At 41.6% G+C, this 144,179-nt stretch overlaps 5 protein-coding genes across 6 annotated transcripts in view; 3 read left to right on the forward strand and 2 right to left on the reverse strand.

Annotated features, from left to right (window-relative positions):
* Positions 1-21,598: 21,598 nt before the first annotated feature.
* rnasekb (ribonuclease, RNase K b) lies at positions 21,599-50,181 on the reverse strand. Its single transcript, XM_034177602.1, has 5 exons — positions 50,176-50,181; positions 32,295-32,303; positions 30,240-30,341; positions 22,321-22,403; positions 21,599-22,242 (listed from the first exon to the last, which is right to left on the reverse strand). The coding sequence occupies exons 3-5, from the start codon at positions 30,315-30,317 to the stop codon at positions 22,098-22,100; spliced, it is 306 nt and encodes a 101-aa protein (XP_034033493.1). The 5' UTR covers positions 30,318-30,341; positions 32,295-32,303; positions 50,176-50,181; the 3' UTR covers positions 21,599-22,097.
* LOC117516756 (chromatin complexes subunit BAP18-like) lies at positions 32,079-44,837 on the forward strand. The gene is made up of 6 exons (XM_034177601.1): positions 32,079-32,226; positions 38,013-38,107; positions 38,512-38,613; positions 38,713-38,942; positions 39,025-39,129; positions 44,745-44,837. The coding sequence occupies exons 1-6, from the start codon at positions 32,206-32,208 to the stop codon at positions 44,807-44,809; spliced, it is 618 nt and encodes a 205-aa protein (XP_034033492.1). The 5' UTR covers positions 32,079-32,205; the 3' UTR covers positions 44,810-44,837.
* Positions 50,182-77,488: 27,307 nt separating the features above from the next.
* On the reverse strand, positions 77,489-95,768 carry LOC117516758 (protein FAM122A). 2 transcript variants are annotated; one of them, XM_034177603.1, is made up of 9 exons: positions 95,119-95,768; positions 86,214-86,298; positions 84,501-84,557; positions 83,861-83,907; positions 83,725-83,782; positions 83,527-83,591; positions 79,102-79,157; positions 78,791-78,875; positions 77,489-78,700 (listed from the first exon to the last, which is right to left on the reverse strand). In XM_034177603.1, exons 1-9 carry the CDS (start codon positions 95,211-95,213, stop codon positions 78,586-78,588), a joined length of 663 nt encoding a protein of 220 aa, XP_034033494.1. In that variant the 5' UTR covers positions 95,214-95,768; the 3' UTR covers positions 77,489-78,585. The 2 variants fall into 2 exon arrangements, with proteins under 2 accessions (XP_034033494.1, XP_034033495.1); XM_034177604.1 differs by having other exon boundaries at positions 84,501-84,553; positions 86,210-86,298.
* Positions 95,769-108,763: 12,995 nt separating this feature from the next.
* Positions 108,764-123,726, forward strand: im:7136398 (schwannomin-interacting protein 1). Its single transcript, XM_034177605.1, has 7 exons — positions 108,764-108,997; positions 110,579-110,769; positions 112,041-112,135; positions 115,280-115,361; positions 115,438-115,536; positions 117,870-117,987; positions 122,423-123,726. The coding sequence occupies exons 2-7, from the start codon at positions 110,587-110,589 to the stop codon at positions 122,515-122,517; spliced, it is 672 nt and encodes a 223-aa protein (XP_034033496.1). The 5' UTR covers positions 108,764-108,997; positions 110,579-110,586; the 3' UTR covers positions 122,518-123,726.
* A 244-nt stretch (positions 123,727-123,970) lies between these two features.
* Positions 123,971-144,179, forward strand: part of LOC117516760 (P2Y purinoceptor 3-like) — a 29,608-nt gene continuing 9,399 nt past the window's right edge. The window contains exons 1-2 of the mRNA XM_034177607.1: positions 123,971-124,431; positions 128,279-128,376. The gene's annotated coding sequence lies outside the window, so the exon portion shown is untranslated. The remainder of the gene's footprint in view (positions 124,432-128,278; positions 128,377-144,179) is intronic.

A 144,179-nucleotide genomic window follows, 5' to 3' on the forward strand; every position in this document is an offset into this window, starting at 1 on the left:
CATGACATTCAACATACACTTGCTCACACGTCACACAAAGCGTTAAACACTGGGGGCCTTTGTGGGCCACCTCAACTTTTCCATTTGAGTCCAATATGGGCACTCTACTTAAATATTTTCATGGAACACAATCTATCCCTTCACAAATAGCTGAAAAATTTCTAATGTGGAGAGAACTGCCCGGAAAGGCCCAACAAGCCATTAATTCTAGGAATACAAATGTTCAATCATTTATAGAAAAACGTTATTACCGCAAGTGTAGAACAGAGAAATGTGTCACCTTAAATGGAAATGTTAAGGGTTTTGGTAATCCCACATTCCAAGAAAATATCTCGGCTTCACATCGGCTTGCCATTGTTAAATTATGTGGCAATATTAGCAACTGCTTCTGGTATTACAGACGTTTTTTGATTGATTGAAGTTCTGTATCACATTCAGACATATGACCGACTAAGGAAAAGGTTCAACAGTGCTGTGTACTTGAAAAATGGTCAGCTGTGTTTAATAAATAGTCTGGTTGTCTTTAAACAGAGCTGTGCACATCAAACCCTTTTCATTGTGCTTGTATCAAACATTGCTGTGTTTTGGTTGAGAAACTGGCTAAATCTGGCCGGCCTTTATGTAAAGATTCACAGATAAATGTACACAGTCATTTCATACATGAGGTCAGAAAGACTGGAAACTTAAGTGCCATTTGGCCTGATATGATTACTGCGAAATGTGTTGTTAATGAAACTGCTGATAAACTTTACATTATACCATTGCCAAATCCATATGAACGAGATTAAAAGTTGATACAGACTGCTTTTGCCATATGACTGACTGTAAAGTCTGGACTATAAAGCGCACCTCATTATAAGCCGCACCCGTTGATTTTAGGCAGAAAAATGATAAAATCAATAATATAATATATTAATTATATATTAATAATTATAATATAATAATACATAAGACACACTGGCCTTGTTGTTGACATAATGACAGTAAACACTTCACTCATCTGGAAACATGCACTTTTCAGAGTCCACTTTTCTAACTTTTGACAACACCATAGTGTATTCAGTTTTCTGAACCATGTACTATGAGAGAGCAGCTAAACTGTTGTGACCACTCTGTCTGGTCCTTCTGTCAGCAAAAGATTCACAGGCAGACAGGGCTGTCCTCATGTGCATGTTCAAAAATCACTTACTGCGTGGCCCGAGCAAATCTTCAATTAGCCACACCGCATTATTAGCCATGGGCTCCAAATATAAGGAAAAAAGTAGCGGGCTTGTTTGTAGTCCGGAATTTACTGTAAATGCCCAGGCCGAATGCAACCTCTTCAGTCACTGCATCCAGTACACAAATATGATCGATCAAGACACAAATGCATTGTTTAAAATCTGTTGTGATGACAAACCCTGATCAGGGACTAAATATGGTGTCATTTTAGTAAATTGTTTTCAAGGGATTACATACCAGTGGTAGTATTTTCTTGCTTAAGTATAAGTACAAATACAGCAGCGGCAAAATGGCTTGAATAAACTTAAAAGTATTTAAAATTATACTTAAGTGAAAGTACAAAAGTATGTACTTTCTAAGCAAAAGTGTTACAAGACTAATCCAGGACTAAACCAGGTCTAAAACTGGACTAAACCGGGATTAAACAAAGATTGAATGAGCCTTTTTTTTTTTTATTTTAATAAAATGTTTCTGATTTAAAAAAAAAAAAAAGTGCAGCTTTAAACAGATCAGTATGAAAATAAATGTTTAAATCTATCCATCCATCCATTTTCTTCCGCTTATCCTAGGTCAGGTCGCGGGGGCAGCAGCTCAAGCAAAGCTCCCATGTTTAAATCAGTATTTAAAATAGTTTTACTTTTTAATCTTACAGTAAATCAGCTCAAATTAGGTGGTCCATAAGAGGCGAATAAGGGTCAACAACACGGAGAACACAAGTATACAAATAAAATGCTTCACAAATGAATTTAATGAAACTCAACTAATTTAGGGTCCCTGAGACTGAAAATGATGTTTTCAATTTTGAATTGGCTGTCATTTTTAAGATATATAAAATATCACCAATCTGATGTTTTTGTGATATTTGCATTTAGAATTAAATTAAACCAAAATGTTCATATCCTATTTCTGAAGTAGGCAACTTCCAAAAAATTGTATACCAGTGTAATTTGAGAGATGGGGAATGTATAGCTGCTGATGTCTTGTTGAATTTGTTTTTTTATTTATTTTATTTATTTATTTATTTATTTTTTTGTACATGTTATATTGAGCAGTCTGTTTGAGAAATACAACTGGCTTAGACCTGCTGCACTGGAAAAAAAATGCTACTTTGGATCAACTTAAAAAAATTTATGTAATTTGTTACAGCTAATTTTTTTTAGTTTCTCACAATGTATATTTATGATTTTGTAAAGTGATTCCAGCAGATTTAAACTGGAAACCACAATTTTCCATTAGACCAATGTAAATAAGTACTTTGAATGAAGTGTACTGTATTTCACTTTTTTCAGTGTGGGAAGTTCAAAACCCAGTGCCGTCTTTAAGTGTGTCTACACTCTGCTTTATTTTATGCATGCATTGTACATACATTGTTGCTATTAGCATGTGATGAATGCCAGTATGAATCAACTCTGTTAAAGTCAAATTTAATTTAAAATAAATGTTTATTAAATGTTTAATTGTTTAATTTAATGTTTAATTGGTAAATGTTTAATTTCTCTTTGTGTCTGTGTTACTTTGTACAAGAAAAATAGTTTCACCTACACCAGGGATCTCTACATGTTGTCACATTTGTTGTGACACAATCAGCAAACATTTAGGTCAAAATGAGTAAAGACTAATCTCAAACCATTGTCTTTAAAATATCCCTTAACACCTATCTGTACTGTGTGAATTGCCCTCATAGTTGCATGTGGAAGTATTTCTCTGATATGTTTATTACATAAAATAGCTCAGCAGTTTAAAACAGGCTGGAGACCCCTGACCTACGCCACTGCTCACTCTCAAACTATAGTTTTGCCAAATCTGAAAAAAAAGAAAAAAAAAATTAAAAACAGGATAAGATATAAAGCATATTGTAGTAGCCTATACTACAGAGAAATCGGTGTCTGTACTATCAATGTACTCTGTAAGTGTATCTTAGTCAAAAAATAATAGTAGTATAAATTTAAGTATAGATGAAATAGACTTAGACTTTTAGTATATTTTTTAAGTATAAGACAAGTATAAGCAACGTAAACTTTGTCAAGTATATCTCTGATAAGTATATAAAAAGTGACCTGGAAGAATACTTTATTTTTTTAAGTTTAAAATGAGTATACTTGAAACATACTTGCATGTACTACTTGTTGGTAGTGGACAAAGGAGAGGAACCAGCTCTCAGTTGAATCATTGAAAGGGATCCTATTTGTGCAATACAATTTCAAAAATATGTCTTGCAAGGACTTTCATACATATGTGTTGAGCCACAAGAAACTGCTGAGAAAGATCAGCTCTACAGCAAAATATAAATGGGCAAAGAAGGACGAGGAAGAAAAACCAGATGAAGAGGAGGAAAAAACAGACGAAGAGGAAGATGAGGATTAAGCAGGAAAGTAAAGATGGTCTATTGATATTTTTGTTGGTATTTTTGCTAATACACAAGAGGTATTTTTTGTTAATTGGCTAATTTGTTAATTTATTTTTTCCAATAGCTGATTGTTAATTAGCTCATTTGTTAATTTATTTTTTCCAATAGCCTACAGAACAGACAATATTTCGTTCATTACTGAGGGTAACTGAGTATCATGTTATTTGGAGTTGAGAGTTATTGTTAACTTTTGTTGTTAAGTGAGGGACGTTTAGATGAGACATTATTTCTTTCATTGTGCTATTCATTCATTACAGGACATGTTAACTTAAGCATTTTGAATAAAATTATCATTTGTTATTGGAGTTTTTGTTGTTGACTTTTACTGAAAAGCATTTTTAATAAACCAACTGTAAATATCATGTTATTGTAGGATTACGTGGGCCTATGTTAACTGAGTGCATGCCACAGTATATGTGCTCCCCCCGGCTCCAAGGTGTCCTGGTTTTCCCAAATGAAAATATGGTCACCCTAGCATAGTATGTTACTATGCTTTTTACTCTTTAAATTAATTTTATTAGTAAATGGAGCGTACCGCGGCCTCAGCTTTACCTAAATTCTAGTGGCTGGCAATCACCTTAGTATTTCCTGTTTTTCTTGTTTAATGCTGACAAATTATACTGTATTTCTTGTCTTTCTGATGCCTGATTCTGTTTTTTTCTCTCTGTTTAAGGTGCAGCTCCATCCAGAGATGGGTGTGGTATTTGTGCTGGAGACCCTCCTGTCCTGTGCACCAACAGCATTTCTTGTATATTTGTTTTGTGAATTGTTCTGTAATTTGTGTCTGTATCATAGCCCAAGCAGGGGGTCACCCCTTTGAGTCTCGTCTGCTTGAGGTTTCTTCCTCAGAGGGAGTTTTTCTTCTCACTGTTTCTCTGGGGGTTAGTAAGGTTAGACCTTACTTTTGTGAAGCACCTTGAGGCAACTCTGTTGTGATTTGGTGCTATATATGTTGTGAAAGTGTCGTGACACGGACCCACAACAGGGGGCGTTAATGAACGGACAATGGATAAGCCAAAAGTAACAATTTAATGTTGTGAATCGCACAACGACGTACAGACAATAACAATATGGTGACTGTCAATCATACACCAGGTGACGTGTGGGCAGGCTCGACGATAGAAGACGCCTGGCGAGAGAAGAGCCGGATCCCACACAGCTTCCACCGCCAATGGAGCTGAAGAATACCGGAGCTGCCAAGCCCTGCGCCCCAGGTGGCCGCTGTCTTCAGCAGTCAGACCTGGTACTGCTGGCAGAGAACAGAGACAGTCCTGATGAGTGTGAGGTCGCACACTCAGTAAACCCACAGTCTGTACACAATGAGGAGGGAGAACCTCCACCTCCAGTCACACACTCATGCAGCTCCTGTCTAACCACTTATCTGGTTGGAGTGTGAAGCGAAGCCGTCGCTGGTCACACCAAACGCCGATCCCACAGATAAGGAAACCACAGGAAAACGGCTGCAAAGAAGTTCAGATTATTACTCAATGTTTTAAGTCAGCAGAGAAAATTACCTGAATGGTAGCTGATTTCTCGGCGAGGAGGTGGAGTCGCAGTCCGGCCTTTATGGAGATGGTAATGAGTTGACTGAGTGACAGCTGGTGCTGATGAAGAGTGACAGCTGTCACTCCCAGAGGCTCCGTCGCCCTCTCGTGCTTGAAGCCCGCACTCCAAGCAGGGCGCCATCTGGTGGTGGTGGGCCAGCAGTACCTCCTCTTCAGCGGCCCACACAACAATATAAATGAAAATCAAATCAATTTTATTTATATAGCGCCAAATCACAACAAACAGTTGCCCCAAGGCTCTTTATATTGTAAGGCAAAAGCCATACAATAATTACAGAAAAACCCCAACGGTCAAAACGACCCCCTATGAGCAAGCACTTGGTGACAGTGGGAAGGAAAAACTCCCTTTTAACAGGAAGAAACCTACAGCAGAACCAGGCTCAGGGAGGGGCTGAGGGGAGAGAATCAGGAAAAAGACATGCTGTGGAAGAGAGCAGAGATCAATCACTAATGATTAAAAGCAGAGTGATGCATACAGAGCAAAAAGAGGTGAATAAAAAGAAACACTGGGTGCATCATGGGAAACCCCCCAGCAGTCTAAGTCTATAGCAGCATAACTAAGGGATGGTTCAGGGTCACCTGATCCAGCCCTAACTATAAGCTTTAGCAAAAAGGAAAGTTTTAAGATTAATCTTAAAAGTAGAGAGGGTGTCTGTCTCCCTGATCCGAATTGGGAGCTGGTTCCACAGGAGAGGAGCCTGAAAGCTGAAGGCTCTGCCTCCCATTCTACTCTTACAAACCCTAGGAACTACAAGTATGCCTGCAGTCTGAGAGCAAAGCGCTCTATTGGGGTGATACTATGAGTGTTATATGGCTGGGGAGGCCTGGCTGCCTTTTTGTTTCTGTCCTTTGTTTCTCCTTCGAGGTGGCTTGCATTTGGGACTGAGTGGCTGTGTTGCTGAGGTTATCAGGACCTCACCCTGATCACCTGCGGCTCGTCAGGACTCACAGCTGAGGTGCATCTATATGGATTGGAACATGGTGGCATTTAAGACTGGAGTATACAGTGTGTATTTGCCAGAGACTCGACCTTGTGACCAGACGTGTGAGATCGTCGTCTCGGGAGCCATCTCATCATCAGTGGATGCAGAGAACGTCCAGGGTTTGATGCACGGTCTGTGAAAGAGGAGGGGGTGAGGTCTCACGCTCGTCAGCACACTTCCTGAGGTACGTTAGATTTTGTGACTAACATTTATACAGTCAGTAAATGTGGTGTCCCTCACACCTTTATTATATTGAGCTGTATGTTAGTCATGTATCGGCTTCCACTGCAGTGGAGTTTTGTGAACTGGATGTTCCATGCCTGCAGGTTGGGAAGCTGATTAGTAATCAAGCCAGGAAGTGTTTGCTGTTTGTACACCTTTAAGTGTTCTCTCTGTGTGTAGAGTGTGGATTCACATAATGGTTCCTTCTTTCACAGACTCGGTTTGTTGCGGCCACCTGGGGGGTGTCGGCGGGGTCCTTGAGTCCGAACAGCTTCTGGCTCCGGACCGTTAGCGCTGCTGGGAGCGCACCACGCCAGACCGCACTTTCTGTTATTTTGTATCACTGTTATGTATTAAATTCAGTTAGCCTTTGTACCGTGCTCTGCTTATTTCATACTGGGTCCTTCAAACGCTGGTCGGTTCTCCGAGCTGCGTCCGACACATAACAATGAGGTCCCTAAGATAAGATGGGACCTGATTATTCAAAACCTTATAAGTAAGAAGAAGAATTTTAAATTCTATTCTGGAATTAACAGGGAGCCAATGAAGAGAAGCCAATATAGGTGAAATATGCTCTCTCCTTCTAGTCCCTGTCAGTACTCTAGCTGCAGCATTTTGAATTAGCAGAAGGCTTTTCAGGGAACTTTTAGGACAACCTGATAATAATGAATTACAATAGTCCAGCCTAGAGGAAATAAATGCATGAATTAGTTTTTCAGTATCACTCTGACACAAGACCTTTCTAATTTTAGAGATATTGCGCAAATGCAAAAAAGCAGTCCTACATATTTGCTTACTATGCGCATTGAAGGACATATCCTGAACAAAAATGACTCCAAGATTTCTCACAGTATTACTGGAGGTCAGGGTAATGCCATCCAGAGTAAGGATCTGGTTAGACACCATGTTTCTAAGATTTGTGGGGCCAAGTACAATAATTTCAGTTTTATCTGAATTTAAAAGCAGGAAATTAGAGGTCATCCATGTCTTTATGTCTGTAAGACATTCCTGCAGTTTAACTAATTGGTGTGTGTCCTCTGGCTTCATGGATAGATAAAGCTGGGTATCATCTGCGTAACAATGAAATTTTAAGCAATGCTTTCGAATAATCCTGCCTAAGGGAAGCATGTATAAAGTGAATAAAATCGGTCCTAGCACAGAACCTTGTGGAACTCCATAATTAGCCTTAGTCCGTGAAGAAGACTCCCCATTTACATGAACAAATTGTAATCTATTAGATAAATATGATTTAAACCACTGCAGTGCAGTGCCTTTAATACCTATGGCATGCTCTAATCTCTGTAATAAAATTTTATGGTCAACAGTATCAAAAGCTGCACTGAGGTCTAACAGGACGAGCTCAGAGATGAGTCCACTGTCTGAGGCCATAAGAAGATCATTTGTAACCTTCACTAATGCTGTTGCTGTACTATGATGAATTCTGAAACCTGACTGAAACTCTTCAAATAGACCGTTCCTCTGCAGATGATCAGTTAGCTGTTTTACAACTACCCTTTCAAGAATTTTTGAGAGAAAAGGAAGGTTGGAGATTGGCCTATAATTAGCTAAGATAGCTGGGTCAAGTGATGGCTTTTTAAGTAATGGTTTAATTACTGCCTGTGGTACATAGCCAACTAATAAAGACAGATTGATCATATTTAAGATTGAAGCATTAATTAATGGTAGGGCTTCCTTCAGCAGCCTGGTAGGAATGGTGTTGTGTGTTGGGGGGTTTGGCTGGACTTTTGGGTGTTCTTTTCTCTTCTTTGCTCTCCAGGTGGTATGCAAACTGATTTATTGTCTGTGGAGAAGGTGCTGGCAGAAGAGTCCTTCACCCTCGTCAACGTGATATGCAGCACCTGTGGATGATGCTCACGTGCAACCTTAAAGGCTTTCAGCTGAAGCAGATAATGAGATGGCGTTCTGCATTTAAGCCATGTGTGATTCAAGCAGAACTGCTGGGAACTCGACCTTGTGACGTTCGTTTGTGAGACGCTGAGGACCGCGCCTGGGTTTGACACATCATGCCTGTGAAGGAGGACGGGTGAGGGACACATGCTGTCAGCACACATCAGAGGTGATTTGATTGTCTGAATAATTGTTAACAGTAATTTGGTATTTTGTTATGCAGTATATGTGAATATTGATGAGAGTTGTGCAGCTTGCTTCTCACGGCCGTGGCGTGCGGACTGATGATCCTCCACCTGTTGTGAGAAGCTGCTCATTTACATAAACCTTAAATTCAGACCTGAATGTGTTGCTGATAGTGTGTGCCTTTGAAGGATATTAGTTGTAGCTGCTGACTTACCTCACCTTTTCTATCCTTAACAGAGTCGGTTTGACGTGTCCACCTGGGGGGTGTTTGGCGGTGAACGTGAGTCCAGAAGCGCCGGGCTTCGATCCCTTTGGGCGCTGGAGAGCGCGCCGTCCTTCACTCCGCCAGACAGACGCGTTTTATGTTTGTACACCAAGTATTGCACAAAAGGGGGAGAATAAATTGTTTTGTTATTGGAACCGCTTTCTGGTTATTTTAGCGCTGGGTTCAGTCGGACGCAGGTCCGCTCCTCAACCCGCGTCGACACATAACAAATGGGGTCTAATAAACATGTTGATGGTTTGGAGGAAGTGACTAATGAAAGTAACTCAGACAGAACAATCAGAGAGAAAGAGTCTAACCAAATACCAGCATTACTGAAAGCAGCCGAACATAAACATATGTCTTTGGGATGGTTATGAATAATTTTTTCTCTAATGGTTAAAATTTTATTTGCAAAGAAAGTCATGAAGTCATTACTAGTTAAAGTTAAAGGAATACTTGGCTCAATAGAGCTCTGACTCTTTGTCAGCCTGGCTACAGTGCTGAAAAGAAACCTGGGGTTGTTCTTATTTTCTTCAATTAGTGATGAGTAGAAAGATGTCCTAGCTTTACGGAGGGCTTTTTTTTAATAGAGCAACAGACTCTTTTTCCAGGCTAAATGAAGCTCTTCTAAATTAGTGAGACGCCATTTCCTCTCCAGCTTACGGGTTATCTGCTTTATGCTGCAAGTTTGTGAGTTATACCACGGAGTCAGGCACTTCTGATTTAAGGCTCTCCTTTTCAGAGGAGCTACAGCATCCAAAGTTGTGCTCAATGAGGATGTAAAGCTATTGACGAGATAATCTATCTCACTCACAGAGTTTAGGTAGCTACTCTGCACTGTGTTGGCATACGGCATTGAAGAACATAACAAAGAAGGAAACATATCCTTAAACCTAGTTACAGCGCTTTCAGAAAGACTTCTACTGTAATGAAACTTATTCCCCACTGCTGGGTCCATTAAAGTATAAAAATAAATTGAAACTGAATTCAAACCATCCTGGGACCTACGCCAGGATGGTTTTCGTGGATTACAGCTCAGTTTTTAGTACCAGCCTGCTCGACCTGGACTTTCCTCCCCTTACGTGTGACTGGATAAAGAACTTCCTAATCAAGTGTTCACAAACAGTAAAGGTGTGACCCCTCAGTTCATCCACCCTGACACTCAGCACAGGTGCCCCCCAGGGCTGTGTGCTGAGCCCCTTCCTGTATGACCTATATACATATGACTGTGTCCCCTCCCATTTCACAGGAGATGAAATGGCACACGGGGAGTTTCAAGAGCTCGAGGCATGGTGTTCCACAACCAACCTCATGCTGAACACCATCAAAACCAAGGACATGGTCATAGACTTCAGGAGGGAGGGAGGAAACCACACCCCTCTTCAGATCAGCAGCTCCTGCATGGAGAGGGTCTCCTCCTACAGGTTCCTGAGGTGCACCTTTCCGACAACCTAAGATGGTCCACCGACACGTCTGCAGTGGTCATAAAAGCCCAGCAGCAGCTGCACTTTTTAAGGCTGCTGAGGAGCTTCTACCGAACTGCAGTGGAGAGCATCCTGTCACACTGCATCACGCTGAGGTTTGCAAGCTGCACAACTGGAGACAGGAGAGCACTGCAGAGTCATGAAAGAGGCCCAGAACATCACCACCTCTGTGGCCTCAGCAGTGCCCAGAAAATCTGCTCCAATCAGTCACATCCAGGCCAGGGTCTCATTTGCCTTCTACCCTCTGGCCAAAGAGCTACAAGCCACAGGATCTGGACAAATTGTCTCAGACAGTTTTTACATCAGACTCCAGAATGCAGAGCTGTGACTGCCACAGGTTCCAAATCCAAGAACAATCCAACCAAATGCTATATTTATACCTACCAGTGGCCTGTTTCATTGACATGGTTTATAATGTTGACATATTTATTCTGATCTGGAGATGCCCAGTTACACAACAACAACAAACATCTATTCTGGTCTGATAATGACACTGCTCCAGTACCATTTTCTTGCATGGAGTTTTTCAATGGATTTTGGGTCATTTGGGGGAGCCAAATCCAAATTAGGTGTTAGTTTTTGCCAATCACATCTTGTTTTTGAGATTTTATTTTTTTTGCTGAAAGTTTAAAAATGTATGCTCCACTTAAGTGTCCATGTATGGTAAATGGACTGCATTTATATGGCGCTTTTCCATCTGCATCAGACACTCAAAGTGCTTTACAATGATGCCTCACATTCACCCATTCTCACAAACACACTGATGTCAGGGTGCTGCCATACAAGGTACTTGCTACACACCGGGAGCAACTAGGGGATTAAGGACCTTGCCCAACGGCCCTTAGTGATTTTCTGGTCAGGCTGGGATTTGAACCGAGGCTCCTCTGGTCTCAAGTCCAATGCTATAGACCATCTCACAAACACACACACACACACACACACACACACACACACACACACACACACACACACACACACACACACACACACACACCATGGAATGTTTGTAATAGAATGCATTTCCCAACTATTTTTATTCTTGCACCCTTGTTGAATATTACTGAAAACTGCATACAAATACTACAATAAGTGAAATATATTGAAAAACACAATCTGGAGCGTGATGCTCATCACAGATGAGGCACCACTGAAAAGTTCTTTTTTTTTTTTAGTTTTGTGTCCTTCTCACAGAATTAAATTTGCAGGTTTGAACCAAAATTGTGTAAAAAACAGGAAACAGTAACACTGTCACTTTAAAACTATCAGAACTAGGACTGACTCTACAGAGAAACTCTACCTGCACCCCTCGCCTCAGGCACTATAGACTCCTTCATCATAAGTGGATGAAGATGTGGAAGAAGTAAACTGGTCCTCATCGATGTCTGGGAGCTCGGTGATCACTGTGGGGAATGAGTGCATGTGCTGAACTCATCTAGGTGGTTTTTGGTTCTCTCCAACCATCAGCATTCTGTCCTTGAGACCAGGATCTCAGTGTTTCAACACAAGTTGTGCAAACTTGGTGAGGCGCCCAGTTTTTGTCCTGGTCACCAAGTGGTACTCCGAAATAAGCAAAGTACACTCTTTAGATTAAAGTATTGATGTTACGTCTTTGAGGTGGTAAAGTGAGCTACTATATATTTTCAGGCTTGGGGAGTAATGGAATACATGTAACGGCCTTACGTAATTAGGATACAAAAAAAAGGTAACTGTATTCCGCTACAGTTACAGAAAAAAAGGCGTATTCAGATTACAGGTATATTTAGTAAAAACGGGGATTACTTCGCAGGATTACAGTTTTGATCCATTTTATATTATCCAGGGTTCTAGCTAGCCAAACTTGCGTTACGGCCCATTACGCTATAATTTTGGACCGTTACGCTTATTTTGGACCGTTACGATTTTCAATACAGCGTCTGTAATCAACCATTTCTGCAGCGCGACTCCAGTTTGAAGAGTGAATCGAAGCAATGCTTTGATTCAATGGCTCGTGGCTCTTTGATTCACTGCTCTTCAGAAGCGGTAAGTCGGTTTCTTCACCCCTCTGAAAGCCATTAAAATATCATGAGTCACTTTTGTGTGGATTAAAGTCATTAACTGTGACTCTGGTCTTGTTGCAGTCGAGAAACGAGAATCAGCTTCCGTTTTGTCACAGCTTCAAATGCTGCGCAGCTCTCTGACTCTGTCTCTCTGAGACAGAGTCCGCTAGGAATTAATAACTTCAAAACGAATCGCCACTTTAAATAAAATGACACCTCTTACAAACGTTGCAATACAGACAATAAACTACAATCGACTAAAACGTTTTTTCCTCCCAAAATGAGACGTCTTGCATTTATAAACCTGAACAGCACATCTTCAAGAGCTCAGCTCTGTGTTGTAATGGCACTATTTTATTGTGTAAGATTACCAGAGTTGTGGTGCGCCGGAAATAGACACAGCACTTCCTGTAGCTAACTTCATGTGTTATGCTTTTTTTTCCTGGTTCTTTCCCTCAGCCCCAACCAGTCTCAGCAGAAGACTGCCCCTCCCTGAGCCTGGTTCTGCTGGAGGTTTCTTCCTGTTAAAAGGGAGTTTTTCCTTCCCACTGTAGCCAAGTGCTTGCTCACAGGGGGTCGTTTTGACCGTTGGGGTTTTTCATAATTATTGTATGGTCTTGCCTTACAATATAAAGCGCCTTGGGGCAACTGTTTGTTGTGATTTGGCGCTATATAAAAAAAAAAGTTGATTGATTGATTGATTGATGCTCGACATTAAAAAAAAGCTGATACACTTTATCAGTGATTGGACTCCTGACGTTGCATAACACTACATGGTGTCAGAAGATGTCGAAAGATGGCGAAATTCCCACCTCCAGAGACTTTTGATTTTTCACGGCCGGAGCACTGGCCAGAGTGGCGGCAGCGATTTCAGCGTTACCGGACAGCGACAAAGCTCAACTTAGAGGATGGGGATGTCCAGGTCTGTACACTGCTATATTCACTCGGAAAATAAGCAGAATAAGTGTATAAGACGTTCACCTTCGAGGAAGGGTACGAAGAGGACGATTATGACATTGTCTTGGGGAAGCTTGACAACTATTTCGTGCCTAAAGTGAACACAATTCATGAAAGAGCTCGCGCACTCAAAAGTCCGGAGAAACGGCGGAAGAATATATTCGCACACTGCACGAGTTGGCAGACACGTGCTTTTGGCGACGTAAAAGAAGAAAACATACGTGACAGATTAGTCATAGGGATACAAGACAAAGAATTATCAGAGAAACTGCAACTGATGCCAGATCTAACACTCAGTAAAGCAGTGGAGCTCGTGAGACAGTCCGAGCAAGTGAAACAACACGTGAGTGAACAAGGTGCTAATGCGAGCACACACCTCAGTGAAGAAGCCTACAAACGTCAGCCATACAGAGACAAGCAAAGGCCCAGTGAAAGCCCCGTGAGCAAAGCACAGCATGCTGGAGTCAAGCTTAAACAGTATCAAAAGAGGAGTAAAAGTCCCAAATGCACTAGATGTGGAAGAATGCACCCGAGACAAGATAATTGTCCAGCATGTAACGCAGAATGTCCCGCAGAGGTGGAAAGACCGCTGAAAGCGGCCGTCACCCAGACACAGCTCCTGCAGCAAATACAACCCCTGGCAAAAATTATGGAATCACCGGCCTCGGAGGATGTTCATTCAGTTGTTTAATTTTGAAGAAAAAAAGCAGATCACAGACATGACACAAAACTAAAGTCATTTCAAATGGCAACTTTCTGGCTTTAAGAAACACTATAAGAAATCAGGAAAAATAATTGTGGCAGTCAGTAACGGTTACTTTTTTAGACCAAGCAGAGGGAAAAAAAATATGGAATCACTCAATTCTGAGGAAAAAATTATGGAATCATGAAAAACAAAAGAACGCTCCAACACATCACTAGTATTTTGTTGCACCACCTCTGGCTTTTATAACAGCTTGCAGTCTCTGAGGCATGGACTTAATGAGTGACAAACAGTACTCTTCATCAATCTGGCTCCAACTTTCTCTGATTGCTGTTGCCAGATCAGCTTTGCAGGTTGGAGCCTTGTCATGGACCATTTTCTTCAACTTCCACCAAAGATTTTCAATTGGATTAAGATCTGGACTATTTGCAGGCCATGACATTGACCCTCTTTTTGCATGGAATGTTTTCACAGTTTTTGCTCTATGGCAAGATGCATTATCATCTTGAAAAATGATTTCATCATCCCCAAACATCCTTTCAATTGATGGGATAAAAAAAGTGTCCAAAATATCAACGTAAACTTGTGCATTTATTGATGATGTAATGACAGCCATCTCCCCAGTGCCTTTACCTGACATGCAGCCCCATATCATCAATGACTGTGGAAATTTACATGTTCTCTTCAGGCAGTCATCTTTATAAATCTCATTGGAACGGCACCAAACAAAAGTTCCAGCATCATCACCTTGCCCAATGCAGATTCGAGATTCATCACTGAATATGACTTTCATCCAGTCATCCACAGTCCACGATTGCTTTTCCTTAGCCCATTGTAACCTTGTTTTGTTCTGTTTAGGTGTTAATGATGGCTTTCGTTTAGCTTTTCTGTATGTAAATCCCATTTCCTTTAGGCGGTTTCTTACAGTTCGGTCACAGACGTTGACTCCAGTTTCCTCCCATTCATTCCTCATTTGTTTTGTTGTGCATTTTCGATTTTTGAGACATATTGCTTTAAGTTTTCTGTCTTGACGCTTTGATGTCTTCCTTGGTCTACCAGTATGTTTGCCTTTAACAACCTTCCCATGTTGTTTGTATTTGGTCCAGAGATTAGACACAGCTGACTGTGAACAACCAACATCTTTTACAACATTGCGTGATGATTTACTCTCTTTTAAGAGTTTGATAATCCTCTCCTTTGTTTCAATTGACATCTCTCATGTTGGAGCCATGATTCATGTCAGTCCACTTGGTGCAACAGCTCTCCAAGCTGTGATCACTCCTTTTTAGATGCAGACTAACGAGCAGATCTGATTTGATGCAGGTGTTAGTTTTGGGGATGAAAATTTACAGAGTGATTCCATAATTTATTCCTCAGAATTGAGTGAGTCCATATTTTTTTCCCTCTGCTTGGTCTAAAAAAGTAACCGTTACTGACTACCACAATTATTTTTCCTGATTTCTTATAGTGTTTCTTAAAGCCAGAAAGTTGCCATTTGAAATGACTTTAGTTTTGTGTCATGTCTGTGATCTGCTTTTTTTCTACAAAATTAAACAACTGAATGAACATCCTCCGAGGCCGGTGATTCCATAATTACTGCCAAGGATTGTAATGATACTCTCTGTATTGGGAGCTTTCCACAGCAACTCGCTCCGTGTGATCAAGGTCCGTCATGTTAGCTTGACTGACAACCGGAGCCGGCGAGCGGAATGGAAGCTCCTCCTATTTGATGACGCACCGGGGCGAATTTTCGCAGCGAAAGTCCACCCAAGCAGAACGACACACCGGGCGAAGGAGGCGCGTCCGTCGCCTGGCGACCCACGCGAATTTGTAGCGTCTGATCGCGCCTGGTGTGAACGCAGCTTAAAGCCGCGTTCACACTCTGTCATAATTGTGTTTAGAAACCAGTCACCGTTTGTTTTATTATACATCTGTGTAGTTAATTAATAAAATATTCTCTACAGACGATTTGCTCACGCGCACACGTAAAAAAATAAAGAAAATGAAAAAGCTCCGCTCCCGCTGCTGCAAGTAGGGCTGCTGCTCGCTCCAAAAACTCTGTCATAATTGTGTTTAGAAACCAGTCACCATTTGCTTTATTATACAGCTAGCACGTAAAATAAAAATAAAAAGAAACTCCGCTCCCCGCTGCTGTGGTGCTGCTGTTCGCTCCAAAAACTCTGTCATGATTGTGAAATAAAGGACAAAAGAGACATAAGTCCTGCTCACAGGCTGCTACCAGATACAGGACATGTTCACATCTTCAGTCAAACTCCAGACATCTCCACGTCACTACATATTCAGTCCCTGATTGGTCATCGCGGCGCGAAGAGACGAAAAAGTTCAGATTTTTGAACTTGGGGAGGAGGGCAACGCGGCGTGACGCGATGCAGTATCGCGCCACAAATGCGCAAAACGCTCAAAATCGCTTCACTCACATCGCTTCACTCGCGTCCATCGCGTCGCCCTGTGCGGTTTGGTGCCAAAACGCATCCTTACGTAGGGATTACATGGCAACCTGTGGCTGCAGTCGTTCGCGTCGCGCCTGGTGTGAACGCGGCTTAAGAGCTGTAAAAAGCTGGGACATTTTGCAGTCATTTGTCGCTCCCGTGTGGTCAATGAGGTAATTGCACGCACACAACAAAATGAGAGCAATCCAACGTACTTTCTGGGAGGAATCACAGAAGTAGAAGATTCTACAAATGCATGGATTGTTAAGCTGCCAATACAAGGTACAAACATAACATTCAAGATTGATTCAGGGGCCGACACAAGTGTTATACGAGTACCAGAAGAGACATTTAATAAGCTTGCTTTTAAGCCAAAACTGAGAAAGCCAACAAATAAGTTAGACAGCCCTGGAGGAAAATTGAACTGTTTAGGTCATTTTATAGCAACCACAATAAGAAGTGAGAAGAGATTCAGATTCAAAGTCAATGTGATCAGAGGACCTCAAAGCAGCCACCTCTTGAGTCGAAAGCAGTTGCAATGGGTCTAATAAAGAGAATGGAAGAAATCAAAACTGCACAAATCATCGACTCTTGCCCCAGTGATGTTGGCAGATTGAAAATAAAGCCAATAAAGATAACGTTATGCTCAAATCGAGAAGGAGTGTCTCGCTGCAGTCTGGGCATGCGAGAAGTTCAGCAGATACCTTTATGGTTTAGACTCCTTTATTTTGCAGAGTGATCACAAACCACTAATCCCTTTGATCAACAGCAAAGATCTTCATTCAGTTCCACTCCGATGCCAAAGACTATTGCTGAGAATGATGAGGTACAATCCTACTGCAGTGTATGTACCCAGCAAAGAACTTGTGGTAGCAGACACATTATCCCGAGATCCACAAGCAGCCGTACAACAAGAGATTGCAGAACTGTTAGGCGAAATAGAGGCACATGAAAATGAAACTCAGAACATGTGGCCCATTTCTCCCACCAAGCTGGATTTGATCAAACATGAGACCCTGCGAGACTCAGAACTTAAGATAGTGATGAACTGTGTTCAGACAGTTTGGCCCAAGTATGCAACAAAAGTGCCACTCGAGGTAAAGCCATACTACACAAACAGACATTCCCTCACTGTGTCAAATGGCCTGATGTTGTATAATGACAGAATAGTAGTGCCACAGCAGCTAAGGCCAGAGATTTTGCAAAGAATTCATGATGGACATCAGGGAATAGTAAAATGCAGAGAAAGAGCAAAGTGTAGTGTTTGATGGCCAGGGTTAAGCACTGAAATAAAACAAATGGTTAGTACTTGTGCACACTGTCAAGAATCAAAACCAAATCAGAAAAGAGAACCCCTGCTGACTACGTCTCTACCTAGTCGCCCATGGGAGAGAGTAGCTGCAGATATTTGTGAACTGAACAAGCAGAACTACCTAGTTGTAGTTGATTATTTTTCATGTTACATAGAGCTAGCCCACCTGGAAAACATGTCTAGTGAGACCACAGTAGCTATTCTGAAAAACATTTGTGCTAGATGGGGCTGCCCAAATGAACTTGTTACTGATAGTGGTCCCCAATTTTCAGGGAAAACCTTTGCTCAGTTTGTTACAGACTATGATATTAAGCACATTACTACTAGCCCTCACTATCCACAGGCGAATGGTGAGGCAGAGAGAGCTGTGCAGACAGCTAAGAGTATTTTGAGACAGAATGACCCTTTCGTAGCGCTTATGATTTATAGGTCAACTCCTATCCAAGCCACTGGTGTGAGCTCAGCTCAACTCATGCTTGGAAGACAGATCAGAATGACTATCCCGATTTTAGAATCGAAGCTCAAACCTGAATGGCCGGACCTTCAGCAGGTGAGATTAACAGACGAGAGAACAAAAGAGAACAACAAACGCACATACAACAGCAGGTATGGTGCTAAACCCCTACCAGAACTTCAACCAGGACTCAGTGTTGGAGTGAAACTGGACAGCGAAAAGGGATGGATAAAGCCAGCTACTGTCCTGCAGCAGTGTGATTCCCCGAGGTCATACTTGGTTCAAATGGAGGGAGGAGTGCTGAGGAGAAATCGCAGACATCTGAGGCCCATCCTCAGTGTACCTACTACACCAACAAGAGAGAGACTACAACAGTTTGAACGTGAGGGAGAGCCCTGCTCATCTCCTTTATCTGTGGATCCTGCACCTGAGCCACCTGATCCTGTGAAGAACAGTTTACCTGGAACACCTGTTTGTACAACCGTTAGTGGGAGAGTTGTAAAAACCACCAAGTAGATATGCAGACTATGTGAAAAAAAAAATGTTATTGAGATATTTTTCCGTATGTTTACATTCATGGTTCATCCTATGGGGTTTATTACTTTTATAAAAGGTATTACTGAGCTAAAATATGATGTTATAACGTTGTTACAATAATTTTGATTTGAAACAAAAAAGCGCACTCAAGATTTCAAAGTGTTAATATGTGTTAACCTACAGATGTCTTAAAAGGCTCAAAGAAAGGGTGATGTGTTGTAATGGCACTATTTTATTGTGTAAGATTACCAGCGTTGTGGTGCGCTGGAAATAGACACAGCACTTCCTGTAGCTAACTTCATGTGTTATGTTCGACATTAAAAAAAAGCCGATACACTTTATCAGTGATTGGACTCCTGACTTTGCACAACACTACAAGCTCATAGGTATGGAAAGACATTCATGCCAATAATATGCCAATTGGTCTTTTTATTGTTGTTGTTGTTTTTTTTTGTATGTTCTTTTGTGTTATTATGGACCTTGTGTCTGAAATAAAGTTTGATGATGATGATGAATAATGTCTGAAAGGAAATACTTTTGACAAAAACTAACAGATTTTATTTCTGTTTATGTCCAGAGATCAAGGATCCACCATGTAGAGTTTATTATGTCCAGAGTTTAAGGATCCAGTAACCAATTTCATATTTATTTACTTTAAGACTCAATAAAATGTTGTTCAATTTGAATTTAATCAGCTTATAAAGCGCCAAATTACAACAAAAACCGTCTCAAGGTGCCTCACACAGAACTGTTCAACATAAAAAATTAAAATAAATAAATAATAATAAAAAAAATCAAATACCTAATTAAAAACAGAAGTAAAAGAATAAAACATAAAAAATAAAAACTACTCATAAGAAAGAGAATAAAAATAGGTTTTAAGTCTTGGAACTGCCTTGGGGCAACTGTTTGTTGTGATTTGGCGCTATATAAATAAAACTGATTTGATTTGATTTGAAGTCTTGACATAAAAATGTCCACGGACTCCGACTGCCTCACTGAGGGCCATGTACTGGTAAACCCAGAATGAGATTGCCCACTCAACAAACTTCCCCAGCCTTCTGGACATGATGAAGGGACTTGGGCTGTCGTACCTGGCTTTTCCCCTTTGGGTACCCCTAGAATGGCTAATTTTTAGCTTAAATTCTCAAAAGCTGCTCCCATAAGTGAAGAGTTAATGGTCCGTGTCATCGGGCGACATGGCAGGAAACATACAGCTGTTTATCATCCAAATATCACGGACAAAGTGACAAGAAGAACCAAAACCACTTACTTATGGAAGGAAATATTGTCTCCCTTGTTCCTCTGTTTGTGGCTTTGCCAACATGCGCAGCTTTCCGGCATATTCCACCTGTTTCTTGAACTTCTGTGCACGCAAATCACTAACTTGCCCGGAATTAAAATGGCGATCACACCTCCTTACTGACAGGATTTACTTAATGGTTTTCATTATGCTGTTGTTCTTATTTTAAAGCAGAAGACTGCCCCTCCCTGAGCCTGGTTCTGCTGGAGGTTTCTTCCTGTTAAAAGGGAGTTTTTCCTTCCCACTGTAGCCAAGTGCTTGCTCACAGGGGGTCGTTTTGACCGTTGGGGTTTTACATAATTATTGTATGGCCTTGCCTTACAATATAAAGCGCCTTGGGGCAACTGTTTGTTGTGATTTGGCGCTATATAAAAAAATTGATTGATTGATTGATTTTGAAAGTTCAATAAGTGGACTGATATGTTAAACACGGTGTGAATTTACTGAACAAGTAGTAGACTTTTTTTGTTTTGTATACTGTTCTGCAAGCCACTTTTAATTACAAATTCATCCGCACACGCCTGAGTTTTCATTATCCTTCATTTGTTTGGCATTTTTTGTTGAAAATTTAGCAGGTGAACACTGGGTGTGTTTAAAACAATATTGTGGGTGCTCTTAATTCATAATGTGTAGTAAAACAGAGCATGCCGTGTAAAAGAAAGAGTTTTATTTTTGCTTAATAAACTGTACTATGAATATGTGGTCAAGACTATTTATATTTAGTTTCTTTTGTCTGTATTAGCATATTTGATATTGGAGTAATCCAGAAGTAATTGAACGTAATCAAATTACATTACTCTAATATTATGGTACTTGGATTACGTTACTGATTACATTTTTCAACAGGTAACTAGTAACTGTATCAGAATACATTTTTAAAGTAACCCTCCCAACCCTATATATTTTATTCAACCCAGTCTCGCTACAAGTTGTGATTCAGCAGCACGAAATATACATTAATCTACTGGTTCGTCATATTGTCACGAAAAGTGCAAAATTTTCATCATGGGAGCACAAATTTATTCTCATTCATTCCGTGACGGATGCACGTAATTAAAAGTGCAGTGGGGGGGTGGGGTATGGTTAGGGGTAGGAGTAGTGAGTTAAAAAAAAAAACCGTCATGGTAATTTGAATAATTTCGTGGCGGGAGGTTGAAAAAACAAAACGCGAGACAGGCTGCATTTTTTTTTTTTTATAAAAAAAAAAAATTGTGACTGCGTACCACCAGAGGGAGCTTGCGTACCAGTTTGAGAACTAAACAATTCTGGAATTGGTTGTCATAGCAACATCTGGACAAAGTAAAGCATGGAAAAGCTGCCCACCCATTGGCTGCTCTGTTCTAGTGGGCGGGAACGTTTAGTGCGTCATCACTGTTAAGGAATAACGTCAGAGGTGGAATAATTCAGAACGAATGTCTGCTTGCACACGATTGGCTGAGCTGCAGATGTTTCTAGGATTTACATTTTTACATCGGAGAAACTTCAGAAACGCCTGATTAAGCTGAGTAAGTGTGTGTTAATGATTAAAAATCACAGATGTGGACGTTAATATTCTCTTAAATGTGATTTTGTATCAACAACAAAGACAACAGGTAAACAATAAAATTCTTGATGTATTTTCACATTTTATTGAAGGATTTTTTTTCTTGTGAAACACTGAAAACCAGTTTGAACCATTGAAGCAGTTTTTAATCTGAATTCAGGTATATGTTGAGCATGTTAAAATGGTCCAAAGTGACTTTAAAGTAAAATGTCCACACTGACCCGGAGATAAATAAATAAATACGCTTTTAAAAATGACCTTAGGATTTTATCATCAGGACTACAAATGACAGTAATTATGTCTGAAAACACTTTTCTTAAAATTGTGTTTACTTGCCGTGTTTTTACTTCAGTGGTTCAAAACCACCGACAGGAATTAAAGGAAATCACCAATAATCATAAGAAAACAATCATCAGAATTGTGATTCATTGTGATGAATCAAGTTTCACATGCAGGAATTCTGAAGCTTTTGGTCACTTCGATGAATCAACATATGAAGGAATGAAACAAACAATGGGCACCACAGAGGAGCAGGTTGGGGTCAAAGGTCAGGACGGGGCTTCATGTCACCATGTACTCCTGCCGTTTGTTCAGGCGGACCTGGCACAGCGCCACGGCACCCACCACCACGTAGACTGCGGCAGCGATGAAGCAGTTGACAGCAACCTTGTTGTAGAGGCTGTAGATGTTCTGCGGCGGGTTTTTACTGTGGACAAAAACAGTGACATGTTACCATGGAAACAGCTGGCTTCTGGAAGTGCTTAGGGAGACAGCGCGCGCTCACTCGTCACGGATGTCTTCCTCGGTGAAGGGGACGTCCTCAATCAACACGGCCGACTTGGCGCTGAAAAAGATTCCCAACATGGCCTGTGACAGAGGGGGCGGGGCAGGGGGCAGGACACAGAGGAGCTGAAGTTATTTCCACTTTTTAAGTGATGAAGTGCAGTAAGTGGGCGAGGCGGCGTGTTTAAACTTTAGCAAGGCAGGTCACATTTATGTCACAAGAATAAAAAATAAATAAATGAAAACTTTCAACAGCCTTGCGGTGGACGCTGACGCACTCTGGCTGCTGCCCCGTTTTTAATTCATTTTTAAATCTAAGTTTTAACATTTATTCAATGTTACTTTCATGATAACCTGCAGCTTATCTGCTCTGTGTCTCCTGATGCCGTCAGATCTCAGAAGCTAAGCAGTGCAGCATCTGGTTAGTACTTGGATGGGAGACCTCTTTGGAACACCAGCGGCTGTGTGTTCCTCCAGGTAACACTGGAGTTGCATCAGGTAGGGCGTCCGGCGTAAAACCTGTGCCAAATACCAGTGTGGCTCTGGCTGTATCCGCTGTGGCGACCCCCCCCCCCAAAAGAGGGCAGCTGAATGAACAACTTTCGCGATAACCTACTGATTTAGTTTTTCAAAGAGTCAGTGGCTACATGCTACTTTTTATCCTCACGCCACCTACATTTTGACTGGACTGTCTCTAGTTTACTTTGCTGAGATGTTTTCTCGTTTGCTTGCTTCAAGACCCGCGGGCCGACTCAGTGCACTGTATCCCACTACCGGATCGATCTCCAGATCTTTCTCTGCTACATTACAAGCCAACGAGAGTCCATCTGCTCAGCTAGCTGGTCATCGGCTCTGGCTGGTTTTCTAGCTAACCATCTCTGCACGCGGCTGACCTCTGTTTATCGTGTGGGCTCATAAGGTGACCTGCTCGGTAGCCCTTCCAGGCTACCTGCCCACCTTATTGGATTGCTGATCTGCTGCCGCTGTAGCTAACACTGTGGAGTATCCTGTGGCTGGTCTGCGGGTTTATACCTGGCTACATGCTGGTGTCAGCCACTTGCTAGTGCTCCACACTCAGACCATGTTGCCGTTGTACTCTGCCTCAGATCTCCGTAACCTTAATCACCTGCATCCAGACTGCATGGACATTCTCCACGAAACTGGATGACTTTCTAGAGGATGTCCTCAGCATCGCGGCTGCGGCCGTTTGTTTACTTACAACTTCACGTTGCCAAACTCCATCCCATCCCTCTGTCCCATCGCCTCCCGACCTTCTCATTACATCACCATAACAAGCAGCATGTGAGTTTTACGTTGCCAAGCTCCATCTCATCCCCTGGGTCCTATCACCTCCCCTGTTCTTCATTACGTCATCACAACAAACCGCACGTGAATCTGTCCAGTCTCAGTCCTCTCAAGTAAAACTGGCCTTGAATTATAAAGGCCTCCTTCCAAATGAATTCATGACTGACAATAATCTGCATTTCCTCTGTGAAACTGGGCCAAACCAGACCTCTCCTGCTGGATTCACCTACATGGACATACCTCGTCTTGTGGGGCGGGGTGGTGGTGTCGCCAATGTCTTCAGCAAGGACTTCAAAACAACCACCATTTCCACTCCTGCCTCAGTCTTTTGAACACCTTGTTATTAAACTGTCTGCCCCCCTGGTCTTTGCCATAATCCCCCCCGAGCCAAGCCCCTCTTTTCTCTCTGATTTTTCTGACTGCCCCAACCAGTCCCAGCAGAAGACTGCCCCTCCCTGAGCCTGGTTCTGCTGGAGGTTTCTTCCTGTTAAAAGGGAGTTTTTCCTTCCCACTGTAGCCAAGTGCTTGCTCACAGGGGGTCGTTTTGACCGTTGGGGTTTTATGTAATTATTGTATGGCCTTGCCTTACAATATAAAGCGCCTTGGGGCAACTGTTTGTTGTGATTTGGCGCTATATTAAAAAATTGATTGATTGATTGACTACCTGACCCTGCTCTGTGTCACTTCCCCTTCAGTTCTCCTCCTGGGGGACTTCAGTATTCACATTGATAACCCTGAATGCAAAATTTCTGTTGAATTTCTGGAGCTACTTCTGGAGCTACTGCGAGCAATGGATTCAGACACCACTACGGTTTTGGTGTTGTTAGATCTCAGTGCTGCGTTTGATACCGTGGATCATCATATTTTGCTCAATAGGTTGGAGAATTTTTTGGGGATTACTGGAAGTGCCCTTGCCTGGTTGACATCATATCTTTCCAGTCATTCTCAATGTGTCTTGTATAATGGCACTACCTCTGACCTTGCTGACATGAGATTTGGGGTTCCACAGGGATCTGTTTTAGGCCCCTTGCTTTTCTCCCTGTACGTGGCACCCTTGGGCATATACTGCAGAGTTTTGGGATTGCCTTTAATTGTTATGCTGATGATACTCAGTTGTACATGCCGATAACTGCGGGAAATCTCACTCCCATAAAATCCCTGGAGGACTGTCTTCTATCAGTGAGAAGTTGGATGTCTAGTAACTTCCGACTTTTAAACTTTGATAAGACTGAAATGATGGTTCTTGGTCCAGCGAGACATCGGCATCAGTTTGACCAGCTGGCGCTCAGGCTGGGTTCCTGTGTCATACATCATACGGACAAAATGAGGAACCTTGGGGTAATTTTTGATCCCACTTTGTCTTTTGACCTCCACATCAGGGATATTATTAGGACTGCTTTTTTCCATCTGAGAAATATAGCGAGGATCCGCCCCATCCTGTCCATGGCTGATGCTGAGACCCTGATTCATGCTTTTGTTTCTTCTAGACTAGATTATTGTAATGTTCTATTTTCAGGGTTACCAGTCAAGCATTAGGGGTCTTCAGCTGGTTCAGAATGCTGCCGCCAGACTTCTGACACGTAGCAGAAGGTCTGAACATATCACACCCATTTTGGCATCTTTGCACTGGCTCCCTGTCTCTGTGAGAGCAGATTTTAAGGTTTTGTTATTGACTTATAAGGTTGTTCATGGACTGGCGCCATCTTATGTGGCTGATCTGGTGAACTCTACGTGCCGGACCGGGCAGGATGCGGGACTTCTCTGTGTTCCCAGGGTGAAGAAGTAGTCAGCAGGTCAAAGAGCCTTTTCGTATCGTGCACCCACCCTGTGGAACAGTCTTCCTGCGACTGTGAGGCAGTCTGAGTCTGTGGACATTTTTAAGTCAAGACTCAAAACCTATTTTTATTCTCTTTCTTATGGATAGTTTTTATTTTTATTTGTTTTATTCTTTTACTTCTGTTTTTATTTATGTATTTGAATTTTTATTCAATTTTATGTTGACTTGTTTTATGTAAGGCACCTTAAGACAGCTTTTGCTGTGATTTGGTGCATTATAAGCTAATTAAATTAATTACTTCATTGTCTCATACGACATGTTAAATTTCCACCCACTGCCACGGTCACATCCTTGATTTGATCTCCACTGGTCTCACTCTTTCCCAGCATCGATCTAGAGATCTCAGATCACATTGGCAGTCGTAATGGATAATGTTACTCCCATTCCAAAGGACAAACACAAAATATCCTTCAGGAAAATAATATCCATCTCCTCTCCTCAGTAAAATGCCGTCACTTCCATACTTATCACAGTTATCATCAGTTCTTCCCTCAGCTCTGGTCTCATCCTCCAACATTCAAACTGGCTGCTGACCTGGACTCAACCCTGACTTCATGACATCTCCGACTCAGAATAGCTTTTATCCACCAAGTATCCACAGAATAGAAGGAGTTTGGCTTCAGTTTGAGCTGCACTCTCTCTGTACAGCAGGCAGAAATATACACTAAATACGGGATAATTCACACTAACAAAATGTGCAAATGAAATAAAATGTGCAATAAGAGAAAAAGAAAAGGGAAAAGGATGTATAAAACAGACAACAGGCTGAAGTTCAACTGTGCATGAGGTAGATGAATTAGTGAATTTTAAGCTTTCCTTCTTATCAAAACTTCTTGAACGTGTTGTCGCCTCCCAACTCAAAGCCCACCTCATTTCCAAAGATCTCTTTGAACTCTTTCAATCCGGTTTTTGTTCCCAACACAGCACTGAAACATCCCCTGTCCAAGTTTCCAATGATTTCCTCCTTTCCTCGGACTCTGGTAACCTCAGCATTCTTGTCCTCCTCGACCTCACTGCAGCTTCTGACACTATTAATCACACTATTCTTCTCTCTCGCCTTGAATCTACCCTCAACATTACCCACACTGCTCTGACCTGGTTATGGTCTTATCTCACTAACAGCCAACAATTTATCAGCATCAATAACTGCTCCATCGCTCCTTTGTCCCAAGGGCAGTGGTGGGCACAGCTAACCAAAAAGTTAGCTGCAATAACCGCTAACTGAAAAGTTAACTTTTATAGCACTAAACCGATAAGCCACTAAAAACATTTAGCAGAAGCTACAGCTAAATGCTAACTTTTAGTATTGACTCCAGTGTAACAGTATATCTTCCCCCAGGGGGGAGGAAGTTGAGCTAGGATATCTTAACCCCCACCCTGGATCCCCCCCCGCATAGCAAGTCTGCTGGAGTATTATCACAGATTTCATCCTTCATTCTGAAGTGTCTGACCCCTTTTTTATGTAAATTCTCTCAATTCACATTTCTTCCCTGCTCATGTATTATTTGGCCTCCCCACTTATGATTGGGTAGCGGGTGGGACTGGGCAATATGACTTAAAGTGCATATCACAATATAAATTTAATCCCTTCACAGTAACGGTATATATCACGATATAAACGTAAGTGTAAAAGTTATATTGGAAGTGTTTCTGAATGGGTCATACAGTCCCTTTTCAAAGTTAAATTGGTTAAAATAAACAAATAAAAACAAAAATAATAAACAGATAATTAATTTTGAGCGCCTGATTCTCTGACTTGTTAGACATGTATTTTTGTGCACTGGAATAATCTCATTTTGCCATTCCTGTTTCTGTCCAGCAGGAGGCAGTGTTAGTTTGTCTGCTTTTGGTGGCGAATTTTTTTTTCACAGAAAGACAACAGAGACACCACCACCATGTGGGTCAATGATCCTGACTGGCTCATGTCGTGGGGTTCCACCAATGATAAAGCAGATGGCGTGGTTTTTTCTCCACTTTCCTGCACCAAGACGGAGCTCTCAGCTCAGCTGAATGAGGAAATATGAGAGTTTACTGCGGCTTTCTGCAAATACATGCACCAAATATGACCATAAAATTCACAAAATATTGCAGGAATTATTAATCATAATTCAGGTTATAGTAGGCCTATTAACATTATTTAAAAAAAACTCATATAAAGCTTGAACCGTGCACATTTAAAACACACTGAAACAGAGACTGAGTCTGGTGAATTTAATGGGACAATTGCTTAATTCGTTCATGTGATTTTTACATGCCCAAATTCAGTCAGGTGACTCCAGAGAGTTAAAATAACTTGTAATTTTACACTCTTACAAGGAGAAGTTTTAATCTGCCGAGGTGGAGATGGAGCCTGTGACCAAAGCACTGACTGCAGCCTTTTCCAGTCCTTCAGAGTCACTGAGGAAGATACGATGACGTTATCAACAAACATTACTGCGATTAGTCGGTGCAGTCTAAATCTCTACAGTTGGCGAAATTTATACTGTGAACTGAATATATCATTTATATCAGCCACCTCTAGTAGCGGGTAAGATTTCCTGAAGAGGCACTTGACCCAAACAGACCCGAGCAAAAGGAAGGCAAATATAAATGTCCAGTTGAAGCATAGCTGATTAGTAAGAAATAGTATTCTGCCAAGATCAATACACTGCAGTGCATGCACGTGGATCAGACATTTAATATATTCATATTAAGGTGTCATATTATACACACACACACACACACACACACGCACGCACGCACACATATGGATGGGTATTGGGAACCAGTGCAAAATGCATAGAACACTGCCATCTACTGGATGGCAGTGTGAACAGCACCCAAATATCACAGTCGCTGTTTGTTGCACTGAATTACACTTAAAGAATTTTCAGTATTGCAAATGCCTTTTTTTTACAAATGAAAAAAGACATATTTACATATTTACCAAGACACATGTTACAGTAACCTGTGTTGGTTTTTACAAACTATCCAGATTAATTTGGTTTATAAATTAATGTATATTTGTATATAGCAGCTTGGCAGCCAGGCTCCTTCTGCTGGGGTACAGTTGAGCTCAGCTCCTCACAGCTGTTTGACTGCTGCAAAACTCCTAACAGACAGGAATCAATATGTGTGATTTTAGGGTTTACAAACGTTTTTGACCCTTTGGCTTTACTAACTATGTCAGCAAAAAAGGTTAGTGGACTAAAAGTTAGTAGAACTAAATTTAGCGGAAGCTAACTGGTCCGCTGATGGTTTTCCAAGTTATCTGAAAAGCTAATCTGCTAACAAAAAAGTTAGCTTTGCTAATTAGTGGTTAACAGAACTGTGCCCACCATTGCCCAAGGGGTCCCCCAGGGCTTGGTGCTGGGTCCTTTCCTCTTCATCCTTTACACGCTTCCCCTTGGTAAAATCATACGTTGTCATGGTCTTTGTTTCCACTGTTATGCCGACGATGTCCAGCTCTACATTTCCACCGAATCCATCACCACTGCAACTCACTCCACTCTCACTAACTGCCTCACTGAGATTAAGTCCTGGAGGCAACCCAACTCTTAAATTCAACTGTGACACATCTGAAATAATCATTATTGGTCCAAAATCCTTCACCCACACCAGCCTGTCTCCCTCCCCTCACATCTGCATCCCTGGAGTCATCTTTGATACCAACCTGTCTTTTGAACACATCAATCACATCACTAGATCCGCTTTTTTCCACCTCAAGATCATTACTCGTCTCTGTCCATCACCCTCCTTATCTGCTGCAGAAACCCTGATCCACGTCTTTATCACATCCAGGTTAGACTACTGCAGTAATATTCTCTATGGTACATCTTTAAAAGTCCTCAATAAACTCCAGTACATTCAGAACTCTGCTGCTCGTCTGCTCACCCACAACTGCTCCCGTGACCACATCACCACTGTTCTTAAGAACCTCCACTGGCTTCCTGTCCCATAGCGTATCCACTTCAAAATACTTCTCCTCACACACAAAGTCCTTCTCAGTCAGGCCCCGCCCACCTCACCGGATCCACCGTCACACTGCTTCCTGTCGCCTCCGCTCCTCTGATGCCACCCTCCTGTCGGTGCCACTCAGCGCCGGACGTGGGGGGACAGAGCCGTCTCCATAGCTGCCCCCTGCCTCTGGAACTCTCTCCCCAAACAGATCCATGACTGTACCGACCCGTCCATCATCACAGCTCGGGTCAAAACCCACCTTTTTAGAACTGCTTTTAACGTGTGGGCTTTTTTGTTTTGAGAGCTTTGTTTTTGAACCTGTAAAGTGTGTCTGAGCTTTGGTAAAAGCGCTATACAAATAAAATGTACTATTATTATTATTATCTCCATAGTTTTACTTCAACAAGAGAATAAAGAACTAAAGAATCCTGGTTTGCGAATAAAAGTTCATTTATAGCATCTGAATGTTTTGGCTGAGTTTTATTTAGTTTATTTATTATTATCTTTTGTTTTTAATCAAAGATTTTTATGAGTTAAGAAATTTAACTGAAGCTAAACCCGAAACGTTCACTTCGGTGGTTGCTAGGCAACAGAGGACGGGTTTGGTGCCTCCTGACACCGGAAGTGTGCAGCGCCTTTTCGGAAGTAGCGGTAAGATTCTGCAGTGCAAAAAATAAAATAGCCTGACCCCTTTCGTGTTCGGGACGTTAATTTACTGGATCGCAATGTGTTTTTAATGTAAGAGTTTGTGTTTAGTGATGCTAAAGCGATAAAGGTAATGAAATGTCTGTGAGAAACAGACATTAGCTAACTGTCCAGGGATTAGTCGGCTCCCTCACCAGCATGATGACGCCCCAAACGCTAAGAACGATCCCGCAGGCGGCGAGCTTCGGCCCGCAGAACAGCAGCGACGGCATCGAATCAACCAAACAAACAAAAACCTGAGAGAAAACCGTCACCGGCAGCGGAGGAGAAACAACCGAAGACGACACCACCGACACCTCCTACCGACGTGACATCACAGTCACCTGACCACCGAACCACGTGACTGTTGGGTCCTGATTCACGGCCGCCAACCAATCACAGTCTAGGAGAGAGGCCAGTATCAGGGCCTGTTGTCAGGCCAGACAGGGTGGAGCCTATCCCAGTGTAAGAGGCGGAGTTAGGAGGCGGGGTTTATACTGGACCGTGGAAGCGCACTAAAAAAAATAGAATCAGAATCAAATTTATTGCAAAGTTCACAGATACAAGGAATTTGATCTGCTGTTTCTGCATAAACAACAAGAAAAGAAAAGGAAAAAAAAAACACTTTTGTAAGAAGTAAGAGTCAAATAGGCAAAACTCTATTCACTGTTAAATAAATATAACCTAATGAGACTGGACAGTGCAAAAACAGGTGATTGGCGTCCAGATGTACAGAACATTCAGTGCAGGTCCTCTGACGTTGTTTATGAGTCCAGCTGTGGATGACCTTATCTTGTAATTATGAGTTCCAGTTCTAATAATTAAGAGATCAGGTGTCTTTTTTTTCTTATTTTTAATGCTACACTTTTACCACAGAACCACCTTGGATCCTGGATGCCAACCATCCAGAAAGACACCTGGGCCATCCCCGTGTCTCTGAACTAACCATCTACCAGTCAAGTGAAAGGTGGGCGTGTCTTTGACCTTCTGCAGTCTCTGGGCTCCTCCACACTGAGAAACTCCCCACATGGATTAAATGTGGTGTCTGATGTTCCCTCAAAGTGTCAGTGATCCTCCTCATCTGAGTCTCACTAAGTAACTGTTCATTGGACACAAAGTCATTCTAGCAGGACCCAAAGATCCTCCACAGAGACCTGGGACCAAAGAGTCCGGTCCGCACCTTAGGACACTGGTTAGAGACCAAGTCTGACAGACTACCTCTGAAATAATCCTGAAATTTAAAATAATCCATGTCCCGTATTCATAAAGAATCTTCCCAGAGAGGCGCTAACTTCTCAAACTAGTTTCCAATGATCTGACGCTTTGTTGTAAGCTTGACTTGTTTTGGAACATGATATGGTACATCAGTCTGTGTATTCAGCCTCGACCCAGTTGTCCATGTGGTTTGAAGGTTCAAGGTTCATCTCAAAGTCCGCTGAAAGAAAACGCAAAGAGGCACCGTTTTTCCGTCCGTTTTACATCCATTATGGAGTGAAAAATCCAACGCTCAAGATTTTGTTACCGCAGTCGTCTTCTTCTTCTTCTTCTGTCGATGAGTTAAAACAACACAGAGCAGGTGGATCAGTGGGATCAAGACTTGGACTGCCAGCATGCAGACCTGGGTTTGATTCCTGGTGGCGCACACCCCGTCTGTGTCCTTGGACAATAAACTTCACCTGGACGGTCTCAGTCCACCCAGAGAAGGAACATGTGATGGACTGGCGTCCTGTCCAGAGGGAGTCCGGAGACCCTTGTTGTTTTCAGGTTCGGTTAAAAAACTGTTTGAGGAATCGAACTTTGAATTTTGTGATGATCTTAACAAGGTTTTACTACTTTTTAAGGAATCTGTCAGGTCTTGCGTTTTGAGTTTCCATGTAACACACCCGAATGTGAAATAACAATTATTATGGGTGTGAAAAGTATCTGACGTTGGATTAAAACGAATTGAAGATAAATGTAATAAATCATAAACTTGCTGGAGCGGAGGGAGTGGCAACATGGCGGCTCGGCGCTGGCTGGCGACGTGTCGTCATTCAGCGGCGACACAAGATAACAGCTAATCTGCGAGCTGCTGTTTTCGATAAATAATCTGAAATAAAACCGTTCGGTTTGTGTTTTGGGATGACGTCAGCCTCTGCGAAGGTCAGTTTGCTACTTTGTTACAATCTTACAGGAGCGGTTTGTGTGAAATTATGTTTTGTGAGTCAAACCGAACTCGGCTCAAAACGTCACGATTTTATCGTTTTTCTGATGATACAAACTAAAATGAGGAAAACGGTTCAAACTACAATTTGTACTAAATTAACGGCTGTTTGGGGTAAATTCGGCTGGAACATAATGTGTCAAAGGCGAGTTTTTATTCAAAGTTTCAGATAAAAATTAATCTTTAGAAAATTCAGTCTGAAATTATTTTAAAAGTTTTTAATTAAAATCTGAAATTAATATTTTATCTGTCGATTATTTTTGTTTTTTGATCTTGTGAAAACGTTAGGAATTTGATCATGTAATTTTGGAGTTCGATGATTTAAAAAAAAAAAACGTCTGTAAATTAAATTAATTTAAAGTTGAGGTTTTTACTTCTGAAGTTTGGAGTTTGTTTCTGTTTTTACGTGAAAGATGAAGAATATTCATGTTTCATTCTGGAACTGATGATGAATTTGTAGTAAAACAATATCTTTGGGGTGGTGAAGGCTGCGGTTTAATTCTCCCCAAGAGCCTTTGAGCAAGAACCTGAAAGCTGCTGTTTAAATAAACACGTTTATTTTCTGTTTTCCAGCAGATTTGAGGTTTTATGTATTTGTCAAGAAACACCTTTCTATCCTGAAAGGTTGACAGGTGGACTTGACCTCAAAGGGGTCAAACCTGATGTTTGTTTTGTTTGTTTTTTGCCAAAAAATTCAGAACTGCAATAGGAAGTAAAAAATAAAATAAATGAATAAAAAAAATCTGTAAAAATAATTTTGTTGTATTTGTGACTTTTGTTTAGATTCAGACATGATTCTGGATTAATCTGGATCATTACAAAATGCTGACTTTTAGTGATCAGAAACCTGATTGGGTTCCGGATTGTTGGACATAAACGGGATCAGTAGGTGGACGTAGAAATTTTCAGGAATTCTGCAAACCCGTTGGCTGTAATGGAGAGCAAGTTTAATTAGACTAGATTTGGTCCAGAAGTATTTGGACAAAACAAAACAATCCAGATGGTCCTGTAGAAGTTTAATAAAAATATCAAAATGAACTCATTTGAAATTACAGCTGTTTTTTAATATAAGTTTAATATCATTTTCAGAGGACAAATGCAATATAATTATTATTTCAAGGCAGTGTAGAAATATAGATATACAACCCCAGTTCCAATGAAGCTGGGACATTGTGTAAAATGTAAATTAAAAACAGAACACAATGATTTGCAAATCCTCTTCAATCTATATTCAATTGAATACACCACAAAGACAAGATATTTAATGTTCAAACTGATAAACTTTATTATTTTTGTGCAAATATTTGCTAATTTTGATATGGATGCCTGCAACACATTTCAAAAACAGCTGTGACTGGTATGTTTACCACTGTTACATCACCTTTCCTTCTAACAACACTCAATAAGCATTTGGGAACTAAGGGCACTCACCTGTTTACAATTAACCTGTTCATCTGTGGAATGTTCCAAACAGGTGTTCTTTGAGCATTCATCAACTTTCCCAGTCTTTTGTTGCCACTGTCCCAGCTTTGTTGAAATGTCCACCACTACGTCCACCTGCTGTTACCGTTCTCAATGTTTGATTGCAAGGAATTTAGGGATTCCATCATCTACAATCCATAATATAATCAGAAGATTCAGAGAATCTGGAGAACTTTCCCAGATTACTTTGAGAAGAAAATAGAAGACGGGGGCTGCCATGACTAGTCAACTAGTCATACTGTCGACAACTAATTTAGTTGTTGACGAGTTGTTTATTTTATTTGTTTATTTAAGTCTTTGTTTTTCTCTCAATTCATAGGTTTAGGCAGCGAGCCATCCTGCTGTCATTTGGACATTCATATTTTGAAAAAGATGGCCGATTAAAACAGTGGCCGTCTTGTTCAAAGCCGTCTAAAATGCACAGTTTACCGAAGGAGCTGTGTGCGTGCGTGCGTGCGTGCGTGCGTGTGTGTGTGTGTGTGTGTGTGTGCGTGCACACGCATGCAGAGTCAACTGGCTGCAGACTGTGAGGGAGGGAGGGAGCGGGTGGGGGAGGGAGATTCCGGAGGCACGAGACATTGCATTCTGCAGAGAACCATCAGTGCACATGAGACAGTGAGCGCGGAGCAGAGAGAGAGGGTTTTAACCCAAGTGAACATGTAAAAAAAAAACAACAAAAAAAAAAACATGGCGCTGCCTTTACTTCTCTCTCCACTTTCTCTACCCGTACGGTTCTGATGGCATTGTCCTGTTCACACCATGTGCGTGTCGTATACTGAATTTATGAGATCATGAGATGAAATAAACGATTATCCTGAAAAAATAAGAATATATAAATGAACTGAGCAAAAAATTATGCATACACGGGTTAAAAATAAAAACCTTGCTGTGGAGAAGCTGTGCAGTGATGTTCAGAGGCACAGATCACAAAAAGCAGGTGAGAACTCTGAACTTTAACAGCTGTTATTTTCCAGAGGTATTTGTTTGTTCAATCTTGAGCTTAATGTAGTGTTCAAGCACAAAACGTGACTGAAGAGAAGAAAAAAATGATTTCATCACACTAAAATGAACTGGAGTCAGAATAAAAATTTAAGCTACTGATTTCTGTTATTTTTCAAAGCTATTATAAGCTGCAGCTATATGTTTTATTCATTTCAAAGTGAGTTTCCTCTTATTCTGATTTATTTATACAAAAAATAATGGGAGTCAAGTCAGCCTGCATTGTTCAGTTTATATCAAAGTTTACCTGCACATGTTCATGTATTTTTTCTTTCTTTATAAGAGTTTGGTGTTTACATCAGTTCTACGTAGTTTTAAAACGGAATAAAATGTTCACACTTTTCTTTACAGCAGTTCTGTAATTTCAGAAATGCAACAAAAACAACCATGCATCAGAAAACGTTGGGACTGTTTGTAAAATGAAGATAAAAATAACAATGTTGCACTATTCCCAGTTTCTCCACTCACAGAAGCCAAAAGTTCTACCAGAGTTGTGTCTTGGTGGCTTCCCTCACTTGTCTTCTTCCAGCATGGACATTTAGTTTTTCAGAACTGCCTACCTGACACAGATTTACAATAAAGTACCACCCTGTTTGTATTTCTGAATGACTGATATAAATGAAGTCGAAGAAATAGTGACTGTTTTGGAAATGTTCATGTTTTCATCCATTGACATTTCTCTGAAAATGCTGCAGGCCTTAATTTTAGGAAATTACATATGATCCGACTAGTCGACTAATCGCAAAAATAATCTTTGACTAGTCAACTATCAAAATAGTCCTTTGTGGCAGCCCTATAGAAGACATGAGGTTAAACATATCCCAGCATGCCTTAACCCAGCCACTACACCCTGCTATTGAGGTGGACGCCACTACTGAGGTATTAACTAGATTTACAGAATTTGATAGTATCTCACTAGGCATACTGATGAAACTCGTAACGTCAAAAAAAAAAAAAAAACCTGTTTATTTGATCCTATACCAACAAAACTGTTTAAGGACCTGTGGCCCACTCTTGGGCCAACTGTGCTGGAAATGATTAATCTTTAACTTCTGGATCTGTTCCTAAATGTTTGAAATCTGCAGTGATTGAAAAACTATCGGTCGGTATCAAATCTATCATGTTGCTGTAAAATTCTGGAAAAAGTGGTTTCACGGCAGCTCGTAGACTATCTTACTGAGAATAATCTCTTTGAGCCACTGCAGTCTGCTTTTAAAAAATATCATTCCACAGAGACGACTCTCACTAAAGTGGTGAATGATCTTTTTACAATGTATTCGGACACCACTACGGTTCTGGTGCTGTTAGATCTCAGTGCTGCATTTGATACCATGGATCATCATATTCTACTCAACAGGCTGCAAAAGTACTTTGGGATTACAGGGAGTGCCCTTGCATGGTTGACATCATACCTGACCAGTCGTTCTCACTGTGTTTTGTACAGTAACACTACCTCTAACCTTAGTGACATGAAATTTGGGGTTCTACAGGGGTTTATCTTAGGCCCCCTGCTTTTCTCCCTTTATATAGCACCCCTTGGGCAGATATTCCGGCATTTTGGGATTACCTTTCACTGCCATGCTGATGATACTCGGTTATACATGCCGATAACTGCTGGTAATCTCATCCACATAAAATCCTTAGAAGATTGTCTTGCATCAGTGAAAAGCTGGATGTCTGCTGGATGTCCTACTTTTAAACACTGATAAGACTGAAATGACGGTTCTTGGTCCAGTGAGACATTGGCATCAGTTTGACCAGTTAACACTTAGCCTAGGCTGGTGTGTCATACATCACACTGACAAACTGAGGAACCTTGGCATAATTTTTGATCCTACATTGTCCTTTGATCTCCACATTAAAAATATTACGGGGACTGCTTTCTTCCACCTCCGAAATATAGCGAAGATTCGTCCCATCCTGTCTATCGCTGATGCTGAGACCCTGATTAATGCGTTTATCTTTTCTAGATTGGACTACTGCAATGTTCTGTTTTCTGGTTTGCCAGGTCACAGATCTTTCTCTTATCGTGCCCCTGTTCTGTGGAATGATCTCCCTGCGTCAATAAAAGTCAGATTCTGTGGAGACTTTCAAGTCCAGACTTAAGACGCACTTATTTTCCCTTTCATATGGCTAGCATACTGACATAGTATAGTTCTACGGTACATCCGGGTTTTGGAGCAACACATGCTGCCATCCAAGCAACGTCTTTTTCAGGGACGTCCCTGCTTATTTCAGCAAGACAATGCCAAGCCACATTCTGCACGTGTTACAACAGCGTGGCTTCGTAGTATAAAGGTACGGGTAGTAGACTGGCCTGCCTGCAGTCCAGACCTGTCACCCATTGAAAATGTGTGGCGCATTATGAAGCGCAAAATACGACAACAGAGACCCCGGACTGTTGAACAACTGAAGTCGTACATCTAGCAAGAATAGGAAAGAATTCCACCTACAAAGCTTCAACAATTAGTGTCCTCAGTTCCAAAATGCTTATTGAGTGTTGTTAGAAGGAAAGGTGATGTAACACAGTGGTAAACATACCACTGTCCCAGCTTTTTTGAAACATGTTGCAGGCATCCATTTCAAAATTAGTAAATATTTGCAGAAAAACAAAGTTTATCTGTTTGAACATTAAATATCTTGTCTTTGTGGTCTATTCAATTGAATATAGGTTGAAGAGGATTTGAAAATCACTGTATTCTGTTTTTATTACATTTTACACAATGTCCCAACTTCATTGGAATTGGGGTCGTCCATAAGTATTCACAGCCTTTGTTCAGTACTTTGTTGATGCACCTTTGGCAGCAATTACAGCCTCAAGTCTTCCTGAATATGATGCCACAAGCTTGGTGCACCTATTTTTGGGCAGTTTGGTCCATTCCTCTTTGTAGCACCTCTCAACCTCCATCAGGTTTGATGGGGAGTGTTGGTGCACAGACATTTTCAGATCTCTCCAGAGATGTTCAGTGGGATTCAGGTCCGGGCTCTGGCTGGACCACTGAGGGATATTCACAGAGTCGTCCTGAAGCCACTTCTTTGATATCTTGGCTGTGTGCTTTGGGTCATTGTCCTGCTGAAAGATGAACCCTCACCCCGGTCTAATCTCAAGAGCGCTCTGGACTGGAGCAGGTTTTCAGGTCCCATCCGAGTATGAACCAGGACCTAAACGCATGTGGAGCGGACTGGCTGCTCATTTTTACATCACGCTAACAAATGTCATTTCCCACAATGCCTTGCTGAACAGGTGGGGGAGATTTTCTCAGCAGCCGGAGCAGCGTTCTCAAAGCTGGGCGAGCTGACCATGCAGCTGCATCCGGTCTCTGACTCCAGTCCTGCAGGGTGAGTTCACAAACGCCTGAAAACCGATATTACCATATTAGCAGATAAACCTGTCTGTTTTTTACCGGCTTCTCTTAAACCAAAAAAATTATTTACTTCACAAAAAAACAAAAAAAATCTTAATTCTGGAATTACTTTAGATAGTTGGAAACAGTTACTATGGTAACTATGCAAAACGTGTTTTTCAAATGTTTTGTAAAATGTACAATAAAATAAAATTCAGCCTGATTCTAAGTTTTAAGTTTTTTTTTTTTTTTTTTTTTGCATTTCGGTGTGAACACAGTTTCTGTCTCTGTTACTCTGTCAGCGGTGGTGCCACCTGGTGGTGGCCGGATGTAAATGCAGCAGAGTCCAAAGAATGATTCCCTTTCAGCTTTAAGTGACTCATTTGTCTCTGTCCTCAGAGCCAAATGGACAGAGACGGAAATCGAGATGCTGCGGCTTGCAGTGCGGCGATTCGGAGACGACCTCAACAACATCAGCACCGTGATCAAAGAGCGCACCATGTGAGTCACTTCTGTTCCGATACGCATTTGATGGTGTGCTGTTTCGCCTTGGCTGGGTTTTGATATCCCATAATTCTTTTCTCTGCATTTTCCTAGCAGCGCTCAGATAAAGAGCACGGTGAAGAGGAAGTTGTACGAGGACAGCAGAATCCCAATTTCAACAGAGTCCCAGAAGAAGACCTTCAAAAAGACAGCTGTTGCCGTGACACCGGCTCCGGCGCCCGCCTCTCCCGTCGTGATCTCGGTGCCGACGTCGCAGGTCACCGTGGCAACGGGGATGCAGAGCAGTCCATCTTTAGCCCCGCCCATTAAGAAGCAGAAGACTGCAGGTAAGGTCAAAATGAAAGGGAGACGCCATCTGCTGGTCAGATGAGGACATGCAGATAGCACAGTCCTTGTTTCCCACCACAGACGTGACACTGAGCGCGCTGAATGACTCGGACGTCAACAGTGACCTGGTTGACATCGAAGGACTCGGGGACGGCTCGTCCAACAAGAAGCTCAACTTTGACCAAGGTCAGAATCAGAACCACAAAAACTGTTTTTAAGGAAAATGTCATGGAAATTAAAATTTATTTGGCAACTGACAAATCAAAAATCAAAAATAACTTTATTTATCCGTTAGGAACTTCCTTTGCAGACAGAGCGCCAGCACGAGCAGAAACACACATTTCATGCATAATAAAACTCCATAAAAATCAACACTTCATCAACACTTAATAAATATAATTACACAAGCCAATAAAAGCCAAGTACAGCCTGCTCAAAAAAACTAGTCACATTAGCTGCTGTTCATCAGGCGGATCGAGGTGGGCAGAAAACTGGAGGTGGCCCTCTTAGTCCTAAAAGGCAGGGACCTGAACCTACGACCTGATGGTAAAAAGGTGTAGTGCTGGTGCAGAGTGTGAGTGGGGTCTGTGGAGATCTGTGTGGCTTTCCTCACGACTCTGTGGTTATAGATGGAGATAAGTGAATCCTGCTGCTGTCAAGTGATTTTGATTCTGAAATCTGAATCTGAAATCTGACAATCAACAGATTTCCCATCTCTGCCCCCCCACCCCGCACTCGTGACCAGAAGTCAAGACTAAACCACTGACCCCTGGGTGACCACATAATCATTTTGTATCACCTATTTTTTTATTAGTCATTTCACACAATTCATAAAAACGTGCCGGAATAAGATGTGCATTATTTGGAAGTAAATTAAGGTGTAATTGACTTTAGCCCAATCAATCAATTTCAATTCAATCAATTTGTTTTTTTTTTATATAGCGTCAAATCACAACAAACAGTTGCCCCAAGGTGCTTTATATTGTAAAGCAAGGCCATACAATAATTATGAAAAAGCCCAACGGTCAAAACGACCCCCTGTGAGCAAGCACTTGGCTACAGTGGGAAGGAAAAACTCCCTTTTAACAGGAAGAAACCTCCAGCAGAACCAGGCTCAGGGAGGGGCAGTCTTCTGCTGGGACTGGTTGGGGCTGAGGGAGAGAACCAGGAAAAAGACATGCTGTGGAGGGGAGCAGAGATCGATCACTAATGATTAAATGCAGAGTGGTGCATACAGAGCAAAAAGAGAAAGAAACAGTGCATCATGGGAACCCCCCAGCAGTCTACGTCTATAGCAGCATAACTAAGGGATGGTTCAGGGTCACCTGATCCAGCCCTAACTATAAGCTTTAGCAAAAAGGAAAGTTTTAAGCCTAATCTTAAAAGTAGAGAGGGTGTCTGTCTCCCTGATCTGAATTGGGAGCTGGTTCCACAGGAGAGGAGCCTGAAAGCTGAAGGCTCTGCCTCCCATTCTACTCTTACAAACCCTAGGAACTACAAGTAAGCCTGCAGTCTGAGAGCGAAGCGCTCTATTGGGGTGATATGGTACTACGAGGTCCCTAAGATAAGATGGGACCTGATTATTCAAAACCTTATAAGTAAGAAGAAGAATTTTAAATTCTATTCTAGAATTAACAGGAAGCCAATGAAGAGAGGCCAATATGGGTGAGATATGCTCTCTCCTTCTAGTCCCGGTCAGTACTCTAGCTGCAGCATTTTGAATTAACTGAAGGCTTTTTAGGGAACTTTTACAACAACCTGATAATAATGAATTACAATAGTCCAGCCTAGAGGAAATAAATGCATGAATTAGTTTTTCAGCATCACTCTGAGACAAGACCTTTCTAATTTTAGAGATATTGCGTAAATGCAAAAAAGCAGTCCTACATATTTGTTTAATATGCGCTTTGAATGACATATCCTGATCAAAAATGACTCCAAGATTTCTCACAGTATTACTAGAGGTCAGGGTAATGCCATCCAGAGTAAGGATCTGGTTAGACACCATGTTTCTAAGATTTGTGGGGCCAAGTACAATAACTTCAGTTTTATCTGAGTTTAAAAGCAGGAAATTAGAGATCATCCATGTCTTTATGTCTGTAAGACAATCCTGCAGTTTAGCTAATTGGTGTGTGTCCTCTGGCTTCATGGATAGATAAAGCTGGGTATCATCTGCGTAACAATGAAAATTTAAGCAATACCGTCTAATAATACTACCTAAGGGAAGCATGTATAAAGTGAATAAAATTGGTCCTAGCACAGAACCTTGTGGAACTCCATAATTAACTTTAGTCTGTGAAGAAGATTCCCCATTTACATGAACAAATTGTAATCTATTAGACAAATATGATTCAAACCACCGCAGCGCAGTGCCTTTAATACCTATAGCATGCTCTAATCTCTGTAATAAAATGTTATGGTCAACAGTATCAAAAGCAGCACTGAGGTCTAACAGAACAAGCACAGAGATGTCCGAGGCCATAAGAAGATCATTTGTAACCTTCACTAATGCTGTTTCTGTACTATGATGAATTCTAAAACCTGACTGAAACTCTTCAAATAGACCATTCCTCTGCAGATGATCAGTTAGCTGTTTTACAACTACCCTTTCAAGAATTTTTGAGAGAAAAGGAAGGTTGGAGATTGGCCTATAATTAGCTAAGATAGCTGGGTCAAGTGATGGCTTTTTAAGTAATGGTTTAATTACTGCCACCTTAAAAGCCTGTGGTACATAGCCAACTAACAAAGATAGATTGATTGATTTGCCCTCCATCCAGGACTAATTACAAGTCCTGGATGGAGGGCAGACTGGCTCTGATTTTTTTTTTTTTTTTTTTTTTTTTTCTTCTCTGTAGACCTGACAGTTGGTTGAAGTCTGTGTCTGTCATGTTTGGAGGCAGAGAGAAACCAAACAGAGATGGAGAAACAGGAACCAAACAGGACAGACTGGATGATGGATGTGTAGAAGATAATGAGCTGTTCCTGGGGCAGGTTGAACTTCCTGAGCTGTCTGAGGAAGTACATCCTCTGCTGTGCCTTTTTTCTCATGGAGTCAATGTGGCAGGTCCACTTCAGATTTTGGGAGATGGTGGATCCCAGGAACTGGAAAGGGTACACAGTAGGCACAGTGTTGTGGCTGGAAAGGGGAAGTGATGCTGGGTTCCTCCTGAAGTCTTCTATCATCTCCACAGTCTTGAGTAGGTTCAGCTCCAGGTTGTTCTGACCACATCAGAGGACCAACTGTTCCACCTCCTGTCTGTCTGCAGCCTCATCACCACCCTGGATGAGTCCAGTGATGGTGGCGTCATCCGCAGACCTCATGAGCTGCGGTGCAGTTGTTTGTGTAGAGGGAGAAGAGCAGTGGGGAGAGCACACAGCCCTGAGGGGCACCAGTGCTGGTTGTCCATGTGCTGGATGTGATGCTCCCCAGGAAGTTGGAGATCCACTGACAGGTGGGAGCTGGCACAGAGAGGTTGGAGAGGGTTTTTTTTTTTTTTTTTTTTTTTTTTTTTTTTGTGGAGAATGTTAAATGGACTCCATTTATATAGCGCTTTTCCATCTGCAGCAGGTGCTCAAAGCTCTTAACAATAATGCCTCACGTTCACCCTGATGTCAGGCTGCTGCCATACAAGGTACTCGCTAAACACCAGGAGCAACTAGGGGATTAAAGACCTTACCCAAGAGCCCTTAGTGATTTTCCTGTCAGGCTGGGATTTGAACTGAGCATCCTCTAGTCTCAAGCCCAACGCTTGGAATGTTGGGGATGATGGTGTTGACGCTGAGGTGAAGTCCATGAACAGGATCCTCATGTACGTACCTGCAGAGTCCAGGTGCTGCAGGATGTAATGCAGACCCATGTTGACTGCATCCTCAATAGACCTGACTGGCCGGTAGGCAAAGTGCAGGGATCCAGCAGGGGTCCTGTGATGTCCTTCAGGTGGCTCAACACCAGCCATTCAAAAGACTTCATGACTACAGATGTCAGGGCGACGGGCCTGTAGTCATTTAGTCATGTTATGGAAGCATTTGAAGCAGGAGGGGACCTCAAACAGCTCCAGAGATCTGTTGAAAATGGGGGGGAAACTGATCAGCACAGGCTGTCAGACATGAGGGGGGAGACAGCATCAGGTCCTGGAGCCTTTTTGATCATATGATCGATAATAGAAAACTGCTTTGTGGTGCAGATTATTGTCATTTTTTTAATTGCTCGTGCCCCCCCCCCCCCCCCCCCAATGTGTCATGAAGAAATGCTTCCCCCGGTTCGCTACTGGGTGAATCAATGGTAGTCTGACACACCTGCTAAATGACTGAGACTGCAGAGGACTGTGATTGGTCACTTTTCCCATTTAACTCCTTCCTCAACCGTCATATCTTTATAGTTTTTGCAGTGCGCCCGCTGATTACATTTCGATCATGGATCAAATATGTTTGGCAGAAAAGTCCACAAATATGACAGAGTTGAAAAACTACAAAGACGCTCAAATTTTGTGGACCGTACCATTGGTTTGGAGGACGATGATGATTGTATGAAGTGGAGCTCGTTGAGGGACAAATCAGTATAGAAAAAGCTGCTGTTCCTGCAACAGAGAACTTTAAAGGGGCCACACTCACAGGATGTCATTGAGTTACGGAGTTCTAGAAGCGTAATTCATGCTATATGATTTTAAGATACCACTCCGCAGTGGACTGAGAAAAAACAGGGACTCAACCAAATGTTGATCTTTTTAATGCACATAATGTCCGGCGCTTATTTAAGGCAGGCATTTATTTATTTATTTATTTTCAGATGACGTTTTGACTCATTCATTAAATGAGGCAGATCCCACTTCAAGGTTAGGTTTTTAATCTTTTTTTTTTTCTGTTTTATACATAGAGCTGATTTTGTCCGTTTTCTACTTCGAGTGGATTTCAAATACAACGGACAAAATTCCTTGGTCCACTTGAATCCATTATATGCGAGTTTTACTGTATTAAATGCATGTGTGCATCATTTTTAGTAAGTACAGTGTAAGTACATAATGTAATTGGAAATATGTTAAAATACATGGATGATACAAGAAAGTGAAAACACTTATTTCCATTGTGGTCCATTTAAAAATCAAATGACAAAATAGAAGTAAAAATATAATAACGATAATAATAGTGTGTGTATATGAAACAAAGAACCTAAACAGTTTATAAATAAATTAACATTTAAATTAACATTTTAAAAAATTATGTAATTAACAGGAAATAAAAGGGTTGAGTGCCTCTTCTAAAAATTGTTGAGGTCTAAGGTTCTAAAAACATTCTGGACTTACATACCATTCCAACTTATTGTAGAAATTTTGCATAATTTATTACCACGCTTGAAAAATGTCCGTCCATCCATCCATTTTCTTCCGCTTTATCCGGAGTCGGGTCGCGGGGGCAGCAGCTCAAGCAAAGCCGCCCAGACCTCCCGATCCACACACACCTCCCCCAGTTCCTCTGGGGGAACCCCAAGGCGTTCCCAAGCCAGCCGAGAGATGTAGTCACTCCAGCATGTCCTGGGTCTTCCCCAGGCTTGAAAAATGTCACCTACCTATATTATAAACATGACCCAATCTAGAGCCCATGGATCCCCATGGGCAACACCACAGTAAAGATTTAAAATGAGTCATTGGAAATGTCGGTGCGGTGGATTAATGATGTCAGCAGACAAATGGACGAGGAGTCACTCATCCAAACAAAACTCCAACACAACAAACTGTTCTTGGAAACAGAATTCGAGGAGTTTCCGTGAAGCTTTTTTTTTTTTTTAATTCTTCTTGTTTCCTCAGAGAGTCTGAACTTGGACTCCAGCCTCATCATGAACTCCAGTGACCTCCCGCTGCTGTCCCGTTGACCCCATGTGACCTCTGACCTTCTGCTGTGAAATGTAGAAACAGCCCATCAAACACTTCTTTTCTGTGGTCACAAACACAAATGATCCTGTTTTATTTTTATTATTTCTTTAATGTGCATAAGGTCCAGAAAACAAAAATCTTCAAAAATGTCAGAGTTCAACTTTTTTATTGTTATTATTTTTAATAAACATACCTGAAGTTCAGATCTTGTTTCTTTTACTTTTTTTTTTTTTTTTAAACTCTGGTACATTTTTCATCAAATGTTTAGACAATTTGACTCCTGAAACGTGCTGGGAATTTATTTTTTATTTTGAGAGAAAGAAAATTAGTTTACAGAAGCTTGTCAGAATTTTGATGGTTTATGTATTGTTTACGGTATATTCCATTATGAAGCCGCGGCCATCGGTGGCCTTTTCCTCTGTGATGCGGATGTTTGTGCAATAATCGTCATTAAGTTCACAAACAAGTTGAATTTTTCAAACCCGGAGTCAAACCTCTGGTCCAATAAAAAATAAAACAAATAATCATGATTTTCACACATTGATTTGTACGTGGTGCGAATCGTCATGGTGATAAATCTGACAGTAGACCCATGTAGTTATTCTTTAGTGCATGTTTCTTTAACAGTTGAAATTCAATATCTCTCTCCTTCCCCCATCTGGATGTAAAAAATGTCTCTCTGCTGTTATTAACGGTCACTGTAGTGCCATCTGCTGGTGCAAACACAGGAGAAAAGGAAAACATGCATCATTTCTTTCCTCTTTAGTTTCATAAAAAAATGTTTTATCTTTTGTAAATAATTTGTTCAAAGGAAAAACTACTTGTGGCCTGAAAATACTGTCAGTGTTTTCTTCTGCATGCCTTTTGTTTCCGTTATCATCACTGAGGAGCCGCCACGTCGTTTGTCTCGTCAGTCTAACATTAAAATAAATGTTGCTTTACAGAAGAAAGTTTGAGTCACGAGAAAAATCATAAAAAAAAAGAAATATCACAAAGTGCAATAACATTTAATTGAATAACAAAAGTTCAGAATTTTACTGTGTGAAAGATGAAACTACAAAATGTACTTAAAAAAAAAAAAAAAAATTTGGCACAAATGCTACAGACCTCTTCATCTGCCTTAACAATACACATTCAAAATTTTATTTTCTATCTTTAATGTTTGATTCGAGCTGTTGCAAATAAAGGCAAAATAATTGATTTTTATAGTTTGTGGCACAGATGGAATGACAGCGCCCCCATCAGGACACAAAGGACAGCATTAACACAAGTTAAGAGTTTTGTTGCCATTTCTGGTTCAAATAAAAACTTGTTGCCGTGATCAGAAACTCTGGTGGGTTGCCATAGCAACGTGCTGTTGGTTTTGTGACGTTAACTTTGCCGTGAAAAAGTGATGCATTGGTTTGGAAATAATAAAAATCAGCAAAAGTACTTCTCATCTTAGAACAAACTGATTTTAATGGAAAGCATTTTTACAGCATGGCGACTAAATAACATTTTTAAATAAGTTCTTTCATTTTGTTTTTATTACCGTTTTGTTTTTCTCCTCAAATTTAGAAAATTAATTGTCTAGCAGTGGTACAAATTGTACTTTAAAGGACATGTCACACATTATTTAAGATCCCAGTTAGCAACATAACATCAAATTATTCATGATTACGAGTCTATCTGCGCACATGCGCTGATGTATTTTATTGGTAATTGTTCCTCTCGCTCGGAGAGTTAGCAGGTGCAATTCTGGAAAACATCTTCCTCAGCATTTCTCGCGTGTGACATACATTTTAGGAAAAGCAGAAACATCCAGATGGCTGACTGATGGAGTGAAACGAATGCTTCTGCATCCAAAAACGGAGCATCTGAGTTTTCACTGGAAAGTGGTGACTCGGATATACAGAGGGGAGGCAACACACTTCACCCATGAAACTGTCAATTTTTTCAGTCTGTCAGATTTTGGATTCTACCATGTGCAGACTCTGCTGTCTGTCACAGCTAACAGTGATCTGATGCACAGCTAACAGTGATCTGATGCAGAGCGATCTAATGCACAAGCTAACAGTGATCTGATGCACAGCTAACGGTGATAAGATACAGAGCGATCTAATGCACAGCTAACGGTGATAAGATACAGAGCGAGCTAATGCACAGCTAACGGTGATCTAACGCAGAGCGAGCTAATGCACGGCTAGCGGTGATCTACTGCAGAGCGAGCTAATGCACGGCTAACGGTGATCTAGTGCAGAGCGAGCTAATGAACCTCAAGCTGATGCATAGCAAGCTAATGAACACCTAACATCGAGGAAATGCCGAGCGAGCTCATTAGCTTTGTTTCAAACGCTGCAACTTTTAGCTTCAGCAAAACATTGTGATTGGTTCAGGTGCGAGTTTGTGCAAATTTATTTTGTCTTGATTCACAGTAGCTGTGACGCATCTAACTCTGAAAAGGGGGAAAACAAAAAAAATCACATTAATTTCCTTCTGCTGTAAAAATATTTGTAACAAATCTGAAGTCAATATTTTGATGACAAAATTTGCTGAAAGTGATATGGCATTCTATCACCCGCAAAGTCAGGTTACAGACGCCGGCTGATGTTAAATGTATCCCTGGGGCCAGAGCTCCCGACATTGCATCCCTTCTTAGGGTGTTGACGGTGCAGAAGGGAAGACAGAAAAAGGAACATGACATGAGATACAGTCACATAGTTATTCACATCGGCGCCAATGATGTCAGGATGAAGCACTGCGAGGTCACAAAAATGGACATAGAGAGGACTTGTAACCTTGACAGAAAGATGTATCTGCATCAGTTAATAGTCTCTGGTCCCCTCCCCTCCCGGTGTACTGTTGAGGCATTTAGCAGGCTGACATCGTTAAATAGGTGGCTGGTGCAGTTTTGTAGACAGCAAGGCTTTAGCTTTATTGATAACTGGTCTTTGTTCTGGGGCCGCCATGGCTTGCTGATGCCAGATGGCCTTCACCCTGCTCGGGAAAGCGCTGACATCTTGTCTGCAAACATAGATAGAGCTCTACAGGGAGGGTAACATTAGGAATTTACAGCAGGCCATGGAGCAGGTGATTAGAGACCCTGCAAGGCTTATGACAAATGTGGGTGTGAATCCATTAGCTTAGCGAGGGAAATTAGTGCAGAAAATCCACTATGGTGATAGTGCAGTTTATCTGCCAGGGAGGGAAATTCAACAAGTTGAGACTGTGGCCTGCTTCCGCAGACGTGTTCATAAAAATCATAGAGGGATATGCTTTGCAAACTTAATACATTGGATGATGTTGAAATTGAGGATGGCCCATTGCCTGTTCCAGCAATATAAAACATTTTGTGTTTGCTACTGACAACCCACGTGGAATGTCTCAAACGTAAACTTCTAGGCATCTTATACAGTAGTGTTCAGAATAATAGTAGTGCTATGTGACTAAAAACAATCCAGTTTTGAGTATATTTCTTATTGTTACAAGGGAAACAAGGTACCAGTAGATTCTCACAAATCCAACAAGACCAAGCATTCATGATATGCACACTCTTAAGGCTATGAAATTGGGCTATTAGTAAAAAAAAAAGTAGAAAAGGGGGTGTTCACAATAATAGTAGCATCTGCTGTTGATGCTACAAACTCCAAAACTATTATGTTCAAACTGCTTTTTTAGCAATCCTGTGAATCACTAAACTAGTATTTAGTTGTATAACCACAGTTTTTCATGATTTTTTCACATCTGCGAGGCATTAATTTTGTTGGTTTGGAACCAAGCTTTTGCTCATTTACTAGTGTGCTTGGGGTCATTGTTTTGTTGAAACACCCATTTCAAGGGTATGTCCTCTTCAGCATAAGGCAACATGACCTCTTCAAGTATTCTGACATATCCACACTGATCCATGATACCTGGTATGCGATATATAGGCCCAACACTATAGTAGGAGAAACATGCCCATATCATGATGCTTGCATCACCATGCTTCACTGTCTTCACTGTGAACTGTGGCTTGAATTCAGAGTTTGGGAGTCATCACACAAACTGTCTGCGGCCCTTGGACCCAAAAAGAACAATTTTACTCTCATCAGTCCACAAAATACGAGGGCTGTCAATAAAGTATAGGTCCTTTTTATTTTTTTCAAAAACTATATGGATTTCATTCATATGTGTTTACCTCAGACATGCTTGAACCCTCGTGCGCATGCGTGAGTTTTTCCACGCCTGTCGGTGACGTCATTCGCCTGTGAGCACTCCTTGTGGGAGGAGTCGTCCAGCCCCTTGTCGGAATTCCTTTGTCTGAGAAGTTGCTGAGAGACTGGCGCTTTGTTTGATCAAAATTTTTTCTAAACCTGTGAGACACATCGAAGTGGACACGGTTAAAAAAATTAAGCTGGTTTTCAGTGAAAATTTTAACGGCTGATGAGAGATTTTAAGGTGATACTGTCGCTTTAAGGACTTCCCACGGTGCGAGACGTCACACCTGTTTGTTCCACAAAATTGACGAACTCACTGACTGAATGCCACACTACTATTATTGTGAACACCCCCTTTTCTACTTTTTTTTTACTAATAGCCCAATTTCATAGCCTTAAGAGTGTGCATATCATGAATGCTTGGTCTTGTTGGATTTGTGAGAATCTACTGAATCTACGGGTACCTTGTTTCCCATATAACAAGAAATATACTCAGAACCTGGATTAATCTTTTTAGTCACATAGCACTACTATTATTCTGAACACTACTGTATATGCTACTCTGGAATCACCCCTAAATCCAAACAGTCCAACTGTCAACCCCACTGAGTTCCTTAGTCTGGGTCTCATTAACATAAGCTCACTATCCTCAAAATCATTGTTGATTAATTATCTAATTATGGGTCATCACTTAGATATGATTTATTAGGTGCGGCTCCATCCAGAGATATGGGTTATGTGAAACCTGGCTTAAACCTACAGCTGTCCTCCCCTTAAATGAGGCCTGCCCACCAGCATATACGTTTAGTCACATCCCTTGTGATGTGAAGGAAGGCGGGGGTGTTGCTCTTATTTATACAGTGGGGAAAATAAGTATTTGAAAACCTATCAGTTTTGCAGGTTTTCTCACCAACAAAGAATATTGAGGTCTGTCATTTTTATCGTAGGTACACTTCAACTGTGAGAGACAGAATAAAAAAAAATCCAGAAAATCACACTGTATGATTTTTAAATAATTAATTTGCATTTTATTGCATAAAATAAGTATTTGATCCCCTACCAACCAGCAAGAATTCTGGCTCTCACAGACCTGTTAATTTTTCTTTAAGAAGCCATATTATTCTGCTCTCTTTACCTGTATTAATTGCACCTGTTTGAACTTGTTACCTGTATAAAAGACACCTGTTCACACAATCAATCACACTCCAACCTGTCCACCATAGCCAAGACTAAAGAGCTGTCTAAGTACACCAGGGACAAAACTAAACCTGCACAAGGCTGGGATGGACTACAGGACAACAGCAAGCAGCTTGGTAGAAGACAACAACTGTTATGATTATTTATTAGAAAGTGGAAAAACCACAAGATGGCTGTCAACCTCCCTCGGTCTGGGATTCCATGCAAGATCTCACTTTGTGGGGTAAGGATGATTCTGAGAAAGCTAAGAACTACACAGGAGGACCTGGTCAATGACCTGAAGAGAGCTGGCACCACAGTCACAAAGATTACATTAGTAACACATGATGCTGTCATGGTTTAAAATCCTGCAGGGCAGCAAGGTCCCCCTGCTCAAGCCAGCACATGTCCAGGCCCGTTTGACGTTCACAAGTGACCATCTGGATGATCCAGAGGAGGCATAGGAGAAGGTCATGTGGTCAGATGAGACCAGAATAGAGCTTTTTGGAATCAACTCCACTTACCATGTTTAGAGGATGAGAACAACCCCAAGAAAACCATCCCAACTGTGAAGCATGGGGGTGGAAACATCATACTCTGGGGGTGCTCTTCTGCAAAGGGGACAGGATGATTGCGGCGTATTGAAGGGAGGATGGATGGGGTCATGTATTGCGAGATTTTGGCAAACAACCTCCTTCCCTCAGTAAGAGTATTGAAGATGGGTCATGGCTGGGTCTTCCAGCATGACGATGACCCAAAACACACAGCCAGGGCAACTAAGGAGGGGCTCCGTAAGAAGCATTTCAAGGTCCTGGAGTGGCCTGGCCAGTCTCCAGACCTGAACTCTGAAACTCCAAACCTGAGAGATTTGGAGAAGATCTGTATGGAGGAGTGGACCAAAATCCCTGCTGCAGTGTGTGAAAACTTGGTCAAGAACTACAGGAAATGTTTGACGTCTTTAATGGCAGACAAATGTTTCTGTACCAATTGTTAAGCTCTGTTTTTGTAGGGGGTCAAATACGTATTTTATGTAGTAAAATGCAAATTATTTTAAAATCATACAATGTGATTTACTGGATTTTTTTTTTTTTTTTTTTGATTCTGTCTCTCACAGTTGAAGTGTACCTACAATAAAAATTACAGACCTCTACATTCTTTGTAGGTGGGAAAACTAGAGCCCGACCGATATATCGGCCGGCTGATATTATCGGCCAATATAAGGCCTTTTCAAAGTATTCACTATCGGCCGAAATTTGCCGATAGAACGCTGATAATTTCTCATAAACAGAACAGTTACTGAAATAATGTTTGTGTTGGCAATGTAAAATGTCCTTGTACGTTTGTCCAGTAGATGGAGCTCTGACTCCATTCAACTGACAGCTGCTTACACCCCTGCTTAAATGTGTTCATCACCGGCCCCCGTAGTTCGGCGTCACACTGCACTGATCGGCTGACAAAAACATACAAGTAAGTTTATGGGTGATTCTTTAACTACGGGCACTATTGGCCTTGTAAATGTAATTTCCACCACACCATTGCCTTACAATATAAAGCGCCTTGGGGCAACTGTTTGTTGTGATTTGGCGCTATATACATGTGATCTGATGTTACTGTTTCTCTCCATAGAAACTACCCAAACAATCTTTCATACAAACTGTTTAAAGGGACATTACAGTGTTGTGGTGGAAATTACGGCAATAGTGTGGGACAACTACATTTTGTTTAAAAAAAAAAAATCACAACAGTTGTATGACATTGAATACCCCAATTATGTTTTGATTTTACCGATATTTTATTCAGAGATATTTTAAAACATTAGAAAAAACATTTCTTTGCCATTTTTACCATTTTTATCATTGAAGATCAAAAGTCTGGTTGTGGGACAAGCACAAAACGGCAATATTTGCATATAATGATGCTGAAAAAAGGTGAAAAAGTCATCACAGACTACTAGAACAAATCTCTTAACACTTTCATTGTAAAGATAACTATAAAAGTGTGACATTTCCCCTTTTTTCCTGTTTTTCATACAATATGATCAAAGTCTAAGAATCACCCTTATAAGGATGTTGTTTGTAATAACTTTGCGATTACATTCACCCCACATTTCTCCCGTTTCAGTTCAACCCAGTTTGATTAACTCAGTTTATGTAGTAATGTGTCAGATGTGCTTCATTGCGTCGGTCACACTTTATATTAAACCCACGTTGTGTAGACCTTATTTCTAACATGAAAAACTTTCGTTTACTGCTATGAGGTTGAAACATTCAGATTCACTGGTGGTCTGGAAGGGTTCTTGGAATTACTGCCATTTGCCATTAACCCTCTGGGGCCGACGCCGTTGTAAACGACGGCTAGGCCCAAGCTTTACTAAATTGTAAATAACTTTTTAATGATATGAGATAGAAACTTTTTTTTTGCTGAAAAGTTAACTCAGCAGACTTTCGATCCACTGTCGGCCATCTTGGTACTCCTCATAGAAGATGTGTGATGACGTGCGCAATGTGAGTGTCCAATCGGAATTGGTTCTCTGTCACATTGTTTTCCAAAATCCAATTATAGGGCAGATTAACCTCACATGATATGGCAAAAATCATTTTCAGGGGTGATATCTTACTAGTTGGCCCGTTTGAATAGCCCCCTAACTGCTCCAACTGCATTTTTTGAACTTGAACATTCTTCTCTGTTATAAAGTTAATCAATATGAGGACAAAGCTTCAGCTTTTAGCTCATACCTTTTTTGTTAAGGGCCCAAAAAAGAACATTTTATTCATTAAAAAAAAAAAAATATATATATATATATATATATATATATATATATATATATACACTCAACAAAAATATAAACGCAACACTTTTGGTTTTGCTCCCATTTTGTATGAGATGAACTCAAAGATCTAAAACTTTTTCCACATACACAATATCACCATTTCCCTCAAATATTGTTCACAAACCAGTCTAAATCTGTGATAGTGAGCACTTCTCCTTTGCTGAGATAATCCATCCCACCTCACAGGTGTGCCATACCAAGATGCTGATTAGACACCATGATTAGTGCACAGGTGTGCCTTAGACTGCCCACAATAAAAGGCCACTCTGAAAGGTGCAGTTTTATCACACAGCACAATGCCACAGATGTCGCAAGATTTGAGGGAGCGTGCAGTTGGCATGCTGACAGCAGGAATGTCAACCAGAGCTGTTGCTCGTGTATTGAATGTTCATGTCTCTACCATAAGCCGTCTCCAAAGGCGTTTCAGAGAATTTGGCAGTACATCCAACCAGCCTCATAACCGCAGACCACGTGTAACCACACCAGCCCAGGACCTCCACATCCAGCATGTTCACCTCCACTCGGACAGCTGCTGAAACAATCGGTTTGCATAACCAAAGAATTTCTGCACAAACTGTCAGAAACCGTCTTAGGGAAGCTCATCTGCATGCTCGTCGTCCTCATCTGGGTCTCGACCTGACTCCAGTTCGTCGTCGTAACCGACTTGAGTGGGCAAATGCTCACATTCGCTGGCGTTTGGCACGTTGGAGAGGTGTTCTCTTCAACTTTATGCGAAAGAGATGTGTTGCACTGCATGAGGCAAATGGTGGTCACACCAGATATTGACTGGTATCCCCCCCCCAATAAAACAAAACTGCACCTTTCAGAGTGGCCTTTTATTGTGGACAGTCTAAGGCACACCTGTGCACTAATCATGGTGTCTAATCAGCATCTTGATATGGCACACCTGTGAGGTGGGATGGATTATCTCAGCAAAGGAGAAGTGCTCACTATCACAGATTTAGACTGGTTTGTGAACAATATTTGAGGGAAATGGTGATATTGTGTATGTGAAAAAAGTTTTAGATCTTTGAGTTCATCTCATACAAAATGGGAGCAAAACCAAAAGTGTTGCATTTATATTTTTGTTGTGTGTATATATATATATATATATATATATATATATATATATATATATATATATATATATATATATATATATAAAAATTTATCGGCTATCGGCAGATCAGCCGATTTATCGTTTATCTACTTATTTTCCCCAGTGTAAATCTAGGTTTACTTTATTACAGGGCTGTGAAATGAAAATTGTGAAATCCGAGGAAAATTTGCAGGGGGTCTGGGAGGCGCAGTCCCCCAGGAGCCGTGGTCTAGGGCCCCAGAAACCAAATTAATTTTGTATCTAATGATGCATTACAAAAGAAGCACATACTTAAATGATCCAAGATTCAACCTTTGATTTGAACTGTCAATGATAGCAGCTGGTCTGCTCTGTCAGTCTGATCCCGTCAGATCTCAGAAGCTAAGCAGTGCAGCATCTGATTAGTACTTGGCTGGGAGACCTCTTCGGAACACCAGCGGCTGTGTGTGTTTCTCAAGGTAAAACTGGACTTGCGTCAGGAAGGGCATCCGGCGTAAAACTTGTGCCAAATACCGATGCGGATCTGACTGTATCCGCTGTGGCGACCCCAAACAATAACAGGAGCAACTGAACTGACAACATTTGAACTGTCAATGACAATGTTGAAATAACAGAATATGACTTGGAAGTAGGACCTCGAATGATTTTCCTTTTACAGTTGTATGTAAATGTTTGGACACCCCTGATGATTTCCATGATTTTCCTTTATAAATCATTGGTTGTTTGGATCAGAAACTTCAGTTAAATATATCATATAACCAGCGGTGGGCACAGTTCAGCTAATCCGATAGCAGATAATTATCAAAGCTAATGTTTTTGCTATCGGATTAGCTTTAAAACCATCATCGGACCAATTATCTTCAGATAACTTTCAGTCCGATAACATTTTTTTTTTTTTTGCTGGTAAAGTTTAAAGGTCAAAAACATTTGTAAACCCTAAAATCAAACATTTTAGCCCGTTTGTTGTGTATTTGTAGCAGACTGGCTGCCTGTCACTTGCTGATGTCATCATTAAGCACAAAACGTGATTGGCCGGTCAACGCAGGGAGCATTGTGGGTAGTGTAGTTCAGGTTCAATTTGGTCGTTACAGTGAATTCTCCACTCGACCCAAAAAACAAAACAGACTAATTTTAACATTATTTTATTTCTTTGTGGTTGTAATTTAATCGCCAAGACTCGGTGGGGGAGAGGAGCTCTCACGGCGCAGCTGTGTATACAGAGGGACTTTTCTTCACATTTAGACACGGTTTTGGATTTTAAAAAAGGACACTTTGTGGATTATTTATTCAGATGAATCTCACTGAAACGAACAGGTAAGAATTTATATTTATGTGTCTTTTACTCTGCCAATCAATGCATTAATGGATGTATTTTGGTCGATTAAGCCGCAGAGTTCAAAGCATGTGAAAAAAGCAGCAGCTTTTAGTTCGTAAATGACGGTATATCTAATATAGAGATAAACTGTGTGTTACTGCTTTTGAAGGATGATGACAGTGTTTGGGGTTTTACTTTTTTATTCATTAATTTTTATTATTATTATTTTTTTTTTTTTTATTCATTTTTTGTGCGTTGTGTTTGTGATCCTTGAATTTACCCAGCAGCCCCTGCGATGCTTAAAGTGAAACTGGTTTATCAGAAGCCAACGGTGTAATCTGATGTGGCCACGTCCAAATCAATACTGTTATTATCTGTAATAAAGAAATTTTGTAGCAGTTTATCGTCATAAAAGATAACTTTTCAGTTATCTGATTAATGGTTATTGAAGCAAATGTTTTGGTTAGCTGTGCCCACTACTGCATATAGCAGACAAACAGTGATATTTGAGAAGTGAAATTAAGTTTATAGGATTTACCTAAAGTGTGCAATAATTCTTTAAAAATTGGGCAGGTGCATAAATTTGGGCACCCCAACAGAAAAAATACATCATTATTTAGTATATCCGCCTTTTTCAGAAATAACAGCTTCTAAACACTTCCTATAGCTTCCAATGAGAGTCTGGATCTGGTTGAAGGTATTTTGAACCATTCTTCTTTACAAAACATCTCAGGTTTGTTGGTTTCCGAGCATGGACAGCTCGCTAAAAATCACACCACAGATTTTCAATAATATTCAAGTCTGGGAACTGAGACGGCCATTCCAGAACGTTGTACTTATTCCTCTGCATGAATGCCTTAGGAGATGTTATCAGTGTTTAGGGCCATTGGGCCTCATGTATCAACGTGCGTACGGCGATATTTGAGCGTATATAGGGTGTACGCCAAAACGGCTGCGCCACTTGGCATTTATCAATGTGGTTGTTGGCGTACGCTGCGCTGAAAATATACACCAGGTCGAGAGGTGGTGTAAATTATACACCAAAATGAACCAGCGCTGGAATCCACATAAAAATGAATATGATTGGCCTGATAAACAGTGCCATCATACAAATCAATAAATATGTTACATAAATAACACTTTCCTGATTATACTACATAATAATCAATACAAATCCCGCTTTTGTGGGATTGCTGGTCTATCGAGCACGATCCGTGGCCACAGCGCTGACCGCAAAGAAAGCGCTGCTCGCCTTTTTCTCCAGAGCCTGGAGCCAGAGCAGCGCTGAGCTTAACTTTATGTGGTGTGATCGTTTTAGACAATGAAATTGATAATTACAACTGTAGTGTTCTCATTCCCTTCGCCCGTGCTGCAATCAGGTTGTGTCGTCTCCATTCGTTTGTCACAATAAAATAAAGAAATACATTTTAAGAATAAAGAAATCTGAAAAATTAGGCGTCTTATTAATTGAGTGAGCAAATATCCACGTCAAGAATTATTGACGTGAAAAGAGAATACAGTGGTCCCTCGCTATAACGCGCGGTTCACCTTTCGCGGCCTCGTCGTTTCGCGGAGTTTTTAGTCCAATTTTGCATGCCTTTTTTTTTTACAGTGTTCTGTGTTCTGCGTGTCTGTTTATAAGAATCTTCTCGCCCAGAAGAAAAAAGAGCGCCAACAACTACTCATAACTGTGTTTGTCACTCGGAAAAAGACACCTGCAGCCAGGTGTGAGTGGAAAAAGGCGCAGCGTCAGGACGCAGAGGCACGATCTGTGAAATACTGGTCAGTCACTATTTATAATTTCTTATGTGTCAACCTCGTAGGTTGATCGTTAAAATTACATTCGTTAGTTCTAAGTACCGATTGGCCAGACAAAGGGACAGAGCTGGAAAGGATGTGCAGCAGGTTAGGGTGGTAAAAGATGCACATGGTAATGTGCTGACAAGTGAGGAGTGTGTGCTGAGAAGGTGGAGGGAATATTTTGCAGAGTTGATGAATAAAGAAAATGAGCGAGAGAAAACGCTGGATGATGTGGTGAGAGTAAATCAGGAATTAAAAGAGATTAGCAAGGAAGAAGTGAGGGCTGCTATGAAGAGGATGAAGAGTGGAAAGGCAGTCGGTCCAGATGACATTCCAGTGGAGGCATGGAAATGTCTAGGATAGATGGCAGTAGAGTTTCTAACCAGATTGTTTAATAAAATCTTGGAAAGTGAGAGCATGCCTGAGGAGTGGAGACGAAGTGTGCTGGTTCCTATTTTCAAGAACAAGGGTGATGTGCAGAGCTGCAGTAACTACAGAGGCATAAAGCTGATCAGCCACAGCATGAAGTTATGGGAAAGAGTAGTAGAAGCTAGGCTTAGAAAACAGGTGAAGGTCTGTGAGCAGCAATATGGTTTCATGCTAAGAAAGAGCACTACAGATGCAATGTTTGCTCTGAGAATACTGTTGGAAAAGTACAGAGAAGGACAGAAAGAGTTACACTGTGTGTTTGTGGACTTAGAAAAAGCTTATGATAGGGTGCCAAGAGAAGAGTTGTGGTATTGTATGAGGAAGTCTGGAGTGGCAGAGAAGTATGTTAGGGTAGTGCAGGACATGTACAAGAATAGTGTGACAGCGGTGAGATGCGCAGTCGGAATGACAGACTCATTCAAGGTGGAGGTGGGATTACACCAAGGATCAGCTCTGAGTCCTTTCTTGTTTGCAGTGGTGATGGACAGGTTGACGGATGAGATCAGACAGGAGTCCCCATGGACTATGATGTTTGCAGATGACATTGTGATCTGTAGTGAGAGTAGAGAGCAAGTTGAGTCTAGTCTGGAGAAGTGGAGATATGCTTTGGAGAGAAGGGGAATGAAAGTCAGTAGAAGCAAGACTGAGTACATGTGTGTGAATGAGAGGGAGCCCAGTGGAATAGTGCAGTTACAAGGAGTAGAAGTGGTGAAAGTAGATGAGTTAAAATATTTGGGGTCAACTGTTAAAAGTAATGGAGAGTGTGGTAGAGAGGTGAAGAAGAGTGCAGGCAGGGTGGAGTGGGTGGAGAAAGGTGGCAGGAGTGATTTGTGACCGAAGAATATCAGCAAGGGTGAAGGGGAAAGTTTACAAAACAGTAGTGAGACCAGCTATGTTGTATGGTTTAGAGACAGTGGCACTAACAAAAAGACAGGAGGCAGAGCTGGAGGTGGCAGAGCTGAAGATGTTGAGATTCTCTTTGGGAGTGACAAGAATGGACAAGATTAGGAATGAACATATCAGAGGGACAGCTCAGGTGGGACGGTTTGGAGACAAAGTCAGAGAGGCGAGATTGAGATGGTTTGGACATGTGCAGAGGAGGGACCCAGTGTATATAGGGAGAAGGATGCTGAGGATGGAGCCACCAGGCAGGAGGAGAAGAGGGAGACCAAAGAGGAGGTTCATGGATGTGCTGAGAGAGGACATGCAGGTGGTTGGTGTGACAGAGGAAGATACAGAGGACAGGGTGAGATGGAAACGATTGATCTGCTGTGGCGACCCCTAACGGGAACAGCCGAAAGACAAAGAAGAAGAAGAAGAAGTTCTAAAAGCCATCATTATTTATAGGAAAACGTTCTATTTTTATTTCTCAAACAAATGTTTGGGCCTGAAAACAGTTTGATCTTATTTTTCTACTAAGGTTTGAACTTTGAGAGTGTTTACACACAAGAGAAAAGTGAGAAAATGTTCATGCCTGATTGAGAAAAGTGTATAAAGTGGTTTTACAGGGTTTTTACAGCTTTAAAACGTCTATAATAATTGTAAAAAAATAACGCGGACTACGTTGCGGTTTCACGTATTACGGGCTATTTTTTAGAACGTAACTCCCGCGATAAACGAGGGACCACTGTAACACTTTTTTGATTATACTACAAAACATGTCGGAAAATGAAGGTGTGTCTGAAGCGGAGTCTGAATATTTATGGGCGTGTTTATTATAATTACGATTGTTTTCACCCGCCGCATTTATCAAGGTCACGTCAGGCGTACGCTGGAAATGGGCAGGTGTGCACTGCTTGATACATGTCACGTCAACTTTGGTGTACTTCAAATTTACACCCTAAATTTACGCCACAAGTGCGCAACTTTGATACATGAGGCCCATTGTCTTGTTGAAAGATCCAGCCCCAGAGCAAATTCAACTTTGTCAATGATTCATGAACATTGTTCTCAATCTGTCCACAGCACCTTATTTCAAAATGAAGCTGGCTTGTCCAAATGTGCTTTAGCATACCTCAAGCGACTCCGTTTGTGGCGTGTACGCAGAAAAGGCTTCCTCTGCGTTACAGCATCATACAGCATCTCCTTGTGCAAAGTGCGCTGTATAGTTGAACAATGCACAGAGACACTATCTGCTGCAAGATCATATTGTAAGTCTTTGGAGCAGGTCTGTGGGTTGACTGACTGTTCTCACTATCCTTCGCTTCACCTTATCTGAGATTTTTCTTGGCCTGCCACTTCGGGCCTAAACTAGTACTGTGCCTGTGGTCTTCCATTTCCTTACTATGTTCCTCACAGTGGAAACTGACAGCTGAAATCTCTGATAGCTTTTTGTATCCTTCCCCTAAACCATGATGTTGAACAATCTTTGTTTTCAGGTTTTTATTTTTTCAACTTTGTTTATTGAACATTTTGAACATAACAATGTTATGACAGATTCAAGGGTATGAACACAATTGCAGCGTAACAATTCTGTCAACCCCCAACCCACCCTAACCTCCCTACCCACCCTCAGGCCAGAGGGAAAAAAAATAAGTAAACAAATAATAACAATGAAATAAAATAAATAACAGAGAGAGAAAAAACAATAATAAAGGTAAAAAGAAAAAAAAATGAATAATTAGGAATATAAATATAGATTGGTAAGTACAGATACCTGGAAAATATGTTTGAGAGTTAGATATTTAATTATCCTCGGTATCCAGAAGATTTGAGGAGTCAAAATACCTAAGAAAAGGGTCCCATGTAGCATAAAATGAATTGATGGCGCCTCTAAGAGAAAACCTCAATTTTTCTACTTTAAGGTTGTAGACCACCTCACGTACCCAGCGGACATGTGAAGGGGAATGAGAGACTTTCCAATTAAGTAGGATCAACCTTCGAGCGAGCAGAGTGGTGAATGCTATAGCCCGCTTCATTCCTTTAGGCAGGTTAGAAGCGGGGGGATACCAAAAATAGCAGAAATTGGATTTGGAGCAACCAGAAAACCATATGCTTCAGATAAGGAATTAAAAATTTCTGTCCAAAATGGTGTCAACTTAGGACACAACCAGAACATGTGTGAATGATTGGCAGGGGAAAGTTGACATTTGCCACAGGCATCATTTACAGAAGAATGCATTTTTGCTAGTCTTGAGTTAGTAGTGAGCCCTGTAAACAACTTTGCATTGAATTAGTCTATGACGGGCACAGATGGAAGATGAGTAAACCAGGGTCAGTGCAGAAGTCCATTGTTGCTCTGTAAATAAACGTTAAGACTCTCTTCCCAAGCTGTTTTGACTACATGTGCAGGTGTTGACGTTTCTGAACAAATAAAGTTGTAGAGCACTGAAATACACCCTCTAAGACTGGGATCAACTAAAAGGAGAGAGGGTCTCTGGAGGGCGATTCGGGAAGTCGGGAAACAGCTTCTTAACATAGTCACGGACTTGAAAAAAAAACGGAAAAAATTGTTTTGGAAGGTGATGTTTGACGGACAACTGTTCAAAGGATGAGAATGTGTTATCAGTATAAAGATCTATAACTGACTTAATCCCATTATCATGCCAAACTTTGTATGCTAAATCTTGGGATGGTCCAAACATACAGTTTTTAAACACTGATGTCAGGGCAGACAGGTTCAAAAGGCCAAGCTGCTTCCTAAGTTGACTCCATATTTTCAAAGAAGTAGATGCAACAGGACAGTTAGTTAAGCACGGAAGAGGAAGTTGTGAGCACAAGACTGAACGAAGTGAAAACTGAGAGGACTTTAGCCTCGGTCCCACCGAATAATGAAGGCTGAAGAAGGAGCCACGCATGGGTGTGGGGTGATTATTTGAAGAATGACCCACGTTTTCACCACGTATCCACTATGAAGGTGCCACTATGTGCCTCTCTGTACCCCGCATGTGCCATGTAGCAGCCTCTAGTGAGCCATGACCACCTGTCATTACAGCCTCGAATGGCTCGCATCAGCCACACTAAGCCACGTAGCGCCATGATAACGCCATGTTGGCGCACGTTTAGGCATGAGTTTGGTGCAAACCTCCAGCCCTCCCACACCTGGTCCCTTTAAAGTGTGGGTTTTCAATTCACAGATTCACAGCAGCATTTAAAGATGTCCCCTTTTTTTTTTTTTTTTACGCAGTCCAAAAATAGACACTGCATCACAGTTCCGCAGTTGTGTGCTGTGCGCCAGGCTGCTGTCCACCTGTAAGGCACCAGACCAGTTAGACCCGAACCACGGCTTCCTGGAGAGCTGCCTCTGTGCTCCTCACTGGCTCCGCAGCTCTCTGGCTTTTTTTTTTTTTTTTTTTTTTGCAGCTTTAAATACACAAAACTTTGTGTTCGTCTGTTTATTTTTGCAAAAGCTCTCTTTTGCGCGTATGCTGCTGTTGTCCTTTCATGGACAGCCGCCTCTCTGCTCTTTCTATTGCTTCCTTTCCATCCGTGGCTTGCTGACTTTATTTTTTCCTTGGCTTTAAACACAATCATTTTTACAACGTGAACCCACTTTTGACTGTGTTCGTCCATTTATTTCTGCAAAAGCACTCCTTTGCGCGCAGTGCCGTTCTGCATACAGAATGAGGTGGCATACACCTGTGGATCATTTTATATATATATATATATATATATATATATATATATATATATATATATGTATATATGTGTGTGTATATATATGTGTGTGTGTATATATGTGTATATATGTGTGTGTGTATATATGTGTATATATATGTGTATATATATGTGTATATATATGTGTGTGTGTATATATGTGTATATATATGTGTATATATATGTGTATATATATGTGTGTGTGTATATATGTGTGTGTGTATATATGTGTGTATATATATGTGTGTGTGTATATATTGTGTGTGTATATATGTGTGTATATATATGTGTGTGTGTATATATGTGTGTATATATATGTGTGTATGTATGTATGTATATATGTATAATTGTATGTTATAATGTATTGTATGTATGTATATATGTATATATGTATGTATGTATGTGATGTTATATATGTATGTATGTATGTATATATGTATGTATAATATGTATGTATGTATCTAGTATATCTGTATGTATGTATGTATATATGAATAATTTCTTTATTTCTTTCGCAGCTTACAAGTCACCATGATACAACTTTTAACTTTATGTCTTCAAAATCGCTCTTTTGCACGCTCTCTACCTGTGTTGCCGCACAGCTCCTGCTCTTAGCTGCTCCACTGGAGTTATTATCTTCCATGGCTTTCAACACACATCCACTTTCACGCAGTCACCCAAATTTTAACTGTGTTCGTCCAATATTGACTGAAATATCACTCTTTTGTGAGCTGGCGTTCTGCCTAAATGCTCGTTTGAAGCGTGATGATGAGTCACTGCCTCAGTGCGCACACACAGCGGAGCTCATGTGATCCATTAATTCCAGAAGTGATTAGAGGTATTTTCGGCATCCAAGGTTTGACAGAAAATGATTAATCCGCTACAAAATAATTATTTTATATAGAGTCCAGCGCACAGAGCAGGTGGAATTGTGTGCGCAAGAGCCACTCCAAAAATAGCCTCTCAGGTCTTGCCTCAGTGCGCGCACACACAGCGGAGCTCATGTGATCCATTAACAAGATATTAAATTAACATACTTTTACATACAACAGACATCAACATACATACTTTTACAGCTAGGAACTGTTTTATCAAGCTATAAAAAACATTAAAAATAATTACCTTAAGCTGTTCAAAATACATCCCACAAGGAGCAGGAAAGAGAGGAAAAAAGTGTCCAGATGAAACAGTCCTCTGTGATGCCAGAAGTGTTTTCAACATCCAAGGTTTGGCAGAAAATGATTAATCCACTACAAAATATATAGAGTCCAGCGCACAGAGCAGGTGCAATTGTGTGCGCAAGAGGAGGAGCCGCTCCAAAAATAGCCTCTCAGGTCCTGCGAAGGTGCCAGGCGCACGGATAATGGACTTTTTGCAGACTCGTAAGCACCACGCAAATGCCTCCAAGCCGTCGCAGTAACTCAAACACAAACTGCGCCACGCTGTTGTTGCTAAATTTTGAACATCTTGAAATTAGCGCCACGCTCAGAGTGGAGCCTCGTTAACTGAAGATAATGCCTCTAAGAGCCACTCTGAGCCACTATAATGCCACGATAGCTCACGAAAAAAAAAAAAAAAAAAAAAAACAGGGTGCGTGGCTCCTTCTTCACTCGGTGGGACCGAGGCTTTTCTCTCTAATTGCACCCAGACCGGCATAGAATATTCTTCATTCATCCAAAATAACAGTTTCTGCACATTTGCAGCCCAGTAATAATATTTAAAAACTGGGAGGGCAAATCCTCCTTTCTCTTTGGGAAGCTGTAAAACAGACCTACGAATTCTGGCAGGCTTTCCAGCCCATAAAAAGTTTGATAGCATACTGTCCACTTTAACAAAAAAGGACTTAAGATGAATTGGGAGGTGTTGAAACATGTAAAGAAACTTAGGAAGACTCGCCATCTTCACCAAGCTTATTCGACCAGTGAGTGCAATAGACAAAGTGGACCAACGTGCAAAATCAGCTGCTGTCTTATCTATCAAAGGAGTAAGGTTTACTCAATATAGATCAGAAAGAGATAATACAATTTGAATACCCAAGTATCGAAAACCCTTGTTGGACCAACGGAACGGTGCTATTGAGGGAGAGAGTGTTTTAGCAGAATCATTTATGGGCAGAAGTTCACTTTTTTGGTAATTAAGTTTGTAACCTGATATAGAGCCAAATTTATTTAGAATATTTAGGATAGTGGGAAAAGAAAAAATGGGGTCTGAGACATGTAATAGAAGATCATCAGCATATAATGAAACCTTGTGGACTGTGTCAAATCTTGTTATACCTTTAAAAGAGGCCTCTGCACGCAACCAGAGGGCTAGGGGCTCAATAACCAAAATAAACAACAATGGGGACAGGGGACAGCCATGGCTGGTACCGCGGTACAGAGGGAAGGAGGGGGAAAGAATGTCATTCGTCCGTACTGAAGCCCTAGGTGAGCAGTATAAAGTGCCACCCAGTCAACAAAGGCCCTGCCAAGTCCAAATTTAGCCAACACCTTGTACAAGAAGCTCCACTCAACCCTATCGAAGGCCTTTTCAGCATCAAGGGACACAATGACTTCAGGAACTGTAGCACTAGGGGAGCTGATGATATTAAAGAGCCTCCTGGTGTTGCATGAAGACTGCCTCCCGGGCATGAATCCGGTCTGATCCAGATTGATAATTGAAGGTAGTATCCGCTGTAACCGTAATGCCAAAACTTTAGTCAAAATCTTAAAATCATTTAACAATGAGATGGGTCTATAGCTGCTACATAATAAAGGATCTTTATCCTTCTTAAGGAACAATGAAATTGTAGCTTCTGACAAGGTGCTAGGAAGTTGACCAAGAGAGAAGGCCTCATTATACATCTCTTTAAGAAAAGGGCTGAGCAAAGTGGAAAAAGCTTTATAATATTCGGTGGTAAACCCATCGGGCCCTGGTGCCTTGGCACTTTGAAGACAACCAATGGCCTCCTGGACCTCTAATGTAGTAATTGGAGCGCCAAGCCACTCTGCAGATTCTTCTGTAACACAGGGAAAGTTTATTTTATCTAATATAATATCCGGAGAGGGTGGAGAGTCAGATGTATAAAGAGCGGTATAAAACTCTACAAAGGCATTGTTTACACTCTTAGGGTCAGTGGTAGTTATACCCGAACTAGAGTTAATTGCTGGTATAAGTCTAGAGGATGCCTCAGCTCGAGCCTGATATGAAAGAAGCTTGCCGGCCTTATCTCCTGATTCATAAAAACGCTGTCTAGATTTAAGTAAGGCAGCTCTGACGGAGGTAGTGGTAATCAGATCAAGCTCTGTCTGTAAAGAAAGTCATTTTTTATAAATGTCAGGATCAGGATTGGCAGCATATTGTTCATCCACTTCCTTAATTTCCCTCAAAAGCTCATTGGAGCGGGCAGTCTGTTCTTTTTTTATTAGATATAAGAAATAAGTTGGCCCCTGATGTAGGCTTTAGACGCCTCCCATAGACTACTCCTACTTATATCCTGTACATCATTTAATTCGAAAAATAGGGAGATTTGGGAAAGTATGAAATCTCTATAGTGTTTCTCAGCCAGAAGAACAGAAATGAATCTCCACTGCCTGGTCAAGACCGATCGAAAAGGTAATACCAAATCAAGGGAAACTGGTGCATGATCTGATATTGCAATGGAGTGATAATCAGTGGAAACTAATCTAGGTAAAAGTCTAAGGTCCATGAGGAAAAAATCTATTCGGGAATATGAGCGATGAACATGTGAGAAAAAAGAGAAAGCTTTGGTAGAAGAAAATTTATGTCTCCAGGGGTCTGTAAGACCAAATTGCTGCGAACAGGCACGAAATGTTTTTACTGCCTTCATGAGAGGAGCAGATGTGTTAGAGGATCGGTCCAAAAGGGGGTCCTGTACCAGATTAAAATCCCCTCCAATAAGTATATAGTGATTTTCAAGTTCCGGAAAGGAAGAAAAAAAGATTAGACACAAAGTGACTGTCATCCCAGTTCGGGCCATAAACACAAACAAAAAGGAATGGCATTTCCCGAAGTCTCCCAGAAACCATGACATATCTACCGTTTGGATCTAAGACTGATTTCTCTGGTACAAAAGGAAGGCCTTTACGAAAAATTATGGCAGTGCCCCTAGCCTTACCATTAAACGTTGAATGAAAAATGTCTCCAGTCCATTGTTTCCTAATCCTTGTAATATGTTTGTTAAGCATATGAGTCTCCTGAATAAATATCCCCCTTAAGTTGTTCCAAATGGGTCATTACACGTCGTAATTTAATAGCATTACACATTCCCTTCACATTCCAAGAAATAAGTCTAAATGTGGTACTTGCGTTTATTGTCATATCTTATATTATTTCCAAGGATATGGAGATGTTTAATTGGGCTTCCAACAGGGACCGGAGGGACCGAGGTGAGACTAGCAGGTGTCTGAGAAGATAAAATGGGAAGAAAAGAGCAAGAAAGAAAAACACAAAATAAAAAGAAAATAAACCCTATGGCCTAAAATATCCCATAAATCAAATCAATTTAATTTATATAGTGCAAAATCACAACAAACAGTTGCCCCAAGGCGCTTTATATTGTAAGGCAAAAGCCATACAATAATTACAAAAAAAAAAACCCAACGGTCAAAACGACCCCCTATGAGCAAGCACTTGGCGACAGTGGGAAGGAAAAACTCCCTTTTAACAGGAAGAAACCTCCAGCAGAACCAGGCTCAGGGAGGGGCAGTCTTCTGTTGGGGCTGAGGGGAGAGAATCAGGAAAAGACATGCTGTGGAAGAGAGCAGAGATCAATCACTAATGATTAAATGCAGAGTGGTGCATACAGAGCAAAAAGAGGAAGAAACACTCAGTGCATCATGGGAACCCCCCAGCAGTCTAAGTCTATAGCAGCACAACTAAGGGATGGTTCAGGGTTACCTGATCCAGCCCTAACTATAAGCTTTAGCAAAAAGGAAAGGGAGAGGATGTCTGTCTCCCTGATCCAAATTGGGAGCTGGTTCCACAGGAGAGGAGCCTGAAAGCTGAAGGCTCTGCCTCCCATTCTACTCTTACAAACCCTAGGAACTACAAGTAAGCCTGCAGTCTGAGAGCAAAGTGCTCTATTGGGGTGATATGGTACTATGAGGTCCCTAAGATGGGCCCTGATTATTCAAAACCTTATAAGTTAGAAGAAGAATTTTAAATTCTATTCTGGAATTAACAGGGAGCCAATGAAGAGAAGCCAATATGGGAGAAATATGCTCTCTCCTTCTAGTCCCTGTCAGTACTCTAGCTGCAGCATTTTGAATTAACTGAAGGCTTTTCAGGGAACTTTTAGGACAACCTGATAATAATGAATTACAATAGTCCAGTCTAGAGGAAATAAATGCATGAATTAGTTTTTCAGCATCACTCTAAGACCTTTCTAATTTTAGAGATATTGCGCAAATGTAAAAAAGCAGTCCTACATATTTGCTTAATATGCGCATTGAAGGACATATCCTGATCAAAAATGACTCCAAGATTTATCACAGTAGTCTCACAGAGGTCAGGGTAATGCCATCCAGAGTAAGGATCTGGTTAGACACCATGTTTCTAAGATTTGTGGGGCCAAGTACAATAACTTCAGTTTTATCTGAATTTAAAAGCAGGAAATTAGAGGTCATCCATGTCTTTGTAAGACATTCTGCAGTTTAACTAATTGGTGTGTGTCCTCTGCCTTCATGGACAGATAAAGCTGGGTATCATCTGCATAACAATGAAAATTTAAGCAATGCTTTCTAATAATACTGCCTAAGGGAAGCATGTATAAAGTGAATAAAATTGGTCCTAGCACACAACCTTGTGGAACTCCATAATACCATACATACGAAAAAGTCCAGTGTCCATTGCACAGTGGTGTTAAACACACCTGTAGAACTTCCAGCTTCGGCCCAAGATCCAAAAAGGAAAAAAAAAAAAAAAAACCCAATCCCCATTAAAGGCATTCAGATGCTGATCATATAAGTCCAACCCTTTGACAAAAAAATATCAAGAATGAGACAGAACCCACTCTAAAAATAAAACATAATATAAAAAGAGCCTATAAGTTCAATTTAAGGTGTAAACATATTTATAAAGCATATATATATATATATATATATATATATAAACCTTTAAGTATACAAAAGCAGAACTTTGGAAAAATAGACACAGCCAAGATAAAACTGCATTATCAAACAGTTTAACTGCGGATAACCTTTAAATCAGAACGTCACAATAATAAAATACTCAGGGACGCAAAAGTCACATCACCTCTGACCCATCTAGTTGGCGTTGATGAGACACAAAGTCCACAGCTTCTTGTACAGAGGGGAGAAGTTTTCTTGATCCGTCTTGTAGCACAACAGATAGCTTAGCAGGGTACCTCAGTGCGGGCTTGTAGCCTAGCTCACAGAGCCTCTTCATCACATCTCGATACTGGGTACGCTGTTCCAGAACCTCCGGAGCGTAGGCCTGAAAGATGTGGATAGGTACATCCTTATATTTCAGTTTGCCTCGTAGTTGTCGCGCAGCCCGCACCTCCAGCTCCCGAGTTTGGAAATGATGAAAACAAATCACAACTTGCAGTGGCCTGCTCGAGAATGCTAGCCTAGCGGGCTGCGTACGATGGGCCCTGTCCAGCTACAGGGGTGATGTCAAAATGTCAGCACCAAGCACTTCAAAAAGTAGCTGGGAGAAAAAGTCTGTTGGTCTCGTCTGGCTTTCTATCTGTTCTGGCAGACCAACAATTCTTATGTTATTACGGCGGCTTCATCCAGAAAGGTCGATTAGCTTAGCCTTTAGCTTAGCATTCTCTGCAGCTACCGCTGTTAGCTCGGCCCGCATATCCAATAGCTCTTCACTGGTGAAGTTTGCGGATTGTTCCAAACTGACAATGCGTTGGTCATGGTCCTCAACTGTATTCTGAAGAGTAATCAGCTTTGCCTCATATTTCGTGTAGGTGTCTTTAATCTCAGCCAACAGCTCGCCTTTGGTTTCCGCTAGCTTAGCTATTAGCATGGCTGTAAATGTGCTAACGCTAGCTGTTTCCTCTCGTTCTGAGTCGTCCTTTTTGCCTTCGGAGGCATGGTTCTGCTCCAAATAATGATCGTTCACAGCTTGGGTTGCAAGCTGGAAGTGAGAATATATCTAGTGGAGTAAATGATCAAGTAGAAGTTGTAAAGTTCGGGGAGCGCTGAGAAACGTGTCTACTCCATTACACTGCCCCAGTTTTCAGATTATTTGAGAGTTGTTTAGAGGCTCCCATGTTGCCACTCATTAGAAGAGATGCAAAGAGGGGAAACATTTGCAAATGACCACTTTAAATACCCTTTCTCAAGATTGGATTCACCTGTGTAAGAAGGTCAAGGGTCAATGAGCTTACCAAACCAATTTTGTGTTCCAATAATTAGTGCTAAATGTATTCAAATCAATAAAATGACAAGGGTGCCCAAATTTATGCACCTGTCCAATTTTGTTTAAATAATTATTGCAGTTTCTGTAAATACTTGAAACTTCATTTCACTTCTCAAATATCATCTGCTATATGATATATTTAACTGAAATTTATGATCCAGACAACCAATGTTTTATAAAGGAAAATCATGAAAATCAGAGGTGCCCAAATTTTTGCATCCAACTGTATTTGTAAACTAAATTATGCATAAACTCAGAACAATTAAACTACATGAAATTCACTGAGATTGAAAAGACTGTTAAAGCATTTCAAAAACCACAGCTAAAACTTGAATATTTTGAAAATCATGGTAAAATATCAATAACATACCTTATAGTAAAAAAGTTACTTGTGTAAATTCCTGTAAATCCATTTAAAGCCACAATGTCTTTTTTTCCAATGAAAGAAAGTCTACTAATTAATTCACCCCGATGTCAGGGTGCTGCCATACAAGGTGCTCACTACACACCGGGAGAGATAGGGGATTAAAGGCCTTGCCCAAGGGTCCTTAGTGATTTTCCAATCAGGCGGGGATTTAAATTTTAAAATCACATAATGTTTTCTAAAATCCAGTTTGAACAGCACATTGTTTATTTTCCAGGGAGAGAAAAATTCTTACCGTGTTTTGCTCCTTGACACAGACATGCTGCAAAATTCTTCATTTAAAAACTTGAGAGCTCTGAAGTTTGCGATGTCCACGTGCTAGGTTTAGCTTAAATGTCGCCGCAGCAACCAACCAGTCCCGCTTTACAGCAAAAAGTAAAAGCCACGCTTTAAGTGGCATTTTTCTTTGCAGACTTCCGAGGATCCGAGGACACATATTTGTATCTGGAACACACAGATCAGTGTCCGCGGACTTCTAAAACTTGCACGATGTCGTAAAAAAAAAAAAAAAAAAGAATTCTTTGCGATAGGCATTTTAAAAACTCAATGATGATCACAATCACAGAGTAGGACACTAACAGCGCCCCCATGATGAAATCTGTGGAATTCCTCGGATCCACAGAGTTTTCACAGCCCCTGTATTAGCTGTTGGGGGTCAAATAAAACTTGTTTGAACATCTGATTTTCCGCTCTGCCCATGATGCTACGTATTGCCAAGGTCAGAAGAATAAAAATCAGCCAAATTATTTTGTCACTGTACATAGGCCTCCTAGCCCACACACTGAATTCTTAGATGAATTTGGTGCATTCATCTCCAACTTGTCAACTAGTGCAGATAACATTATGATTATTGGTGAATTTAACATTCATATAAATAAGCCTTCTGATCCCCTCTGCAAATCATTTATAGAAATTGTGGAAGCATTCGGATTTCAGCAATGCATTCAAGACTCAACGCACATTAGTGGAAATACCCTGGATTTGGTTCTCACACGTGGTATTGCTGTCATGAATATTGACATCACGCCTCTTGCATCGGTGGATAGTTTAAACTCTGCACTCAAAACTACACTCGACATGATTGTGCCACCTATATTAAAACCATGCCCCCCCCCCCCCCCCCAAAAAAAAAGTCACTTTGTTTCAATGATAACTTGTGTGACCTCCAGCATAAGACTAGAGGTCTAGAACGGAAATGGCGTAGTTCAAAATTAGAAGTATTCCACCTTCTGTGGCGTGATGCTATCTTAGACTATAAGCATGCATTACTGGCTACAAAGCGAACCTATTACTCTGATTTGATCAACAAAAACAAGCATAACTCCAAGTTCTTGTTTGACATGGTGACAACACTTATTCATGGACAACCACCTGTAAGTCACTCTCCTTTTACAGCACAAGATTTCTTGCATTACTTTGAGAATAGAAGGCATTAGGTTAAACATATCCCAGCATGCCTTAACCCAGCCACTACACCCTGCTATTGAGGTGGGCACCATTACTGAGGTATTACCTAGATTTACAGAATTTGATAGTATCTCACTAGGCGTGCTGACAAAACTCATATCAACAAAAAGCACAACCTGTTTAAGGACCTGTGGCCCACTCTTGGGCCGACTGTGCTGGAAATTATTAATCTTTCTTTAACTTCTGAATCTCTTCCTAAATATTTCAGATCTGCAGTGATTAAACCATTACTTAAGAAATCTAATATTGACCCTAGTGTATTGATAAACTATCGCCTGATATCAAATCTATCATTTTGCTCAAGAATTCTGGAAAAAGTGGTGTCACGGCAGCTTGTAGACTATCTTACTGAGAATAATCTCTATGAGCCACTGCAGTCTGCTTTTAGAAAATATCATTCCACAGAGACGGCTCTCACTAAAGTGGGGAATGATCTTCTGCTTATCTCACTGATTTAATTAAACCTTATGTACTGGCCCGGGCTCTGCGTTCTCAGGGTGCAGGACTACTTTGTGTCCCTAGGGTGAATAAGAAGTCTGTAGGTCACAGCACTTTCTCTTATCGTGCCCGTTCTGTGGAATGATCTCCCTGCATCAATAAAACAGTCAGATTCTGTAGTAGGGTTGGGTATTGAGAACCAGTTCTTTTCGGGTATCGTTATGATTCGATCCACTGACATCAATAGCCTTTTTGCTTAACGATTCCCTTATCGGTCCTTCAGAGTGGCCATTGTTTTTGAGGGTGTTTGTTGGGAAAATGATCATTTTCTACGTTGATTACAGACCCTGTAGCAGCTCTGTAATCGACCTTTTCTGCAGCGCGACTCCACATTGAAGTGTGAACCAATGAAGTAGTGCTTCGATCCGCTGGCTCATTGCTTCTTTGATTCGCTGCTCTTCAGAAGTGGAAAGTCCGCTTCTTAACCCCTCTCAAAGCCATTAAAATATGTTAATCATGAGTCACTTTTGTGTGGATTAAAGTCACTAACTGGGACTCTTGTCTTGTTGCAGTTAAGAAACAAGAATCGTCCTCCGTTCCGTTGGCACAGCTCCAAATGCTGCACGGCTGTCTGCTGAGACAGAGTCCGGTCGGAATTAATAACTTCAAAACAAATTGGCGCTTTAAATAAAATGACACCTCTTTACAAACGCTGTAACACAGACGATAAACTACAATCGACTAAAATGTTTTTTTCCTCCCAAAATGAGACGTCCTGCATTGTTTATGAATTACATCCTGACGTGCAACACAGCCAGCTGTAAGAGCTCAGCTCAGACATATGGAGAGACATTCATGCCAATAATGTCTGAAAGGAAATGCTTTAGACAAAAACTACAGATTTTCTTTATTTCTATTTATGTCCAGAGATCAAGGATCCACCATGTAGAGTTTATTATCAATCAATCAATCAATTTTTTTATATAGCGCCAAATCACAACAAACAGTTGCCCCAAGGCGCTTTATATTGTAAGGCAAGGCCATACAATAATTATGTAAAACCCCAACGGTCAAAACGACCCCCTGTGAGCAAGCACTTGGCTACAGTGGGAAGGAAAAACTCCCTTTTAACAGGAAGAAACCTCCAGCAGAACCAGGCTCAGGGAGGGGCAGTCTTCTGCTGGGACTGGTTGGGGCTGAGGGAGAGAACCAAGAAAAAGACATGCTGTGGAGGGGAGCAGAGATCGATCACTAATGATTAAATGCAGAGTGGTGCATACAGAGCAAAAAGAGAAAGAAACAGTGCATCATGGGAACCCCCCAGCAGTCTACATCTATAGCAGCATAACTAAGGGATGGTTCAGGGTCACCTGATCCAGCCCTAACTATAAGCTTTAGCAAAAAGGAAAGTTTTAAGCCTAATCTTAAAAGTAGAGAGGGTGTCTGTATCCCTGATCTGAATTGGGAGCTGGTTCCACAGGAGAGGAGCCTGAAAGCTGAAGGCTCTGCCTCCCATTCTACTCTTACAAACCCTAGGAACTACAAGTAAGCCTGCAGTCTGAGAGCGAAGCGCTCTATTGGGGTGATATGGTACTACGAGGTCCCTAAGATAAGATGGGACCTGATTATTCAAAACCTTATAAGTAAGAAGAAGAATTTTAAATTCTATTCTAGAATTAACAGGAAGCCAATGAAGAGAGGCCAATATGGGTGAGATATGCTCTCTCCTTCTAGTCCCCGTCAGTACTCTAGCTGCAGCATTTTGAATTAACTGAAGGCTTTTTAGGGAACTTTTAGGACAACCTGATAATAATGAATTACAATAGTCCAGCCTAGAGGAAATAAATGCATGAATTAGTTTTTCAGCATCACTCTGAGACAAGACCTTTCTGATTTTAGAGATATTGCGTAAATGCAAAAAAGCAGTCCTACATATTTGTTTAATATGCGCTTTGAATGACATATCCTGATCAAAAATGACTCCAAGATTTCTCACAGTATTACTAGAGGTCAGGGTAATGCCATCCAGAGTAAGGATCTGGTTAGACACCATGTTTCTAAGATTTGTGGGGCCAAGTACAATAACTTCAGTTTTATCTGAGTTTAAAAGCAGGAAATTAGAGGTCATCCATGTCTTTATGTCTGTAAGACAATCCTGCAGTTTAGCTAATTGGTGTGTGTCCTCTGGCTTCATGGATAGATAAAGCTGGGTATCATCTGCGTAACAATGAAAATTTAAGCAATACCGTCTAATAATACTGCCTAAGGGAAGCATGTATAAAGTAAATAAAATTGGTCCTAGCACAGAACCTTGTGGAACTCCATAATTAACTTTAGTCTATGAAGAAGATTCCCCATTTACATGAACAAATTGTAATCTATTAGACAAATATGATTCAAACCACCGCAGCGCAGTGCCTTTAATACCTATGGCATGCTCTAATCTCTGTAATAAAATTTTATGGTCAACAGTATCAAAAGCAGCACTGAGGTCTAACAGAACAAGCACAGAGATGAGTCCACTGTCCGAGGCCATAAGAAGATCATTTGTAACCTTCACTAATGCTGTTTCTGTACTATGATGAATTCTAAAACCTGACTGAAACTCTTCAAATAGACCATTCCTCTGCAGATGATCAGTTAGCTGTTTTACAACTACCCTTTCAAGAATTTTTGAGAGAAAAGGAAGGTTGGAGATTGGCCTATAATTAGCTAAGATAGCTGGGTCAAGTGATGGCTTTTTAAGTAATGGTTTAATTACTGCCACCTTAAAAGCCTGTGGTACATAGCCAACTAACAAAGATAGATTGATCATATTTAAGATCGAAGCATTAAATAATGGTAGGGCTTCCTTGAGCAACCTGGTAGGAATGGGGTCTAATAAACATGTTGATGGTTTGGATGAAGTAACTAATGAGAATAACTCAGACAGAACAATCGGAGAGAAAGAGTCTAACCAAATACCGGCATCACTGAAAGCAGCCAAAGATAACGATACGTCTTTGGGATGGTTATGAGTAATTTTTTCTCTAATAGTTAAAATTTTGTTAGCAAAGAAAGTCATGAAGTCATTACTAGCTAAAGTTAATGGAATACTCAGCTCAATAGAGCTCTGACTCTTTGTCAGCCTGGCTACAGTGCTGAAAAGAAACCTGGGGTTGTTCTTATTTTCTTCAATTAGTGATGAGTAGAAAGATGTCCTAGCTTTACGGAGGGCTTTTTTATAGAGCAACAGACTCTTTTTCCAGGCTAAGTGAAGATCTTCTAAATTAGTGAGACGCCATTTCCTCTCCAACTTACGGGTTATCTGCTTTAAGCTACGAGTTTGTGAGTTATACCACGGAGTCAGACACTTCTGATTTAAAGCTCTCTTTTTCAGAGGAGCTACAGCATCCAAAGTTGTCTTCAATGAGGATGTAAAACTATTGACGAGATACTCTATCTCCCTTACAGAGTTTAGGTAGCTACTCTGCACTGTGTTGGTATATGGCATTAGAGAACATAAAGAAGGAATCATATCCTTAAACCTAGTTACAGCGCTTTCTGAAAGACTTCTAGTGTAATGAAACTTATTCCCCACTGCTGGGTAGTCCATCAGAGTAAATGTAAATGTTATTAAGAAATGATCAGACAGAAGGGAGTTTTCAGGGAATACTGTTAAGTCTTCTATTTCCATACCATAAGTCAGAACAAGATCTAAGATATGATTAAAGTGGTGGGTGGACTCATTTACTTTTTGAGCAAAGCCAATAGAGTCTAATAATAGATTAAATGCAGTGTTGAGGCTGTCATTCTCAGCATCTGTGTGGATGTTAAAATCGCCCACTATAATTATCTTATCTGAGCTAAGCACTAAGTCAGACAAAAGGTCTGAAAATTCACAGAGAAACTCACAGTAACGACCAGGTGGACGATAGATAATAACAAATAAAACTGGTTTTTGGGACTTCCAATTTGGATGGACAAGACTAAGAGACAAGCTTTCAAATGAATTAAAGCTCTGTCTGGGTTTTGGATTAATTAATAAGCTGGAATGGAAGATTGATGCTAATCCTCCACCCCGGCCCGTGCTACGAGCATTCTGACAGTTAGTGTGACTCGGGGGTGTTGACTCATTTAAACTAACATATTCATCCTGCTGTAACCAGGTTTCTGTTAGGCAGAATAAATCAATATGTTGATCAATTATTATATCATTTACCAACAGGGACTTAGAAGAGAGAGACCTATTATGTCCAGAGTTTAAGGATCCAGTGACCAATTTCATATTTACTTTAAGACTCAATAAAAATGTTGTTGACATAGAAAACCTGTAAAGCCTACCGTACTTTTATTACGCAGAAAATTCACAAGAGGTATCGATAAGGGAATCAATAAGGAATCGGATCAATAAGCAGAATTGATAATGTTATCTATCGATAAAATCTTATCAACACCCATCCCTATTCTGTGGAGACTTTCAAGTCCAGACATAAGATACACTTATTTTCCCTTTCGTATGGCTAGCATACTGGTATAGTATGCTACTATGCTTTTTACTCTTTAAAATTCATTTCATTAGTAAACGGAGCGTGACGCGGCCTCAACTTTATCTAAATTCTGGGTCTTAGCTTAGGACTAGTGGCCGGCGATCACCTTAGTATTTCTTCTGTTTTTCTTGTTGCTTAATGCTGACAAATTATAGTGTATTTGTTGTCTTTCTGATGCCTGATTCAGTTTTTTTTCTTCTTTTCTCTCTGTTTGAGGTGCAGCTCCATCCAGAGATGGGTGTGGTGTCTGTTTCTGAAACCTCCGTCCTGTGCACCGGCAACATTTCCTATATTTTCGTTTTGTAAATTATGTGAGTAGCATGGCCCAAGCAGAGGGTCACCCCTTTGAGTCTGGTCTGCTTGAGGTTTCTTCCTCAAATCATCAGAGGGAGTTTTTTCTTACCACTGTTGCCTGTGTTCTTGCTCTGGGGGTTGGTAAGGTTACAGCTTACTTATGTGAAGCGCCTTGAGGAAACGTTATTGTGATTTGGCGCTATATAAATGAAAAGAAATTGAAAAAATTTTTTTTAAATCAGTCGCCGATACTTTAGGCCAAAATTCAAACTTATTTAATAACCTTTAAAAATGTCATTTCTGAGGAAAACAAACAATTAACATCAAATTAAAAATCAGGATATAGAATTAAAAAAAAACTCAAACGTAAAATAAGATAAAATCTGTATTTATTTATTTGAGAACCGGATTCCTGAGGCCCTGGTTCCTTACTTTGGAATCATCTGAGATCTGATTAAATAGAACCGGACAGTTATTCTAAAAATGCTCAGACCTTTTCAGAATAAAGATGGAGTCAGAACAAACTCAGTCTGAACAGTTCCAGGGTTTAGTTTCCTGTTTGTCGGAACAAACAGACGTCGCTTTGAGTGAGAAAAGAAGGTCTGGAAGTGTCAGGACTACTTGGCCGTTATGTTTCCATAGAAACAAACTTAGATCAGCTGCTGACAAACAGTTTTTTGGTTTTTTTTTTTGGGGGGGGGGGGGGGGGGGGGGGGGGGGGTGTTTAAATACTAATTTCTTGACTTAATGGTGAAAATCTGGATCCACTTCAGTCCTTGTTTAAAACTGGAATCAATTTTTCCAGAAATGGATCCAGTTTTACAGAGTTCTGTATTGTGCTGGTTGGCTGAAGGTTCTTGGTTTAGTTCCTGAACCACAAAGTGCTTCCAGATCTTTAGAGAGTGAACTCCGACTCTGATCTACGAATTCCACATCTTGATTAAAACTCGTACGAGTTCACGACGTTTCCAGAAACTTTTCTGAAGCTTCAAAATTCTTCTTTTTTAATTGGTCCATCCAGTCGGCAGCAACATCACAGACTCCGCCTCCTCCGGTCACGATGAACCCAGAGGACACCAGCCCGCTTCTGAGTCCTGCAGTCTGCTCCACACGTTTGATGACCTCACGGTGACATCACAGCGTGCGGATCTTCAGCAGCCTCAAAGTCCAACACGGATTTTTAAGACGAGCTCCAAAATCTTCAAGTTCAACTGAAATTCAGTTGTTTTTTTTTCCCCCAAAGTCTGAACCGTGGAGTTGAATTTTTATCTTTTGGCACATAGACGGAAAACTTTGGCACAAACTTTGAATCAGAAGTTGTTCTCGTTATCAACATGTTGGAAATAAAAAAACAATCCAGTTAGCAGCAAACAGATGAGCTGTTCGTGTGAACAAATGAATGCGTTAGCGCGCACTGGTGTCAAGGAGCTGACATTAACAAAGTGGGTTTGAGCGCATCTTTGGAATAAGTAATATAATGTGTTAGCTGTAGCCAACATGCTAATCAGCATGCTAACTCATTGCTATAGTTTAACAGACACGCCCGCTCAAAAGAACAAAGACCTTTTTTTAAGCTGATGAGTTTGAAGTGATTTCAGTTGAACTTTCAGAATTTTTCTTTAAAAACATATCCAGCAATCCAAAAGTGCTTTTGGCAGGAACAGGAAGTGAGGACCGTTTTCATCTTGGATGGAACATTCAGGCGTCCGCTGAGGTCGTTGGAAGGGGCAGAGCTATGCAGCGGCTGCAACAGGTAAAAATGTTAGTTTTTCCAAAGCCTTTACGGCGTCACACTTCCCCCATCATCAGTGACTGGGATGCTGGTTTGTGGTGAATGAGGGGGGAGGAGAGAGAGACAGGGATGTGGCCTGTGGGCTGACGCCTCCTGCAGGGGGAGAGTCTGTTGGCAGCTGAGACACACTGAGGGAGTAGGGGGAGGTGTGGCGAGAGAGGGGGAGGTGGGTGAGAAAAGCTGACTTTAAATAATATCTGTTTTAAAAAGCTCCTCACCTCAGGGCGGAGCTGCTGTGGTGGGCGGGGTCTGTTACCCCGGCAACAAACAGCTTCTTGGGGGGTCCGTCAGAATCGACTCCTCCTGAGACACAAATGTTTAAAAAGTCAAAGATAAACTTCCCTGAAACATCAACAGAACTCACAGAAGACGTCTGTCCAGGAAGAGTCCAAACATTTTGAAGCCAGAGTTGATTTAAAAAAAATTAAAAAATAAACCCAAAATAAACTTTCACCAAATTAAAAAAAAAATAAAATAAAATGCTGCTCTTCAGCATTTGTCTGTGATTTCTATTAAATTCAGACTTTACCTTTTCTCTTCAGCGGTGTTAAGGCAGGCCACCTCACTGCAGCGCCCCCTGATGGTCTGTTGGAGAATGAACAGACAGACAAACTGGCGAGCTAACATTTGCCGTTTGGTATGTGTATGTATTTTTGGGTCAAGGATGAATGCTGTGAAAACAGAAAGTTGATAGGACTAATATTTTTGGAGAAACTACGCTAACAACACTGAACAATGTGATAATTACATTCTGAACTCGTGTGCCATTCCAGCAGGGGGCAGCAACTCATCTATATATTAAAGGACATGTCGCATCGAAATCATAACAATTTAGATTTAGGCTGGTCGTGACCATCTGATGAGCCACCGGGATTACTTTGTGCACTTTCGTAAGTGGTTTCAAAGCATACGGCATTCACAGCAAACAGCTACGGAGACGTCCAAAAACAAAGTACTCGTGAGTACTCTGGTGTTTCTGACAGGTGACGCAGCTTTTAGAAGCGTCCCAGCATGCGCTTGAATGGAATGTAGCTGTTAAGGTTAAGAACAGAGGCACAGATTGATTCCAAAGTCTACATGCGATGTCGCAGGACTTTCGGACGGAACATTGGAGTGATGGCAGCTCGGTAAAGAGGCTCCCGAGAAAACCAGAGAAATTACAGAGATAGTCTCATTCATCTGAGTAGTATAACACCACGAAAAGCCTTAAGAGGGGGTAAGACAGCGAACGAAGCCCCTACTACTATTTTTAACACTCTGTAAAATAAAGGACAGAAAGTTACAGAGAAGATGGTTCAAGCTAATGCCAAGTAGGGACAAGCTAACAGAAAAGTGAGGAAAAGATGGCTAACTTAGGTGTTGCTAAAAGAACTGAGAGAATTCCACAAAGAAAACAAGGAACAACTAAAGACAATTGAGGAAATAAGTACAGTGAATCGGCTGGAAAAACCCGAGGAGAGGACTCAAAACACGGAGGAAGTGGTAGCGGAGCTGCTGAAATTACACATGAAGCTAGAGGACAAGCTAACAGACTTGGAAAGCTGGTCTCGGTGAGAAAATGTGAGGATTTATGGTGTTCCGGAGGGGTCTGAGAAGGATGCCAGTCTCACCAAGTTGTAGATTTATTTCCAAGTGTAAACTCCACACGATCAAAGCCCCCACGTACGCACACATGATCACCAGCTGCATCTTCACCTTCAGTTCTTTCACAATTGTGGCACGTTAAAGAACATCTATTAAGTCCTGGAAATAATGTATTCTGATTTTTTCCAGTGTAACAAATCCATCTCTATGTCCAGGCAGTCTGTTAAAACAGAGTCATGCAGATGTCCCCACATCCATGTCCACAGCTTCAGTAAACCAGCATCCACATAAAAACAGCACGTCACCACGCTTTAGATTCCAAAATCCGACACTCTGAAAAAGTTCAGCGTTTCAGGGTAAAGTGTGCTGTCTCCCGTCTGTAAATCCACTTTCGAACGGCAGCTCAGAAGCTTTGTTTTTGGACGGAGCAGGTTAGTTTCCCTCTGTCAGTCATCGGGATGTTTCTGCTCATTCAGAAATGTGTGTCACACGCTGAAAAATGCAGAGAACTGCAGAGTGAGAAGTTTTCCAGAAATGTACCTGCTAACGCTCAGAGTGAAAGGAATAAAATACATCAACGATCACTAATTATTAGCACATGTGCGGAGAGACTTACGAGTACTTTTATGTTGTCTTGCTAACTCGGACGTTAAAAACGTGCGACATGTCCTTTAAGTGTTCAATATGCTTATTTCTACATTTAACCACCTTGATTCAAGAATCTTGTCAAGTGAAATTATCTTGCTGCATGGACAGATAATTTCACTTGTTTTGAGTACCTTTTCCCTCAGATTTAAGGTTTTTATCATGTTTTTAGTCACCCGTTTTTTGCACTGTAGATCCACCAGGGACAACAAGATTGACCACATCATTCTGCAAGTCAATCAATCAATCAATCAATCAATTTTTTTATATAGCGCCAAATCACAACAAACAGTTGCCCCAAGGTGCTTTATATTGTAAGGCAAGGCCATACAATAATTATGTAAAACCCCAACGGTCAAAACGACCCCCTGTGAGCAAGCACTTGGCTACAGTGGGAAGGAAAAACTCCCTTTTAACAGGAAGAAACCTCCAGCAGAACCAGGCTCAGGGAGGGGCAGTCTTCTGCTGGGACTGGTTGGGGCTGAGGGAGAGAACCAGGAAAAAGACAGAGGGGAGTGGTGCATACAGAGCACAAAGAGAAAGAAACAGTGCATTATGGGAACCCCCCAGCAGTCTACGTCTATAGCAGCATAACTAAGGGATGGTTCAGGGTCACCTGATCCAGCCCTAACTATAAGCTTTAGCAAAAAGGAAAGTTTTAAGCCTAATCTTAAAAGCAGAGAGGGTGACTGTCTCCCTGATCTGAATTGGGAGCTGGTTCCACAGGAGAGGAGCCTGAAAGCTGAAGGCTCTGCCTCCCATTCTACTCTTACAAACCCTAGGAACTACAAGTAAGCCTGCAGTCTGAGAGCGAAGCGCTCTATTGGGGTGATATGGTACTACGAGGTCCCTAAGATACGATGGGACCTGATTATTCAAAACCTTATAAGTAAGAAGAAGAATTTTAAATTCTATTCTAGAATTAACAGGAAGCCAATGAAGAGAGGCCAATATGGGTGAGATATGCTCTCTCCTTCTAGTCCCCGTCAGTACTCTAGCTGCAGCATTTTGAATTAACTGAAGGCTTTTTAGGGAACTTTTAGGACAACCTGATAATAATGAATTACAATAGTCCAGCCTAGAGGAAATAAATGCATGAATTAGTTTTTCAGCATCACTCTGAGACAAGACCTTTCTGATTTTAGAGATATTGCGTAAATGCAAAAAAGCAGTCCTACATATTTGTTTAATATGCGCTTTGAAGGACATATCCTGATCAAAAATGACTCCAAGATTTCTCACAGTATTACTAGAGGTCAGGGTAATGCCATCCAGAGTAAGGATCTGGTTAGACACCATGTTTCTAAGATTTGTGGGGCCAAGTACAATAACTTCAGTTTTATCTGAGTTTAAAAGCAGGAAATTAGAGATCATCCATGTCTTTATGTCTGTAAGACAATCCTGCAGTTTAGCTAATTGGTGTGTATCCTCTGGCTTCATGGATAGATAAAGCTGGGTATCATCTGTGTAACAATGAAAATTTAAGCAATACCGTCTAATAATACTGCCTAAGGGAAGCATGTATAAAGTGAATAAAATTGGTCCTAGCACAGAACCTTGTGGAACTCCATAATTAACTTTAGTCTGTGAAGAAGATTACCCATTTACATGAACAAATTGTAATCTATTAGACAAATATGATTCAAACCACCGCAGCGCAGTGCCTTTAATACCTATGGCAGTCAGTGAGTGTGCTGTCCACACCTTTCTTCTTTCATACTTTTTTTTCTTTCAGACAACTCACAATTTTTGGCCCTATTTTTACCACCAGTCTGCAATATTCAGACAACATGCATCAACTCATCTTAAGTACAATTCAGTGAGATTCCAACTGAAAAATTGTCAGCCTTGTTCTGATTTTGTGTCTCTAACGACATTCCATCAGTCGCTGCCCAGATATTAGCTTTCTCACCAACACAGGAAACATCAAACACACCTTGTAAGCACAAAAGGAAGCCAACATTGCTCACTGACACAAACAGCCACAGCATGGCACTTAGCTGCATTAGCTTGTAACCTGCAAAAATTAAACTCCTTCCTGCAGACAAATGTTTGCCATAATTTCACCTTTTCTCTCAAATGATCTTGTTTCATATAAATATTAAAAAGTTTATCACTGAGATTTGATAGAGCAGTCGGAGCACAGCACCGCGGCGTCCGCCTCATCATGGAACCAACCGCGTTTGGTCCTGGATGAGAACCCGCCAAGTGGACAGAAACAAAAACAAAATTTAAAGGAGACGGCCTGCTGTCATCTCCCCCTGATGGATAAACTTAAGTCCTTCAGCCCCACGTGAGCTGTGCGGGTCAAATCCATGACCTCATGAAACGTGACCTCCAGGAGATGTGGACATGCACACATGAGCACTTTTGTGGTTGCAGAAAGCAACATTCAACAGAACAACAGAGAAGCGAGTTCCCCGTAGACGACGCTGCTATCGGTAAAGTGTACACGTGCAGGACATACATAGTGTGGTGCAAAGGTCAGCGGGTCAGACACAAAGCGTGCACGTGACCTGTGCAAGCTCGGAGTCTCATGTTGATTTCCTGAAAAGTTTTTTTTTTTTTTTTTTTTAACCCTTAGAACACAAACCGAGAACTTCAAAGACTCATGACTTTGACCTTTGACCTGCGTTTTGTTTTGGGTCACAATCAATAACCCCCAGAAAGAGGGCAAACACACAAAAAGCCCACTTCCTGTTGGTGCATGCATTGGTGTTTTTACCTGAACCTCCGGGTGGGGCTCGGGGATGAGTTGGGCGTGATGCCGCCGTCCTGGGACTGAATCCACTGAGAGGAACAAGAAGCAGAACCAAAGATCAGGGGAAGGATCCAATCAGTCTGGATTCAGTCTTACTTTGGAGGGACGTCCTGATCGGATTCATTTCATAGAGAAGCCACCAAAATGGGGTTGTTTGCTCACCGTGGACGAGTGGTCGTGCCACTGACTGACGGCAGGAACCGTGTTCAGAGTGGAAGCACTGGGAACACAACAGGGGCTCAAATCTGCTTCAGAGGTTAAAGTGTTGTCATGGCAATGCTCTTTTACACAGACATACCTGAGTCTGTGCAGAGTCCCTCTGAGGGCCGTCTCCATGCCATCGTCCTGCGAGAAACACACAGCGAGCAGCATTAGCATCGTTACTGATGAAGAAGAAGTGACTCCGATCAGTCCTAGTGTGTGTGTGTGTGTGTGAGATCCAGGGACGCCTGGGAAGATCTTATAGAGTCATCAGGTCAAAGGTCAGAGGTGTTTCGTGATGCTGATATCTTTGCAGGAGAATGAAGATCCAAGTCTTTATGGTCCTGGTGCTTCCTGTCTGGTTGTCAGATTTGGACTCTAAGGTGAGGACTGGATGTCGTTGATGCCAGGTCTCTGTGGAGGATCTTACTGGAATGACTTTGTGTCCAGTGAACGGTTACTTAGTGAGACTCAGATGAGGAGGATCACTGACACTGTGAGGGAACATCAGACACCACATTTAGTCCATGTGGGGAGTTTCTGTGGACATGATCCAGGACACAGGTGTCTCAGTGTGGAGGACCCAAGACGGGAGAAAGCCAAGGACACGCCCACCTTTGGCCTGGCCAAGACAGACGTCCTCAAAGTACTTGAGTGTTAATTCAAACAAAAAACTGAAACTCGAGAGTTTTAATGTCATGTGACTTTAAATGTTGTGAAAGGGTTCGAGTCCTCACCTGCCTCTTCTGATCGAGTCTAGCAGCTGCCAGAGAGAACGGCGAGAGAGGGGCAACCTTAAAGACCAGAAGAAGAAACTGTGAAGGACAGTTTACAGTAGTGTTCATAATCATAGTAGTGCTATGTGACTAAAAAGATTAATCCAGTTTTGAGTATATTTCTTATTGTTACATAGGAAACAAGGTACCAGTAGATTCAGTAGATTGTCACAAATCCAACAAGACCAAGCATTCATGATATGCACACTCTTAAGGCTATGAAAATGGGCTATTAGTAAAAGAAAGTAGAAAAGGGGGTGTTCACAATAATAGTAGCATCTGCTGTTGACGCTACAAACTCAAAACTATTATGTTCAAACTGCTTTTTTAGTAATCCTGTGAATCACTAAACTTAGTATTTAGTTGTTTAACCACAGTTTTTCATGATTTCTTCACATCTGTGAGGCATTAATTTTGTTGGTTTGGAACCAAGATATTGCTCTTTACTAGTGTGCTTGGGGTCATTGTCTTGTTGAAACACCCATTTCAAGGACATGTCCTCTTCAGCATAAGGCAACATGACGTCTTCAAGTATTTTGACATATCCAAACTGATCCATGATACCTGGTATGCGATATATAGGCCCAACACCATAGTAGGAGAAACATGCCCATAATGATGCTTGCACCGCCATGCTTCACTGTCTTCACTGTGAACTGTGGCTTGAATTCAGAGTTTGGGGGTCGTCTCACAAACTGTATGCGGCCCTTGGACCCAAAAAGAACAATTTTACTCACATCAGTCCAAAAATATTCCTCCATTTCTCTTTAGGCCAATTGATGTGTTCTTTGGCAAATTGTAACCTCTTCTGCACATATCTTTTATTTAACAGAGGGACTTTGCGGGGGATTCTTGCAAATAAATTAGCTTCACACAGGCGTCTTCTAACTGTCACAGCACTTACAGGTAACTCCAGACTGTCTTTGATCATCCTGGAGCTGATCAATGGGTGTGCCTTTGCCATTCTGGTTATTCTTCTATCCATTTTGATGGTTGTTTTCTGTTTTCTTCCACGCGTCTGTTTTTTTTTTTGTCCATTTTAAAGCATTGGAGATCATTGTAGATGAACAGCCTATAATTTTTTGCACCTGCGTATAAGTTTTCCCCTCTCCAATCAACTTTTTAATCAAACTACGCTGTTCTTCTGAACAATGTCTTGAACATCCCATTTTGCTCAGGCTTTCAAAGAGAAAAGCATGTTCAACAGGTGCTGGCTTCATCCTTAAACAGGGGACACCTGATTCACACCTGTTTGTTCCACAAAATTGACGAACTCACTGACTGTATGCCACACTACTATTATTGTGAACACCCCCTTTTCTACTTTTTTTTTAACTAATAGCCCAATTTCATAGCCTTAAGAGTGTGCATATCATGAATGCTTGGTCTTGTTGGATTTGTGAGAATCTACTGAATTTACTAGTACCTTGTTTTCCATGTAACAATAAGAAATATACTCAAAACCTGGATTAATCTTTTTAGTCACATAGCACTACTATTATTCTGAACACTACTGTATGTCAAGAACTTCAGATTTTATGAACCAAAACCTGGTCTGTGTGCGGGGACATGAAACCACTTTTTAAAATGTCGAGTGACATCATCACCTCATTTCCTTCGCTCCAGAATCTGATTTCATAAAAAAAATAATAAATAAGGCGCACCCAAGCTGACCTGAGACGGACAGCCGAGGTTGATGGACACGCTGCTGCGTCTGTATCGAGCCGATGAAACAGGAGTGAAAACCGTCATCCCGTCACTGATGGAGACAACAAAGAGACAAAAACAACAACCAATGAGTCGTGGACGCCTACGTGGACACATCCTGAGGTCAGAGGTCACATGTGTTGGTATCTTGGTTTCCTCCCGCCATAAAATGTGTGCACATCTGTCTCACTGTACTCACGAAATAGAAACGTGCAAAATGAATACGTGGCTCATTAACATTGGTTATGTGCCATTAAACAAGGCTGGCACCTTATGACTGTGAGTGTGGTGTGTTTTTTTTAAATCTTTATCAAGCATTTTAAATGCAGGGGTGGTGGCCAAGTGGTTAATGCGCTTGGTTTCAGTTCAGAAGGTTCCGGGTTCAAATCCCACCCCTGTCACATTTCTTCATGTAATGTGGAGTTGCGTCAGGAAGGGCATCCGGCGTAAAACTTGTGCCAATTCAACATGCAGATCAACCTTGGATTTGCTGTGGCAACCCCGAGTGCAAACAAGGGTGCAGCCGAAGGGACTTACTTTACTAAACAAGGCCTTTAATCCTCACGATGCTGCTGATGTGCACTTCAGCGCCGTGCACGGCCGCGCGCTGATGTGCTGTGCAGTTTGCCAACTGGGCCAAAATCAGATTTTTTTTTTCTACTTCTGAATCAGGCCACCGTTTCTGGACGTGCACTGCATGTTCACGGTGTTGGCTCCGATGGTCTGTCCAAAGTCTCGGCTGGTGAGCAACACTATTTTATATTAAAGGTTAGCCTTAATTTTTGTGAAAAACATAAAAAATAAATTTTGTTTCTGGACCACGGCTGTGTTCAACTCAGTCCTTTACAGTAGCACAATTCCAAAGTGTTCCAGGCACAATTAGAGAATATTTCTCATTTGCAGAATGTGACAGACTGACTCGAGACTCAAAGTGTTTTTGTCATATACAGCAAGAAAAAACAAGTTTCTCTGCAGTGAAACTCCTGTCAAACACTCTCAGTGAAAGACTGGTGCTGAGTTACACACACTGAACAAAAATAGAAAGGCAACACTTTTATTTTTGCTCCTATTTTTCATGAGCTGAACTCAAACATCTAAAACATTTTCTATATACACAAAAGTCCTATTTTTCTCAAATATTGTTCACAAACCCACTGAGCATGTTTGGGATGCTCTGGATCGGCGAATACGACAGTGTGTTCCAGTTCCAGCTAAGATCCAGCAACTTCACACAGCCATTGAAGAGGAGTGGTGGTTGGCTCTCACTGCGGTATTGTATCACTTCCTGTTCCGGAGCACAGCGGTGTTTTTCTGTATCTGTTAGCTGTTTAATCTGCGCAGTTAGATTGATCTAGTTATCTAGATTACGATTTGTTTCCCAGTGTAATCTTTACGTGCCTTAACTAAAGCACTCCTTCTGCTGAATCACCTCTAAATTATTTACACATTATTCACTTTGCGTGTTTTTAGGAATCCGCTAGCTTAGCGTAGCTACTAGCTCTTAGCCGATTTAGCATGGCGGCTTCTCCTGTCTCTCCCGCACTTTTCTGCTCTGGGTGTGAAATGTTTAGTTATTCCTCGGCCTCCTTTAGCAGTAACGGTACTTGTAATAAGTGTAGCTTAGTCGTAGCTTTGGAGGCCAGGCTGGGCGAATTGGAGACTCGGCTCCGCACCGTGGAAAATTCTACAGCTAGCCAGGCCCCTGTAGTCGGTGCGGACCAAGGTAGCTTAGCCGCCGTTAGTTCCCCCCTGGCAGATCCCGAGCAGCCGGGAAAGCAGGCTGACTGGGTGACTGTGAGGAGGAAGCGTAGCCCTAAACAGAAGCCCCGTGTACACCGCCAACCCGTTCACATCTCTAACCGTTTTTCCCCACTCGACGACACACCCGCCGAGGATCAAACTCTGGTTATTGGCGACTCTGTTTTGCGAAATGTGAAGTTAGCGACACCAGCAACCATAGTCAATTGTCTTCCGGGGGCCAGAGCAGGCGACATTGAAGGAAATTTGAAACTGCTGGCTAAGGCTAAGCGTAAATTTGGTAAGATTGTAATTCACGTCGGCAGTAATGACACCCGGTTACGCCAATCGGAGGTCAATCAATCAATCAATCAACTTTTTTCTTATATAGCGCCAAATCACAACAAACAGTTGCCCCAAGGCGCTCCATATTGTAAGGCAAGGCCATACAATAATTATGAAAAACCCCAACGGTCAAAACGACCCCCTATGAGCAAGCACTTGGCAACAGTGGGAAGGAAAAACTCCCTTTTAACAGGAAGAAACCTCCAGCAGAACCAGGCTCAGGGAGGGGCAGTCTTCTGCTGAGACTGGTTGGGGCTGAGGGAAAAAAACAGGAAAAAGACATGCCGTGAAGGGGGGCAGAGATCGATCACTAATGATTAAATGCAGAGTGATGCATACGGAGCAAAAAGAGAAAGAAACAGTGCATCATGGGAAACCCCCCACAATCTACGTCTAAAGCAGCATAACCAAGGGATGGTCCAGGGTCACCCGATCCAGCCCTAACTATAAGCCTTAGCGAAAAGGAAAGTTTTAAGCCTAATCTTAAAAGTAGAGAGGGTATCTGTCTCCCTGATCTGAATTGGGAGCTGGTTCCACAGGAGAGGAGCCTGAAAGCTGAAGGCTCTGCCTCCCATTCTACTCTTACAAACCCTAGGAACTACAAGTAAGCCCGCAGTCTGAGAGCGAAGCGCTCTAATGGGGTAATATGGTACTACGAGGTCCCTAAGATAAGATGGGACCTGATTATTCAAAACCTTATAAGTAAGAAGAAGAATTTTAAATTCTATTCTAGAATTAACAGGAAGCCAATGAAGAGAGGCCAACACGGGTGAGATATGCTCTCTCCTGCTAGTCCCCGTCAGTACTCTAGCTGCAGCATTCTGAACCAACTGAAGGCTTTTTAGGGAACTTTTAGGACAACCTGATAATAATGAATTACAATAGTCCAGCCTAGAGGAAATAAATGCATGAATTAGTTTTTCAGCATCACTCTGAGACAAGACCTTTCTGATTTTAGAGATATTGCGTAAATGCAAAAAGGCAGTCCTACATATTTGTTTAATATGCGCTTTGAATGACATATCCTGATCAAAAATGACTCCAAGATTTCTCACAGTATTACTAGAGATCAGGGAAATGCCATCCAGAGTAACGATCTGGTTAGACACCATGCTTCTAAGATTTGTGGGGCCAAGTAGAATAACTTCAGTTTTATCTGAGTTTAAAAGCAGGAAATTAGAGGTCATCCATGTCTTTATGTCTGTAAGACAATCCTGCAGTTTAGCTAATTGGTGTGTATCCTCTGGCTTCATGGATAGATAAAGCTGGGTATCATCTGCGTAACAATGAAAATTTAAGCAATACCGTCTAATAATACTGCCTAAGGGAAGCATGTATAAAGTGAATAAAATTGGTCCTAGCACAGAACCTTGTGGAACTCCATAATTAACTTTAGTCTGTGAAGAAGATTCCCCATTTACATGAACAAACTAATCTATTAGACAAATATGATTCAAACCACCGCAGCGCAGTGCCTTTAATACCTATGACATGCTCTAATCTCTGTAATAAAATTTTATGGTCAACAGTATCAAAAGCAGCACTGAGGTCTAACAGAACAAGCACAGAGATAAGTCCACTGTCCGAAGCCATAAGAAGATCATTTGTAACCTTCACTAATGCTGTTTCTGTACTATGATGAATTCTGAAACCTGACTGAAACTCTTCAAATAGAGTCAGAACAAGATCTAAGATATGATTAAAGTGGTGGGTGGACTCATTTACTTTTTGAGCAAAGCCGATAGAGCCAGATTTCTAGAAATGAGAGCTAAAATTAACATTAAATCGGTGTGTAACTTTGCAAAAACAATGTCGGACTCTGTAGTTTTCTCTGGGCCCCTCCCCAATCGGACCGGGAGTGACATGTTTAGCCGCATGTTCTCCTTGAATTGCTGGCTGTCTGAGTGGTGTCCAAAAAATGAGGTGGGCTTCACAGATAATTGGCAAAGCTTCTGGGGAAAACCTGGTCTTGTTAGGAGAGACGGCATCCATCCCACTTTGGATGGAGCAGCTCTCGTTTCTAGAAATCTGGCCAATTTTCTTAAATCCTCCAAACCGTGACTATCCAGGGTTGGGACCAGGAAGCAGAGTTGTAGTCTTACACACCTCTCTGCAGCTTCTCTCCCCCTGCCATCCCCTCATTACCCCATCCCCGTAGAGACGGTGCCTGCTCCCAGACCACCAATAACCAACAAAAATCTATTTAAGCATAAAAATTCAAAAAGAAAAAATAATATAGCACCTTCAACTGCACCACAGACTAAAACAGTTAAATGTGGTCTATTAAACATTAGGTCTCTCTCTTCTAAGTCCCTGTTGGTAAATGATATAATAATTGATCAACATATTGATTTATTCTGCCTTACAGAAACCTGGTTACAGCAGGATGAATATGTTAGTTTAAATGAGTCAACACCCCCGAGTCACACTAACTGTCAGAATGCTCGTAGCACGGGCCGGGGCGGAGGATTAGCAGCAATCTTCCATTCCAGCTTATTAATTAATCAAAAACCCAGACAGAGCTTTAATTCATTTGAAAGCTTGACTCTTAGTCTTGTCCATCCAAATTGGAAGTCCCAAAAACCAGTTTTATTTGTTATTATCTATCGTCCACCTGGTCGTTACTGTGAGTTTCTCTGTGAATTTTCAGAACTTTTGTCTGACTTAGTGCTTAGCTCAGATAAGATAATTATAGTGGGCGATTTTAACATCCACACAGATGCTGAGAATGACAGCCTCAACACTGCATTTAATCTATTATTAGACTCTATTGGCTTTGCTCAAAAAGTAAATGAGTCCACCCACCACTTTAATCATATCTTAGATCTTGTTCTGACTTATGGTATGGAAATAGAAGACTTAACAGTATTCCCTGAAAACTCCCTTCTGTCTGATCATTTCTTAATAACATTTACATTTACTCTGATGGACTACCCAGCAGTGGGGAATAAGTTTCATTACACTAGAAGTCTTTCAGAAAGCGCTGTAACTAGGTTTAAGGATATGATTCCTTCTTTATGTTCTCTAATGCCATATACCAACACAGTGCAGAGTAGCTACCTAAACTCTGTAAGGGAGATAGAGTATCTCGTCAATAGTTTTACATCCTCATTGAAGACAACTTTGGATGCTGTAGCTCCTCTGAAAAAGAGAGCTTTAAATCAGAAGTGCCTGACTCCGTGGTATAACTAACAAACTCGTAGCTTAAAGCAGATAACCCGTAAGTTGGAGAGGAAATGGCGTCTCACTAATTTAGAAGATCTTCACTTAGCCTGGAAAAAGAGTCTGTTGCTCTATAAAAAAGCCCTCCGTAAAGCTAGGACATCTTTCTACTCATCACTAATTGAAGAAAATAAGAACAACCCCAGGTTTCTTTTCAGCACTGTAGCCAGGCTGACAAAGAGTCAGAGCTCTATTGAGCTGAGTATTCCATTAACTTTAACTAGTAATGACTTCATGACTTTCTTTGCTAACAAAATTTTAACTATTAGAGAAAAAATTACTCATAACCATCCCAAAGACGTATCGTTATCTTTGGCTGCTTTCAGTGATGCCGGTATTTGGTTAGACTCTTTCTCTCCGATTGTTCTGTCTGAGTTATTTTCATGAGTTACTTCATCCAAACCATCAACATGTTTATTAGACCCCATTCCTACCAGGCTGCTCAAGGAAGCCCTACCATTATTTAATGCTTCGATCTTAAATATGATCAATCTATCTTTGTTAGTTGGCTATGTACCACAGGCTTTTAAGGTGGCAGTAATTAAACCATTACTTAAAAAGCCATCACTTGACCCAGCTATCTTAGCTAATTATAGGCCAATCTCCAACCTTCCTTTTCTCTCAAAAATTCTTGAAAGGGTAGTTGTAAAACAGCTAACTGATCATCTGCAGAGGAATGGTCTATTTGAAGAGTTTCAGTCAGGTTTTAGAATTCATCATAGTACAGAAACAGCATTAGTGAAGGTTACAAATGATCTTCTTATGGCCTCGGACAGTGGACTCATCTCTGTGCTTGTTCTGTTAGACCTCAGTGCTGCTTTTGATACTGTTGACCATAAAATTTTATTACAGAGATTAGAGCATGCCATAGGTATTAAAGGCACTGCGCTGCGGTGGTTTGAATCATATTTGTCTAATAGATTACAATTTGTTCATGTAAATGGGGAATCTTCTTCACAGACTAAAGTTAATTATGGAGTTCCACAAGGTTCTGTGCTAGGACCAATTTTATTCACTTTATACATGCTTCCCTTAGGCAGTATTATTAGACGGTATTGCTTAAATTTTCATTGTTACGCAGATGATACCCAGCTTTATCTATCCATGAAGCCAGAGGGGACACACCAATTAGCTAAACTGCAGGATTGTCTTACAGACATAAAGACATGGATGACCTCTAATTTCCTGCTTTTAAACTCAGATAAAACTGAAGTTATTGTACTTGGCCCCACAAATCTTAGAAACATGGTGTCTAACCAGATCCTTACTCTGGATGGCATTACCCTGCCCTCTAGTAATACTGTGAGAAATCTTGGAGTCATTTTTGATCAGGATATGTCATTCAAAGCGCATATTAAACAAATATGTAGGACTGCTTTTTTGCATTTACGCAATATCTCTAAAATCAGAAAGGTCTTGTCTCAGAGTGATGCTGAAAAACTAATTCATGCATTTATTTCCTCTAGGCTGGACTATTGTAATTCATTATTATCAGGTTGTCCTAAAAGTTCCCTAAAAAGCCTTCAGTTAATTCAAAATGCTGCAGCTAGAGTACTGACGGGGACTAGAAGGAGAGAGCATATCTCACCCATATTGGCCTCTTCATTGGCTTCCTCTTAATTCTAGAATAGAATTTAAAATTATTCTTCTTACTTATAAGGTTTTGAATAATCAGGTCCCATCTTATCTTAGGGACCTCGTAGTACCATATCACCCCAATAGAGCGCTTTGCTCTCAGACTGCAGGCTTACTTGTAGTTCCTAGGGTTTGTAAGAGTAGAATGGGAGGCAGAGCCTTCAGCTTTCAGGCTCCTCTCCTGTGGAACCAGCTCCCAATTCAGATCAGGGAGACAGACACCCTCTCTACTTTTAAGATTAGGCTTAAAACTTTCCTTTTTGCTAAAGCTTATAGTTAGGGCTGGATCAGGTGACCCTGAACCATCCCTTAGTTATGCTGCTATAGACGTAGACTGCTGGGGGGTTCCCATGATGCACTGTTTCTTTCTCTTTTTGCTCTGTATGCACCACTCTGCATTTAATAAATAGTGATCGATCTCTGCTCCCCTCCACAGCATGTCTTTTTCCTGGTTCTCTCCCTCAGCCCCAACCAGTCCCAGCAGAAGACTGCCCCTCCCTGAGCCTGGTTCTGCTGGAGGTTTCTTCCTGTTAAAAGGGAGTTTTTCCTTCCCACTGTAGCCAAGTGCTTGCTCACAGGGGGTCGTTTTGACCGTTGGGGTTTTACATAATTATTGTATGGCCTTGCCTTACAATATAAAGCACCTTGGGGCAACTGTTTGTTGTGATTTGGCGCTATATAAAAAAATGGATTGATTGATTGATTGATTGAGTGGACCAACATTCCACAGGCCTCAATCAACAACCTGATCAACTCCTTTCAAGATTCAAAGCTTTTATGGTCATATGCACAGTAAAGAAACATGTTTCCCTGTGCAATTAAATTCTTACTTTGCTGCCCACACTGGATGCCCAAATATATATATATATATAACTAAGTATAAAATATTTAAATATAAGTGGGGGAAAATGAAATAACATAAAATAAGCATGCTGGTAAGAACAATAGGATATAACAAGCAATGTAATAAAAATGTAATAAGAAATATACACTGTAAGAAGGGAAATATAACATATGCTTGTGTAATGGCCTACATGATATGTACATGATAGTGCATCAGTGTGCAACATTCACTAGTAAATGTTTTCGTGCAATTTAGTGCAATTGAGCCAACTCCATGTGAAGGACATGCTGAGTGAGATAAATGTTCGTCATACCAGATACTGGTTTCCTGAAAACCCGCCCTCCCCCCATTAAAGTAAAACTGCACATTTCATAGTGGCCTTTTATTGTGGCCAGCCTGAGGCACACCTGTGCAATAATCATGCTGTCTAATCAGCATCTCGATATGCCACACCTGTGAGAACCTGTGAGGTGGGACGGATTATCTCGGAAAAGGAGAAGTGCTCAATAACACACATTTAGACGGACTTGTGAACAATATTTGAGAGAAATAGGTCTTTTGTGTATATAGAAATATTTTACATTTTTTAGTTCAGCACCATGAAAAATGGGAGCAAAAATAAAAGTTTTGTTCAGTGTATAAATCATAAAAAAAATACAATGTAAAAAATATACAATAAGTAAAAACACAATGGAAAAATATCTGATATATCCAAAGTGTCTGATACCTACAATGGAATGTGCAAAATGTAAGTGTGTACAGAATGTACATGAGGTCGTCCATGGTGTTTGATATAAAACTGATCTGGAGACAGCCTGATTACTGACTCTATGTGACAATCATCAATAAAGTATGATGTAAACAGACCCAGGATCAGATCTCTCACCCAGTCGGCTCAGAATACGTCACACGGCCCCGCCCATTACGTCATGCAAAATGTAGCCGATCAGACGGTTCTGAAGGGGCGTATCCTCCTGCCCGCAAAAATGACGTGGCGTGACATACGTCACAGAGGCCTAACGTTGGACTTTGTGTGGGTTTCACCATCAAACTTAAGCTGTAAGCGGAGCGCGGTGTAATTGCACTGACCTGACGCTGGTGATCATGGGGGCGCTGTTTGACCTGCGGAGCGCCCCGCCTCCCGCCGCTGCGCCTGCGCATTGGTCCACTTCCATCCGCTCCATAAGGTCCGCGGCCCCGGAGGGGGAAGCGCTGCCGCCGGCCTCCGGCTTCACGACAGGCCGGTGGAAGCCCGACCCGCAGGCCTCAGTCCAGCCAAAGCGGAGCCGCCGAATCAGCGGTTTCGGGCGCCGACGGCGGCTCCGGTCCGCCGCATTTCTGTCCGAAAAAACAGCGTTCGAAGCCCAAACTGCGCCTCAATTACGAAAAAAAAATAACGGCTCCGACATCCACCGAAAGAGCCCCAAAAACTCCAATAATCAGAGTCTGGCGGCTAAAACCGGATAAACGTGCCCGGAGTCCGACGAGAAACTTTTAATCGGCGCAGGCGACACGACTGTTAGCTCCGGAGCTAACAGTGGAAAAGCTCCGAAAAACCGCTAAACAGCTGGAAATAAAAGTCAAACCGGACATTTAGCGCCGTTTTCGGTCTCAGTCAGAGCCACAGACCTCCAAAAAACCCGGAACAACTCTGAACAAGATCCAGAAAATCCGCGAAAAATAGAGTTTAGAAGATTTTTATTAAGTCCCCAAAACACTCCACACTGCGCTGCAGCTGTGAAAACATCGCCACCGTACGGCCGCAGCGGGAAGTGCAGCACAGAAAATGTTCTCTTCTTTTTTAAATTATCTGAATTTAAATTACTACTGTTTAGTAACTGTCAGAATAAGAAAAACCACGTTAAATGTAACATGAATACAAATGATCTTTTTTTAATTCTACCACCTTTCTGTCCGAGAGCAGAACAGACGACGGTACTTTGAAATAGGTTCCAAGTTTTTTTTCCTTAAACTTTCTTAAAACGTCTTGCTTAGTGCTGACATCTACTGACGGTTATTGTAATTGCAACAGTTCCAAAATGAGGCAATTTCTTGACTTTCTTTCTCTGGCCCTGTTTTTCATTCATACATAACATAAATTTTTGTGTGATTTAAAAAAAGTTTGTACAGATAGTAGATAAAAGCACACACCAAAATTTAAAAACCATAATAATACCTAAAAACCATAGAATATTATTTTTTTATAAATAGTACATAAAAGGACACATCACACATCCAAGGTCATCATAATACTGATCACACCTATTTTTAAATAGGTTTGGTAGACTCTTCCACAAAGTGACAATTCTATTGCTAAAAAAAAAAAAAAAAAATCTAACGTTTAATCTTGTCTAATAACCTTTAATACAGTCGAGTGGCCTCTCAAACCAGTGTCATCTCTAAACTGGAAAAATAGATTAAAATCAAGAATGCAAAGTCAAGGAGTACTCCTAATACGTTCCCTGGTGATGATTCTTGACTGTCTTGGCGAGGCCAGAATACCAGAAGGTGCTTGAAGACACCGGATAAGTCGAGAAAAAAAAAAAATACAACCAACCTGGACCAGGATCTGTAAAGTGTGGATTAAATTAAAGCTCTGGATCTCTGGAGGAAGCAAGAGTCATCATGATACAAGAACTTTCAGACTTGGATCATTTTAAGTGACTGCTCCTTAAGGAGGAAAATGTTCCTTATTGGTTCTTTCTTCCTTATTGATAGTGATTTTTGTTATGATTTTTGTTTTGTTTTTTTCCCTTTGTTATGGGACAATGTTTGAGAAAATTTATATCATGTACAGTTTTACATCAAACAGTTACTTTATTTAGCTGCATTTTTAGTTTGTGGATTACAACTTTTTTATGATGTCAGTTGATTCTTTCCAATTTACTTCTGCACAGGAGCTTGACTTAAAAAGTTTTTATTACTCTGAACACAAATCTCATAACATTATGTGATCTTGTAAAAAGCAGTACTACAGTGATTTATTGGGAAAAAAAAAATAAAACAAATATTAGTACTTGGAAGTTTTTAAATGAAATCATAAATAAGAAAAAAGTTGTTAAAGAATATCCTGCTTATTTTTACACAAATACGGACACAGTTGTTAAAAAAAAACAGAACTATAGCAGATCATTTTAATGGTTATTTTGTTAACGTGGGCACAAATTTATCAAATTCAATTGTATCTTCTAAAATGTGCTCTTTGGATCACATCTGATGACAGGTAATACTGTGTGTGTGTGTGTGTGTGTGTGTGTGTGTGTGTGTGTGTGTGTGTGTGTGTGTGTGTGTGTGTGTGTGTGTGTGTGTGTGTGTGTGTGTGTGTGTGTGTGTGTGTGTGTGTGTGTGTGTGTGTGGTTACTGTTTTTGGCTCTAAATATACACTCGGATGCCAGTTTATTAGGTACAGCTAGTAACCAGTAAACCCCCCCCAACCCCTTCATGAAGAAGATGCGCCTTCTTAAAAGATCAACACCACCAGCCGCCAATGGTTACATGATCACCTGTGGGGGCAAAAACATTCAGTGGTTTCATTTGGACACGCCCCCTCTGGTCAGATGGAGCATCACGAGCTCCATCTTTTCTTTTCTTTTCTCTGTTTCCACTGTGTGAAGAGTCACTCCGTCATCACGTCACAGCCATCTGCTGAAAATAATTCCAAGGTTTTAAAAGGTAAAATAAGATCAACATGATCAGAACCACAGCGTTGTCCTTACGTCTACTCACTGGACACAAGGAGCTGAAATACATCATTTAAAAAAATAATAAAAAGAGCAGGATGAACATCTTATTCTCCGCTCTGCCCACGATGCTACATATTGCCAGGGTCAGAAGAATAAAAATCAGCCTCATTACTTGTCACTGTATATAGGCCTCCTGGCTCATAACCTGCATTCTTTGATGAATTTGGTGCGTTCATCTCTAACTTGTCAACTAGTGCAGATAACATTCTGATCATTGGTGACTTTAACATTCATAATACGCCTTCTGTTCCCCTCTGCAAATTATTTATGAACATTGTGGATGCATTAGGATTTCAGCAATGTATTCAGGACTCGATGCACATTAGTGGAACTAGCACAGTCAGTTAGCTTTTTCAAATCATTGTCCATCAGCAACAGAAACTCCGCCATGTTTGTTTCAAAGCTTCACGCTGTCAGACTTGTGTGAGCATGCACACCGTGCACGTGCTCACACAAGTGGGATGGTGCTGGTGGTGGTGGAAGTGTGCTCTTATTTTCTTCTTCTTTTGGCTGCTCCCATTCAGGATCGCCACAGCAGAAGCGTGCAATGGTACCAAACATATGGAACCAAATTGCACCCTAAATGCAACAATAGGACAAATAATCCATGTCACGTGACATACAAAACACCAATCAAATGACAAGGATCCACTCAGGAGTTATATAACTGCCAATTACTGCTGGTAATCTCATCCACATAAAATCCTTAGAAGATTGCCTTGCATCAGTGAGAAGTTGGATGTCTAGAAACTTCCTACTTTTAAATTTTGACAAGACTGAAATGATGGTTCTTGGTCCAACCAATCTACTTTATTTCTATCGCACATTTAACAACAAAGACATTCCAAAGAGCTGCACATAGAATCACGATAGATAAAACCCCAATAGTCAAGACATAAATTAAAAATAAGAAAATTAACAATAAAAATAAGTAGAATATGCAAGATAAATAAATAAATACAGCATACAAAAGATAAAATCAATAAAATCTACCTAAATGAAAACAAAACCAATAAAACAGAGGACCACACAACTCATGCAGTGTTAAAAACCAAAGAATAAAAGTGGGTCTTCAGACGAGACTTAAAACACTCCACTGTGGGGGCTGTTCGGACATGGAGGGGCAGAGCGTTCCAAAGTATGGGGCCAGCCACAGAGAAAGCCCTGCCCCCCCTGGTTTTAAGTCTCGTCTTAAGTACCACTAGCTGGAAATGGCCCCCAGACCTTAGAGCACACGCCGGAGAGTAAATTTGTTGGAGGTCAGTGATGTATTGAGGGGCCATTCCATTCAAAGCTTTAGAATAAAATCTTAAAATCATTTCTAAGATTAATAGGAAGCCAGTGCAAAGATGCAAGAATTGGGGTTATGTGATCACGCTTCCAGGCCCTTGTTCACGCTCCATAATTCTGGACTAACTGCAAACGGGAAAGAGCCCGTTGGCTGATGCCAAAATAAAGTGTGTTACAGTAGTCCAGACGACTTGAAATAAAAGAGTGCACAACTTGTTCAAAAAGGGTAAAAGATAAAAACGGTTTTACCTTTGATAAAAGACGAAGATGATAAAAGCACAATTTCAAAACACTATTGATTTGTTTATCAAATTTAAAATCGCTGTCTATGGTGACGCCAAGGCTGGTGACTTTGGGACGTACAAAATCCTTGAGAGGTCCCAAGTCAACGAGGGCACTTCCAAACAACATAACCTCTGTCTTGCCCTCATTAAGTTTTAAAAAATTGTGTGACAACCAATCCCTGACGTCACACAGACAGTCGAGTAGGGGTGTCAGGGGGCAAAGGCTGTTTGATAGGCATGTAGATTTGACAATCATCAGCATAAAAATGGTAGGCCACTTCATGCTTCTTAAAAATCTCTCTGAGTGGGAGGAGATATAGAGCAAAGAGGATGGGTCCCGGGATAGAACCCTGGTGGACTCCCCAGCCTGACGGAGAAAGACCTCTCAGACAGGTAGGACCTAAACCACTCCAGAACAGTCCCCCTGACACCCACACAGTCTCTCAGGTGGTCTGAAAGAATTGCGTGGTTGACTGTGTCAAAAGCTGCAGTGAGGTCTAAAAGCACTAAAATGGCTGAACTGCCAGAATCAGTTGTTAAAAGGAGATCATTAAAAACCTTTAAAAGTGCAGACTCAGTGCTGTGAAATGCTTTGTACCCCGACTGAAACGGATCCAATGTGCCATTTTTATCTAAAAAAGGCTGCAACTGTGCAAAGACGCATTTCTCTAAAATTTTCGACACAAGCAGTAACTTGGAGATAGGTTGATATTTTGAAAAAGCCGTGGGATCCAAACCCGGTTTTTTGATCAGTGGCTCCACAATAGCTTTTTTACAAAAGGAAGGCATAATTCCACGAGATAGACTACTATTAATAATTTCTCTGACAAAAGAGCCAGTGGTGTCCCAAACCTCCTTAAAAAAGTGAGGGGGGACCGGGTCAGTGGGACAGGAAGAGGGTTTTAGATTCCTAACTATTCCTGTCAGCACAGTCATTGACACAGGCTGAAACTTGCTAAAAACACACGAGTACTGATTTGCTACACAATGACACACACGGGGACGGTGATATATTGGCCCTAATGGCATCAACCTTATCAATAAAAAAGTGGAGAAATTTTTCACATGTATCACTTGTGATTTCCAGTAAAGTAAAGACTGGGATTAAAAACAGAATCAACTGTTTTAAAAAGAATACGAGGCTTGCCAAGATTGTTTAAAATCAATTCTGAAAAATACTTATTTTTTTCAACTTTAACATCCTCTGGTAATTATTCCAGCTCTCTTTAAGAATCGGTTTTGAAACCTCCAAACGGTCTTGTTTCCACCTGCGCTCTGCCCTCCGGCAGTCACGCCAAGCTGCGCACATGATGTCATTAAGCCATGGTTCTTGCTTAAGCTTAGAATGCATGACTTTACAGGGAGCAACAACATCTAGAACCCCAGAGCAAGTGGAAATAAAAGAGTTCGTCATCTGTTCTGTGCTGTCCAGTGAGACATCGGCATCAATTTGACCAGTTAATGCTTAGCCTAGGCTTGTGGGTCATACATCACACTGACAAAGTGAGGAACCTTGGGGTAATTTTTGATCCTACATTGTCCTTTGACCTCCATATTAGAGATACTATGAGTACTGCTTTCTTCCACCTGTGAAATATAGCGAAGATTCGTCCCATCCTGTCTATGGCTAATGCTGAGACCCTGATCCATGTGTTTATCTCTTCTAGATTGGACTACTGCAATGTTCTATTTTCTGGTTTACTGCAATCCAGCATTAGGGCTCTCCAACTGGTTCAAAATGCTGCAGCCAGACTTTTGACATGAAGCAGAAAGTTTGACCACATTACACCCAGTGAGCTCAGATTTTATGGTTCTGCTTTTAGTCTATAAAATTGTTCATGGACTGGCACCTCCCTACCTAGCTGACCTAATTAAACCTTATGTATCGGCCCGGGCTCTGCGTTCTCAGGGTGCAGGACTACTTTGTGCCCATAGGGTGAATAAGAAGTCTGCAGGTCACAGAGCTTTCTCTTATCGTGCCCCTGTTCTGTGGAATGATCTCCCTGCATCAATAAAACTGTCAGATTCTACATTCAAGTCCAGACTTAAGACGCACTTATTTTCCTTTTTTGCCTTACTTTCGTATGGCTAGCATACTGGCATAAATGGAGCGTGTCGCGGCCCCAACTTTATCTAAAGTCTGGGTCTTTTAGTGAAGCTTAGGGGTAGTGGCTGGTGATCACCTTCGTATTTGGAATGAGGTCAGCTGAACTTCCGGGGGCATGGCCTGCTGCTGACCCTGTGCTTACTGTTTGTTTGTCAGTGTTTTTAAACTTGTTTTAACGTATGTTCTTAAGCGGTTCATCGGTTTAATGTGGATGTGACCTGTCAGAACTTCACTGCACTTTGCACTTTATCGTTGCAGTGAAAATCACTCTGCTGTGGACAGCTTTCTGCCTATCAGCGTGTGCCTATCCTATCCTATCCTGTGCCTATCAGCACAGGAGCTGCCTCACAAGCCGGCAAAGCTTCCTCACCTTCACCAGAGAACATCTTCTGTCGCTTCGCTCACCTGGTGGGGCTCCTTCAGTCTGTCTGCCTGCGGACTGTCAGGAAATCCGACAGCCTCTTAAACATCTGGGGAAGAGGAAAAAGTGTGGCTCAAGGGGAGGCGCGAGGCACCAACTGTGTAGATGCCGCAGCAGATTCCCGCTGCCTGTCGTCACTCTGTCTAACGTCCGAGCAACAAACTTGATAAACTTGTGCTAAGAGCCGAACATGACTGTGAATTTAGACAGAGCAGTCTAGTGTGTCTGATGGAAACATGGCTTAAAGATCATCACGGTACACCGCGCACCGTGCACTAATCCATCTTTTGGGGTCTGTGTTTGTTTGTGGATAACAGCTGGGCCACACAATACAGCACAGGAGTGTGAGATACTGACTGTATCTTTTAGAGCCTTTTGTCTTCCGCGGGAGTTCAGACGGGTCACTGTCATCCTTGCGTACGTGTCCGGTCCAAAGGACGATGCAGCAGGAGAGAGAAGAGCAGAGAGCTGAAATCATGCACTCAGCCGCTCTGCTGACCAGCACGTCCTCGTCCTGGAGGACTTTAACTCCTGCAGTCTGTCTGACCGCTTACTCACTCTACAGCAATATGTAGACTGTCTCACACGTCTACATCAGAGGCCTGATTGTTGCTATGGCAACATCCCAGAGGCTTATAAAGCGGGATGCAGACCGCCTCGTGGAAAATCTGACCGCAGTGTGATTCATCTTTTGCCTGAATACAAGACTGTGGTCAAAAGAATTAAAAGAGTTCATAAGCAGATACAGATGTGGTCCGAGAAAAGTAAAGAACAACTCAGAGACTGATGGAACAAACTGCGACATTTTCTTTGAATCCTGTCAGGATGGAGATGAACTCACTGACACCATCACATCTTACATGAAGTTCTGTGAGAAAAATGTGTCAGAAACCAAGACTGTGAAAATATTCCCAAATAACAAACAACTGAAAGTCTGTCTTCATGAAAAGAAGGCGTCCTTCTGTTCTGCTAAAGTGCAGTTAATGCAGGAACAAAGGAGACAGCTGAGAGGGGACATCACGAAGGCAAAAACTGAGTACAAGAATGAAGTAGAAAGTAAATATTTCAGTGGCAACAGAAAACAAGCCTGGGAAGGTCAAAAACCAGTAAGAAATGTGATGCTGCTACAAGCATCAATCAATGTTTTGTTGATGAGTTAAACCAGTTCTTCTGTAGATCTGATCAAGTGGATGACAAACAGGAATGTGATGAGATCTGTAGAAGTCTCCCTGCAGGAGCCCCCACAGCCGTCACTGAGGACGCTGTGAATAAAAGTCTGTTTAAACTGAAGCCAAACAAGCCCACTGAAAGCCCGTCTGCTCACAGCCTGAGCTCCTCAACTAAAAGCAGTCTTCTCCAGACTCTTTAATTCCCTCCTTGTCACAGGAGTGCCCAGATTTGGGAAGTTCTCCATAATAAGACCGATACCAACAAAGCCAGGGGAGGTAAACCTGAAGATCTCCGGTCCATTGGCTCCATATGATGCAAAATGATAGAGTTTGAGTTTGACCTTCTTCAGTTTGCCTATAAGAAGGACAGAGGTACTGATGATGCCGTGTTGATCTTGCTGGACGTGATCTCGAAGCAGTGTCCGCTTGTTAAAGCAAACACTCGGGTTCTGTTTGTCAACTTCAGTGCAGCTTTTAACTCTGTGAAATGACACGTTCTTCTGAAAAGGCTGATTTACGAGGTCTGTCCATAAAGTATAGGTCCTTTTTATTTTTTTCAAAAACTATATGGATTTCATTCATATGTTTTTACGTCAGACATGCTTGAACCCTCGTGCGCATGCGTGAGTTTTTCCACGCCTGTCGGTGACGTCATTCGCCTGTGAGCACTCCTTGTGGGAGGAGTCGTCCAGCCCCTCGTCGGAATTCCTTTGTCTGAGAAGTTGCTGAGAGACTGGCGCTTTGTTTGATCAAAATTTTTTCTAAACCTGTGAGACACATCGAAGTGGACATGGTTCGAAAAATTAAGCTGGTTTTCGGTGAAAATTTTAACGGCTGATGAGAGATTTTGAGGTGATTCTGTCGCTTTAAGGACTTCTCACGGAGCGGGACGTCGCACAGCGGTCCCAGGCGCCGTCGTCAGCCTGTTTCAAGCTGAAAACCTCCACATTTCAGGCTCTATTGATCCAGGACGTCGTGAGAGAACAGAGAAGTTTCAGAAGAAGTCGGTTTCAGCATTTTATCTGGATATTCCACTGTTAAAGGAGATTTTTTTTAATGAAAGACGTGCGGACGGGTCCGCGCATCGGGACGCAGCCGGCGCGGTGCGGCGGCACAGGAAAAACACCTCCGTGTTGATAACCATTTGTAAAATCCAGGCGGCTTTTGATGGCTTTCAGTGGAGTGAGTATATGAGAAATTGTTTAACAGCTGGACATGTTCCAACTTGTCCTTAAGGCTTCCAACAGAGGTGTTTTTCCTGTGGCAGAGCGTCGCGGCGGCTGCGAGCCGACGCTGCAATCCGTCCGCACATCTTTCATTAAAAAAATCTCCTTTAACAGTGGAATATCCGGATAAAATGCTGGAACCGACTTCTTCTGAAACTTCTCTGTTCTCTCACGACGTCCTGGATCAATAGAACCTGAAATGTGGAGGTTTTCAGCTTGAAACAGGCTGACGACGGCGCCTGAGAGCGCTGTGGGACGTCTCGCATCGTGGGAAGCCCTTAAAGCGACAGTATCACCTCAAAATCTCTCATCAGCTGTTAAAATTTTCACCGAAAACCAGCTTAATTTTTCGAACCGTGTCCACTTCGATGTGTCTCACAGGTTTAGAAAAAATTTTGATCAAACAAAGCGCCAGTCTCTCAGCAACTTCTCAGACAAAGGAATTCCGACGAGGGGCTGGACGACTCCTCCCACAAGGAGTGCTCACAGGCGAATGACGTCACCGACAGGCGTGGAAAAACTCACGCATGCGCACGAGGGTTCAAGCATGTCTGACGTAAAAACATATGAATGAAATCCATATAGTTTTTGAAAAAAATAAAAAGGACCTATACTTTATGGACAGACCTCGTAAATGTTGAAAAAGGACTGATTTTCTGGATCAGAGACTTTCTGTCTTGTTGTGTGCTGAGGACATTCTCTCTTGTCGCTCATCACCAGCACTGGCTGCCCACAGGGTGGCGTTCTTTCACCTTTACTCTTCTGTCTCTTTACAAATGAATTTGCACTCAATGACACAAATTTTAAACTGATGAAATATGTGGATGACTTGGCCCGAGACGGCCTGCTGCAGGACTCTGACTCGTCTGGTGAAGCCTCCTGTCTGTCTAAAACAAAGGAGCTTGTTGTTCACACAAAGTAAGAACTGACAGTCCAGCCAGTTTCACTCGATGATCAGCTTGTTGAAAGGGTTGAAACCTTTAAATATCTGGGTAAAGTCCTCGACAGGCCTTTGAGCTTCTTTGAAAACACTGACTTTATCTTTAAGAAATGTTCACAGCGACTCAGTCTTCTTAGAAGGTGAAGTTGTCTTGGTGTTAATCCACAGATTTTAGAACTTGTGTTGCAAGTGTGAGGACAAACTAAAGAGAATTGTAAGAATGGCAGAAGAAAATCCTCTGGCCCACATTCACACTGACAGGATGAGGAGGCGCTCAGAGAGTCCTGGCAGACGGATCTCCTCCTCTGTCCTGTCACTGAGCTCCTGAAGTCCAGGGGGCGCTACAGAGCTCCTCTGACCAAAGGCTCTTCGAAAAAATCTTTTACACCAAATGCTGTCGCCAACATGAACTCGACAAAGTGACCAACCCACAGATAAAACCTGAACTGTTTGACTTCTGTGTTTTATTTATCTTACTCTTATTTTGCATTTTATTTATCTTACTAGCTCTTATTTTGTGTTTTATTTATTTTACTCAAAATCAAATTTATTAATTTATATAGCGCCAATTCACGATGAGATCATGTCAAGGCGCTTCACACAACATAACAAAAACAGAAAAAACTGAATTAAAATTTTAAAACATAATAAAAAGACAACCATAAAAGAATACAAGAATAAAAACACATCATAACTCTAATGATAAAACAAGGAAAACAAATGAGTCGTTAGATGTGACTTAAAAGTCTCCACAGTATCCGACTGCCGAATGTGTGCCGGGAGATCGTTCCACAGACCCGGGGCACGGTAGGACAAAGCTCTGTGACTGGCAGACTTTTTATTCACCCTGGGAACACATAAAAGTCCTGCACTCTGAGAACGCAGGGACCGACTGGTACATAGGTGCTTACCAGGTCAGCCAGACAGGGAGGTGCAAGTCCATGAACAATCTTATAAACTAATAACAGTACTTTAAAATCCGATCTTGCAGCGACTAGAAGCCAGTGCAGGGACACCAAAACAGGCGTAATGTGGTCGAATTTTCTGCTTTGTGTCAAAAGTCTGGCAGCAGCATTTTGAACCAGTTGAAGACCCCTAATCCTGGACTGCAGTAAACCAGAAAATAGAGCATTACAATAGTCCAATCTAGAAGAGACAAATGCATGAATCAAAGTCTCAGCATCAGCCATAGACAGGATGGGACAAATCTTTGCTATATTTCGCAAATGGAAGAAAGCAGTCCACGTAATGTCTCTAATGTGGAGGTCAAAGGACAACGTAGGATCAAAAATTACTCCAAGGTTCCTCACTTTATCCGTATAATGTACTGTGTAACACACAGCCTAAGGCAAGCACTAGCTGATCAAATTGATGCAAATACCTCGCTGGACCAAGAACCATAACTTCAGTCTTATCAGAATTTAAAAGAAGGAAGTTACTAGACATCCAACTTCTTACTGATGCAAGGCAATCTTCCAGAGATTTTATGTGAATGAGATTACCAGCAGTTATCGGCATGTATAATTGAGTGTCATCAGCAAAGCAATGAAAGGGAATCCCAAAGCACGCAGTATATTCCCAAGGGATGCTACATAAAGGGAAAAAAGCAGGGGGCCTAAAATGGATCCCTGCGGAACCCCAAACTTCATGTCCCTATAATCAGAGGAAGTGCCATTACACAATACACAGTAAGAACGACTGGACAGGTATGACATCAACTATGCAAGGGCAGTTCCAGTAATCCCAAAATGATTCACCAGCCTATCAAGTAAAATATGATGATCCACAGTATCAAATGCAGCACTAAGATCCAACAGCACCAAGACTGTAGTGGTATCCGAGTCCATTGCTCGCAAAAGGTCATTCACAATTTTAGTAAGTGCTGTCTCTATGGAGTGATATTTTCTAAAAGCAGACTGCAGTGGCTCAAAAATATTATTCTCAGTGAGGTGGTACACAAGCTGCCGCAAAACCACTTTTTCCAGGATTTTAGAACAAAATGATAGATTAGATATCAGTCTATAATTTTTCAATACACAGGGTCTAGATTGGATTTCTTAAGTAATGGTTTAATCACTGCAGACTTGAAACATTTAGGAACAGATCCAAGAGTTAAGGAGAGATTTATAATTTCCAGCACAGTCGGCCCAAGAGTGGACCACAGGTCCTTAAACAGTTTTCTTGGTGTAGGATCAAATAAGCAGGTTGTGCTTTTAGTAGATATCATGAGCTTCGTCAGCACGCCTAATGAGATACCATCAAAATCTGTAAATCTGGGTAACACCTCAGTGGGCGCATCCACCTCCATAGCAGTATGCGGTGGTTGGACCAAAGCCTGCTGAGATATGCTCAACCTAATATCCTCAATTTTCTTCTCGAAATAGTCCAAGAAGTCCTGTGCTGAAAAGGGAGAGTGAATAACAGGTGGCTGTCCATGAATGAGAAACGCTAGTTTCAAACAAAAACTTTGAGTTATGCTTGTTTTTATTGATCAAATCAGAATAATATGTCCGCTTTGTAGCCAGGAGTGCATGCTTATAATCTAAGACAGCATCACGCCATGCAAGGTGGTCTGATGCTAGGATGTGTTTACTAGGTCTTAGTTTATGTTGTATTTATTTGACTAGATCTTATTTTACTCCTTTTATTCCTGTGTATTTTACTATATCTTATCTTTGTTTTATTGTGTCTATTATATGTTTTTATGTATGATAATGTTTGTATTTCAGTGTTGTCTTTCTTGTGCTGGTGAGCCGAAGACAATTTTCTACCTCTGTGGACAATAAAGAATTATTCTATTCTATTTCTTGTTTTTCTTGTTGCTACATGCTGATAAATTTTACTGTATTTGTTGTCTTTCTGCTGCCTGATTCTTTTTTTTTTTCTTTTTCTTTCTGTATTTGAGGTGCGGCTCTATCCAGAGGGTGTTTTTCTTCTGTCCTGTACACCACCTTGGACTCCCAAAATCTACCCAAATTTCCTGTATAATTTCCTGTTTTGTCAATTGTAAACACAGTAAATTTTGCAACGTAAAATTTACTCTGCTGGGATAACATTTGGTCCCAGTTCAAATAGAGTTAAATATACTCTATGACAGTGCTAAATCATCTCTTATTGTAGAAGAAACAATTGATTTGACAAGACAGTAGAGGTGATTTCACTCTATAACAGAGTGCATTTTACTCTGTTTAGACCAGGACCAAACGTTATCCCGGCAGAGTAAATTTTACTCTGCAAAATTTACTGTGTATCATGGCCCAAGCAGAGGGTCGCCCCTCTGAGTCTGGTCTGCTTGAGGTTTCTTCCTTTCTTCCTTGCTCTGGGGGTTAGTAAGGTTAGAACTTAATTGTGTGAAGTGACTTGAGGCAACTTTGTTGTGATTTGGTGCTATATAAATGAAAATAAACTGAATTGAAAATTGAAATAATTTAAATTACTTCCTGCTGAAGACTGAAGTGGAGCTGTGATTATGTCTGCGGGAGGAGTGTGGGTCGAAGCCCCGCGGGGCCCCCAGCGGCTCCGCACCTGCAGGAGGAGCAGGAGGAGCAGGGGGCGGGGCCTCGCTCCTTCCAGACGGACTTCACCAACTTTTAGACACTAACTTTCCCCAAGTTGAAAGTTTTAACGCCAGTACGGAGCCCTGACGGTCCGAACGTCGAACCTCTGAGCCGAAGGGAACCGAACCCGGGCCGATCCGCGGACGGAGCTCGGCGGCATGTCGGGAAGAGCCGAGGCCGCCTGGACGTGAGCGCAAGGCGGCCAGAAGCTGCGACAACTCCCCGCTGCTGGTAAACAAGCACCGACACACCGAAACAAACCGAAACAAACTGATCGATCGACAGCCAACAAACTAACAGGTTACGATAAGTAACTACAAGTTTGGAATCAAGTGTCTCACTTTTGAAGTCTACAGAATTTTAGTACAAAATAATCGTATATTTTTACATTGAGATAATAATAATAATATAAGTACTTAATATTAGCTTTATATATACTTTTTTACTTAGACACACCCACAGAAACACTCTTTATTTGATTGACACTTTAAATGGAAAGGACCTGCCACTCGCCACGCCCCCCTTTTTTAAAGGCTCTTAGGTCAAATTCACGGAATTAAATGTTTGGATCCAGGCCCTTTTTTAGTGGGCGGAGTTAATGAAAGTGGGGCTGGAGGATCCGGATGTCCAGTGTTTATCATAAAAAGCTGACATTTTTCTTATGTCTCCGAGCAGATTCGTTTGAGGATGTTTGGTTTGAAACCACAAACATACTGAGCTGTAAAAGACATTAAAAAAAGAGTTTAAATGTTTGTACCTTAATTCAGATTCTATCAAATGTATTTGTCGTTTCAAATGAAAACAGAAATGTCAACATGACATAATTAACATCAAGCATCTTTGAACAGGAAGAAACCTGCAGCAGAACACACCCAGTGCGTCGGACTGTTCCACTTAGAGTGAACTCAGGATTTTGGACAAATTGAAGTATTTCATCCATTTCATAGTGTAGACATGATGCTGTGCTCACAAACAGGCTTCATGTTGAGGATATTTGATGAATAATTTATGCACTATATTTTCTTTAACTTTCGGACAATTTGATAGTCTGTTCAGACAAATCTGTCTTTATTTTAAACCAGAATAATCATCCAAGAAACATGAAAATGACAATAAATATGAAACATTTGTGACATAAAACATGATATAAACACAAAAAGTGAAGATATCCTGTGCATTTTATATTGATAATGTTCAGACGTTAACATGCACACACACACACACACACACACACACACACACACACCAGTTAAAGGAAATGGCGCTTTGTTAACAAACCATATGGAGGACACATTTTTTTGGACACTTTGTGTGGACATGTCAAAACACGGCCGGAAGAAGTCCAGTGTCGCCAGACGTCATTTGGTGTAATTTCAAAGAGTGAGTAGCGACTTACTGATTATCACCTTGTTTCTGCGTCAGACTGACTTCAGAATGATTTAAGAGGTTTTACTTTGTCATATGATGGTTAATGATCACATTGATCCCTTTGATTGCTGTGGCTGTAGAGACTCAGACTCAGAGAGTCAGACTCAGATGAGCTGCTGTGGTGTAAAATAATTCATGTGCAGTGAAGGCAGGGCAGACCGATTTTAGGGGGGGACCATTCGGTCAGTGACACCGGTATCAAACCAGCAACCCTTCAGACTGCCTGCTGCACGACTGAACCACAGTCACTGTGTTTTCCATCATTTAACAGACAGCAGAAAGAAAAAGTAAAAATTTAAATTGATATTTTTCATCTGATACCAAAGAAACATCAGAGCTCGGAATACTTTGGAATACTTTGGTAAAGTGTGTTTGTGTTTCCAGAGAGGAGGATGGACAGAGAGAAAGAAACAGCAGAGGAGAATGATGACAAGGAGGTGGAGCTTCACCATCACTTTGCTGCAGCAGCGCCACCTGTGGACTATCAGGAACTTCCCATCATGCACTGGGAGGACCTCAGCCTGCGGATAGCCGAGTTAGAGAAACAGGAGCAAGAGAGGAGGGAAAAGGCAAAGGTCAGCCATCAAAAGCAGTTAGCTAAATTTGGAAACACTCAGAAAAATCTACCGCTAATGCTAACTTAGCACAAAGAGACATGGCAGCTGATTTATTTCTAGCCTAACTTAAACCACAGACTGAAATCAGCGAGAACATGTTAGCCAAACGTAGGGAACTGTGACATCCGAGAAAAACGCTCAGCTAGCTGCTTACTAGGAGTAACTCAGAGCAAAGTGTTAGCTTAGCTTAAAGACTGAAATGGGTTGGAGCATGTTAACTAAGCATTGTCATGGTAACCCCTCAGCGGCGAGGAGAATCGACTCTTGATCAAGTCCTGGACAGGCTGGTGGACATGGACATGTCCAGTCTCGAGTTGCACTCTTTCTTACTGTGGATGCTGCTGGAAGCTTCTGCCGGTCAGGATCTTCTTCTTTTTCCTCTTTGCTGTTTGTCTGCATGTTTTCAAAGACTTCCTCTCCCGTCTGTATCATTGTTCTCCAGCTGGCTAGGCCCCTCACTTGTTCTTTTCAGGTCTTCCAGTCCATGGAGCAGCTCTTGAGGTGCTACTTCAGAAGGTCCTTGTAGCGTTTCGTCTGCCCTCCTCTGGGCCGTTTTCCTTCACTCAGCTGGGAGTAGAAGATCTGTTTGGGAGGTCGGCTGTCATCCATCCTGAAGACGTGACCCGCCCACCCAAGATGGTTCTTGATGATGACACACTCGATGCTCTGAAGTTTGGCTTCATCCAGGATGCTGATGTTGGTGCAGTAGTCCACCCCCCTGATATGGAGGACTCTCCTCAGGCAGTGTTAGTGGAATCACTCCAGGATCCTCAGGTGGTGACGGTAGATGGTCCAGGTCTCAGATCTGTGCAGCACGGTTAGCATGATGACGGCTTTGTGGGCCAAACATAGAGACATATGTAGGACAAAACTGCTCAACTAGCTTTTAACCGTTAAGACTTCAATCAGCGAGAACACGTTAGCCAAACATAGACAAATATGTCAGAGGAGAAAACTGCTCAGTTAATGTTTTACTCGGATAAAACTTCTAGCCTAGCTTAGTCCAAACTGTATTCAGTGGGAAGTATATTAACAGAGACGCACCGGAGCGACAGTGTTAGCCTAGCTTAGCACAGAAACAGGAAAAAACTGTATTGTGGTGCAGGATAGAAGTGAATCGCGCAACTGTTAGCTTACCTGTTTTCCAAAGTCTAATGTGACATCATAAAGGTTTTTCAATCTGCACTCAAACAGAGAATGTTCTGGTATTGTCTGTGTTTGTCCTGCAGAGGGCAGCAGGGGCGAGGCTGGAGGAAAGTCGGAGCGACTGCTGGGAAGAAGACGAAGACTTCAGTAGGTGTCACGTCGCCATCGTCACGTCTCGGTAAAAACGAGACACATGCTGTTTACTAACAGCCATAAATAAACATGCTGGTTTTACCAACATTCCAGAAGTTGGAATGTTCTGGTTTTGTTTCGTTGTGGTCTGTCCAGACATATGTGTTGGTTTGTAACTCATGTAGCAGGTGGATCAGTGGAATCAGGACTTGGGCAACCAGCATGTAGACCTGGATTCAGTTCCCGGTCAGACTACCCGTCTATGTCCTGGGATGAATCACTTCATCTGGTTCATCTCAGACCACCTGACTGGATATGAGTACTGGCTCTGGCTGGGGTGGTAACCTGCATTGGACTAGTGTCTCCTCCAGGGGGAGTCATAGACTCTCATCCGCTTCACGCTACAGAATCCAGAGACCAGCACCGGCTGGCCTCAGGGCCTCGTATCAGGGGCGTACTGATAGGATGATTCACTCGGAGCTGGAACACCTTGTAAATAACGTATCTTAGCAGCCGCCACAGGCTCGCTAACAGCAATATATTGTGATACCAGACGTAGCTGCTGATGAATAAACTTCAGGATGAGGTTAGTTTGTCTCATATTTTGAACCTGACAGTGAGGCATCAGGATTTCTGACCCCAACAGATTCATACCGCACTCCACTAGGTGGCAGTATGAGGTCAAGTCCTCTAAGTGCCACAAAGGTCACATGATCAACAGTCAAAAACACTGAAACCCTTTTCCCAGGAAAGAACTACAAGTGTTTATCAATATTTGAATTTTTGGATCCAAATGTCTATTCTGAACCTTTTTTTAAAATCTCATGTCATCTCTCATGTCATTCTGATCAGTTTATGAAACATGAATCCAAAGATTATAAAGGAAACTGTTTGTTACTCACATCACATCAAAGTCAACAGAAACATTTTATGCAGATCTGGATCCAAATGGGAATCCAGATCTGTTTTCAGATGTGGATCCAGACACTGTTTTAGACATGGAATCAGATGAAGTTCCAAGTATGGATACAGTTCTGCATCCATACATGGTTCCAAATGCAGTTCCAAACTTGCATCCAGACACAGTTATAGATATGGAACCAGATGAGATTCCAGCTGTGGAACCAAATGTGGAGCCAGATGTGGTTCTACAACCCCAATTCCAGTGAAGTTGGGATGTTGTGTAAAATGTAAATAAAAACAGAATACAATGATTTTCAAATCCTCTTCAATCTATATTTAGTTGAATACACCACAAAGACAAGATATTTAATGTTCAGAGTGATAAACTTTATTGTTTTTGTGCAAATATTTGCTCATTTTGAAATGGATGCTGCAAAACGTTTCAAAAAAGCTGGGACAGTGGTATGTTTACCACTGTGTTACATCACCTTTCCTTCTAACAACACTCAATAAGCATTTGGGAACTGAGGACACTAATTGTTGAAGCTTTGTAGGTGGAATTCTTTCCCATTCTTGCTTAATGTACAATTTCAGTTGTTCAACAGTCCGGGGTTTCCGTTGTCGTATTTTGCTCTTCATAATGTGCCACACATTTTCAATGGGCGACAGGTCTGGATTGCAGGCAGGCCAGTCTAGTACCAGCACTCTTTTACTACAAAGCCATGCTGTTGTAACACGTGCAGAATGTGGCTTGGCATTGCCTTGCCGAAATAAGCAGGGACGTCCCTGAAAAAGACGTTGCTTGGATGGCAGCATGTGTTGCTCCAAAACCTGGATGTACCTTTCAGCATTGATGGTGCCATCACAGATGTGTAAGTTGTCCATGCCATGGGCACTAACACACCCCCATATCATGACAGATGCTGGCTTTTGAACTTTGCACTGGTAACAATCTGGATGGTCTTTTTCCTCTTTTGTCTGGAGGACACGACGTCCATGATTTCCAAAAACAATTTGAAACGTGGACTCATCAGACCACAGCACACTTTTCCACTTTGCGTCTGTCCATTTCAAATGAGCTCGGGCCCAGAGAAGGCGGCGGCATTTCTGCATGTTGTTGATGTTTGGCTTTCACTTTGCATGGTGGAGTTTTAAGTTACACTTGTAGATGTAGCGACGAACTGTGTTAACTGACAATGGTTTTCTGAAGTGTTCCTGAGCCCACGTGGTAAGATCCTTTACACAATGATGTCGGTTTTTAATTCAGTGCCGCCTGAGGGATCAAAGGTCACGGGCATTCAATGTTGGTTTTCGGCCTTGCCGCTTACATGTAGAAAGTTCTCCAGATTCTCTGAATCTTCTGATTATATTATGGACTGTAGATGATGGAATCCCTAAATTCCTTGCAGTTGAATGTTGAGAAACATTGTTCTTAAACTGATGGACTATTTTTTCATGCAGTTTTCACAAAGTGGTGATCCTCACCCATCTTTACTTGTGAACGGCTGAGCCTTTTGGGGATGCTCCTTTTATACCCAATCATGACACTCACAATTAGTGTCCTCAGTTCCCAAACGCTTATTGAGTGTTGTTAGAAGGAAAGGTGATGTAACACAGTAGTAAACATACCACTGTCCCAGCTTTTTTGAAATGTGTTGCAGGCATCCATTTAAAAATGAGCAAATATCTGCACAAAAACAAAGTTTATCAGTTTGAACATTAAATATCTTGTCTTTGTGGTGTATTCAATTGCATATAGGTTGAAGAGGATTTGAAAATCATTGTATTCTGTTTTTATTTACATTTTACACAACGTCCCAACTTCATTGGAATTGAGGTTGTAGATATAGAACCAGATGTTGTACAAATATGAACTCTAAGTGCAACTTTTCATTTTCATTCTTCATTAAAGAAGCCAAAATGTGCAACGTTAAATATCTTTGTTTTTTCCTGCTTCTTTCGACAGGAACCAGAAACTGTTTTAAAGCACATTCAGGACTTTGTTTAGGTTTCTGATTCCGTCTCCGCAGCGGGACACGCCCACCTGGACTGTCAGACTTTATTATGTTGTTCCTGCAGAAGGGCTGAATGTTGTCTGAACAATGAGTGAATTATTTGCTGCCGATTAATTTATTTATTTGGTGATGAAACCTGAGTGATGTCACTGTGACGCAGCAGAAACAGGAAGTGCACTGAGACTTCAGAAATGACGTCATAAATTAAAGCACTTTGAAGGAATGAGGCCAACGGTGCCCTCTGGTGCCTGTCCCGTGTCATGTGTTTGCAGGTTTCACATGAACAGAAATCTGCAGCTGTGCTTCATCAACGACAGCGAGAGCGAGGAAGAGGCAGAGCCATCTGAGAAAAAGGTCACACCAGCAGATTGAACACAAACACTCTGAACTGGAACTCGGCCACTGATGCATTTTTCTTTTTTCTAAGCAGTTAGACGTCAGGCGCCGTACCGCCGGACTAAAAGAAGAAGTGGTGACGGCACTCAGGCTGCTGCGTGACAAAGTGTTGGAGGAACAGAAGGAAAAGGAGGTAACGTCTGACCAAACGAGTTACACCGCAGACGGGTCGAGTCACACCGCAGTCACTACCTGGACACAGCGATAATCGGTTGGCTCATATACCGCCCCCTATTGTCGACTGATGTCACAAATTTACTTTCTCTCCAAGCAGATGATAAAAGGATCACCATAAGGATTAGGATCAGGATGAAGATTAGGATCAGGACAAGGATTTGGATCAGGATGAGGATGAGGATTAGGATCAGGATGAAGATTAAGATCAGGATGACAGTTAGGATCAGGATGAGGATTATGATCATGTTGAAGATAAGGATCAGGACGAGGATTAGGATCATCATGAGGATTAGGATCCGGGCAAGGATTAGGACCAGGATGAGGATTATGATCAGGACAAGGATTGGGATCAGGATGAGGATTAGGGTCAGGGTGAAGTTTATGATCATGTTGAAGATAAGGATCAGGACAAAGATTACGATCAGTATCAGGATTAGGATTATGACCAGGATGAGGATTATGATCATGTTGGAAATAAGGATCAGGAGAACGATTAGGATCAGGATGAGGATTATGATCAGGTTCAAGATTAGAATCAGGATGAGGATTAGGGACAGGATGAGGATTAGGATCAGGGTAAGGATTATGATCATGTTGAAGATAAGGATCAGGACAAGGATTGGGATCAGGATGAGGATTATGATCATATTGAAGATAAGGATCAGGACAAGGATTAGGATCAGGATGAGGATTAGGGTCAGGATGAGGATTATGATCATTTTGAAGATAAGGTTCAACCCAAGGATTACGATCAGGATAAGGATTATGATCATTTTGAAGATAAGGATAGGACAACCATTAGGGTCAGGATGAGGATTATGACCATTTTGAAGATAAGGTTCAACCCAAGGATTTGGATCAGGATAAGGATTATGATCATTTTGAAGATAAGGATCAGGACAAGGATTGGGATCAGGATGAGGATAAGGATCATGTTGAAGATAAGGATCAGAACAAGGACTAGGATCAGGATGAAGATTATGATGAGGTTGAAGATAAGGATCAGGACAAGGATTAGGATCAGGATGAGGATTATGATCATGTTGAAGATAAGGATCAGAACATGGGTGAGGATGAGGATTATGATCAGGTTGAAGATAAGGATCAGAACATGGATGAAGATGAGGATTATGATCAGGTTGAAGATAAGGATCAGAACATGGATTAGGATGAGAATTATGATCAGGTTGAAGATAAGGATAAGGACAATCAGTCTCATCAAGTTGAGACTATTTCCATAGACGTGTGCATAAAAATCATAGAGGGATATGCGTTGCAAACTTAATACCCATTACGACATTGGATGATGTTGAATTTGAGGATGGCTCATTTGGCTGTTCCCGCAATATCAAAGATTTCGTGTCTGCTACCTACAACCATGGGCGCAATTTGGTCTGCTTCTAGTTTTTAAAATTGTTCACAGACTGGCACCTCCCTACCTAGCTGACCTAATTAAACCTTATGTACCAGCCCGGGCTCTGCGTTCTCAGGGTGCAGGACTACTTTGTGTCCCTAGGGTGAATAAGAAGTCTGTGGGTCATAGAGCTTTCTCTTATCGTGCTCCTGTTCTGTGGAATGATCTCCCTGCGTCAATAAAACAGTCAGATTCTGTGGAGACTTTCAAGTCCAGACTTAAGACACTTATTTTTCCTTTCGTATGGCTAGCATACTGGTATAGTATGTTACTATGCTTTTTACTGTTTTTTTCTCTTTTAGTGAAGCTTAGGGCTAGTGGCCGGTGATCACCTTAGTATTTCTTCTGTTTTTCTTGTTGCTTAATGCTGACAAATTATACTGTATTTGTTGTTTTTCTGATGCCTGATTCTGTTTTTTCTCTCTGTTTGAGGTGCAGCTCCATCCAGAGATGGGTGTAGTATTTGTGTTGGAGACCCTCCTGTCCTGTGCACCAACAGCTTTTCCTGTGTATTTGTTTTGTGAATTGTTGTGTAATTTATGTCTGTATCATGGCTCAAGCAGATGGTCACCTCTTTGAGTCTGGTCTCCTTGAGGTTTCTTCGTCAGTATCATCAGAGGGAGTTTTTCTTACCACTGTCCCCTGTGTGCTTGCTCTGGGGGTTGGTAAGGTTGGACCTTACTTGTGTGAAGCACCTTGAGGCAACATTGTTGTGATTTGGCGCTATATAGATGAAAATAAATTGAACTGAGGACGAAGATTGGGATCAGCATGACAATGAGTATTAGGATGAGGATTATGGTCAGGATGATGACACCTGCTTGATATGACTGAGTCCTGACAAGTGGAGAAACATCCTGATGTGTGTGTTGCAGCATGTATCTGGCAGCAGCTGCGTATCCAAACGGAAACATCTGGAACGTTGGGATTTGCAGGAATGTTCAGTCCAGCAGCTGAGCAGCCTGAAAGCATCGCTGCAGCAGGACGTGTACGGTACGTGTACACCCCAAAATCACTGAATGTCTCAATGATCACAGGTTCACAGGAACAGGATATTGGTCACAAAAATGCAACATAAATGTGTCCAGAGATTTATCTCATTCAGAAGAGGACACGGGTTTGCGCTTTGAAGATGAGGATGACCCGTCCCATGAGGGGTCATGACCTTACAAAGGACACACTTGAGGGTCAACAGACTGATGTCTTTTTCCTGTCCAGTTGGATTTTTGGAAGACATTTGGCAGAGATTTCACATTCCTGCAGGAGTTTTCGTCTCGTTTTCAGTTTCAGTTTGTTCCTGTGGTTTTGAAACAATCTGTGAAATAACGTGAACAATATAAAAAAATAATGTGACCAATATAAAAATTAACATGAATGAGATACAAATAACACAAGCTGTATAAAAAAAATAACGTGAATGATATAAAAATGTCACAAACTGTATAAAAATAATGAGAGCGATGTTTACCTGGTCACACTATTTAATTTATTGTAAGTGTATTTTATTATGTAACTTTTTTATGTTTACGTACTGGAATTGGAACCATAATTTAGTTGTTCTGTAATCAGATCAATGACAATAATGGCTTTCAATTCAAGTCAATTCAAATAAAAATAAAAATAACACAAGCTGTATAAAAATAAAAGTAAAGTAAAAAATAATGTGAGCGATATAAAAATTAGCGTGAATTATCTAACAACTTTTGTTACCAAGATGTCATCAGTCATCCGACTGATGACCACATTTTTCACCCATCGAGCTGCGAAGAAGTCTATAAAACTGGTGAACTTGTCCAGGGAAATATTGTAGACGTCCACATTGATTGTCTATATTTTCTCTAAATACCTCTTCTGATCTTCAGGATTAGGCACTTTTGCTACATCGTTGCAACCACCGGTCCGGCATCGGCCGTGCTGTGTGTACACGGAGCTTCCCATCCAATATGGCTGTGCACACAAAACCGTGTGTTGCGTGTGACGTCACACATTGTCTATAGCAATAATGTGAATGATGTACAAAAAATTTCTGTGATATACAAAAATTAATGTGAACGATATAACAATAACGGGAGAGATTTAAAAAACAGTGATATAAAAATAACGCCGGCGATATAATTTAATGTGTTACAACTAAAGTGAATTTTAGACATTATGGATGTATGGATGAGATTTATTGTCATTGTTATTACAAGTGCAACAACAACGAGATTATGTCCACACTCACATTTCCACAGACAAGATACAGCAATTAATCCACAATTATTAATTGTTTACTGTAATAATGGCACACATCAGAATTAAGACAACACATATACATTTGACATTGTTTATGTGCACTAAACTTGAAACAGTCCGTTTTCCGAATTGAGGCGATGTGAGTGTGTGGTAGCTGCAGCAACAGGAGTCGCACCGCCGCCAGCTTGGGGGGAACGGGGACCTGCCGCAGCTAAAACTGCGCAGCCCCCGGAGGGGAAAAGGGGTGGCGTGAGCGGGGGCCGGGATGGGGTGGTGGATGGGAACAGGAGGGGAGGTTGTTGTGAAAGTGTAGTGACACGGACCCACAACAGGGGGCGCAAATGAACAGACAATAGAAGGAGTCAAATTTGAACACTTTACTGTTGTGAATGCCACAACCATACACAGCAGATTATAGAATGATACAAAGTCAATGGATAAAGGTGTCGTGTGGGCAGGCTCCACGATAGGAGACGTCCGTCTAAAGAAGAACCGGAACCACACGATTTCCTCCGCCACCGAACCTGAAGGATACTGGAGCCGCCAGGTCCCGAGTCCCCCAGGTGGCCACCGTCTCCGCGTGTCGGATCTGGTACTGCTGGCGAAGAGCAAAGACAGTCAAGTGTGGGTGTGTGTACACCCAGTAACAACAACGGTGGGAATTCCACCTCCACCTCAAATCACACACTCGTGCAGCTCCTGTTTCAGCACTTATCTGGAAAGAGTGAGAGGCGAAGATGTCGGCACTCTCACAAACCACCAATCAGCGGAGAAGGCTCCACAGGAAAGCGGCTGCAAAAAGAGTTCAGACTAAGATACAGTTTAGTTTATGGCTGAGAATATTACCTCCTTAGAAGAACGATATCTCGGCGACGTGGTGGAGGTGTCATCCTACTTTTATCTGGGGTGAAGTGCAGATGATCGGTGACAGCTGTCATAGTTGATGAGTGACATCTGTCACCTCGGCTGTTCCTGTGAGGCGGCAGCGCCCTCTCGTGCCTGAAGCCCGCACTTCAGGCAGGGCGCCCTCTGGTGGTGGGCCAGCAGTACCTCCTCTTCTGGCGGCCCACACAACAGAGGTAGGGGGTAGGTGGAGCATGCTTAAGCCCCTTTCACACCGGGGCTGCTCCCGGTTGCTGCCGGTTGTGCCTTGCGTCATTATGACGACGCCGCATGGAAGCAACTCAGTGCCGAGTCGATGCAGCTCGGCGCCACAACAGCGCAAGGGCGCAAAGGAGGAAGCAAGTCGGGCGCCGAAAAATTAAACCTGTTTAATTTTTTTGGCGTCCTGTGCTCGACGCAGAAAGGAAGTGGTTTCAGCGCAAGCCAGGGCAAAGAGGCGTTACCCGGCGTGACTCGGAGCCAATTTATGATTCCTGCTGTGTTCCGTTGTTCCTGCAGTATAAATCACACAGGATTGTTTTTATACCGTGTACTCAATGCAGTAAAAACTACATGCTGAAGAAAAAAAATGCAGACTGATTGCCAGAAATATCCAGTAAAAAGTCCGGACATCTCGAGTCCACTCATGGACGTTCGTTCACGCGCGCAGATGTGAACAATTAAAAGAAAAAAAAAAGTCTGGCTTCAGGCATTATTTCCTTGTTCTCTGCTCAAACTCTCACATCACATTTAAAAAAAAAAGGACAAAAAAGGACATAAGTCCTGAGACAGGACATGTCAACATCAAGTAGAACTCCAGACATCTCCGCATTGCTTGACGGTTCGCTTGCGCGCGCGCATCTCACGGTCAAAGGAGGAAAGAAAAGAAAAAAAAATTGTCTGCAGGCAGTTAGTTCCTTTCTCTCCTCACTCTCTCATCACAGTTAAAAAAGGACATAAGTCCAGGACATGTCAACATCAAGTAGAACTCCAACAATCTCCACATTTGCTAAAGGACGGTCCGTGCGCGCGCGCATCTTGTGGTCAAGGGAGGAAAGATAAACTATAACAGAACTCAGAGCGCAGCCCTGCAGCTCAGCACAACAAGCAGAAGAGAAGTCTGAGTGCACAGTCTGTCTGCAGCCAAACTGTGCACTCTGACTTCTCTGTGCAGAGAACCTGCAGGCTGCGTTCTCACCTCCTCTCTGCCCCCTGCTGCGCGCACCTGACGCAGAAATTCCTGCGTCGTCATGACGCCACAGGGAGCAACTGGGAGCAGCCCCGATGTGAAAGGGGCTTTAGTCTTTGACCATGTGTGAGTCAGTTTCTGTCCTTGTGTACTGGAGTTAGAGAGATAAGGAGGCAGCCAATGTTCCCCAAGGCCGTAGAGATTCTTCTGGAGGAAAACAAAGGGGCATCTTATCCTTCAGAGGCTGATAAGCCTGCCGTGTTTGTGGTTGAGCAGTGGAAAACACTTTTACAGTCTCACATGAACAAACCAGATTCCAAATTATGAATAATTCCCCGGTCTCTGCTTTGCTCTGATTTGCTCCGAGATGCTATCCAATTTGCGTCTGAGTTCAAGGGTTAACGCAGTCTGAGAATGCATCGCCTTGCCCAACTCATTAATCATGACAGACAGGTGAGAGGTTGTGGTTTTGGCGGCAGCCGTCTTGCCAATCTTCCGGTAGGTCAGGGCAGCACATAAACTAATAAGTACCAGCCCTCCTACTATGAAACCAAATACGAATAAATCCTCGACGTCCTACACACAGAATGGCGCAAAGCATGCGACACGCCACGTCTCCCAGGCATCGAGAACATAGCCTGCAGGGTAAGTTCCATCTGGGCACGCAGGGTCCCCCAGCCCTGATCTTCTTGTAGAAAAAATAGTGTCAATAGCGTTCAGAGACCAGCTGATCAATTCCATGATTAATCCAATGTAGTTTGAAGATTCACAGTCTGAAGTAGGGACATGCGTGTACACAATCAAAAGTTGTCTGATTGCTTTTGTTTTCATCTTCTTTTCTTCGTTGCACCAAGCTTCACACACTTATGTGCAGCCAAACAGAACATGTGGAGATAAACAACAGGAAACAGACAGGCGGAGTCCTGCAGTGTCACTTTGTGTCATTATTACATCATAAAGTAAAAGAAGGAAGCTCTGTCTGTTCGTCAGGGATAAAGCGGTTCAAATGAAATAAACAGTAACAGTGTGAACTGAGACACTCTGGAAGGTTCTTGATGAGATCATTGGGATTCTCAGGCAGCAGCAGCGAGTTTTTACTGCGTGTTGTTGGTTCTCTTCCAGCTCTGAGCTCTGAGCTCGTGACCCACCTGGTGGTACGAGACCAGCTGAGGACCAAACAGGACGCCATGCTTCTGGACGTCCAGGACCTGACCTAACGCCAAGAACGGGGATAACCTCAGGCGAGTTGGAACTGTGGTGCCACTGGACGGGCCGGTCCACGCCAGGAGATGTTTACTTAATCAGATAATTAGCCAACCTGCTAATTTGTTGAAACAGACACCAGAATCCAACCGCGATGGAATTAGTTGTACTGTAAAATACAAATACAAATGGCAGAAATGATGGTAATGTACGATTTTTTCCGTCCTGGTCAGAAGATGACTGCGATGTCCCACAGCACAAATATAAGCTTAATAATAATAATAATTATTATTATTGTTATTAATTACAGCATGTTTTTTGCATGAAAACTCAATATTTCTTCAGAAACACTTTACTTTCACCGTACGCCGCCAACATGTGACAGGAACGCCGGATATGAGTGGCTACGGTTTGGTCGTTTGTCACCATAGACCATTAACATGACGCCGCTTCAGTCACTCAAAATCAAGAATAAGATTTTAATTATTTAGTGAAATCACTGACTAATTTTACCCAGTGACATCAGCAGAATGCATTAGTCCCTCACAAACTAGCTACATGCTAACTGGTCAAGCTAGTTGGAGGCTAGTGCGGTCGCTCTACAGAAAAAAAAAACCTGTTTATGAGTTTGTTTGAGCTGAACAAGATTTTTATAAAACTGGATCATGTGACGGTTTCAGTTAAGTCTTTTTTACTTTGGCAGCATCCTGTTTTGCTGATGCTAACGCTTCAGGTACAGAATCATGTTTATTCATTGTAAATATAAAGATGTTTTGTATTTGTACAGAATGTGCGATGAAATATTTCAGTGTGTTGCTTCTGAGTGTTTTTTAAACTCAGTGTTGACGTCACTGCTAAAGGCGTCATCGAACGCAACTTGTTTTCGTAAAATAAGATATTTATGTTTTTTTACATCAGCGATGAACTAACTGTTTACGTGTCTTTTGTGGATTTTAATAATTGAAAATGTGACTTTTTTGACCACGCCCAGCTTCAGTGGCATCATTAGTAAACACATCAATCACCAACACAATCTTTTTATTGATCTGTGATCACAACAGTGTTCTTGTTCTTTGCACAGTTTTTATTTTAGAGTTTGTACAAAACAGATATATGAAAAAATTATCTTCCTGTAAATGAGATTATTTCTGATGATCCTCCTGAACTCAGGGGCATGTAAATAAATGTCATCCAATTACATTGGACTTGGTGTGAACAATTAACTCCACCCTTTTTTGGGGGGGAGGGGGGTCCTGAGGTCAGGTGGGATTTCAACCTCCCGATTCATAAGGTGTAGAAATGTTTGTGTAAATAAAAGTCCTTTATCAAAGTTGCCAGATGTGTGTTTAGACGGTGTGTGTTTAGGGGCAGACATAAAAAAAAAAAAAAAAAAATACTGAAAAACAAATATGGGGGGCGTGACCCAGTAAAATTTCTTTTCATGGCGGCACCCCTGCCTATACACAAAGGAAAATAGTGAGGGAAGCCACCAAGATGCCCACAGCACCTTCAGTGGCTGTGACTGGAGAGAGGTTTTTCTTCTCCAGTCACAGTTTCGTGGAAGAGGAAAAATGTAAGAAAAAGTTGAATTTCAGCTGGAGTTTGTTAGTGAGCGCGGCCGCATGCGTCACATGACGTTTGTTGGAGATTTTATTGTCGTCCGCTGACTCCCGGCTTTGTTTATTAATTCCTGTGCTACCTGCATGCCGTGTTTGATCTCACACACACACACTCACACACACACACACACACGCACGCACGCGCGCGCGCATGCATGCACACATGCTGCGTGTCCTCGGAGGACACGCCGAGGATGGCGATGCACAAGACAGCTGATGATGTTAGAGGAGGAGGGACTAATGCGCGTCATTAAAGAAAACGAGCCGCAGACAGTGAGAAGACGGCGTTGTCAGCGGCTGCAGGAGACGGTGAGTCCACCGACATCACGAGACATCAGTCCATATGATTAATTATCAATAACTTTGATCAGGACAGAATCATTTTTTATTGTCTCTTTGTACATTTTTAAATAGAAGAATTGAACACTTTTTCTTAGGTTTTGAAGAGTAAAAATATTTTGCTTTTAGGATCTGAATTTTTTTTTCTTTTACAAAAATAGATTAAATAAACATGTGAGTGCAGATTAAAAACTTCATTAAAATTCTTACGATGACAGACGTCATCCTTTGTCAAACCTTTGGAAAAATGATCAGTTTAACATTAAGAAAAAAAATGACGTCAGTTTTATCCAGTTTAATTTGGTTCTATTTAATATTTTAAATTGCCAAAATAAAATAAAATTTAATTTTTCTTGTCTTTTTGTTTTTGAAGAGAACAAGCATTTAGTGTCAAAGCAACAGTGCAAAACTGTGAACAGTGGACAAATGAATGAAAAGAAGATAACTAATCATAATAACTTAAAAAGAGGGGGATTGCATATATGTTCATGAAATGCAAAAATCCAAATGTAATCTATTGATTATAGGAATCATAAAAATGGGACTTAAAGTGAACTCTGAGTTGGTAATGACTTGAAGTATTCGATGAAATGATTCCATTTGTGGAAAAAAAACATCAGAACAACCTTTAATAGTTAAATCTTTTCAATATGAAGAAATGAGATTATTTCTGATGGGCGACTTCCACAGGAGTTGGATACAAAAAGAGAAGATAAAGCAAATATTTCATACTGCAAGGAGGGTTTTCTTGTCTTTTTTAAACATGAAAAACATTTTTTGAAATAATTACACATAAGGGTGATTCTTTAACTACAGGCACTATTGGCCTTGTAAATGTAATTTCCACCACACCATTGCCTTACAATATAAAGCGCCTTGGGGCAACTGTTTGTTGTGATTTGGTGCTATATACATGTGCTCTGATGTCACTGTTTATCTCCATAGAAACTACCCAAACAATCTTTCATACAAACTGTTTAAAGGGACATTACAGTGTTGTGGTGGAAATTACGGCAATAGTGTGGGACAACTACATTTTGTTTAAAAAAATCACAACAGTTGTATGACATTGAATACCCCAATTATGTTTTGATTATTTTACTGATATTTTATTCAGAGATATTTTAAAACATTAGAAAAAAAAACGTTTCTTTACCATTCATTTTTATCATTGAAGATCAAAAGTGTGGGTGTGGGACAAGCACAAAACGGCAATATTTGCATATAATGATGCTGAAAAAAGGTGAAAAAGTCATAATAGACTACTAGAACAAAGTTCTTAAAACACTTTCATTGTAAAGATAACTATAAAAGTGTGAAATTTCCCCTTTTTTCTGTTTTTCTTTTTTCTGTTTTTCATACAATATGATCAAAGGACATAATACGCCCGCATTTCCACCTGGCCAAAGACACGCCCATATTTCACCTGGCCTGAGGACACGCCTGTGTTTCACCTGGCCAAAGACACACCCACATTTCCACCTGGCCAAAGACGCCCATATTTCACCTGGCCTGAGGACACGCCTATGTTTCACCTGGCCAAAGACACACCAATACTTCACCTGGCCTGAGGACACGCCTATGTTTCACCTGGCCAAAGACACACCCACATTTCCACCTGGCCAAAGACACACCAATATTTCACCTGGCCTGAGGACATGCCTATGTTTCACCTGGCCAAAGACATACCCACATTTCACCTGGCCTGAGGACACGCCTATGTTTCACCTGGCCAAAGACACACCCACATTTCCACCTGGCCAAAGACATGCCCATATTTCACCTGGCCTGAGGACACGCCTATGTTTCACCTGGCCAAAGACACACCTACATTTCCACCTGGCCAAAGACACACCAATTGTTATGTGTCGGACGCAGCCCGGAGAACCGACCACCGTTTGAAGGACCCAGTATAAAATAAGCAGAGCACGGTACAAAGGATAACAGAGTTTAATAAACATAACAGTGATGTGATAAATATAACAAAAGAGTGCGCGGTCTGGCGTGGTGGATTACGGTGCACTCCCAGCAGCACTAACGGTCCGGAGCCAGAACCAGTTCGGACCCAAGGACCCCGCCGACACCCCCCAGGTGGCCGCGACAAACCGAGTCTGTGAATGAAGAAATCATCATGTGAGTCCACACTCCACACACAGAGAGACCGCTCAAAGGTGTACAAACAGCAAACACTTCCTGGCTTAATTACTAATCAGCTTCCCACCCTGCAGGCATGGAACACCCTGTTCACAAACTCACTGCAGTGGAAGCTGATTAAAACGACTAACATACAGCTCAATATAATAAGGTGTGAGGGACACCACATTTACTGACTGTACAAATGTTAGTCACAAAACCTAACGTACCTCAGGAAGTGTGCTGATGAGCGTGAGACCTCACCCTCTCCTCTTTCACAGACCATGCATCAAACCTGGACGTTCTCTGCATCCACTGATGATGAGATGGCTCTCGAGACGACGATCTCACCCGTCTGGTCACAAGGTCGAGTCTCTGGCAAATACACACTGTGTACTCCAGACTTAAATGCCACCATGTTCCAATCCGTGTAGATGCACCACAGCTGTGAGTCCTGACGAGCCGCAGGTGATCAGGGTGAGGTCCTGATAACTCAGCCACACAGCCACTCAGTCCTAAATGCGCACCACCTGGAAGGAAAACCAAAAGACAGAAACAGAAGACCAACAAAAGCCAGCCAGGCACGCCAGCCACAACACCAATATTTCACCTGGCCTGAGGACATGCCTATGTTTCACCTGGCCAAAGACACACCCACATTTCCACCTGGCCAAAGACACACCAATATTTCACCTGGCCTGGGGACACGCCTGTGTTTCACCTGGCCAAAGACACGCCCAATTTTTACCTGGTCACAGCAGACAGAAGGATACTTTGGAGAGGTCGGGATGTGCTGGTTATCTGCCTGGATGGTTGTTATCCAGGACCCTCGGAGGTTCTGTCCTGTGCCGAGATATGGCTTGTTAACTGATTTTCATTGGTTACATTTTTTTTCATGTATAAAAATAGTTAATAAAAAAATATTTTATTGTTCGTTCACTTTTGTGTAACTCAGAAAACAAACTTGGATGTTTTTTTCCCCATTGGGATTATTCTCGGGATGTGAGCATATTAATTGTTGCCTTGGTGACCACAGATAGGGGCGCTGTGGTTTTTATTTTCCTTTTTAAAATCATATCTGTGTGTCTGTAAACATTCAAACACAAATCATCTCAAAGTCAATGCTTTTTTGTTCCTCATGAACCTTCAGACTCTCTTTTCAACCAGGTGGCAAGAAAAGGAACTGGATTTGGAGCACTTCGATGCTTTATCTGAGTGATGCTGGTACCTGTGGGCATAGCCCCTGGACCTGTGGGCGTGGCCTGGTACCTGTGGGTGTGACCTGGTACCTGTGGGTGTGGCCCCGGTACCTGTGGGGTGGTGGCTTGGCCTCAACATCCTGCAGGATTTTAGGAACATTCATTCTCCTGCTGACCTCTGCCCCCTTAAAGAGGAAGTGATTGTCAACTTTAAGTCCAAACGTGTAACTTGTTCCTTCACCAACGGACGGCGTGAAGTGTCTCACACACACACACAAGTGAAAGTGCCACAAACAGCTCGTTCATAAACCAAATCAAAACGGAAAAATACTCCAAAGGAGCATTGTGAGCAGCGACGTGTCCGACCAGTCTGAACACAGCCGGCGTGGCTTTAAAAGCAGCTCTGTGTCCTCGGCCTCTGCAGTCCTGGATTAGGTTTCAGTCCTGCAGCTGCGACTGAATGAACACTGATCAATTATTTACAGAGACGCTGAAGGTCAGAGGAGAAGCCCCGAGAGAACGGCCGACCCCGAAGCAACGGCTGAGGTCGAGACCGGGACTGGGACCAGGACAACACCTTGAGGTAGGACCCGAACCTTCAGACCACATCAGGACTCCCAGTGTGGACACAAAACAGACCAACAACAAACCATGAATTTATGTTTATGATAGAGTCATTAAACAAAGCTCATGATGTTTATTATAGACTCCTTTAACAAAGCTCATAATGTTTATAACAGAGTCCTTTAACAAAGCTCATGATGTTTATTACAGAGTCCTTTAACAAAGCTCATGATGTTTATTACAGAGTCCTTTAACAGGACTGTATGTCTTGCTTGCCTCTACTGGTGGTTGGCTCTCACTGCGGTATTGTATCACTTCCTGTTCCGGAGCACAGCGGTGTTTTCTGTATCTGTTAGCTGTTTAATCTGCGCAGTTAGATTGATCTAGTTATCTAGATTACGATTTGTTTCCCAGTGTAATCTTTACGTGCCTTAACTAAAGCACTCCTTCTGCTGAATCACCTCTAAATTATTTACACATTATTCACTTTGCGTGTTTTTAGGAATCCGCTAGCTTAGCGTAGCTACTAGCTCTTAGCCGATTTAGCATGGCGGCTTCTCCTGTCTCTCCCGCACTTTTCTGCTCTGGGTGTGAAATGTTTAGTTATTCCTCGGCCTCCTTTAGCAGTAACGGTACTTGTAATAAGTGTAGCTTATTCGTAGCTTTGAAGGCCAGGCTGGGCGAATTGGAGACTCGGCTCCGCACCGTGGAAAATTCTACAGCTAGCCAGGCCCCTGTAGTCGGTGCGGACCAAGGTAGCTTAGCCGCCGTTAGTTACCCCCTGGCAGATCCCGAGCAGCCGGGAAAGCAGGCTGACTGGGTGACTGTGAGGAGGAAGCGTAGCCCTAAACAGAAGCCCCGTGTACACCGCCAACCCGTTCACATCTCTAACCGTTTTTCCCCACTCGACGACACACCCGCCGAGGATCAAACTCTGGTTATTGGCGACTCTGTTTTGAGAAATGTGAAGTTAGCGACACCAGCAACCATAGTCAATTGTCTTCCGGGGGCCAGAGCAGGCGACACTTGAAGGAAATTTGAAACTGCTGGCTAAGGCTAAGCGTAAATTTGGTAAGATTGTAATTCACGTCGGCAGTAATGACACCCGGTTACGCCAATCGGAGGTCACTAAAATTAACATTAAATCGGTGTGTAACTTTGCAAAAACAATGTCGGACTCTGTAGTTTTCTCTGGGCCCCTCCCCAATCAGACCGGGAGTGACATGTTTAGCCGCATGTTCTCCTTGAATTGCTGGCTGTCTGAGTGGTGTCCAAAAAATGAGGTGGGCTTCATAGATAATTGGCAAAGCTTCTGGGGAAAACCTGGTCTTGTTAGGAGAGACGGCATCCATCCCACTTTGGATGGAGCAGCTCTCATTTCTAGAAATCTGGCCAATTTTCTTAAATCCTCCAAACCGTGACTATCCAGGGTTGGGACCAGGAAGCAGAGTTGTAGTCTTACACACCTCTCTGCAGCTTCTCTCCCCCTGCCATCCCCTCATTACCCCATCCCTGTAGAGACGGTGCCTGCTCCCAGACTACCAATAACCAGCAAAAATCTATTTAAGCATAAAAATTCAAAAAGAAAAAATAATATAGCACCTTCAACTGCACCACAGACTAAAACAGTTAAATGTGGTCTATTAAACATTAGGTCTCTCTCTTCTAAGTCCCTGTTGGTAAATGATATAATAATTGATCAACATATTGATTTATTCTGCCTTACAGAAACCTGGTTACAGCAGGATGAATATGTTAGTTTAAATGAGTCAACACCCCCGAGTCACACTAACTGTCAGAATGCTCGTAGCACGGGCCGGGGCGGAGGATTAGCAGCAATCTTCCATTCCAGCTTATTAATTAATCAAAAAGCCTCATGTATCAATGTTGCGCACTTGTGGCATAAATTTATGGCGTAAACTTGAAATACACCAAAGTCGCCGTGACGTGTATCAAGCAGTGCGCACCTGCCCATTTCTGGCATACGTGTGATGGAAACGGTCGTAATTATAATAAACACGCCCATAAATATTCAGACTCCGCTTCAGACACACCCTCATTTTACGACATGAAAGCCGGGAAGATGACAATGAAAAAGAACTCCACCAATCACGGCGCATGCCAATAGAGCATCAAAAGCGGCTGTCATATTGTTTTGTAGTATATAATCAATAAGGTGTTACAGTGGTCCCTCATTAATCGCTGCAGTTACGTTCTAAAAAATAGCCCGTAATACGCGAAACCGCGACGTAGTCAGCGTTATTTTTTACAATTATTATAGACGTTTCAAAGCTGTAAAACCCCTCACTACACAGTTTATACACGTTCTCAATCAGGCATGAACATTTTCTCACTTTTCTCTCGTGTGTTAACATTCTCAAAGTTCAAACCTTAGTAGGAAAATAATACCAAACTGTTTTCAGGCCCAAACATTTGTTTGAGAAATAAAAATAGAACGTTTTCCTATAAATAATTATGATGGCATTGAGAACTAACGAATTAATTTTAACGATCAACGAACGAGGTCGGACACATAAGAAATTATTAATAGTGACTCACCAGTATTTCACAGATCAGGCCTCTGCGTCCTGACGCTGCGCCTTTTCCCACTCACACCTGGCTGCACCAGGTGTTTGTTTCCGTGTGACAAACACAGTTATGAGTAGTTGTTGGCGCTCTTTTTTCTTCTGGGCAACAAGATTCTTATAAACAGATACGCAGAACACAGAACACTGTAAAAAAAAAAAAAAGGCATGCAAAATTGGACTAAATACTCCGCGAGACTCCGAGGCCATGACAGGTGAACCGCGTTATAGCGAGGGACCACTGTATTCTCTTTTCACATGTCAATAATTCTTGACATGTGGATATTTGCTCGCTCAATTAATAAGACACGCCTAATGTGTCAGATTTCTTTATTTTTTAAATGTATTTCTGTATTTATTTTATTGTGACAACCGAATGGAGACGACAAAACCTGGTTGCAGCACGGGCGAATTAAGGGAATGACGAAACTACAGTTGTTATTATCAATTTCATTGTCTAAAACGATCACACCACATGAAGTTAAGCTCAGCGCTGCTGTGGCTCCAGGTTGTGGAGAAAAAGGCGTGCAGTGCTTTCTTTGCAGGCAGCGCTGTGGCCACGGATCGTGCTCCATAACAATCCCGCAAAGGCGGGATTTGTATTGATTATTATGTAGTATAATCAGGAAAGTGTTATTTATGTAACATATGCATTGATTTGTATAATGGCACTGTTTATCATGTTGATCATCTTCATTTTTATGTGGATTCCAGTGCTGGTTCATTTGGGTGTATAATTTAGGCCACCTCTCGACCTGGTGTATATTTTCAGCGCAGCGTACGCCAACGACCACATTGATAAATGCCAAGTAGCACAGCCGTTTTGGCGTACACCCGATATACGCTCAAATATCGCCGTACGCAACGCTGATACATGAGGCCCATTATGTTTATTATAGAGTCCTTTAACAAAGCTCATTATGTTTATAAGAGAGTCCTTTAACAAAGCTCATGATGTTGATTACAGAGTCCTTTAATAAAGCTTTTGTTTTTTATAGAGCTCTTTAACAAAGCTCAATATGCTTATTATAGTCCTTTAACAAAGCTCATGATGTTTATTATAGAGTCCTTTAACAAAGCTCATGATGTTTATTACAGAGTCGTTTAACAAAGCTCATGATGTTTATTACAGACTCCTTTAACAAAGCTCATGTTTATTACAGAGTCCGTTAACAAAGCTCATGATGTTTATTATAGAGTCTGTTAACAAAGCTCATGTTTATTATAGAGTCCTTTAACAAAGCTCATGATGTTTATTACAGACTCCTTTAACAAAGTTCATTACGCTGATTAGAGTCCTTCAACAAAGCTCATTATGTTTATTATAGAGCCTGTACAAAGCTCTTTGTTTATTAATAGAGTCCTTTAACAAAGCTCATTGTGTTTATTACAGTCATTTAACAAAGCTCATTGTGTTTATTATAGAGTCCCTTAACAAAGCTTATTATGTTTATTACAGAGTCCTTTAACAAAGCTCATTATGTTTATTAGAGTCCTTTAACAAAGCTCATTATGTTTATTATAGGGTCCTTTACCAAAGTCCTTTAACAAATCTCATGATGTTTATTACAGACTCATTTAACAAAGCTCATGTTTATTATAGTCCTTTAACAAAGTTCATGATGTTTATTACAGAGTCCTTTAACAAAGCTCATGATGTTTATTACCGTTTTTTAACAATGCTTGCCATGTTTATCATAGAGTCCTTTAACAAAGTTCATTATGTTTATTACAGTCCTTCAACAAAGCTCATTATGTTTATTATAGAGTCCTTCAACAAAGCTCATTATGTTTATTACAGTCATTTAACAAAGCTCATTGTGTTTATTACAGAGTCCCTTAACAAAGCTTATTATGTTTATTACAGACTCCCATACCAAAGCTCACTATGTTTATGATAGAGTCCTTTAACAAAGTTCATGATGTTTATTACAGAGTCCTTTAACAAAGCTCATGATGTTTATTATCATTCTTTAACAATGCTTGCCATGTTTATCATAGAGTCCTTTAACAAAGTTCATTATGCTTATTACAGAGTCCTTCAACAAAGCTCATTATGTTTATTATAGAGTCCTTCAACAAAGCTCATTATGTTTATTACAGTCAATCAATCAATCAATCAATTTTTTTACATAGCGCCAAATCACAACAAACAGTTGCCCCAAGGCGCTTTATATTGTAAGGCAAGGCCATACAATAATTATGTAAAACCCCAACGGTCAAAACGACCCCCTGTGAGCAAGCACTTGGCTTGCTCAAGCTCATTGTGTTTATTATAGAGTCCCTTAACAAAGCTTATTATGTTTATTACAGAGTCCTTTAACAAAGCTCAGTATGTTTATTATAGAGTCCTTTAACAAAGCTCACTATCTTTATTATAGAGTCCTTTAACAACGCTCATTATGTTTTTTACAGAGTCCTTTAACAAAGCTCATTGTGTTTATGTCAGGATTCAGAGCTTGGTATTTAACAAAATAGAACCCAAATGCAAGACAGCCAAAACACAGGAGGTGAGTTCAAAAAAGTTTTAATAAACAGTCAATGAGCCCGATATACAAAAACAAGAGTGGGTAAGGCTTCAACAAAAATAGGCTTTATCCAAATAGGGGTGAGGTTTCAAAAAACAGCAAGAGTGAGGAAAGTTACAACTAAAATACAAATAACCCTGAACACAGGGTGTGGGAAAAACCAGTCAAACGGAAAGTACAAACAAAAGCCAAATATGCTTCAAGCCCCAGAGAATTACCTGAACATATAAACAAACAAATAAACTTAAAGAATTTCAATGATCAATAAAATAATACATACCACCACGACATGAGAAGCATCAGCAACAAACAATGGACCAGCAAAGACTAACTCAAAATGTGAACTTAAATAACCAGCTGAACTAATGAGGCACACCTGTATTGATTACACAAGAACATGTACTGACAAAAGGAGAACACCAGCGTGCAGCAGAGAACAGACTTCCATGTGAAGAGAAATACAACACTTGACCCCCAAGTCATAACCTGAACACATCAAAGACAGGAACTGCAAAAATCAAATGAAACCTGAATGACTGTTAACACAAATAAAACAAAGAAATAACTTAGACTAAAAAGAGGAACAGCCCTGAACAAACACCAAAAAATAACCCATCACAGATGGCTGCATGACAGTTTATTATAGAGTCCTTTAACAATGCTCATTATGTTTATTACACAGTCCTTTAACAATGCTTGCGATGTTTATCATAGAGTCCTTTAACAAAGTTCATTACGCTTATTATAGAGCCCTTCAACAAAGCTCATTATGTTTATTATAGAGTCCTTTAATAAAGATTTTTATGGTAATTACAGTCCTTTAACAAAGCTAATTAAGTTTATTACAGAGTCCTTTAACAATGCTCATTATGTTTATTACAGAGTCCTTTAACAATGCTCATTATGTTTATTACAGAGTCCTTTAACAATGCTCATTATGTTTATTACAGAGTCCTTTAACAAAGCTCATTATGTTTATTATAGAGTCCTTCAACAAAGCTCATTATGTTTATTATAGAGTCCTTTAATAAAGTTTTTTATGGTAATTACAGTCCTTTAACAAAGCTCATTAAGTTTATTAAAGAGTCCTTTAACAATGCTCATTATGTTTATTACAGAGTCCTTTAACAAAGCTCATTATGTTTATTATAGAGTCCTTTAACAAAGCTCATTATGTTTATTACACAGTCCTTTAACAATGCTTGCGATGTTTATCATAGAGTCCTTTAACAAAGTTCATTACGCTTATTATAGAGTCCTTCAACAAAGCTCATTATGTTTATTATAGAGTCCTTTAATAAAGTTTTTTATAGTAATTACAGTCCTTTAACAAAGCTCATTATGTTTATTACAGAGTCCTTTAACAAAGTTCATTATGTTTATTATAGAGTCATTTAACAAAGCTCATTATGTTTATTACAGAGTCCTTCAACAAAGTTTCTGTGAAGGCTCTCAGTTGTCCAGGTGGTTTCCATAGTACAGAAGCTTGAATCTTTGACTGGACTGGGTCAAGCAACCCACTCCAGTCGAAGATTCAAGCTTCTCTACTCCTTCAACAAAGCTCATGATGTTTATTACAGACTCCTTTATCAAAGCTCATTATCTTTATTCTAGAGTCCTTTAACAAAGCTCATGATGTTTGTTTATTACAGTCTTTTAATAAAGTTCATTATGTTTATTATAGAGTCCTTTAACAAAGCTCATGATGTTTATTAGTCTTTTAACAATGCTCCGATGTTTATCATAGAGTCCTTTAACAAAGTTCATTACGCTTATTACAGAGTCCTTCAACAAAGCTCATTATGTTTATTATAGAGTCCTTTAACAAAGCTCATTATGTTTATTATAGAGTCCTTCAACAAAGTTCATTATTTTTATTATAGAGTCCTTTAATAAAGTTTTTTTTATGGAAATTACAGTCCTTTAACAAAGCTCATTATGTTTATTACAGAGTTGTTTAAAATCACTCATTATGTTTATTACAGTCATTTAACAAAGCTCATTGTGTTTATTATAGAGTCCTTTAACAAAGTTCATTACGCTTATTACAGAGTCCTTCAACAAAGCTCATTGTTTATTATAGAGTCCTTTAACAGCTCATGATGGTGATTACAGAGTCCTTTAACAACACTCCTTATGTTTATTACAGAGTCTTTTAACAAAGCTCATTATGTTTATTATAGAGTCCTTTAATAAAGAAGAGCTCAGATTCTATGGAGTTACATTTGTGTCAATAATATCTGAAAGGAAATGCTTTTGAGAAAAACTACACATTTTGTTTATTTCTATTTCAGTCCTAGATCAAGGATCCAGTGACCAATTTCATATTTATTTACTTTAAGACAATAAAATGTTGTTAACATAAAAAAAACTGTAAAGCCTACTTTTAGTACACAGAACATTCACAAGAGGTATTGATAAGGGAATCAACAAAGAATTGGGTTGATAAACGGAATCGATAATGGCATCGATATTGATAAAATCTTATCAATACCTATCCCTAATCATACCGCACCAAATCGCATCATATCGCATTCTGAGGAAGTGAATCGCCATTCAATTCCTTATCAAAAAAAGTAAGTCCCTTCGGCTGCTCCCTTGTTTGCACTTGGGGTCGCCACAGCAAATCCAAGGTGGATCTGCTTGTTGAATTGGCACGTTTTACGCTGGATGCCCTTCCTGACGCAACTCCACATTACATGGAGAAATGTGGCATTGGTGGGATTTGAACCCGGAACCTTCTGAACTGAAACCAAGCGCATTAACCACTTGGCCACCACCCCATCAAATCGCATCAAATCTGGAACGGGGTGAATCGTATCGCATCATATTGTCAGTATCGTCATGTATCGTCATGTATCGCTATATTTGTATGTATCACTGGTAGTGTATCGAGAAGCCTATCGAATCGTTGTCAGTGATGAGATTCACATGCCTAGTACAGAATGCTGATGAGTCAACTGGCTGTGGTAAATGCAGCTGTGAATTAATGGAGTGCTGTGACTCTTTAAACTTTTAAAGTGCCGGTCGCTTTTTGATCAGGTCTGCTGATCAGACCTGTTCAGGTCACCACAGACCTGAATAATGAAACACTTTAAAGAGTCACAGCACCTCATTCGGCTCTGATCACACCTGATCGATCAGGTCGTCTGATGATCACGCTGAAAGCAATGGCGCGTTAAAACTTTAAATCATCACAGCACTTCTGTGTGATCACAGCGCGTGACACCGGCATCCTCTGAGAAATTAACTGGAGCAGAAAACCAGAGGGACTTGTTTTAAAATGCTGTGTTTCCAGCCACAGATTAAAGTATTTTCAGACGTCATTTTTCAAAATCAGGAGCTTTATGTGGACTCATGTCGGACTGAATCGAAGAGCTAATTTACTCTGTGTGTGAATGAAACAGTCGATCTGCATGAGGACCGCAGGTTTCAGCCAATCAGTGGACAGCATTGATGGACAGATTTAGATTTATGAGTAAATTACAAGAAACCTGTGCCAACAATCACATAACTTACCTACACCTTATGTCCAGCATGTGCGGGACGTGTGAGTCACATGCTGGTTAAAAATTTTCAGAATGCCCAAAATTTTTTGAGGAGCTCAGCGTATTAAGACATATATCAGCGAGCGCCAGCATGTTTCAACGTGCTCTTAACTTATAAAAAACTTACCCTTAAATTATTAGACTTAAGCCAGCATTTTTTTAATAGAGTTGGGATCCATTCCAGCTTATTAATTAATCAAAAACCCAGACAGAGCTTTAATTCATTTGAAAGCTTGTCTCTTAGTCTTGTCCATCCAAATTGGAAGTCCCAAAAACCAGTTTTATTTGTTATTATCTATCGTCCACCTGGTCGTTACTGTGAGTTTCTCTGTGAATTTTCAGACCTTTTGTCTGACTTAGTGCTTAGCTCAGATAAGATAATTATAGTGGGCGATTTTAACATCCACACAGATGCTGAGAATGACAGCCTCAACACTGCATTTAATCTATTATTAGACTCTATTGGCTTTGCTCAAAAAGTAAATGAGTCCACCCACCACTTTAATCATATATTAGATCTTGTTCTGACTTATGGTATGGAAATAGAAGACTTAACAGTATTCCCTGAAAACTCCCTTCTGTCTGATCATTTCTTAATAACATTTACATTTACTCTGATGGACTACCCAGCAGTGGGGAATAAGTTTCATTACACTAGAAGTCTTTCAGAAAGCGCTGTAACTAGGTTTAAGGATATGATTCCTTCTTTATGTTCTCTAATGCCATATACCAACACAGTGCAGAGTAGCTACCTAAACTCTGTAAGGGAGATAGAGTATCTCGTCAATAGTTTTACATCCTCATTGAAGACAACTTTGGATGCTGTAGCTCCTCTGAAAAAGAGAGCTTTAAATCAGAAGTGTCTGACTCCGTGGTATAACTCACAAACTCGTAGCTTAAAGCAGATAACCCGTAAGTTGGAGAGGAAATGGCGTCTCACTAATTTAGAAGATCTTCACTTAGCCTGGAAAAAGAGTCTGTTGCTCTATAAAAAAGCCCTCCGTAAAGCTAGGACATCTTTCTACTCATCACTAATTGAAGAAAATAAGAACAACCCCAGGTTTCTTTTCAGCACTGTAGCCAGGCTGACAAAGAGTCAGAGCTCTATTGAGCTGAGTATTCCATTAACTTTAACTAGTAATGACTTCATGACTTTCTTTGCTAACAAAATTTTAACTATTAGAGAAAAAATTACTCATAACCATCCCAAAGACGTATCGTTATCTTTGGCTGCTTTCAGTGATGCCGGTATTTGGTTAGACTCTTTCTCTCCGATTGTTCTGTCTGAGTTATTTTCATTAGTTACTTCATCCAAACCATCATGTTTATTAGACCCCATTCCTACCAGGCTGCTCAAGGAAGCCCTACCATTATTTAATGCTTCGATCTTAAATATGATCAATCTATCTTTGTTAGTTGGCTATGTACCACAGGCTTTTAAGGTGGCAGTAATTAAACCATTACTTAAAAAGCCATCACTTGACCCAGCTATCTTAGCTAATTATAGGCCAATCTCCAACCTTCCTTTTCTCTCAAAAATTCTTGAAAGGTTAGTTGTAAAACAGCTAACTGATCATCTGCAGAGGAATGGTCTATTTGAAGAGTTTCAGTCAGGTTTTAGAATTCATCATAGTACAGAAACAGCATTAGTGAAGGTTACAAATGATCTTCTTATGGCCTCGGACAGTGGACTCATCTCTGTGCTTGTTCTGTTAGACCTCAGTGCTGCTTTTGATACTGTTGACCATAAAATTTTATTACAGAGATTAGAGCATGCCATAGGTATTAAAGGCACTGCGCTGCGGTGGTTTGAATCATATTTGTCTAATAGATTACAATTTGTTCATGTAAATGGGGAATCTTCTTCACAGACTAAAGTTAATTATGGAGTTCCACAAGGTTCTGTGCTAGGACCAATTTTATTCACTTTATACATGCTTCCCTTAGGCAGTATTATTAGACGGTATTGCTTAAATTTTCATTGTTACGCAGATGATACCCAGCTTTATCTATCCATGAAGCCAGAGGACACACACCAATTAGCTAAACTGCAGGATTGTCTTACAGACATAAAGACATGGATGACCTCTAATTTCCTGCTTTTAAACTCAGATAAAACTGAAGTTATTGTACTTGGCCCCACAAATCTTAGAAACATGGTGTCTAACCAGATCCTTACTCTGGATGGCATTACCCTGACCTCTAGTAATACTGTGAGAAATCTTGGAGTCATTTTTGATCAGGATATGTCATTCAAAGCGCATATTAAACAAATATGTAGGACTGCTTTTTTGCATTTACGCAATATCTCTAAAATCAGAAAGGTCTTGTCTCAGACTGATGCTGAAAAACTAATTCATGCATTTATTTCCTCTAGGCTGGACTATTGTAATTCATTATTATCAGGTTGTCCTAAAAGTTCCCTGAAAAGCCTTCAGTTAATTCAAAATGCTGCAGCTAGAGTACTGACGGGGACTAGAAGGAGAGAGCATATCTCACCCATATTGGCCTCTCTTCATTGGCTTCCTGTTAATTCTAGAATAGAATTTCAAATTCTTCTTCTTACTTATAAGGTTTTGAATAATCAGGTCCCATCTTATCTTAGGGACCTCGTAGTACCATATCACCCCAATAGAGCGCTTCGCTCTCAGACTGCGGGCTTACTTGTAGTTCCTAGGGTTTGTAAGAGTAGAATGGGAGGCAGAGCCTTCAGCTTTCAGGCTCCTCTCCTGTGGAACCAGCTCCCAATTCAGATCAGGGAGACAGACACCCTCTCTACTTTTAAGATTAGGCTTAAAACTTTCCTTTTTGCTAAAGCTTATAGTTAGGGCTGGATCAGGTGACCCTGAACCATCCCTTAGTTATGCTGCTATAGACGTAGACTGCTGGGGGGTTCCCATGATACACTGTTTCTTTCTCTTTTTGCTCTGTATGCACCACTCTGCATTTAATCATTAGTGATCGATCTCTGCTCCCCTCCACAGCATGTCTTTTTCCTGGTTCTCTCCCTCAGCCCCAACCAGTCCCAGCAGAAGACTGCCCCTCCCTGAGCCTGGTTCTGCTGGAGGTTTCTTCCTGTTAAAAGGGAGTTTTTCCTTCCCACTGTAGCCAAGTGCTTGCTCACAGGGGGTCGTTTTGACCGTTGGGGTTTTACATAATTATTGTATGGCCTTGCCTTACAATATAAAGCGCCTTGGGGCAGCTGTTTGTTGTGATTTGGCGCTATATAAAAAAATTGATTGATTGATTGATTGATTGATTGGGATACGCTGGCTGAATCGACATGGTGTGACAGGACCTTTCACTGATTATCACGTTTCTGCTTCAAACTACCTCCAGTCATCATCTGTCTCAGCAACAGATATCTGAAGCTTTTGTACAACAATCATTTCCACATAAATTCAGCATTATTTCAGAATAAAAGACAGCTAACAGATCAGACCGCCACAGCAGCTCCGGTGTTAGTGTGTCAGCCTTAAAGACAGTGTGTACATGCAAAGCTTTACTTTTTTAAGTGAAAATACACTTAGTGCTGTATTTTTATGTAAAGACAAAACGTACGTGGGTTTTCTTCGGTGGGGGAGCTCAACGTGACAGATGACGTGTTGATTTTTCCAGTCACATTGAACACAACACAGGTGAGCCATTCCTCTGTTTATACAGAGATAAACTGTGACTATTAATACTGCGATTTATTGCTTTTTATAAAGAAGATGACCGCGTTTGGGATTTTATTTTATTTTTTTTTATTTTTCATGCATTTATTTTGTGTTTGTGAATGCAGCTCCGTTAACGGTTTATAAATATCATAGTGATGGCTGGGCTGTGAATAGGGCAGCGCAGTCTTGTTTGAACCCTGCATGATATTGCGGCATTTGACCACTTACGGGGACCTCCATTGCCGTTGTGCAACATATACACAGCATAACTTCACACCGATAAATGGTGGACTGTTTTGTTTTCGGCTGCAATCTGTTATGTGGGCCGCTGAAGAGGAGGTACTGCTGGCCCACCACCACCAGAGGGCGCCCTGCTTGGAGTGCGGGCTCCAAGCACGAGAGGGCGCCAGACCCAGAAGAAGTGACAGCTGTCACTCATCCTCAGCACCAGCTGTCACTCATTCATCATCATCACCATCACCATAAAGGCCGGACTGCAACTCCACCTCCTCGCCGAGAAATCAACTACTGAAGAGGTAATTTTCTCTGCTGACTCGAACGTTGAATAATAATCTGAACTTCTTTTGCAGCTGTTTTCCTGGTGTTTACCTTATCTGTGGGATTGGCGTTTGGTGTGACAGCGATGGCTTCGCCTCACACCCCAAACCAGATAAGTGGTTAAAACAGGAGCTGCACGAGTGTGTGATTGGAGGTGGAGGTGCTCCCTCCTAACTGAGTGCAGACTGTGGATTACTGAGTGTGCGAATTCACACTCATCCATCCTGTCTTTGTTTTCTGCCAGCAGTACCAGGGTCGACAGCCGAAGACAGAGGCCACCTGGGGACTCGGGACTTGGCGGCTCCGGTGTTCTTCAGACCGTTGGTGGTGGAAGCCGTGTGGGACGTGGCTCCTCTCTCGTCGGGGGTCTTCTATCTTCGAGCCTGCCCACACGTCACCTGGTGTTAATTGACTTTACTGATCTTGTGTGTTTAGTTGTGTGTTGTCACAACATTAAATTGTTACTATTTGGCTTATTCATTGTCTGTTCCTTTGCGCCCCCTGTTGTGGGTCCGTGCTACGACACCTTCCCAACACAATCACCAAAGCAGTCGCAAAAAGTGTTTTATTTGTTGGGAAAGTGTAGTGACACGGACCCACAACAGGGGGCGTAAATGAACGGACAATGGAAGGAGTCAAATTATAACACTTTACTGTTGTGAATGACACAACCAAACACAGCAGAATACAGAATGTGCACAAGTCAATCAATAAAGGTGTCGTGTGGGCAGGCTCGACGATAGGAGACGCCCGTCTGGAAACGAACCGGAACCACACGATTTCCACTGCCACCGTACCCGAGGAATACTGGAGCCGCCAAGTCCCGAAGTCCCCAGGTGGCCACCGTCACGGCGTGTCGGATCTGGTACTGCAGGCAGAAAGCAAAGACAGTCAAGGGTGGGTGTGTGAACACCCAGTAACAATCCTGGTGGGAATTCCACCTCCACCTCTCACTCAATATGTTGCAGCGATCCCTCAGAGGAAAAAGAGTGCCGTCTTGCACAGCCTCCACAAACTAAGGACCGGTACTCCTGCAAACACTCACAATAAACAGATTTAGAAAATACTACAAAAGGCTGAGGATATTACCTCTGGTAGAAGATGATATCTCGGCAATGTGGTGGAGGTGTCTTCCTGCTTTTATTCCAGATGTGGATTGGATGATCAGTGACAGCTGTCACAGATGATGGGTGACAGCTGTCACCACGGCTTGTTCCTAAGGTGGCAGCGCCCTCTCGTGCCTGAAGCCCGCACTTCAGGCAGGGCGCCCTCTGGTGGTGGGCCAGCAGTACCTCCTCTTCTGGCGGCCCACACAACAGGACCCCCCCCCCCCCCCCCCAACAGGCGCCTCCTGGCGCCCGACCAGGCTTGTTCGGGTGGCGACGATAGAAATCGGCCAGGAGGGCCGGGTCCAGGATGAAGCTCCTCTTCACCCAGGAACGTTCTTCGGGTCCATACCCCTCCCAGTCCACCAAATACTGAAAGCCCCGGCCCATTCGACGGACGTCCAAGAGCCGGCGAACTGTCCAAGCCGGCTCCCCGTCGATAATACGGGCAGGAGGCGGCGCCGGACCGGGTGCACAGAGGGGTCAGGTGTGATGCGGCTTGATTCTGGAGACATGGAAGACCGGATGGATCCGCAGTGAGGCCGGGAGTTGGAGCCTCACTGCGGTAGGACTGAGGACCTTGAGGATGGTAAAGGGTCCAATGAAGCGGTCTTTCAGTTTAGGAGACTCGACCTGTAGTGGAATGTCCTTGGTGGAAAGCCATACCTCCTGCCCGGGCTGGTATGCGGGGGCCGGGGACCGTCGACGGTCTGCATGGGCTTTAGCCCTCGTCCGGGCCCTCAACAAGGCCGAACGGGCAGTGCGCCACACGCAACGGCATCTCCGCAGGTGGTCCTGGACCGAGGGCACACCGACCTCTCCCTCCACCAAAGGAAACAAAGGGGGTTGGTACCCCAGACACACCTCGAACGGGGATAGGCCGGTGGCAGAGGACACTTAGCTGTTATGAGCGTACTCGATCCAGGCCAGATGTTCACTCCAAGCCGTCGGGTGTGCGGAGGTCGTGCACCTAAAGGCCTGCTCCAACTCTTGGTTGGCCCGTTCGACCTGTCCGTTAGTCTGTGGGTGATACCCAGACGAGAGGCTTACGGTGGCCCCCAGTTCCCGGCAGAAACTTCTCCACACCTGCGAGGAGAACTGGGGACCGCGATCTGAAACGATGTCTGTAGGTATCCCATGCAGCCGGACGACATGGTGGACCAGGAGATCCGCCGTCTCCTGGGCCGACGGGAGCTTCGGGAGGGCCACAAAGTGGGCCACCTTGGAGAATCGGTCCACTATTGTGAGAATGGTGGTGTGTCCCCGGGACGGCGGGAGGCCCGTGACAAAATCCAGACCGATGTGGGACCAGGGGCGGTGAGGCACAGGAAGTGGCTGTAGGAGTCCCTGTGCCTTCTGGTGGTCCGCCTTGCCCCTGGCGCAGGTGGTGCAGGCCTGGATGTAAGCCCGGACATCAGTCTCCAGGGACGCCCACCAGAAGCGCTGCCGGACCACTGCCACGGTCCTACGCACCCCTGGGTGGCAGGAGAGCTTGGACCCGTGACAGAAGTCCAGAACGGCAGCTCTGGCCTCTGGTGGGACGTACAATCTGTCTTTCGGTCCTGTTCCGGGATCCGGGCTCCGTGCCAGGGCCTCCCGGACGGTCTTCTCCACGTCCCAGGTTAGGGTAGCCACGATAGTGGACTCCGGTAGAATGGGTTCCGGTGGATCCGACAGCTCGGTCTTGACTTCCCGTTCGTGCACCCGGGACAGGGCATCCGATCTTTGGTTCTTGGTCCCGGGGCGGTAGATGATCCAGAAGTCAAAACGGCCGAAAAACAGTGACCAGCGGGCTTGCCTGGGGTTCAGTCGCTTGGCGGTCCTGATATACTCCAGGT

This window comes from Thalassophryne amazonica, chromosome 9 (genome assembly GCF_902500255.1).
Source record: "Thalassophryne amazonica chromosome 9, fThaAma1.1, whole genome shotgun sequence".
In the NCBI taxonomy this organism is placed as follows: Eukaryota; Metazoa; Chordata; class Actinopteri; order Batrachoidiformes; family Batrachoididae; genus Thalassophryne; species Thalassophryne amazonica.

What these genes read in the sequence shown, in the direction of transcription:
- rnasekb (XM_034177602.1), bottom strand. Translation starts at nt 30,317, where the DNA reads ATGCCGTCGCTGCTGTTCTGCGGGCCGAAGCTCGCCGCCTGCGGGATC. An exon ending in TTTGGGGCGTCATCATGCTG is followed by an intron (nt 22,404 to 30,239) that starts GTGAGGGAGCCG and finishes CCTCTGTCACAG; the next exon opens with GCCATGTTGGGAATCTTTTT. An exon ending in GAGGAAGACATCCGTGACGA is followed by an intron (nt 22,243 to 22,320) that starts GTGAGCGCGCGC and finishes TTTTGTCCACAG; the next exon opens with TAAAAACCCGCCGCAGAACA.
- im:7136398 (XM_034177605.1), top strand. Translation starts at nt 110,587, where the DNA reads ATGGACAGAGAGAAAGAAACAGCAGAGGAGAATGATGACAAGGAGGTG. An exon ending in GTCGCCATCGTCACGTCTCG is followed by an intron (nt 112,136 to 115,279) that starts GTAAAAACGAGA and finishes ATGTGTTTGCAG; the next exon opens with GTTTCACATGAACAGAAATC. An exon ending in AGGAACAGAAGGAAAAGGAG is followed by an intron (nt 115,537 to 117,869) that starts GTAACGTCTGAC and finishes TGTGTGTTGCAG; the next exon opens with CATGTATCTGGCAGCAGCTG.
- LOC117516756 (XM_034177601.1), top strand. Translation starts at nt 32,206, where the DNA reads ATGACGTCAGCCTCTGCGAAG. An exon ending in GTGATCAAAGAGCGCACCAT is followed by an intron (nt 38,614 to 38,712) that starts GTGAGTCACTTC and finishes TTTTCCTAGCAG; the next exon opens with CGCTCAGATAAAGAGCACGG. An exon ending in GAAGCTCAACTTTGACCAAG is followed by an intron (nt 39,130 to 44,744) that starts GTCAGAATCAGA and finishes TTGTTTCCTCAG; the next exon opens with AGAGTCTGAACTTGGACTCC.
- LOC117516758 (XM_034177603.1), bottom strand. Translation starts at nt 95,213, where the DNA reads ATGGAGCGGATGGAAGTGGACCAATGCGCAGGCGCAGCGGCGGGAGGC. An exon ending in GACTCGATCAGAAGAGGCAG is followed by an intron (nt 83,908 to 84,500) that starts GTGAGGACTCGA and finishes TGTTTCTCGCAG; the next exon opens with GACGATGGCATGGAGACGGC. An exon ending in AGCCCCACCCGGAGGTTCAG is followed by an intron (nt 79,158 to 83,526) that starts GTAAAAACACCA and finishes ATTCTCCAACAG; the next exon opens with ACCATCAGGGGGCGCTGCAG.